The 131,097-nt window shown below is 37.8% G+C and overlaps 1 protein-coding gene and 1 long non-coding RNA gene across 3 annotated transcripts; both read right to left on the bottom strand.

Annotated features, from left to right (window-relative positions):
* Positions 1 to 9,403: 9,403 nt before the first annotated feature.
* On the bottom strand, positions 9,404 to 108,833 carry gfra2a (GDNF family receptor alpha 2a). 2 transcript variants are annotated; one of them, XM_081348933.1, is made up of 9 exons: positions 108,265 to 108,833; positions 106,311 to 106,616; positions 65,626 to 65,712; positions 50,575 to 50,980; positions 29,703 to 29,812; positions 27,066 to 27,206; positions 23,532 to 23,695; positions 13,741 to 13,785; positions 9,404 to 12,327 (listed from the first exon to the last, which is right to left on the bottom strand). In XM_081348933.1, exons 1-9 carry the CDS (start codon positions 108,356 to 108,358, stop codon positions 12,205 to 12,207), a joined length of 1,476 nt encoding a protein of 491 aa, XP_081205059.1. In that variant the 5' UTR covers positions 108,359 to 108,833; the 3' UTR covers positions 9,404 to 12,204. The 2 variants fall into 2 exon arrangements, with proteins under 2 accessions (XP_081205059.1, XP_081205060.1); XM_081348934.1 differs by lacking the exon at positions 13,741 to 13,785 and having other exon boundaries at positions 9,410 to 12,327.
* LOC308680676 lies at positions 70,955 to 73,559 on the bottom strand. The gene is made up of 4 exons (XR_014028937.1): positions 73,442 to 73,559; positions 73,237 to 73,295; positions 72,878 to 73,043; positions 70,955 to 71,456 (listed from the first exon to the last, which is right to left on the bottom strand). It is a non-coding gene; the product is annotated as an uncharacterized lncRNA (long non-coding RNA).
* Positions 108,834 to 131,097: the final 22,264 nt, after the last annotated feature.

Raw genomic sequence — 131,097 nt, 5'->3', positions numbered from 1 at the left:
ACGCTAGACACAGTTTTCTGAAAAGAAAGTGCAGTCATCTAAGAAACCATATACACTGTCTGATGAACTCAGTGTGGGAAGCTAATTTTAAAGTCATGATCACCAGTTCTAAACCAATGTGACATATTTTGGAGTATAATCTTAAAGGGGTGGTATAATGCCCTTTTCACAAGATGTAAAATAAGTCTCTGATGTCCCCATAGTGTGTATGTGAAGTTTTAGCTCAAAATACTCCACAGATATTTTGATATAGCATGTTAAAGTTGTCACTTTTTGAGGGTGAGCAAAACGCACCGTTTTGTGTCTGTTCCTTTAAATGCAAATGAGCTGCTGCTAGAGGCAAAGAGGGCGGAGCTTCAAGAGCTTGCACTCACACAGACATGCACTGAAAATTTCAAAACCTTTTAGCCTTTTATGTTCAAACCGGATTCAGACATTGATGGAGAGACTCAAGAAGAAGTGACAACATGTAGAAGCAACAGGACGTTTTTGAATGGTTAGTTGATGAATTTATGTAGCTTATGTGTAGTTATCTTCTAGTCATTGTTTAGCATATTCTGTCATGATAATCTATAAATCATGTTCCCTGGGGCGGGGTCTATGTAAATTTTAGGGTTAGTAATGTCACTAACCCGGGGGGAATGTCATGTTGTCCCTACCAGTCAAGAGCAAGGTGGAGGGATTGTGAAAATGGCGGTGGTGTGAGTCATGCGGGTAGAAGGAACCCAAGAAATAACTCCAAAATGTACCGAAAATCCTCATACTCTTCATTTATTTTTCAGTAGGGGAGAACCGGGGCGAAAGTAATGCGGGACGAAAGTAACAAAGCGATTTTCTCAGAGCCCTGACTATATTAGCATTTCAAGCTATGACAGCACGTTCAGTATGCAACCCTTGAGCTGCCAAATATCACGTGATTTCGTCATCGTTTCCCGCGGTTAGGTCCGGAAAGCAGTTTTCGAGTTCGATAAGTAAATTACTGAAGCGGTACTTTTTTTCTAATTACAAGTTGTGTTTTTCGTTTCATGTCACACAGTAATGATCAATCTACAGGTTATTATGTGCTGTAACACATCCTGAAGTTTGCCTTGTCAGAGTTTTTCAGTATAAAAGTAAATCGTCGTCCTGTCGGGACGAAAGTAACACTTGTTACTTTTGTCCCGCTATAGTGAAAACAAGTGTTTCTTTTGTTGCCCTGCTAATCTGGTGACTTTCTCTGTGTTGCAGCATTTATCAAAACATGTTTATGTCATATTATACCAACAGAATATGGCAAGAGTGAGGGTCAGTAAGACAGATAGAGGTCTGATTCAGCCAGATGTTTATGAGAGGGCGTTCACATTTAAATCAGCTGATTTCTGTGTCACAATTTTTTTCCACTCAATCTGTTTCCATTTACCCTAGTAGTCACATTTAGGTTTTAGCCAGCTATGGCCACTTGTTGAGAAAGCTCGTCGAGAGGGACACCATGCCTACTTTGTTGGCCCGAAGACTTTTGTGGATGGTAAAGAGCTGACGCCTCCCAGTAAGATCTCGGGCAATGACTGCAATTAGCTCCCACGCATCTAACCTTAAAGTTTTTGCTTAATGTTCCTGATGCCTTACTACTTTTGCTCTACACACTTTCCTTACATCTATTTAAGGATAACCGCAATGTGTTGGGTAGCCTAGGCTATGTAAGGAATTGTTCACAGTTAATTTGAATCATAGGCTACGTTAAGTGGTTTGGCTACTTGTTGGTTACATTTGCCATTTTAATATTTTGAGGATAGACATATTTTACAATGGGTTTACTCCTTCTTTCTAATTGAATTATTGCTTGCTATTCAATGTTCCCTAGCATCTCGTTATGTTCCTTTAATACAAAAGGGTTACGTAATGTTCTAAAACGGAAGGCTATTTTTCTGTATGCCAAAGGGCTAAACTCTGATTTTTGTTTCTTTCAAGAATCTCATGCTAGTCCAGATGATACTAAATTTTGGAAATCTCAGTGGGGCGATGAAGTTTTCTTTTCCTTTGGGTCGACCCACTCTGCTGGGGTTATCATTCTGAAACACAAATTCCAAGGTGAAATTATTGAAGTGATACCTGACCATGAGGGTCATTTTCTGTTTCTTGTGGTGTCTTTAGATGACATTATCTTCCTACTGATAAATATATATGGCTTTAACTCCCCTAAAAATAATCTTTCCCTATTTAATCTAATAGAGGTTCAAATAAAATCCCTTTGTTGTAAATATCCCAATATACATGTAATTTTAGGTGGTGACTTGACCGAAACTTTATTTGACACTCTTGATCGTCATCCCCCTAAACCTTCTCACAAAGTTTCTCATCTGTCTGATTTTGTGTCATGCCTTGGGCTACTGGATATTTGGAGAGATAAGAATCCTACTTCCTCTCAATTCACTTGGTCCAATAATTCAGGGTCTCTCAAATCTAGAATAGACTATTGGTTAATCTCATACTCAGTATCACAATATGTATCAAGAACTGATATTTTACCATCTCCCTTCTCTGATCATAACTGCATCCTGCTTAGTTTAAACAAGCCTAGTCATATCACGCGTTACTCAAATTCATACTGGAAGCTTAACTCCTCTCTGCTTGAAGATAAGGTATTAGTTGAAGCTTTTAACAACAAAATTAATCTTTACTTTAAGAAAGCTCAAATGGAAAGCAAATTCAGCACTAACTTGGAACTTCTGAAATTTGAAATTCAAACAACCTTTAGAAAGGCTGGTGCTAAAAAGGCCAATTTGAGGAAATCATTTGAAGCTGACATACTCAAGGAAATTATTAATTTATCTAATATTCCTTTTGAGAACTTAACTGAGAATCAAAAAGCTAATATGACGGATCTTCAACATAAGCTAGATAACTTGAATATGCAAAAAGCAAAAGGTGCCTTTATTCGCTCTAGAAGAAGATGGCTTGAGGAAGGGGAAAAGAATACTGCCTATTTTTTTAAGCTAGAAAAGCAACGCTCTCAATACAATTCTATTAACAAACTAGCTTCAAATGGTGTTATATTAACAAGCCACAATGACATCTCCCATGTCTGCAGGGTTTTTATGAAAGCTTATATCGGTCAAAATTTTCTCAGTTGAATCTGGATAACTTCTTTGACTCACTGAACTTAAGTAGTGTAACTATTTCGGAAGTCGATAAATCATTGTGTGAATCTCCTATCAAGCCTAAAGATATTGCGGAGGCTATTGACCGTTTAAAGCTAAATAAATCCCCTGGCAATGATGGTTTAACTGCTGAGTTTTTTAAGAAATTTGCAAAAGTCATCATCTTTTTCCTACATAATGTCTACACAGAATGTCTCCACAATGGAGCTCTCCCCCCATCCATGACACAAAGTGTTATATCACTATTTCCAAAACCCCAAAAAGATCGTTTATTTACTGTATAGAGAACTGGCGGCCTATAAGTCTAAATAATGATTACAAAATCCTGGCCTCTGTACTGGCTAAAAGACTAAAGTGCGTCCTGGATTGTATTATAGATGAATGTCAGTCGGGCTTCATTCCAGGAAGACTCATTTCCAACAACATTAGACTAGTTCTCGATCTAATAGATTATTCACATTTATTGGCAGATGACAGTTTCTTACTCTTTCTTGGTTTTTACAAAGCCTTCGACACCATTGAACTTCCATTTCTTTTTAGAGCCTTCAGTGTCTTTGGATTTGTGCAGAATTTTATTAATTCCATTCAGACTATTTATAAACACAATAATGCCTCAATCAAATTGCAACATGGTACAACAAAGAGATTCAACATAGAGAGAGGTATCCGCCAAGGCTGTCCCATCTCACCCTTTCTTTTCCTTCTTCCGACGCAGCTTCTAGCCACTCACCTTAATTCCTGCAATATTGAAGGAATTTCTGTTGCTGAACACTCCTTATTAATTAGCCAACTAGCAGATGACTCTACCTTATTTCTAAAAAACAAGGATCAAGTTCTCTGAACAGCATTAGATCCTTCACAGATGCCTCAGGCCTTAAGCTTAATATAAATAAATGTGAACTTTTTTCCTTAGGTTCTTTAACATATGACACGTTATACAATATTCCTGTAAAAGCAGAGCTAAAGTATCTGGGCATAATGGTATGCAGAGATCAAAAAAGGAGGACGTCAGTACATTTTGACCCCCTGATTATCAATATTCAAAGAAAATTAAATTCTTGGTTACAAAGGGACCTTTCAATCTCTGGTAGGATTTTGCTGTCTAAAACTGAAGCATTATCCCGCATTATATATCCTGCTATGGTCTTAGATGTCCCTCTGGAGGTGTGCAGGAGATTAGACAAATTAATTGTCAACTTTGTGTGGAAATCTAGGTCTCACTTAATAAAAAAAAAAGTGTAATGTTAGCTGATCACACATCTGGGGGTTTCAATCTTATTGATTTCTCTCTACTTAGCAACTCTTTTAAAATCAAGTGGATTAAATCATTCCTTAAGAACCCCACTTCTATCTGGAACTGTATCCCTAACTTCCTGTTAAAGCCTGTGGGAGGGCTTGAATTCCTTATACACTGCAATTATAATATATCTCCAAGCTCCCTTTGAAGTTGGCAAACTTTCACAAACAGATGTTATCCTGTTGGTCTCTTATGTACAATCACAATTTTTCACCACACACTTACTTAATTTGGAATAATTAGGATATTACATATAAGAATAAAACATTATTCTACCATTCTTGGTTTGATAAAAATATAATTTTAGTGTCACAGCTTCTTGATGAAAATTGTAATTTCTTATCTTATAGAGACTTTATGGATGCATTTTCTTTTCCAGTCCCCCCAAAAGAATATGCAGTCATTTTTGATGCTATTCCCTCTGGTGTTAGAATGCTACTTCAATCCAGTCCTAAAGGCCCTTCTTGTTCTCCTCCCTCTTTAGACTCCTCTAACCTCTATAAAGATAACTGTCTCCTTGTCAGTAGTGAATTCACCAACAAGAAAATCAGATCAATCCTTCTCAAACCTTGTGCTTTTGTTCCCCCTTACATCAGTTTTTGGAATAATAAGTTCGAAAATATCTATTGGAAAAGATTTTGGTCTCTAAAAAAAGAGTTCTTGATTACCAACAAAGATGTTGAGGTCTCCCTCAAGATTATTCATAAATGTTACCCTTGTAACTATCGTCTGTCTAAATTTCATACTAGTATCAAAGAGGAATGCTCTTTTTGTCTGTGTTACCCAGAAACTATTGATCATATTTTTTGGGAGTGCTTATATTCAAGGATCTTCTGGCTTGATTTTTCGAACTATGTGAATAAAAACATTTCCGAAGATTTTACTTCAACTTTAAAAAAAGTTTATTTTGGGGTCCCCAAAGTCCCAAAAGGATATTTCTAATAGAGAATTTGTTATTAATCTGCTTCTTTTCCTAGCAAAGTTTTTTATCCACAAATGTAAGTTTATCGATAGAAAACCTCTTTTTTGTATCTTTCTAAAGGACTTTAGCCAATACTTGCTCTCTCTTGAACACTCAACAAGCCCCTTGGCTATAAATACACGTCTACAATGTGCCATGTTTAAGCTATTGAAATCCCCGTAACCTCTTGTATGTATTGTACTTATTCTGTTATCACTTTCAACAGCCTCTGCTTGTTTGTGTACTTGTACTGAAATTTACAATAAAATAAAATAATAAAAAATAAAATAAAATCCTACCAGTCGTTTGTTGTAGTCCTTAAAAAGCGATTTCTTTAAAACCAAATATCTCCCTTTGCTTTGAACTTTGAGCATTGCAACTTTGCAGATGTTGTTTATGCTCAAACAGCAACATTACGCCCTAACTAAAGTTAGAAAAGTGAAATCATAATCAACCACCGCTTTAAATTATTATAAATGTCCCTCAAAGATAAATACAAATCAGATTTGTTTAGCAGACAAGAAAATGTTTATTGTTATAAATACTAATTTAATATAAATACATCACATTTTCTTGCTACCCGAAGCCCAATTCTATTATCACAACAACAACATTACACACATTACACACACACACACACACACACACACACACACACACACACACACACACACACACACACACACACACACACACACACACACACACACACACACACACACACACACACACACACACACACACACACACACACACACACACACACACAAACATATATATGAAATAACATGAATCAAGAGGAAATATCTCTATATTGAAGATAATGTGTTTTCATGTTGAAGGTTGTTATGGGACTTTGCCAGTAGAACAAATTAAAGATTGAACAACAGGCTTTTCAGGAGATTGTAAAAAATATATATATGTCTTTCCCTGTTTGGAAAGACATTTTGACTAGTAACGTTCCAATAGAGGCAGACCGTCAAATTATTCTAAGAGGTAAAAAAAAAAAAAAAACCTGGATTCTAAAGAATTGCTTAACACTTTCCAAGCAATTACACTTGAACAGAGACAAAATTCCACTTCAGCTCAGCCATAATCTTCATCTGTAATTCTACATCATAACAACAACAATATCTGTATCTGCTTCATTGAGATAAAATAGTGCAAATAGAACATATCCAAGTAAATAACTTGTAATTTACACAATCATTTCAAAATGAATTGTTCTTGCTCCAGAGCTTATTTCTGGTAGGTCTAAGAGAAGATGGAATAGACATGGAAATTATAGAGTTTGTAAAGTCTATAAGCTGGCGGAAAGCAGAGGCAGAAACATGCAGAGCTTGGCAGATGGTAAGACATCTTAGGGAAGTCAAATGCTTAAAGCTTGTCACCGACTGCTCGCCAATATCAGAGGCGAAGGTGACTGCAAATATTTACCCTTTCACTTCTTCAACAAGAATTAGTAACTTGCAGTGCTGAAATATTTTTAGAAATGTTTTGAAATTACTTCACACATATTTTGCACGCTTTAAGATCAGAAGTGGCAAATGCACTGACATATTGGAAAGAAATGTAATGAAACTCAAAGTGAAAAATGCAGCTGTCACACGCTGAACCAAAGACAGCCTAAACAGCAGGGGGGTATGGATTGTTTTGTCTCTTGTTTCATCACATTTGACAATGTCATTAAACTCAAACACAGGCAAAATCTTGACTCATATTCAGTTTGGAATTGTTACGTCACCTCTCGTCTCCTCTCTCCAAGACATTTAGATTTGATTGATAAAATAAATAAAAGTCTAGATAAAAGAGTGTTATCTCTTCCTCCCTACTGCTGTCTGGATTATCAACAGGCTGCTTTATAGGGGCGTCACGTACAAGTGGGTGAACAGAGTATGAATACACTTAATATGCGGTTGAAACTGATTAGCCTCTCATTTATGAAAAGGCCCCATTTCTGCAGGAAATAAAAAGTGCTTTGTTGATATTCTACGAGTCTCAGTCTGGGTATTTTCGCTTGCAGATGCAGATTTCGCTTCAGGATTAAATGGTGAAATAAAATGACAAAGGATATATAACCATTGTTATATACAACCACTGGGTTGTCCCAGGCAAAAATTACCCATATCGTGGCTCCTAAACGGTGGTCCTACGTCGTACAGTGAGAGGTTCAAAGATGGCCATTGCCACGTTCTTGCAACCAAAGATAGCCAAAGCCTTCTGACAGTGTCAGAAATTTAGCATGATCCTTTCACAGTGCTACGATACGTCCTCTGACCTCCAAAATTGGCATCCCAAGTTGGTCTCTTTTCCAGTCCATATTCTCTTCTTTCGCTTCCTCCTCTTTTTTTCAGCACACATTAAACCCCAATTGCCAAAGTGCAATTCATCTTGCTCCAGTTTACCACTAGCGAATGCTGATGCCATTTTATTCTTTACTATTTCATACAGTTTATTCTTTATTATACTAACTTGTGTTGTAGCCAACGATTCAATAGGTGCCTTTATCATACAGTCTACATACATGTCGTACCCAAGTTTATTAGATCCATGTTGTAAAGTGTGATTTTTAATGATCTTATAGGATTGCCAAACTTGCAGTCTGTATCAGGCATTTGACAATTACTGAGATGCAGCTTCGACTATAGACCCTGCTAGGACCAAATTCTGTATAATGAAGGTGGATCCCAAATGGATCTTTAAGGATATATGTCAGACTTGTTTCAACAGTGTGTGTGTGTGAAGATAAAAAATGGCCAGTGAAGAAATTGCTCACAAATGAAAATGTCTCTTGAGATGAAGTTTGGACAAAATGACCTGATAACATCTTAACATTGTGCGATAAAGCTTATTGAGCTGGTGGATATAAAGGAAAGTGGGATGCAATTGTTCTTTGTTTAACTAGATGGGAACGTCTCAAAGGCATATATTACTCTATACCGGTACAATGTAAAAAGCAGAGACCAGCAGTCATATAGTGGTATAATTTAGAACTGGTGGAAGACGTTGACAAAACTGGAATCTATCATGAACATCCTATCAGGCAATTCCAAAGACGTGACCGAAAACAGGAAAACCTGATGAAAAATTATGTTTTCATAATGTTTAACTATAGGGTTATTATACCATATTAAAAACTATTGTATATTAAAGATAAAACTGTATTGCTAAGCTTAAAATACTGTTATTCCAGCTGCAGAAACAAAAAGTGTTGTACCTTCTTGCTCTGTGGTATCTTTAAAACATTGCTCTGTTTGTTTGAGTATCATGAAATGCCCCAAAACAGCTCAACAAATAGTGGCTATTGTTTGACCGACCAATGGAATTATAGGAAATGTTTGGGATGAAGACTTATTCTGCATGGTTCCTTGCACAATACTATGTTATGACCTCAAAACACTTTTATCATAGTGCATGATTTGCAAATGAATACATTTTGATGTTTACATCACATAATCAGCTCCATATTTATGGCTTTCCTACGTTGCTCAGTAGTTCACCTGGTACAGTGTTGCATTTGTGATACAGAGCACTCAGGTATGAGTCCTGTGAAACACGAGTCACAGCATTTGATAAAAGAGCTCAAAGACTTGTAGAAGCAAGCTGAAATGGTATGGTTGCTTCAGCAAATGAGTTTGTATCACACATTTGCTTTTGTTAACATTATTGGTTAGGTTTGGTGTAGGTGGTACGTTATTTTCAAACACAAACCTTTTAGCATCACTCACCGAACATTTCATTTCCGAACTGCCGCGATACGTACACCAACTAACATAAAACATTGTCTGATTGACGTTCATCTGTTTTGGCTAAATCTGAACCTGCTTTTAGAGCCACTCATTGGACAGGAAGCAATGGATCTTGCAGAAATGTCATCACAGGTATTTCCAGTGAGCCTGGGTTGGTAAATCTAACTAACACAGATATTTTTGCCAATCACCTTAAGGATCACATTTGCAACAAGCCTTTTATTGTTGTCCTCAACACAAAACAAATGTGGAAAGCAGTAAAAATTGAAGTGGCTTTATTGATCAGGAAACAAGCACAGCATTAGCATATCTGGAGCTCACAGCAGTCTACAAAGGGAGGTGACCCTTACATCAAAGCAGTGATGAGATGACGTAGAACTCTGCTAATTCCAGAGGTGATCAAATCACAATGGTTTATCAAAGTCATGTGACACAGCAAAAGCTCCATTGAATGTCTCTGTGAAGTGCTACTCTTTTTCATAGTTCATTTCTTTGCATCTGAAACTTACATTCGTCAAATGGTCTCATCTTGATACCAAATCCCCTCCTCGCCTAACCATAGCTAAAAATCTTATACACAAACGTACTGTACATGTAGGCTACACACACACTCAACAATCACACACTTCTGTATGAACCAGTCAAAACATTATCCAAACCCCAGTAGGCCTTTTTGATATACAATACAGTATCAACACTGTTTTTGGGAGTATGTGGCGGTTGCTTTTCATCTCAGGTACATTGAGATTCAAAATCACTTTGTTTTTTTGTTAAAAGGTTGAATGACTAAACGTGAACTGACACCTTTCAGAGAATTCACATTGTGTTACTTATTTCATTCATCGCTACTTTTGTTCCCACCGAATATGACAGCACAGTTTTGAAAATAATTTCAAAGCAAGGACTGCGATGTCAGTGTCTGGTGACAGGATCATTTTTCTTTTCATTTGAATTTGTTCTTGTTCTCACTCAACAATGACTTTTGACTTAATACCTCCCTTAAAATATATATACTTTTTTTTCCTCAAAAAAGCAGCATACTTCAAAAAATATACTGTTTATATATCTATATATTCCAGATGTTTCAACAAAAGTAAAGGTCTTTGCACACAAAGTACAACATTTTCGTATGCGTTTTTTTCGTATTCGTTATTCGGTGGCTCTAAATTGTCAAAACACCTCTTAAAATGCTTGCTATTTGACATTCTGCGTCATTTCTGTTTATTTTCGGAAAACGCAGAAAATCGAACCCGATCTGATTTTTTTATGACAGACGAAAGGTTCGGAGGCAGTGTGAAAACGTGATTGACACAACGTGAGGTCGTAAATTTTTTTTTTTACGTGCGCAATTTTCGGACGAGAATTTCGGACTCCGTGTGCAAGGACCGTCTTGGAACATTCACACGAAATGAGAAAATCTGGTAAAATAGAGCTGATTATTACATCACTGCGTCCTTTTAGAAACAATGTAATCTTAGAATACTCATAAATCTTTTAATACTAAAAAGTATTTAATCTATTAATGTTTAAATTAAATAAAAAAGTTTGCCTGTTGATGTTTATCTGTTTTGACAGATGGATCCCCACTGATACGACATTTCTTTAATGTGTTTCCATTGCATTATTGTCATATTTACACAAAGAATGTTCATATTTATCATTTGCTTTGCAATTGTACGTATATAACAAGCCTATAGGACACAATATATAAATCTTTTTTAGTTTTGACCTTTACATTTATATATGTTTATATCGATGTCTGTTTGTTAATAACTTCAGTGTTTGGAATGTTGATAAAAGAGTCATACGTTTCTAGTGCATTTACTGAACCTGTGAATTGAGGTGAGTATTTTTAGAAACATTCCGAACATCAAAACTCGGCATCGACCTTCTCCACACAGCGGCTAGAAAATAATGAGGAGGAAAAACAAAGAGTAAGGCCACATCAGAAATTGCACACAATGATTCACATGACGATGAATGTCCCAAAACGGTTCCCTTTTTTTTTTTGTCAGGGTTTTTCTTGTGTAGAACCAGAGACAGAATATGCCATGACTATTAATGGTTAGTGGTATGAGCACCTCCAGGTTTTTCTCAGTCATGCAGTTCTTGTCACTCCCACTGCTCGTCTAGAACTTTCTCTAGGGTCTCTTCATCTTTCATTTAAAGACAACACATAATAATTAACAGCTGTACTTTTGGAAAGAAAAACATTCATATTCACAGACAAAATTATACATGTGTGGGCAGCCCATTGACATTGCGAACCCACACGGAAGCAGTTTGCAAAGATCTACTTCTCCTGTTGATCCACTGGTACGCTTTCATCAACTTCATCTCAACATTCCTTTTCTTTTTCAAATTTATCAAACTAAGTAGAGAATGTGACTAAGAGAACTGTCGCCCGTGACATCCACCTTGCGCCGTGTCGACAGGGTACAGATTTAAACTTCAAACACTTCACATTTAAAAGAACCACTGGAAAGTAATTACTCCTGTTCGACTGGTGGACAAAAGAAGGAAAAAAAGATGGAACTGAAAAGGAATAATCACAATGAGAAAGCTAAAGCAGCTGTCAAAGAAGAGCGTGGCAAATCCAATAAATGGGCAGTGGGCCGGGATGGAGAATGCCTCTCAGAGATGGTGTAATACAATGCTAATTCAGGCCTGATGGGTTCTTCGAGACGCCCTTTTTATGGGCGGTGTGGGCGGCAGGAAGTAGAACAGTAGACTGGAAAGCTTTGTGCCTGGGTCTATAGTTGCAGGTCCATCAGGCGCATTACAGGTCTTCGACTTTGAAATCAAGCGGCTAAGTACGCAATATCTGTTTCTTGGCCGTTTGCTCGTTCACTTTGCAACTTTCTCAATCGGCCATGGCAAAGATGCAGCAGACTTTTCGATATGTGTCTCTGTGTTCTTTCTGTTTGGTGTTCATTTGAAAGAAAGAAAGAAAGAAAGCTGCAGTAGAGGAGAGAGGCGTGAGTTTGGTCTGAAGATGATCATGAGGGGGTTTCCATCAGCCTTGGCCTCACTGTGCTGGCTTATGAAGCTCAGGTAGTTCTACATAGTGAGGTTTCCGAGAACGAACAACAGACCGAGCATCAAAACATCAGTTAGGGCTTTTGTGCCTGGACTTGAATTTGTGGGGACTTCTACTCTTGTGTTCGGTGGGCTGCCAGGAACCTGTGAACAAACAAACAAAATAATAGGTCACACTTTAGATTAGGATCCAATTCTCACCTAATTTTGCCTCTATACACTCCTAATTACTGCTTATTAATAGTTCGTAAGGTAGTTGTTAAGTTTAGGTATTGGGTAGGATTAAAGATGTAGAATATGGTCATGCAGAATAAGGCATTACAGCCCGTTCTCATCCTAGGGCGTCATATATTGCCGCTTTTGACATTTCGTCGACATCGAATGCACATTGCACCCTTTAGCGCGTCAGTATATGACGCCCAAGGATGAGAATGCGTTGGGCATTACTATGAGCTTTATAAGTACCAATAAACTGCCAATATCCTAGTAATATGCATGCTAATAAGCAACTAGTTAATAGTGAAAATTGGACAGTAAACTAAAGTGTTACCAAATAACCAAATAAGTCCAGGTCACATTTTACTAAAACAAACAAACAAACAAACAAAAAAAAGATATATATGTATTTATAGTATTGTATAGCATTATATATATTATATTGAAGGTTATTAGGACCATTAATATTATTATTATTATTGTTGTTGTTCATTTATTGACATTATTTTCATGATACTACAGTTGCATATTGTTGACAAATACAACCAAAATGCTTCAGAAACTACTCAATAACTTTTATAGAATATTATAGAATAGCTCATTATTTCATATTTCACATTATTTTCAGTGGTGATTGCCATTTCATTCTCATTACATTAAAATATAACAGTAATAAAAATATATATATTATTATTATTATTTATTCATTTATTTTACTTTGTGACTGACATTATTTTAATGATACTACAGTTGCATTTAGTTGACAAATACTTTTATTAATACCACCATTCATATATAATATCTAATTAACATATAATTATAATTACTGTATTTTCAATGGTCATTTGATTGTCATTCCATTTGATTGTTATTTCATTCTTATTACTCCATTTGATTGTTATTTCATTTTCATTCTTCATTTAGAATTACCGTAATATCAATTATTATTATTATTAGTCATGAAAATAATGCCACAATGCATAGAATTCTAATGCTCCTTAAAATGGATTCATTTGTAAAGATGAAAATATAAAATATGCTAAATAAAATGTCTTACATATTTCTCAGTTTTGGTGTATAATATGACCCGGACAAGTTCTTGACAGCTTTTGTGAGATTTACCCAAACCCTCTAAAGCTTTTGCAGCACATGCAAGTGACTGTACAAGGGAAATGTCTAATTATAACACATTTACAATAAAGCCACAATGCATGCTCTTGTGCAATGATGCTCTGGACACATGGTAGTCATCAAGCCTTTTCCCCCTCATGCACAAGCAAGAGATCCTTAGATAATGCTTGAACTCACTGACTTGGATAGTTTCATCTCTGCACTTCTTACCTCACTTTCGCAGATGTAGTCTTTTGCTTGATAGCAATCAAATTCCTGCAAGGAAATAAGGTTATCCTTAAAATATGTAATTAAGTATAATATGATGGTGTCTTATTTGAAAGGACCTACTGTACTGTATCTGTCTGTAATGCATATCTATCTTCTCTATCATCTGACAATCAATCAAATGTGAAGAACCAGACTCTCTGATATGTCTTTCTTTTATAGATTTTTTTGGGGTGATCAACACCCCAAGCATATCGCAGTCCAGTTTAATAACTGAACCAGTTTGACAGAAGAGTTCAAAGTGTTTCTAGGAGAAGTTTTAAGAGCAAATTCCAAAATATAATTCCAAAATGTTGAGTTAGACTATAAAATGTGCATAATAACACATGCAAATACATTGTAATCTTCTAAATGTGTCTCTGTGTGTGTTCTGCTCTGATGGGGCTCTTCCTCAGATCTGTAAAGGGTAATAAAGGGATTGATGAGGCTCTTGCAGAAGCATGATTTATCTGAACTACAGGGGTATCAATCAAAATATGTCATTATGCCACTCAGTTCTAAAGCCTGCACTCAAAGAGATGTCATTCTACGCAGTGCTGAAAAAAGGGAATATTGTTGTAACTAGCTGGTGCTAGGACATTTTGATTTTCTTAAAGGTGGTACCTGGCTTGAAAAGTTTGAGAACCACTGATTTATATGATTTCTTTCATTAATATTTTTAAAGGGTGATTTTTTTTTTTTTAATCAAAGAGGAGTTTTAAGAATGTATAGGATGACCATAAATGTAGTTCATATGATGAATAGTGAGTAAATAGTGACAATTTGTTTTAAGTGAACACTATGTAAGATTTTTGGATTAAAATATCCAAATACCACTAGAACAATGTTATATATTTTGTTGATTTGTGTACTTACATTATCCAAAATGTTTCTAAGAAATAAGCAGTTTTAACCAGGACACGGACCGTGTCCGTGCGTCGCCTATTAATGACATCATACCCACGTTACCCTCGTTTTCCGGTTTTATTTTGTAGAAACCATGGAAACACCAAAGACGCTTTAATATATTATGTGTTTAATTAGACAGGTGAGCAACTGTTTGTAAACATACATTGACAGAAAAACGAATCATTTTTATATACTGTAGCTCTACGCAGTTCGTCTTTTTGTTGAAATCTCGTTTTCTTGATGTACCGCGAGTACCATATTTACCATGCCCAATATCGATCTAGCTTACTGCAGTGTGCAACAAGTGACTCATATAGCCGCAGAGCGAACGCACAGAGTAGCATTATAACAACTTACAACACACTCAAATGTATCTAATATGATAAAACAGCGCTGCATTACCCCACATACGCATGTCCGGAAGAAGCGGAAGCGGCGTCTGCGGCATAATAAAAGCTCCACTGCTCTAGAGCCGTGTGTCGTGCTCGTCTCTCATTAGCAATCGCTCCAGTGGCTCGTTCCACTCCAACAACTTACGTAAATATAATACATTACTGGTCATCCATGAATCTGATTTTTGCCCAGGTCCCGTATTCTCCACCGGCTGTAGAGGTGAAGACAACAACTCACATGATTCCGCGAAATCAATGCGTCATCAAGCTATGCCTTTGTTCTGAATAAATGACCTCTAGTGGCGATTTTCCGAATTTAATTGAAATAAATAAAAATAGAAGAAGTTCTACAAGAAAATACTACTTCAGTCTTTTTACTTCAAAATTTCACTTTTAATTCAATGTATTATTTTTTTGTAATCATTTCTGACATTTACTAGCAATTTCTTCAAAAAAAATTTCAGTGCTTTTCACTGAGACCTAGAAATTTGACATTTACATGTCCTGCATTTGTGCTAAAAGTTCTGTTAAATAAACTCGTATAATATAGACATACATTGTACCATTCTACTCATCTTGCTTTATTTTAAGCCAACGCTTTTGGCCATCTTCTTTTAATTGACTGAATTCTCAAAAGACCTCGTACTTCTGAAGGTCTTTGCAAGGAGGTACAAATCATTCCCTTCCTATTCACTCATATAACCATACATTTATTCCTGCATCTAATGTTGTAAAATTCTGTTCCCCAAACAAGGTCATCAAAGCTTGTTTGTCAAGACGTCGCCGCGGTATTGTTTATGACAAAGAACGATGGAATTGAACTAGTGCACTCGCACAGACACAGACTCGCCCTAATCCAATAAATCTGTTTTCAATTATGTTAGAATAAAGACTGAGACCTTTCAGCCGGGCCTGGAGTACATCTGCGCGCCCAGGTTGGCATTTGCAATAAGCCCACTGAGGCTTAGAAGAGATGCAATCATCTCCCGACACCTTCAAGATAGGACAAAAGTATAGCGCGTGGACAATGACGATGCCCAGTCTCGGTTTTGAATTGTTTCTAGAGATATCAAGAACACCTCTCAGCGATTTGTAATTAAAATCGCATTCTTGCAGCAACATCCTGCATATGTTTGCCTCTCTCAAAGCTGTTGGCTTAATCAGGAGCTGTAGTCCCGAAAACCGAACAGCCACACGACACATGCAATGGCCAGGAGGCAGAGACTGTATCCCATAGGGATTTAGTGCCTCAATTTGTGTCCGCTGTGTGCTGCTGCCTTGGTCAGCCTTCTCTCCACACTATGCTATTTACCCGAGACTCAATCGATCTTAATCTTCCCTCCTCTGATTAAAAGGTAGAAGCACTATTAGAATGAGTGATTTCAATATGTTTTGAAAGTAAGTGCATTTTATGAGCTGTTAAAGTGCGTGTGGAATTTCACCTCAAACCCCTGCGTCTTATTCATTAGCAACCAGTAACCAGCATAAGAAAGTGTGTTTGATACATATTCTGCTGATATTGGCAGTAATTCTACAAACGATGATCTCATGACGGAGTTATAACCACACATGCAAGTATGTGCAGACACTTGGTATAGTTGAGTGCACTAAAGAGCCAAATCAGTACATGTACACATTGAAATCAGTTTCAATGAATCCATTTTAAACACTGATTCCTAACACTTTTGTTAACTACATTAGTTAACATGAACTAACAATGGAAAATACTTCTAAAGCATTTATTAATTATGTTAATTTCGACATCTACAAATACATAATTAAAATCAAAAGTTGTATCTGTTCATATTATGTAATGGCTGTGAGTTGACATGAACTAACAGTTGTATTTTTATTAACTAATGCTAACAAACATTAATAACGGAGTGTCTATTTGCACTAAGTGTAAATAGCCTCCCTTGTTGGCAAAGGCTATTCACACTAAAGGCCTGTTCACACCGGGACGAATTTCGCGCGCGATATTCGCCGACGTTTAACGCCTCGTGACTAAACAAAGGGCGCCAATGTGAGTGTGCACACCGACGCGAAAAACGCCACGCTTAAAAGCGTCATTTTTTTAAAAACGCCTCGGGTTCGTTTTTTTGGTTTGACGCGCCGCGTCAAAAACTATCCGACCAATGAGATTGGCGCTTTTGCTCACGTGTCTGGAGCTTCTGAAGTTACAGTAAAACACAACTTGGGGGCGCTCAAACACAAAAAACGGTCTTGCCGAGCACACATACGTAACGACGAAGAAGATATATGCCGAGTAGCGTCTAAACACTGCCGGGAAGAAATAAGACGAGGAAGATGCAAGGCAAGATGAATGTAGAGCTGCTGGTCTCGTTGGTGTCGGAACATAAAGAACTATGACAAACGCGACAGCGACTACAAAAATCTTGATAAAAGAGAACTGTTATGGAGTGGTATTAATCGCCATCTAATGTCAGGGAATGAATTTGCATGTTCACTCGGCTCATCGTCAGCGAAAATCGCTTGGGTGTGAACACAAAAAACCCGTTGAAAAACGCTGGCGAATAACGCGCGCCGATATTCGTCCCGGTGTGTACGGGCCTTAACTCTGCGCACCAATGTCTTGTTAGGGCCACACAAGATTGAAAACGGTGCAAGCAATTTAATGTCTGCAGTGGTATAAGCTGTAGGGAGTGTGGCGCTTGAAAGCAGCTTTTGATGCTTTCGACCCCGAGTTCGAATCCACCATTTGCCGAACTCTCACTCTTCTCCCTTTTCCCATCACATCGGATGGGAAATGCATTTATTTTCAATACAAATTATGAAAATATTAGAAAAAAGGAAATAAAGTGCCTAACGACTTTAATAATAAAGGGTTTTATCAGTTAGGGGTAGGTGTAGGGAGGGCTTTATTATCCCAATACGGTGGCATTGATTGAAATATTTTAATAAATATAGTCATTTACACTCTGTGTGATTACTGCATCCTGTTAATGTACAACAATACTGAGGTGCAAATAGTATCTGCCACTATTTATAAGTAAATAGCATCTAACAACTATTTGCACATTGCAAAGAACTGCTACTTTTCTATAGTGTAAATAGAATGTATTGCTATTTTCATTTAGTGCAAATAGCCGCTGCCTATTAATAAATACTGTAACAAATGTATTGATCATTGTTAGTTAATGTAAGTTAATGCATTATCTAACGTTAACTAAATTGACCTTGTTGTAAAGTGCTACAGATTCGGTAACACTTTACAATAAGGTTCATTAGTTAACATTAATGTATAAACTAACATGAACTAACAATGAGCAATACATGTGTTACAGTATTAGTTAATCTTTGTTAATGTTAGTTAATAAAAATACAGCTGTTCATTGTTTGTTCATGTTATTTCCAGTGCATTAATTAATGTTAACAAATACAACCTTTAATTTTAATGACATATTAGTAAATGTTGAAATTAATATTAACTAAGAGTAATAAATGCTGTAGAAGTATACTTCTACAGCATTTATTACTCTTAGTTAATATTAATTTCAACATTTACTAATATGAACTAAGGTAGTATGAACTAAGGTAGAACTAAGGTAGTTAATTAATGTTAACTAATGAATCTTATTGTAAAGTGTTACCGGTAGCACTTTGTTACAAGTATACAGTAATAAAGTACTTACAAATCATTAACAAACTATTATAGTTTATATATTGTAGTCTTTACATTGTTAATATATTAACAGGCTATATACAGTATAAATAGTGAGTTCATTTGTTGTCACTGTAATTATTATTGTTTAACTAATCAATTAAGTGCTTTAAACCAACTTTTATTGGACATTAATTGCATTCATATTAAGTGTTGCTTAAAATGTTTACAACTATATTAATCATGCACACACACACACACACACACACACACACACACACACACACACACACACACACACACACACACACACACACACACACACACACACACACACACACACACACACACACACGTTAATTACAGTGACAGTAAATGAAGAACTCAACTTAAATGTAGATAGTACAATATATTTAAAACTTGTTGATTATTTAATTTCATATCACTCAAAATCGGCTTGCAAGATTTCATGACATGGAATTGTGCCGTGCCGATTGTGTTCAGCACAGAGGTGTTTTTTCTGTGTTTTGCACCATTGCCTGATTTGCATAATTCATTAAGCGAATAGGGTGCTAAAACAACCCGTGCTAATAAACAACACTATCGGTAGGTGCAATTCAATCTTAGTGAATTCACCCCATAGTGTTTATATCTTCCTGTTCATGCCCATAGCCGCAAATCAGTTAAAAGTGAGTTTCGACAAAGGAAACAATTCTACAGTTACCAATATCTAATTATTTATCTGTGTATGGTATGTCTCTTTCTTTTGTTTTATGTGTCATTTCACCTGACGCATGAATAAAGTGATTGTGTTGAATTAGCGTTAGCTCATGCAGTGAACTTTTAGCGTCTCCTGTGTAAACATGCATAATTAGATGCAGGCTTAGGCAAAAGCCAGAACTGCCAGAACTGCAGCTGGCAAAGAGAGCGAGAGAGAGACAGAGCGAGAGACGGAGGAGGGGACGGAAATTGTGTGTTGACAGGCGAGGATGTTGGTGGGGGTGAGAGAAACAGAGGACAGTGACTAAAAGCCAATTAATTAGCGAGAGCGGTGATGTGTGTCAGCTGCCTGTTGACATCAGCCCAGATCTCTGTTCACAGCTCTGCTAATGTCTCATCCTTCCCTTTTGCTTTTCAACATCTCCCTCTATTTCTCTTCCACTCATTCACATCTCATCTCTTTGCATTAGAACTCTCACACTTGCCCTGATTGTTTACACAGAAACACATAGATAGACACCGACGTGTAGTCTCGCACCGCTCCTTACATCCCTGCTCAAACAAACCAACACACAAATATTCGCAAAATCATTCATCCTGGTACACAGGATCTTTCTGAGAACAAACCGCTTCACATAAAACCGTACACAGGTGCACAGATCGGCAGGCCAATAACATTGCGTACACTGACAAAAAAATAAAATAAAAAATGGGTGTTGGATTTCCTTGTAAACAATTTTACAAATAATTACAAAGAACTAACAAGTAACAAATTTAATTAAATGGATAAAAAAAGAGTCATTACTGTAATTCACTGAGAGGACAAACATATAAGAGTAAACAGAATAAATTAACAATTAAAGATGCTATAAACTATATTTATATCATGATTGGTATCAGCTTAAAATTTTATGATCAGGACTTCAAGTGGAGTCGAAAATAACATAATTATGAGTTCCGAGCACATGACCAAGTGAAGTTATATTTAATGAATTCAGATGTAGCTATATGGGTGTATTGTTCAGAATAGAATCTACTTCCATGTTAAGTTTATGACTTAAATGTGGGACATATAATAATAAAGAATTTCCCATGTGCAATTGAAGGTAGCATAATTTCAAGATTCTTTGCTGTCAGTTTGACATCATCGAAACATTCCTTTTTTTAGCATCCCTGATTTAAATCAGACATGTTCTTATTAAAGGAGGAAATGGCAATGGCAACCTCCACGTCTTTATAAGTGGAGAAAGCGTAACAGTCAATTTGGATTATGTGCGCCTCGTAAGCCAGTCATATTGGCCCTGACGTCAGTAGCCGTTTAAGGATTCCATCCTTTGGGGAAATGAACATTGGGAAAACCTATTTTTTAATGTCAAGTTTAAACTTTCTATTTCAAATTGATTCAATGTCACTGATTCCTTTGAGTCACTGGACTGTGTAGCATTTTTTACAAATAAAATGGTGAATATTGCTGTTTATGAAATGTTTATTACATGTATTGTTAGATTGGTGCATGCAAATGTATTCCTTGTGTTCATTTAAACATGCTTTGATTAATACTTATATTCCATTCTTCTGTTCTATTCTTTTCTAGCAGTAGAAACAGTATGAATAACTTGATGAATATCTGATAATTCATAACAATGGAGCACTGGAGACAATTTATAGTGCTGGGTGAAAAGAATCGCTCCCTCAGTTGTGCCCATGAGCGAGACATGTCACTTCTACAGGTAGATTCTGTGAGGGAACATCGTTTCTGCCTCAGGCAAACTTTAAGTGCTATTGGACCTGCTAGATAGAGCAAAGCACCCCTTTTGAATTTCACCTCCAAAAATCACTGTGATGCCGAACCCTGCCTGGAATTAAAACACGGTAAACAGAGCGAGACTTTGCCCATTTTCTCTCTACCTGTCAGAATGAGAAAAATGGCCCATGGCAAACTATTCATCTTTCGTTTGAGTGGGACCAGAAGAAAAAATATGAGCTTCAGCAATAGGGTGAATCTGTGATGCAAATCTGACACGTTTTTGAATTGCTGGAGAATGGTAAAGTTTGACAATGTTTCCCCTCAGGCATTCTCTGATTATAAACTTCCTGCTTGGGTAATGAACTAATTATAATTTTTTACAATAAATTAAACATTGCTCTACTGGCCCAGCACGTGCAGTCGTACACATACGCACACAAACACATCATGCAGTGTAAATAGCGACATGCAGTTTTGTGGCTCCTTGGGGAAATTGTGAAGACACATTTTTCTGTCTTGTCTATTTGTGCTGTTTTCTGAGGCGCACTCAATCATTTTACATTTTCAACTTTAATATGTTAATTACGGACCCATCAACATCTCTGGAGAGTATGTTACACTCAGGTGAAAGACTGTGCAAAGCAACGTGTGTGTGTTTGTGTGCAATTAACCGAACAAAGGTACAAATGTCAACTAATTTATATCTTGTCAGTTGTTTATTCTACAGCTTGACTATCGTCAACAAGTCCAATCACTTCTAATTAAACGGAAAGTAGCAGTTAGCATACAATATTCCTATGTGTAAATATGTTTCCATGTTTTTTTTGTTTTGTTTTTTTTTTTTGCAACAGCATGTTTGACTGAAAATAATGAGTAAAGTTTTTAATTGATGTTCTGTATAAATGCAGCTGTGTTAGTGGTAAGATCTAAATATTTACTAAGCAACAAGTTCAGTATTTGAATTCATTGACACAGCTGCTTCTTTCTCTTTCTGCAACAGTGACTAAGACGCATCCATTTCTTATTAGACTTATCCTTGCGAAAAAGAAGTACACTTTTTTAAATCGAGTGTGGACTTAATGAGATGTTTGTGGACATTTAATTGCATGTTAATTGCCTTTATTTGACTATGTTTACAACTTTTGCTTATATTTTAAAGGTAAAAACATTAGACCTTCACAAGCTGTTGTGGTGGGGAAAAATAAAAGAGGGCCCCAAAGCTTTGTCCCTCCAGATCTTGTCCGCAGAGACCGCACAGACCACTGGCCCTTGCATGCATCTGAGAAGGGCAGATGCAAAATGCCAGGATGCAAGGGCATTGTAAGAAGCAAGTGCTCCAAGTGTTTAGTTTTCCTCTGCTTCACTGACTTTCACAAGTCATGAAGAGAATTAAATGAAATGAAACAGCAAAAAAAATGACTAAATGAAATTAAACAAATGAATAGTGTATTTCAGTGAGACAGGTTCCAGGTTCCTGGTTATTATTACCAGACATTTCAGATAACTGTTGAAATTATATAATGTTTTTACTGTATAAATGTTTGTTTAAACATTTCACTAAGTATGAGATGGATTTGTTGAGTCTTGTTTTAAATAAAATTAGTTTTTTTAATTTTTTTTTTGATTTTATGGTACTTTCCACGATTGCATATTGTTGCCATATGGCAAAAATTTACCAACGACCCCCCTTTAAACTTTTTTTTTGATTTTTTTTATATATATCTGTTATTTAGCTCATGTTAAGTAATAAAAACATGCAAAACATTTTTTACAATGTCTAATTAATAATGCGTGCAATAGAGGGTTAAAACATATTAACATTTCAATATAATATTAAATTAATATTAATAACGCACCACTTTAGTATATTAGTCAACACATTAGATAAGTGTATTTGGCAAAAGGAGCATGGCAAAAGATTAAATAAAACAAAGATTTAAAATGTACTTTAAAGTAAATATTTGAATTTGACATTATTACAAAGTGGACATAAGTGTGTTCAGAAACAGTCATGAAAGTGTACTCTCTTTAGGTACACGTAAGTTGCCTTTTATTTCATTAATATTATATTGTCTGCAAGTACAGTTTTTAAAAATATACTTGTAAGATTTTAAGTACACTACAAGAGCACATTCAATACAATTAGGTGCACTTCTCTTTCACAAGGGTTTTACTGATTAACATTTACATTATCATTCAAATTTACGTTTGATCCTTACACCTGTAACGGTAAAAGACTTCTCAAAATAATTGGTTAAAATAAATTAGATAAACAATATAAAATAAGTACATTGCAATGAACTTACCTGTAATACAATGCAATATACAATGCTAAAACTTCCTGACCCCCTCAAATTTGACTTACGTTTAAATTCGGACAGGGAGAGATGATGCAGGGATCCTCCCCAGTTTCCATGGTTGTTTTAGGGACACTGGCAGTGGGCTCAAGATCAGGCTTCACTGAGCCTGTAGTAGGCTGAGGATCAGGCTTGGGTAGTGACCCATAACCAAAGGCCTGGATGGCATTTCCTGCAGGAAAAAAAGAGAGAAAAGAAATCATAGATTCAAAGCACATTTTCATAAGATATTTTTTTCTGTAGGAAGTCAGAAAGTCAGAGAGACTTTAAATCGCTAGGTCCCTTGAGGAGAAGAATATGTGTCTTCCTCTCCAAGTTTGAGAGGAATGAGGCATTAGTTAGCTGTATATGGGGGTCAGCAGTTCAGCTAAATGCTAATCCTGCAACGCTTGCAGATTTTGGATCAGTTAATTGCTAGAAAAACAAACCAGGACACACATCCACTGGCTGTCTCACAATTTAGTGAGCCTTCATGCCTTCATGCCTTCATGCTTGCGCTCAAAACACGTTTAATAGGCAACAACTTCACTTACAGTACCTACACTATAAGAATAATGCTGTTTATGCAAAGCAGACAGGGCATTTGAGTCACAATTAATTTCAAAAGAGTTTGCTATCATCAAACATCAGGACCCAAATACTGTTTACTACTTTTCTGCATGTATATTTATAACATCTCATTCAATCCACAACAAGGATATATGTGATGCTACCTTACAATTCACCCAAAATAAGATATTTTTGGAACAGCCCTTATGTCAGAAGTGTGCCTACAATTCCTTAAAATGCAGTCTACGAAAGCAGCTCGCTAGTTTTGGTATAACAGAGCCATGATTTACATTCAATCCATGCAAATTATACTGTATCCTTGCTTGTTTTGACTTGAAAAATCTCTCTCAGCCTATCTCACAGTGGGATATCGGATGAAATGTCTCCTGTGCTAATGCCTGAAGCTCTGTAGCGTATTATCTTATGTTTTAGTTTCCGCTCTGTTATTTCTTTCACTCTCTGGAAGATATTCATGCCAAGCAGTCAAACATTTTTTTGTGTGTGTGTGTGTGGATTTTCTTCATCTTAGATTCTCTTTTATTTGCCTCCTAATTGTATCTCTAATAATGCATTTTTTTATGAAATGTGATAAACAAAGTCTGTTGAAGGAGTGTAAAGTTCATCTTTCTTTAACAAATCAAAGTAAACTAATCAGTTTTTTTTTTCCATTTTTGTTTCTGTATTTCTTTTCTTCCTCAAAAGAGCCTACTTTACCAAAAATCCTTTTCTTGAGAAAAACCCAGACAAAGAATCATGTACTTGCCAGTATAGAAACAAGACGTTTTCGCCAACAGCTACATGTACATCTATGAACTATGATTTGTTACATGCTATTGCTAGTCAGTTACCTGTATAAATGGTATTGAGTGTGGCCATTCTTATTCTAGAGAGCATTTGATTGGCCATGAGTGCAGAATCAGGCATTAGATTTTTTGGCCCATTTTTTCATGAAGAGATTGAAGTACATAAGTGTATATCTGCTAAAGGTTCACTTATTCACTGTTTAAGAACTATTATTGTCTCGAAGCTAAAGGTGTGGTCACATTAGAGAAATTTTAAGGTCCACTATCTATTGTCAATAGTGTATCATTGTATAAAGCACAACTCATACAGCAGCAAACCAAGCAGCAGCTCAAACCTAGCAGCTTCCTATTGGTCATCGCAGTCACCAATTGTAACCCATTGCAAAATCCTTGTGGTGAATTGTTTTGCCCTCATGCGAAATTTCCAAACGCATGCATTCCTATTGAAATTAAGAATTGAAAACCACTTTATTCATAACACGTGCTGCGGGAATTTGGAGGCCAGGGCAACACCTTGAACTCTTGGTTCCTCAAACCATTCCTGAACAATGTGTGCAGTGTGGCAGGGAACATTATCCTGCTGACAGAGGCCACTTCCACCAGGGAACACCATTGTCATAAGGGGTGTACCTGGTCTGCAACTGTCACGGGTTGTGAAGGAGAGACTACACAAACGAATAACTCGAAGATCACCAGGATGATGAAGAAGGTTTACAAGGCTTTAATGCAACAGGTATTTCCACAAGGTACATCCAAACACAACTACATATAGACAAGACCAACTGAACTTCAGAGATTATGGAGATTATGACACACACACACCTGAACACAATGATGAAATCAAATCAGTGACCATGACGACAAACAAGGCAGGGAGAAACGGTGAACGAAAACAATCAGAGTTTTTGGTGGTGTGACTGCAACAATGTTTAGGTAGGTGGCACGTGTCAAATATACGTCCAAATGAATGGCCAGGGTTTTACAGTAGAACCTTGACCAGACCATCACACTCCCTCCATCGGATTGTCGTCGTCCCACAGTGAATCCTGGTACCATCACTTGCCCAGGTAAACGGCACATACTGTACGTACACTGTCATCCACGTGATGTAAAAGAAAACAAGACTCATCAGACCAGGCAAACTTATTCCACTGCTCCAAGGTCCAGTTCCAATGCTCGCGTGCCCATTTTAGGCACTTTTGATGGTGAACAGGGGTCATCACCAATCTCTGATTAGCCTGTGGCTACGCAGCAGAGTGTAATGCACTGTGTATTGTGACACAATCCTCCCATAACCATCATTCAAATTTTGTGTGACTTGTCCCACAGTAGATCTTCTGTTGGCCTGGACCAGACGGGATAGCCTTTGTTGTCCTTGTGCGTCGATGAGCCTTGTGCGCCCAACACCCTGTCGACGGTTTGTGATTCATCCCTCATTGGACCACTGTTAGTAAGTTCTCATCACTGCTGACTGGGAGCAACCCACAAGCCTTGCCATTTCAGAAATACTCTGACCCATTTGCATTGCCACAACAATTTGGCCCTGGTCAAAGTCGCTCAGATCTTTATTCCTGCCCATTTCTCCTGCATCCAACACATGATTACGAGACCTGATTGTTTGCTTGCCATCTAAGCATTATAACTACTAGTTCAACTAAATCTAAAATCTGTAAATCTAAACATCTGTCCGCATGAATTTAATTAGATTATCATTTGGAAATAAGCCAAAAAAAGTTTTAAATGGTTGAAGTCACACATTGTCACCATGAAATGTCGAAAAAGGCAGCACACGATAACAAGCCAGGGTGGAAGCCTTATTTAGCCTCAGCCGATATGTTTACTTTCTGCTAACAAGCATGACAGTAGTTACAAAACAATCAGACTTTATGATTCTGGAGGTGGGTAGAGATTCCACACATGGGATGAGTTTTGTAAGGGAAAGTAAACACAAAACATGGTTGCTTTCAAACATCGTAACAGTAGCTGCAGCATTCAGGTTTAAAAAGTAGCAAAGAATCCTATTTCTTAACAACCGCATGCTCATATAAGTACCATATCCTGAATTACTTATCAGAAAGCTGAGTATAATTCTGAATTGAATGCAAATGCTGAAAGCTAAGAGGTGATTGAAGCTGGACGGGAAAGACATTACAGATGGAACACTTTAATAACAAAAGAGGAAAGACTTACGGAGACAGGTGTTTTCCACAAAGTCCTGTAGAAACTTCTCACAGTCCTCTTCCTGATTCCCGCTGCCTTTGCAGGAACACCAGGGGGAGATGGTGAAGTTTGAGTGACCTGAGTCCACGTAGTTAGGAGTCATGTCCGTACCTATAGGGAGAACAAATCAAAAAAAAAAAATGTCATTCTAGTAACTAATAATGTATATCACATTGAATTAGGAAATGAACACAGGCATCAACATTACCTCATTTTCAGAGGTAACATTTCGAACAATTTCTTTATCTTTTTGTTATTTATCGTCTTGATCAATGAAAAATATATACAGTGCTATGCATAAGTTTAGACACCCATGCTAAAGTTGACTAAAAAGAGGAATAAAAAATCATCTTTTGGAAACTGAACTTAATGCCTTAATTAAAAAAATTAGGAAAAATCCAACCTTTAAGGACACCAATTTTCTTTGTGAATGAATAATCTATCGTAAATAAATAAATGTTCTTCCTTAAAATACAGGGTGCATAAGTTTGGACACCCCTATATTAAATTCCCATAGAGGCAGGCAGATTTTTATTTTTAAGTATTTTTTTACATTTTTTTTTTAGGATACTATGCATCCTGATAAAGTTCCCTTGGCCTTTGGAATTAAAATAGCCCCACATCATCACATAGCCTTCACCATACCTAGAGATTGGCATGGAGTACTTTCCATAAGATCATCTCTCAATACGCTGATTTCACGCAGCCGTCATTTTGAAATCGAAAGTGAGGCTCCGGTGGGAAAAACCCCGGAAGTAAAGATAAACAACAATGGCTTTGGACTACCAATTTACAATTTGCAATTTACACTTTTGGATGTTAATATCCAATATAGGATATTTATATAGTTCATTCCTGCTTCTTTTTTTATTTTCTGAATAATATAAAAAAAAATATTTTATTTATAAATGAATTTCACTGTATATAGTCTAAAGTATGAAAGAAATGTATGTACAGTTTTAGAATTGACAAAACATCATTAAACACAACAATACGGCATCGCATTCACGCCTCTCCTATGATTAAAGGCGACACTTCCGGTTTTCTTCCCACCGGAGCCTCGCTTTCGATTTCAAAATAACGGCTGCGTGAAATCAGCGTATGCAAATCAAACCAGCTATTAGGCTAACTGAAATAAAACCATGCCAATCTCTAGGTATGGTGAAGGCTATGTGATGATGTGGGGCTATTTTAATTCCAAAGGCCAAGGGAACTTTATCAGGATGTATAGTATCCTAAAATGATTATTATTTTTTTTAATACTTAAAAATAAAAATCTGCCTGCCTCTATGGGAATTTAACATAGGGGTGTCCAAACTTATGCACCCTGTATTTTAAGGAAGAACATTTATTTATTTACGATACATTATTCATTCACAAAGAAAATTGGTGTCCTTAAAGGTTGGATTTTTCCTAATTTTTTAAATTAAGGCATTAAGTTCAGTTTCCAAAAGATGATTTTTTATTCCTCTTTTTAGTCAACTTTAGTATGGGTGTCTAACCTTATGCATAGCACTGTATCAAATACTGGTTCCGCGTAGTTAATTATATTTGATTTAGATGCGCACAATGTTTTTTTTAAACATTTAATATTAATATTAATAATTGAATCATTAATCAATTAATATTAATAATATTATACATATTTAAAGTTATACAATGTTTGATAAAATATTAATAGTGCTTTTAACCCTCACGTTCTCTTCAGATTGAATTTTTTTGTATATTATACAATAAATTACAGTTCAAAAGTGTGGTGTCGGTATGTTTTTTTAAGTCTTTTACACTCTCCAATGCTGCATTTATTTGATCAAAAACTACTATAAATCTGCGATATTGTGAGATATTATTACAGTTTTAAACAACTTCTATTTCTACTTTAATATTTTTAAGTACTCCTGATGAAGGTCGTGTGACCGAAACGTTGTGCATTAATAAAAAATTAATTTAAAATTGCAAGTTAAGATAGTGTGCGGGAGTTCCTTATATGTTGAAACGACCTATCTGGCCTTATTGTCCTACGCACCTATTACTTACAGGTGTGCGATGGAGTTCGTGCACTACTTTAATATTTTTAAAATGCAGTGTCTTACTTCAATACAAAGCTGAATTTTCAGCATAATTACTCCAATCTTCAGTGTCCAATGATTCTTCAGAAATTCAGATTTGATGCTCAATAAACATTCCTTATTATTATAAATGTTGAAAATAGTTACTTAATGTTTTTCTGGAAACCTTGATCATTTTTTTTAGGATTCTTTGAAGAAAAGAAATTTGAACTGCATTTATTTGAAATAGAAATTATTTGTATCAATGTAAAAGTCTTTACTGTCACTTTTGATTCATTGAATGCATCCTTTCTGAATAAAATGATTAATTATTAAAGTATTAATTTCTTTAAAAATAGCACTGACCCCAAACGCTTGAAAAGTAGTGTATATGTAAAAATAATAATGTATTAATTGTATTTTATTTTAAAAGCTATTCGGAAAAGTTATGTTGATTTTGTTTGGTGTCTAGATAAATAGCCTATGAAAATTCACTGCATTTACTAATGTTGTACATGTATATATCAAACAGAATTATGAAAAACATTCTTTAGCTCACCAATGAGTCTGGTGTAAGACGCAAGGCAGGCCTGGTAGTCATCGTTGAGGCAGCTGCTGATGGAGTGAGGGGTCATCTGACAGTTTGTGTGGAAATCAGCCAGTCGTGACCTTGGCAGAAAAACACAACAGCATCAAGCCAACATGAAACTACATGGAAAAATGAAATGCAGTCAGTCTATAGTTTTGCCTAGGGGTGAAAAAGTGGGGAAAGTTTGTGCATGTGTGTTTATGCCTGAAGAGGCCAGCTGCAATTCACAAAGGACAGCGTTTGAGTCTGTGCATGTTCAGAGGCATCTTCAGCTTTACACATCAATGCTTTTTCTTCAAGATAAGGGGAAACCATGACCATCTCTCTTTCTTTTGCTGTCTTTCATTCTTTCTCTCTCTTGTCCATTAGTTAGTCATCGTTGCTGACTGTGACCACAGCATGTTTGTGGTTCAGAGGCATCCTGGGGGTCAGGCAGCAGACAGGACATCCTCTCTGGAGCAAAAGAGCTTCCACAAACACTTAAATGTCTTCTTATAGTCATCTCCCTCTATATCTCAGCCTTTCATTGTCTGTCTGTGTATTTTGTTGTTGCAGAGAATTTTAAACATTGTCAGACAAGTTTACAGGAAATCTGGGAGCAGTGGCCGAACAAGTGAACAGACACAGTGGCTGTTTCTCAACACCCACAAACATCACCAGTCCAACCACACACATAGTCCTCTGTCCTTTTCATTTATAGTCATTTCTTTGCTGTTTGGTTGGCTATCTTATTCTGAACAGTCTATAACAGAACTGTGCATGATCTCGTTAGTAGTTGGTTCCAGCACACATTTTCATACATTTGCAGACACTAATGCATACATTAATAACATATTGACAGCATCTAAAACATTTTATGAATGAACAACTGTTTATAAATCCTCGGGGTCATAGAATATAGAATGCTCACCAAGGCTGCATTTTTTTAAATGAAAATGATTGTTTTTATTTATTCAAAATGTAATTTAATTATGTGATGGCATTAGCAAATCTATTACTCCAGCCATCAGTGTCAGAAATCATTCTAATATGCTAATTCAGTGCTGAAGAAACATTTATTATTATCGATGTTGAAAATAGTTTTAGTGATTAAAGGGATACTTCACCTCTGGAAAGATGAATGTGTATTTAAAATAGGTCATTTATGTAGAAGAAATGTGAAGAAATGTTTTAATTTGGAGCTTTCTTGACTGAGAAAAGCCAGAAAATGTATTTTTGGCTTATGTGGATGAAAGACAACAACTCCCAGAATGCACTTGCTTCACTGCCCTAGGAGGCCACGCCTACCGGTTAGAGAGCACAGTTGAAAACAACAAGGTTAGGCTACCAGTGAGTCTCCGTGACGAGTTTGCCTGGGATTTCGAGATCGCCCAAAATGTCCGGGATTCGGCTTTAGCGTTCTACAGTCGCCATTCATCATTTTTACTGTGGCGAGGACGAGGCTGACGGCCACGGGAGAACGGCGCGAGGCCGGTGGCGTCATTCCTGAGACACGCCGGTCTCGTGTCTCTCACGGAGGTGCGGGAATTTTCTTAGCAATGTTAAAACGCACATCAACCGATCACTTGTTTAGCGTTCATGTAAACACTACATTCAGATTCACCAATCGGAATGAATTCAGTTAGATTGAAACAAGAGGTGTGCATGTAAACAATGAATGGCGACCGCAGAAAGCAAAAGCTGAATCCCGTACATTTTGAACGATCTCGCCCGCCGGACAAGTCCGGGAAAAGGAGGATGGTAACCCCTACTACTCAGCTTTCTCCTACTACTCAGCTTTCTCCGCAGAACAAGAGCCTTCAAGCTTAGCTTCCAAAGAAAGACGGCTGACACTGTGTGTACATTCTGTGAGTGAGATCCCACCCTCTATGGGCGGGCTGAACACATGCGGAACAGCCCCTACTACTGGCTGTAGTCTTTAGCCTCTGGACAGAAAATCCTCCGATGACGCAAAATGACGAAATACACAAATCTCTCCTCTCAGGGGGATATGAGGGTGGAAAGCACGGTAATTCGAAAATACTACAGGTTTTCTACTAATCCAAAGCTTAATGCTAAATCCTGAAGTATCCCTTTAATATTTTTGTGGAAACTGTGTTACATTCCCCTCTCAGTATTCTTTGACAAATTGAAAGTTTAAAAGAAAAGCATTTATTTGAAATCTTTGGTTACATCATCTTTACTGTAACTTTTGATAAATTGAATGTGTCCTTGCTGAATAAAAGCATGACAAAATCCAATCCAATCCAATTCAATCATGAACATACTTTATTAAATATACATTTGTGGAGTGTGATTTTTGGACCATTGAGGATTTACAGGAGACTAAACAAGTGGTCAGTGAAATTATATCAAGGTAGCTACGTAAAAGAACTTGTTCTCAAACAACCCTACTATTAAACGTGATTACAAAAGTTGGCAGTCTTCATTATTCATTATTGTATTTTGCAGACATTCTCTCCAGTCTTAAAATCTTTTCCTTCAAAATCCAATTGGCAAACACGGTTGTTCAAGTGCCCTTTAGTGCACTCTAAAGTTCGAGTCAGACAGAAAGTACAGTTAGAAGTGGGTCTCTGTGGAATGTAGTAGCCTACTAGATACACTCCCAGCAGCATGCAGAGTGTATTTAATTCATACACCCTCCCTTCTTTGTAAATGCACCTTTAATTAGCATACCGCTAAAGACCCTGCTGTGATTTACATGTCTAATTACATCTGTTCTCACTGCTGGAATCAAATGGAGAGGTGCAAAAAATATTGATGTACCAGCTGGGTTCCCAACAAGATATTAATACTTCAAAGAATAGGACCTGGAAGTCATAAAACTTCATAAAACTTTCCAAGCTCCCAGTTCTTACTTTAACTATTGCACAATATGACAAACAGGCAAGATGTTTTATATTCTGCAATACATTAACCATTGTTTTTCAAAGCAAAACCACCAATGTCCAATGAAATAAATACTTGACAAAAGTTTGACAGAAGCTAAGTTTATTCCAAAGTATTTACAGTAATGCAAAAGCTCCTATAATACATAAATTCTTGTACGGGTTTCTGTGAAAAAAATCAAGGATTACTCTTTGCCATGAGTAAATACAAAACAAAAACAGTGAATGAACCTTCAATTTGAAACTCATTGCTCATCAGTGGCATTTAGTGAAACTTCTCAAATGCAGAGGCAAAGTTCCCTCTCAGTGTTTGTTTCATCTTCAGTCCGATGTAAATTAATGTATAGTTACATTTGATATTTTTCTTATTATTATTATTATTATTACAGACTGGTTGCTAAAAACCAAATGATTCGCAGATCATTGTGTGATATGTTTTTGATTCTGATGATGATGATGTCTGAGTGGGAGAGTTTTTTATTTTATTTTTTTATTACTCCATCCATTTTGACCAGTGTGATATGTGTAATATGTTTTAAATTTGATTCTTTTCGGCCATAGTCTCTTGGAAATAAAACATTCATGTTCTTCAGCTACATCCTCCTAGACGCTCATGGTCAAAGTGACAATTGATGGACATCCCATGTGTTCAGGAATTGAAATTGCTTAGACCCAATCAATAGTAGTATCTCTTATTCCCTCACGTACAGCTACAACTTTATAGCAGGACGACAGACTCTGAAACTGGGCCTCCTTCTCTTTCTACTGCATTAACCAGCCAATGAAGCAAATAATGCTTGTCTTATTTGTTCCATAATTTGTTCACTCACTTTTAGTGTATTAGTTGTAATTTCCTAGCACATTGCACTCTTCCTTTTTGTTTGATTGTAATGATTTTTTTCTCTCCCCCCCCATCCTAGTTTTAGACAGACTTTTCTCCATCTTTCTTATTTTTCAAATGAAGTACTCAGCCTGATAATGTGTTTAAACCAAAAGGATAGGGTTGTTTTGTGTTTTCATATGTCTTGAGTTTAGAAAAGGCTTTCTTGGATTGTTTGGGCAGAAAGTGCTCTGGCATCAAGATAAAGCACATTTCACTTCTCGCCAGGACTCCTCTATTATACCTGAGCAGACCGCTCACTGCTCAAATTACAGCCTGTCTGCCTCCAAGGGTTAGAAAAGTCCTTTTAGATTCTCTATTCTCAGAGAGAACCCTAAAATGAGCACTGCTAACAGTTTTTCATGTACACACACAAAAAAAGCATTGGACTGAGATTCATTATCAAATATATATATATATATATATATATATATATATATATATATATATATATATATATATATATATATATATATATATATATATATATATATATATATATATATATATATATAAGAAATCTAACACTTAAAAGTCAGTTTGTGTGGTAATGAATCTTAGTCCAATGCTCTTCAGGCCTGTGGGGAATTCATATATTTTAATGCTTCTCTTTGCTATGGAAGGCTCTTTTTCCGGAACATTCAAATATGCGTTGCCACTGCCGCTGACCCAGAGAAAGCAGTTAGGCTAGCTATGAAACAGCTTCACAAACTTTCCTCTTTTCCACCACACAGTATTGTTATTTCCGTGGTACAAATATTCACAGAAGTACTGGGATAAAAGTTTATAGTAAGGATGTCTTGATACTTGATGTAACGATTGGTGCTTGCAATAATGATTGTATCGATTACATCGTTATGCCACGGTGGCGACAAGTGACTGTTAAAAAATGTATTGAATCATTCATTTAAGAAAAAAAAACTGATTCATCCAGTAATGAAACAAGTGAAGTATTAATATGTGAGTCATTGAATTATTCATTCAAACCATAAAAAAAAAAGAAACATTTAAATTATTAAAATATTTAGTCAGAACCTCTAGTAAATTGCATGCTATTTTGTTTAGTTGTCTGTTCAGAATTGTAGGAGAATCGTGATCTCTTTTTGAAACAAACAAACAAAAAAAGGGATTCTTAATTTATCCAGAATTGTGCAGCTCTAGTTGGCACTGAACCAAAGACAGGCAGCTAGCATTTATCTTAGGATTCATAGTGTACAGTGGTACTTTGTGACTATTTATCATTTCTGATTCAGATATTCTTGGGTCTTCAGAAATGTCAAGAATATGAATGTGTCTATTTGCAAATTGTACTTATTTATTTAATAGTGAGAAGAAATGCCAAAATCTGATGGCATAGAGTACAGGTTTTATTCAAACATCCAGTTGCTTTGTGACTAAAGATTAAAATCTGCTTTCATTGCACATGGACTGCCTAAATCTATGCCTCTCAATTGGAAAATGATGGAGTCACCCTATACTTGAGAATGAAAGGGCTCTCCTGATGCTGGCTTGAAGGACAAAGTACTGAGCCACTTTGAGACTAATGATTGACACTGAAAAACAAAAGGGCTCTGCACTTTTCGCCAAGAAAGCAATTGAAATGGTCCAATCTCTATTGAATTTCAGACTTATTGATGTTGAGGGCCATTACTGGGCCTTATTACGTTAGATTCATCTTCCAACAGCGAGGGGGGCATGTTCAGATTTATTGATTCACCCCAGAGAGAAACATTTCTCCTCATAGTATAGAGTAAACTTGAAATATTTTTACTTAAAAGGAGACTGAGATGATTGTGTTCTAGAATAGACATCATGTTTAATCGAACAGAAATGAAAATGAGGCTATGAGGGATAGACGAACAAGTCTGTTCAGCAGGTTGTACTGATGCATATAATGGTATGGACTGTTTATCCTTGCACAAAAGAAGATATTTTCAGGGATTTTAGTTGTTTTTGCCCATAGCACGATTACAAGTGAAATAGTTTGAAAATAGTTCCAAGCAACAACAAAATCAATCGTTCATATCTCTGAGGAATGAAACTGGTTTCATTCCTGAATGAATCAGGGTTTACGAATGATTTGTTGAGTGAATGATTCAATGGCTCACTCATAGATAAGAGGCTGCGAACAAAATTGCATACACTCTTAAAGGAACACGCCGACTTTTTGGGACTTTAGCTTATTCACCTTATCCCCCAGAGTTAGATAAGCCCATACATACCTTTTTCATCTCCATGCGTGCTGTAACTCTGTCTGACGCACCCACAGCTAGTCTAGTATAACGCCAACATTTTCCTATTTACATGTTGTGATTTGTATAGTCACAGCTTGTATGAATAACAAGGTCACATGAGACACAACCATCTTCTAACCTTATACATACTGGGAACTATATTCTCAGAAGGCGAAGCACTGCTACTTCTGCGGAGTGATTTACTCCAATTCTGAGCGAACTCTGCTCCTCACCACGGGGCTTCTCAGGCGCTGCGAGCAAATCACTCCGCCCAAGTAGCAGTGCTTCGCCTTCTGAGAATATATGACCATGTTATTTGTACACACTGTGACTATACAAATCACAACATGTAAATAGGAAAATGTTGGCGTTATTTTGTCACTTATTGGGAGCAGTCGGGTCAATTTTTTTTTTTTTTTTTACAGATTGGGCTTTGGTCGGACTCGGGCTCATTTAGCTTTTCTCCTTTCATCGTGCCCATAGTATACGTGCAGAGCGCAGTCTACGGTATGAAATATTTTTATATTGATAATATTATAAATATGCAACGCAATATGCGATTACTCAAGTAACTCGACGCACGTGCAATGGTGACAGTTGACCATGCAGAGCAACGGGGAGAAGTTGGAGCATAAGGAGTTACTAAAAGTTCCCAATACTTCAGGAAAAGCTGCATTTTGAAAGAGTTTTGATTTGATTACCGAGCCTGAAGCCTTCAACAGTAGATGCTATTCTTTTTCTTCTCAACGATCACGAGTAAACAGTGAATGAGCCTACTCAGTTCAACATATTTTTTTTTCTTTATTATATTTTATTATTATTTAACGTTAGCCAGTTGGCGAAGAGTTCTTTGAAACGTTGTTCTTCAGTAAAGTCACTTGACATCAAAAAAAGGTAGGCCGTAAATCTTAATTTACTGCTGGATCACATTTGGCTATATAATATTCTCTACTGCATGCTTATGCTTCTCTGTAATGGACAGTCTGTATTAATATTTGTGGGCATAATTGTCGGTGGTGGTAGTTATGTTTGAGGCCTATAATAAAATTTTACCTCGTAGTGCGCGTGTGCATGTGTGTGCGTCTAGCAGAGACATCGCGCACCAGAGAGCGCGCGTCAGAGAGAGCTCAAAGTGATATTGATGTTGGTCTCGGGTCGGGTTCGGGCTGAAAAATTGCAGATGTTTTCGGGCTGGGGCCGGATTAAGGCTTGAACACCACGGGCCAGGTCTTGGTTAGGGCTGGATGTTTTGCCCCGTGCAGGGCTCTAGGCAGTATGCTAGCTGGAGCCGTTTACCTCCAGTCTTTGTGCTAAGCTAGGCTAGAGCGGTGGGTGCAGGGCCGTGCACAGACATTTTGAGGGGCAGTGGCCTAAACCAAAAAAAGGGGCACTATGGGGGTGGCTGCTTGTTAACATAAATTATCCAGTTATTACAAAATATACAATTAAAAGAGAAGACAGCACAAACTCAAATACATTGTAGACTTTATTGTAGATGTTTTGATAGAACATCACAATTACACATTGCTGATAATAACAAACTATTTGCTGTTTTACATTTTTATATTTACCTGTTCCATTTACAGCAACACTTTTTTATTTGGTACCATGTCCTGAAAGATCTTGATAACCTATTTTTTTATGATTCACAATTACACATTGGTGATAATAACAGAAACTATTCACCGTTTTACATTTTGGTATTTACCTTTTCTTTTTACAGCACAACCTTTCTATTTGGTACCATGTCCTAAAAGATCTTAAAGATCCCATTGCATGGATTATTTTATTATTTTAGAATGTTTCCTGGGGTGCCCTTATAATGTTGCTATGTTGGTATCAAAAGTTGTTATAATTTAGAAAAAGCATATTTCCTAGCCTGATTTTAGCCTCTAATTTGAACGCTCTGTTTGAAGGGGCGTGTCTGCTGTGAGACTTCAGTGTAAACACCCACTGCTGTGATTGGCTGTGAGGCTTCAGTGTAAACGCCCACTATTGTGATTGGCTGTGAGACTTCAGTGTAAATGCCCACTGCTGTGATTGGCTGTGAGACTTCAGTGTAAACACCCACTGCTGTGATTGGCTGTGAGACTTCAGTGTAAACGCCCACTGCTGTGATTGGCTGTAAGACTTCAGAGTAAATGCCCACTGCTGTGATTGGCTGCTGTGAGACTTCAGTGTAAACGCCCACTGCTGTGATTGGCTGACATGCTTGCATATGAAACAGCTAGCATTACATGTGGAACTCTCTCGAATACTTTTCTATTACAGCTATTATACGTTTTTACTATTACAGCTATCGAGATTAACGAATCGTGAGAAGTTTTTTAAGTATTTAGATCTATTCCCATCACATAAAAGGTTGCAGTGATGAGCATTGAGCAGATGACAGTCTGTTGATCGCGTGAATGAAGATCTTATCATTGCAACAGTTTCTGCACTCTGACTAATGCTTTCACCAATGCAAACATGAGGTAAGTACAATAAGAGCTTCGTTGTGCAGCGTAACAGCATCATTGATTTCATAACGAGTTTTGGCAAGTGTCCAGATAAACTTGCACTGTGTGATTGACAGCTTGGGCGATTGGAAAGGGACTGTTCTTTGATCACTTTCTGTATATATATTAATCACAGTTTAAGTAAGATTATTTTCATTCTACTAAGAGAAACGACGTGAAGTTGATCGTTTAGTCACTGGCTTAATTTACTGATGCATAAACAGTATTGAACGACTTTGAGAGAAAGATTATCTGTCTGAACTTGAACAATTACACATCAGAAATTCACATAACCCACTGGTTCTTCAGAGGCTCGGATGAAGGAACTAAAAAAATACTTTTGTGTTCATTTGTACATCCAAACACTGAGCAACTGCCAATCTTCGCTCATTTGCAAGCCATGATGTCTCTCGAGGAAAAACCAATATCGCGCTCGCGCAGCTCATTTAATCATGGGCGGGCCAAGCAGAGAAAGGGGAGGTAACCTTTCCCCGTATGACCACATAAGGGGAAGATTTCTAGATTCGCCCGTCTGAGCTTAGCCTGGCTAACGTCAGACCAAGTCTCATTTGAGACTTGGTCTGGGAACCACGTGTTCATTTTCTCGTATTTGAGGCGTGGTTTACGAATGCCCAGAGCCGTTTATTGGGCGCTATGAATGTCTATCAAATGATTTATTTGTACACGATGGCGTTTAGCGAATATTACCGTTTGTGCAAGATAAACATGAGGGTAGAAGGTAACGTCGAGTCTGATGCCATGTTGGATCCATAGATATAAACAAACTGCTTCGGTGTCGTCATCGTCTTGCTGCTCCCTCCCCGTTCTGTGATTGGTTCCCTTTTTCAGGGGGAAATTTGGTCCATGGTGTCCAGACTGCCTAGCAGCGTGAATAAAATCGCTCTGCGAGCAAGGCAGTATGGGGAAACCCAGGCTAGTCTGAGCTTTCATTTTCTCAAAAATACCCAGGGTTTGGTTTACCCAGTTTACCTTGTCTACAAAGTGTGCCAACAACAGAAAAATTTGTTATTTGTATTAGATCTGATCGAGAGTACAATAATTTGATTAGACAAGCAGCTAATTCTAAGAATGTGGATGTTGTACAAGTTGTTAGCACTAGTAGAAAACCAAGAGCAAAACATTACCGACATAAATACATTTTTTTTTTTTTTTGTAGATTCAACCACTGTCTTGCATAGCCTACCTTTTAATGCGTAAAAGGTATAGCATACCTTCCTATACTGTGAGTGATGCTGCGGAGTGAGCGGGAAAACCTGGAGCGGATTAGCGGAATCAGTGGAATGCTTTGAGCGGGGGGTGGGGAAGAGGGGCACCTCAGTCGATGAGGGCAGATGGGCAGTGGCTCTAGCCACCGGGCCACCCCCCTGTGCACGGCCCTGGGTGGGTGCGTCAGACAGAGTTAAGGCACGCACGGAGATGAAAATGGTATGTATGGACTTATCTAACTCTGGGGGATACGGTGAATAAGCCAAAGTCCCAAAAAGTCGGCGTGTTTCTTTAATAGCTACTTCTTTTGAGTAAGTAATTACTTTCCGACCATTGAAAAATACATTCTGTAGAGTGTGAATGTGTGTAGTATGAATGTAATGAATGTTCACACAGTTTTTCTGTAACTACAGTATATAGTAGGTAAGTATGTGATTTCAGCCAGTCACTTTTTTTGTTCATGAATGAATCACTGCTTTTGAAATAATTGCTTGAGTGAATGATGACACATTATATTAAAAGCCACAAAACTCAGGTTTCTGCTCTATCACCAAATACATCCGTCCACTAACACATTAGTTAACTTAATATTTTCTATCTCCATCTGAAGTCCTTACAAATATCTTGCTCCTCCTAGTCAGGGTTATGTTAGTGCAGAGAAGTGGGTCAGGGTACCCATGTTAAAATCGATCTGTTCTTTGCTTTCTCCCTGTGAGAGCCTATCCAAATCTCTCAGACAAATCAGATGCAGTGGAGGAAAAACAACAGAGTGGAGACTTCAAACATTTTGATGTGTCGCATCGATCCAGCTTCACATCTATGCATGAAAGAGCCTCTGAGCTGAACAAGCCAAATGATTTGATGCCCAAGTGCCTCATATGCCTTTTGTGTCTTGTATGGGTCTTCTTCCTCATCTATTGTGATATTTTCACCCAGCTGTATCCCCAAACAGAGGTTTTGGTTAAAAAATGAAGAATGATTCTTAAATGGTCCATTGTTCTGGACATGTCTGTTCTGCTCAACCACTGTTGATCTCCACAGTCTCTAGGTATTTTTCATGGTTTGTCTACTCTCACTCCATTATTCTATGTTTACAACAAATCACCTGCTTCTGTCATCACATGCGCTCTGTTCCAAAACCTAGTGAGCTGCCTAAAGATGAATTTTAAGTAATCATTGGAACGCTCCCAACACAAATTATGTTCTAGTCATCTGAATTATGTTGCCTATGGTAGATATCTAGTTTGGAATTTTAGAATTCAGAATTTTAAGATATAATCACACATACACTTAGAGGGGAAAATCCCAAAATGCATTGTCCCTAAAGGCCCATCCAAAACAAGGACAATAAGTAGCAACAATTTACACTTAGTGCAAAGAAAATTCTGCAATTTTCACTTAGTGTAAATAGCATCTATCACTATTTACAATTTATAATTTAATTAATTAACAAAATATAATTTAACACTATTTTATTTAGTGCAAAGAAATTATTTTTAGTTGCTATTTACATTTAGCCTATAATTATAAAACTTAGCCTTTATGATGCCTTATAATAAACAGCAGGTTATAATCAGTTGGTGTGGACGATAATATTGTTATAGGTATGAATGGGCCTTAACTGACAGTGAAACAATAAATCCAAGATGGCAGACGGGGTGAGTGTAATGCATTTTAAATGAATTATAAATAAACATCATTCAAAACTGAAAAGTGTGAAAATGGTATTTATTTACCCATTATGTTATGGGTACATTTTTCTATGCTTATTAGAATATTATGATGCTAGATTAGCAACATGCTAATGTCAAACTGTATTGAAATTGTGAGTTCAGTTGCTGCCTATGTAGAGCAAATCATTTACTTATTAGGTTCCCTGATGGAGGATAAGTAACATCATTGAATTAAGATTAATGCTGCTTTCTAAGACAGCCTATGTAAGGAGCATCACTTATCACTTTTATAACAATGCCAACCCATGTCATTATCTTTGTCTCATTTCATTTATCTTCTTTGATACCACTTCAGCAATTTTAGATAAGATATGAACATGTCAAACAAACTCAACCACAAAAAATAAGCTTCTCTTCCTCCCAAGGCCTAACCATCTCAATCCCTTCATCTCAATGTGCATACTACCTATCCTAAATACTATGAGATTACAATAAGTGTGTCCCAAAGCATAGTATGTTGAAAAGAGTATGCCAAATGTCTCCAGATGGTGTTCTAGTTCTGGTAGATTTTCGAAGTGTTGATCTGTGCACACTCTGACGGCTGATATTGCCCACAACCCATTGTGTTTAGGAGAAAGATTTGGTTCAGAACAACAAACACGACCTAACCTTCTAACCTGACGAAAAATTACTCAATGTAATCTGTAATACATTCCATCTGCAACAACACTGTGAACCTTTATAAAGATACGGATATCACAATAGCAAAGCAGATAGGTTTGGCCATTAGCAATTACGATGTGATAGTATGCCTACTCTTATGCTACACACTCAGAAGTATCTACTTTTCCTTCACACAAAAAGTACATACTTTTAGGGTGTAGTATAAGCAGCTGAATTGGTACATAGTAAATGTCTTATCGTTTTAGTTAAAGGTACAGAGTAGCAGCCTCCAGGTATGCAAAACCCCTGCATTATTACAGGTGACCTGGTTTTGTAAAGCACATTATGGCAACTGCTGAATCATGTTGCTTACACAACAGAAATACAACCAGGTCCTTCAATGACACAATTTTAATTCAGCTCCTGGTCCAGGCCTTTATTTTTCTATGAGTGGGTTAAAGCAACTCATTCATCGCCAACAAAACTGCATTTACTACACAATCCATCAAGTGCATCCAAAACCCTTGACATTGTTTGACTTAATAATCTCCAGTTCCCTTTCGTTCAGTCACTCCGAGTTATGTCAGTGACTGACGAATAGGGAAACCCCCATTTGTCAGTCACGGACGTAACGTCTCTGTTCCCTCCTCAAGGAACGAGGGTTACATACGTAACCGAAACGTTATTTTCACATTACATCTTTACTTGAGTTTCTGCCCTGGAAGTTGCTGCCAGAATCATATTCATAACACTGTTTCTAGCTAGTGCAGTCAGTCACTGGCTTGGTGCCCTGCTACCTGCAATTCATTATCTAACCATACACCGCACTCAGACTGATGTGACTGGCTACATCCAATTTGGACATCTTATTTCCTTATCACTCCAAAATGTGAAAGCCATTCACTTGGCCAGGTCAAGAAATCTTTCCAGAATGGATAGTCCATGCCTTCCATTCTTCACCAGAATGCACTGTGATGAGCTTAGTAGAAATAAAAATCAGTGGAAGACGCAAGTTGATTATATAGTTTTAAATGTTCAGTACTGAAAAGTATTATGTTGAATGTGTTGAAAAATATTGATCCCGTATTTGTATTGTGCTATTAGCTCAGTAGAAAACTAACTTAAATCTCTAAAAATCAATTGTGAGTTGAGTCTCCTATGCCCTTCACATGAGCTTAGACTTTTCCAAATCACCATCTTTACGTTCCACTGCACCGCTTTTTGTTTTTCTATGTAAACATGTAACAGACAGACATCTTTGAAGATTGCTCTGCATCTCATTGCTTTTATTCTCCCCTTATGAAAAATAAGCACTTAAAGGGTTAGTTCACCCAAAAATGAAAATTATCCCATAATTTACTCACCCTCAAGCCATCCTAGGTGTATATGGCTTTTTTCTATCAGCCAAACACAATCGGAGTTGTATTAAAAAATATCCTGGCTCTTCCAAGCTTAATAATGGGAGTGAATGATACATTGTTTATTTGAAGCCCAAAAAAGTACATCCATCCATCCTAAAAGTAATCCATACGGCTCCAGGGGGTTAATAAAAGCTTCCTGACATTAAGCGATGTGTTTTTGTAAGACAAATATCCATATTTCTAACTTAATGACTGGCTTCGGTAACAGCAGTATGCAAATACTTCCGGTGGAAGAGTGACCTCTGTCTTTCAATAGAAAAAAAATAGAAAGTCTTCTTAAATGCTTGTCAGTAAATTCAGCAGTACATTTTACATTTCAAAGACAATAGAATACATTATAAGATTACATATAAAGATGTACTTAAGTGGTTCAAAAAAGTACTCTAAAGTTCAACTAATTGCATTAAATATACATTTAAACTATATTTAAACTGTTCACACTTACTGAGAGTGTATTCTTTTTAAGTACACTATATAATTTCTGCAATAAGCACTGTTTAAAAGCATGCTAACGTGTACTTCTTTTTCACAAGAGCGCCACATTTATGTTAAGCTAAAACATCTCAAATACTTGTGTTCTTTTTTATTCTGTTGTGCTGCATCTCACCTTTATAAACACAAGAACACATTCTTAGTGAACGGCCCCTTATGTAGACTGCAAGCATCAAGCTGCACAACGCAACTTCTTGTAAGTCATTGTGGCATTTTAGAGTGTCTTGTAATGTCAAGGGTCAACACAGAAAATTGACTTTGAAAATTTGTTGATGCCTCTGTTATTCACTTACCTCAGTTACTGCAACATGCATATTTAAGCCTTTCTCTCACATCTGGAATTGCTGTGCAAAGATAAATAAACTCAGCAGTGGGACAGACTGCTCATTTGGCATGTTACCCATGTTTGGAAAACACACCACAACCTACTGCACGAAAGTCTGTCAGATCCATACTTCTCCAGCAGAACCATGACCCGGCTCCTATTGTCGAGGGATCAATAGCTAACCCTGTCAGTCTGTGCTTTATTTGCCTGGACTGTATGCACGACTGCTCCTATTTGGCCTTCCACCAGTCCCCATCAAAACAGATAAACAACATTCCTGTACTATAAATCAGGGCTAAAAAAAAAAAAAAAAGTGCATGTTTTTTGGAGATTAAAAAAAAAAAAAAAACTCTCAAGCAACTGCTTCAGATACAGTGCAAATGGACGCCCAGAGTGCTAGATGGATTTCCTTAAACTACATTCTTCATTCTGAGAAAAAAAAAATGAAAAGAAAATCACAACCAGTAACTGATTTAGCTTGTCACGACCGTCAGCAGTGTAGCGTCACAATAGACACAAATTCAAATATGGAATGAAAATGGCAGGCTTGAAATGTTCCCAATCACAACAGTAAAGAGTAGAAGCTACAACAACAATCATCCTAAAACAGACCTCTGAATACATCAGAACTGGAGATACTGAAACACTTGATCTGACGGATCAAGCGGGTCAGCGGGCTGGGGGTCCAGCTGACTGATCTGCTAAATGATCTGAAAACCAGCTAGACCAGTTCAAATCAGTTAAGACCAGAAATCTTTGCTGGTTAAAGCTGTTATTTTTTCCTTGACAATTATATAGACAATTTGGTAAGGAATGCACAGCCATTCGCCTACTTAAAATCAATTAAAAAGCCATCATCTATGTATTACACCAGAGGATAATAACAGTAACATTAATCACAAAAATGACAGTATAAAACAAACATAACAATAAGAGAAATATAATCTCTGAACTGCCATTTGTAATTACATTTATACCTCCACAAATATAATTGTGGTGATACGGCCTCATATTAAAGTCCTGCTCACATCAAGAAAAGATAAAAATGTTAGTGTCCACACAAAAGCACTATACAATATAAGCTGCAGTTATGTTTTATGGCGCTTTAAATGCTTAAGCTCTTTAAAGCCAGGTGGATTTCCCTTTAATAGAATCATAAAGTCTTGAGTCTTGCATCAAATACTGCATAGACAAACTCTAGATAAGTTAATTGAGGTAGTATGTGAACATTAAACCTTAATAAACTAATCATATCAGTAGGCATACTGCTTATTCAGCCTCTGAAAAATGAACTATGCCATGAACTTTCACTCTGCTGAACTGCTTAAAATGCAGCTCCAAATGAAGAATGAGTTTTGCTAAAAAGCTCAGTTATTCCACAGCAGAAAGTATTACATAACATGAATAATACCAGGACTAGGATTTGGGCTAAAAAAACAAATGAAATTTGTTGTGTCATATTGACATAAATAGGGCATGGTTAGGGGCAGTCAACTCAAGCTCAACATGCTTTATGAAAGCAGGAATACAAACTACCAAAAAGAGAGGGAAGACATGTAATGCCGTTAACCCTATCATCCATCCATCATTTTTTGTTCAAATTAAAGTATCTAATACAACAAAGAATAGGTTTTTTTTTTCTTCATTAGGGATTGTTTTATTCTTAGCACCCCCTTTTAACTGTTACCCCCAAGAAAAAAATCAGAGCCGCCTCTGAATATATAAGCACTATACCATACCTTGCAAACTATATGACAAAAGATTGCACAATTTGGGGGTGAACTACCCGTTTCTATGGGTATATTGCAAATTATTGACAACATTTATTAGAATATACATACATTTTCATTAAACATATGTGTTAAGTCATTGCATAAATGTCCTTCTGAGGCATCCAGGGGTATCAACTAAAATCTAGATCTGGCTTGTTCTGGCACATATTAAGCCCAGAAGAAAAGACAGGAAATGAGGGGAAGAAGAAAGATTAACAGAATCAGAAAATGTTGCAAGCCAGGATTCGATCTCATGTCCCCCATAACACAATGCACACACATTTCAGATGCTCCTTGCCAAGACCCAAAGCCATTGACCTAAAGTGACATTTGAATGGAGGAGATACAGACAGTGAATGAGGCTATTGACCTAAACAGTGTTGAATCAGTGAGGTCGTGGGGCTGCCAACTGTGGCTTTAAATAGTCAAGCTCTGTATGAGCCTGCAGTGTCATTCATTACCCAGTTCATCTTGTATTCCTCTGCTAAGACAAAGCCATCCCTCACAGCTCCGATCGCAGCGCGGCCAATGAGAGATGATGTGAGGCCAATTTCCACTGCAATGGATTCAAGCCATGATGTGAGGATGGATTGGGGGTTGTGGAGATGGATGGGAAGGCAGGCTTATTGTTAGTCGGCCCGGTACAGTTGAAGTACAGGATTAAGCTGACTGTGACATTCATGTTTAATAACGCCAATCCAAACAGTGATCTGTCACTCAAGATGGGCGAATTGGTAAAAATGCAGAGAGAATTATATGTGAAAATAGTGTTGGGGCTTTTATATATAAAATAATACATATTAGTAGCCTATTATAAATACAATATAAGTATAACATAATTTGAATAAATGCAAGTATAATAAAAAATATGAATATTCTCTAAAAAATAAGTTGAAATAATGCAAATTGATTTGACTATAACAAACGTATAGACTATCGATTAACAGCCTTGGATAGTTACAGTAGGTCTGCTTAGATCTTAAACAGTTTATAGCCTTAGTTTTCATTAAAAATTAATTTCTCTATAGAGAAAATGAAATACTATGAAAATAGTTTCAGTTATGACTTTTTTCACTTGATTTAGTCTAATTAGTGTTGTTTCAAATACATTGCGTTTTTTGTTGAACGAGATCTGTCAGCAACAGCACATTTTTGGTCATGCGCGAGCGATCCTTGGACAGCTTTCCCTGTGCATGAAATCACCCGTATGTCAGCAAACCATTGAAAACGTGGGACAATGATGACGATACATAACAACAGAGTGCTTACCTGAAACCCTCCGTAACTGGCTGATCGTCGTTTGGCAAATAAATAAATGATGGAGAGTTACATATGCATTACTAACATTTTATCATGTAAGCTTTATGGTACACCTCAAACAAGGGAATTTCTAGTAATTTAAAGTGTTAATGTTAATTAGCGAGTCCACAAATGGCTTGGGTATGCAGAGCATTCGCAGCTTATATGGACCGCACACCCCGGACATATATATATATATATATTAGTGCTGTCAAATCGTTTAATTGCGATTAATCACATCTAACATATATATATATATATATATATATATATATATATATATATATATATATATATATATATATATATATATATATATATACACACACAATACTAACTAACCCTTTTTACAATAATTTATGATTTGTAAAATCCTGGTAATTTTTTAACACTGTAATTAATATTTATACATATAATTGGCAGCACTATTGGTTTGCATGGCATTGGGAAAAAGTAAATCCTGTTGCGATTCATTGATCCTAAACACGAAGCAGTAAACAAGAAGGAAGGCCTTTTCTCGCTAACGTTATCTGTCTTTATATTTCACATAAACACACACCCACATGAACACCTCCACAGACGTGCCACCACACATAAACACAGAGCAATGAAGAGATTTATGTCCATCCTCTGCAGTCTTGACTCTATGACTGTTCGCATACATCGGGTCCAACAGAGCACTAATTTTAAAAATAGCACATCCACACAAGAACAAATCAGTCTCCTTAAAAATCCTCATTAATGCTGCTTCATATCCTTAGTTAGCTTATATCTCTGATCTCTCCTTCAAAGTGCTTTCATACGGCTTCAAAGTAAAAATCAGCAGGGAAACATGCAGTACAGATGATTCCCAGATTGAGCACTTGAACTACACATTCACTTATTTAAAAGCAACAACAGGAACAGTGTGTTCTGTTCTATAAGTAATGTGTGCATGTGTGTCCTTGCGTGATTATTTATTTTCAATCGTTCAAGGGAGTTTTCCTATAATTTGTCGGCATTAATGCTTCAGCGATCATTTGGTTATGTATATGTGCTCAATGAACCTATCAATCATTGCTAAATGCAAATTACTACCAAAGGCCATGTTAACATTACAAGACCAAATTGTCTCAGTCTGTGAAAGACATTAACGTGTATCAAATCGAATGAATAGTTTTCTTTGAAATGCGATATTCCGACATATCAGCTTTTCACACTATGTGGCTATTTCTGCTACATTGCCGAGAATTACAGATAACTGCGCATCAACCCACATCTTCCAGCGCAGCCGTGGATTAAGCACCAGGATGCTTCATGGCATCTGTGGACTAAAAGCAAAATACATGTTCGATGCCACTTCTGTAATTTGCATATAATAAGCATGACCCTTTCAGGCTTGTGAATGATCAGGGTTACGTTCCTTCGGTGTATCAGCACCAAATGTTGAAGTAAATGCATTTAAACTAAAATAAAATGAAACTTTACTGCAAACCTAACTAAAACAAATTAATATTAGTTTTTGATGCATGTATATTAAAAAAAAATGTGAAACCTTTACAACCCACCTGCATTGCACAGGAAAAAATGGCAATAGATTGCAAAAACACTAGACTGTGCTGAAATATTTAACGCCATTAAACAGTTTTAAAAGATTTTAAATGAACATTGGCAACCCTAAAATTTCAAAACTTCAAAAAAAACTCTACTAAATCAAATCTAAATTAAAATGAAAAGACAAAATAATCTAAAATAAACACAAACTTAAAAAAAAACCCCGATATTAATCTGTGTGGAAACTTCATTTTACAGAGGCTTGATTTCTTGACAGGTATTGACTGAAGTAATCCAGCAATGGTCCACTGGTAAGTGGTAGTGGATAGGCTTGTGTTAATAAAATGGTTGGCTATTAAATCCCAGGGAAACACAGTAAAAGTGATGTACTAATGTTCGGTTCAGCCTAATTGAACACTGTCTTGTCAATTAAGCAGAAAGTCTCTTCTGTTTCTAAAATAAGGTTCTTAAAATGTCTGCAATTACATTCCTGGCGAAGGCTCAAGGCACTAATAGAATATGGTGGAGGGAAAGAGCAGACTTTAATTTCAAAGCAACATTAAACGCTTTGGGAGTAACCTAAAAAATTAAATGGAAAATTAATGCAAGGTATAATAAATATAATAAATATCAGAATATTTACTTTACGTTCAATTTAACAGGTACTTCAAATGTAGCATCTGTTTTCTGGTTTGCTGTAGTGGTTAAAGAATGAGAGCAGTTAACTGGAAGTATGCTGGTTCAGCAAAGAGTGAGCTGTGAGCCAACACCATTGAGCCTTTGAGCACAACACACATACTAAGGCCCCTGAGTAAGGCACTTAAAGGAACAGTTCATCCAAAAATATGTTCCAAACCCATATGACTTTCTTTCACCCTTACAACCTAAGAGTGGAGTTTTTGTAGAATATCTTGGATGGGTTGGGGGAGGGGTCAGCCAGAATATTTTAAAGTCCAACTGAAATCAAAATTGATCCTATTTACTTTGTTAGCGCATATTACTAGTCTTGTGGTGAAAAATTAATCCGTGTAAGTTAAAACACAGAAAAAAATTGTTTGCCGTCATATTCTTTAATCAAAGTCTGAAAAGTTACTTCCGGTCTGGAATGGTGTTCCTTCTCTGATGATGTAGGTTTGACGGCTTGGGTTGGGAAACGCTTAACCACTCCCCTCAAACCGTTAGTCTGTTATGAGCAGAGATGGAGAGGAGGAGCGCTAGAGTAAAACCCTGCCCTCTGTTCAATATTCCGTTTCACTGGGAAATACGTCACAACACTGGAGAAAAGTCGTTTGCAACCTCCGGTTCACACAGACTTTAAACTTACGTGTGAAAGGGATATATAAGCCACATATTACAATCATTTTTTTTTTTTGATTTTCTGTGAATAATGACTTAAATGTTATAGGTAACAATGCAGAGAATATCAAAACCAGCACACAAGTGGTCTGGATTACTTTTATGATGCTTCTATGTTGCTTTTACGGCCTTAATGAAGCTTGACGCTTTTTGAAGTCTCGGTTCATTGTTATTGCATGTAAAAGAGCAAAAAGCACATTATTAAAAGGTCCCTTTTTGTGTTCCACTGGGGGGAAGAAAATCATACAGACTTGAAATGACATTAGGAGGAGCAAATAATGACAGAATTTTCATCTTTGAATGACATATCCCTGAAACCCCAGCTCCAAGGGGATTTTCCCTGTAATAAGTTTGTGGTCACTGTTCCATGGCGACATTGTGGTAGAGCTGTGGTTATAAATATAGATTCAAGAGTTACAGATTTATGGAAACTGCATTTTTTTTTTTTTACGTAACAGGCTTCTTTGGATGAATCACTTGTTTTTCTATCTCTGGTGAGTGGTTTTAGATAAAGCATATGCTAAATGGATAAATGTCAGTTCATTTCAGGACTACATTATAAAACGCATTGACTTGCCTACCTGCAGTGCACATCCATACGGCAGGTGTTGCGCAACAGAAGACAGTTGGGTTTGCTCTTGTCTAGGTATGAGCAAGAGGGTACAATGGTCTGTCTCCTCCTCTCAGCACAGGCCTGGTCCTTGCAGGAGCAGAAGAGAAGCCCATAGGTGTATTGCGTGTCAACGCGCTCAAAGAACTGACGCAAGGCTTTATGGCAGCGCTTTCTGTTGCAGCTGTCCTGTGACTGAGACTGTGAGGGTTGCTGGCTCTGTGTCTGCGCACGGGTGCAGGTGGAGATGTAGTTGGAGCGCTGACGCTTGCAGTTTTCATTGAGGTTGCAGGCTTTGGTGGCGTCCAGACAAGGGTTGCATGGGCGGCTGGGATCTGAGCAGTGTGGCTGGCCTTTACTTGTGCCAGAATGTATGCCTATGGAGAGGAGAAGAGAGCAGGAAAGACAAGTGAGATTGTGTTTGTGAGAATGATATAAAGAGAGCGAAAGGGGAATCAAGAGTGGGTGTGCATAAGAAAAAAGAGTTGCACAGATGTATTGGACAACTCCAGCACTACAATGAACTCTTTGATCTGATTCCAACTCAATGGCCTAATAGGAATGCTTTCAGAACACTCACACACACCTAATATTAGAGGACTTTCCATAGACGTCTATTTTTTTATTTTTTATATATATATACTGGGCTAATGATATTGCCTATCCCATAACCATAACCCCACCCCTAAACATAATTCAGCATTTTTACATTTTTAATAATAATAATAATAATAATAATAATAAAAATCCTTATATAGTATATATATATATATATATATACTCAGTAGCCATTATTCCAGTCTAATATGTGTCCATTCTAATATGCTGATTTGGTGCTCAAGAAACATATCTTATTATTATCAGTTCGAATGGGCAATGCTCTTTCGCTGTGGATTATCCCATGTAATCCTGACCTTTGGCTGAACAAGGTCCTGACAAAAGAATGGACATGAAACATTAGCTGTACCCTTGCTAAAACCAAAAGATGTTTAAATGTATTATCTAAAACCCTCCTGAAACCTTTGCATTATTGAAACCTCAAGTGATGTATACACTGTGCACACTCCGATAAGTACATTCAAGATAAAGAAAAAGTGGGAAAAGGGAAACAAAGGCATGTATCCAGCTGTGCGACATCTGTAAGTCTTCAGCTGAAGGCATTGGGATTGGGGAACTATCAGCTGGAGACTGTGGGGAAGTTCTGGACCTCTAAAAGTGTATGAAGGTCGGCAATGATATGTTGCCCTAATGGCGTCTCTAGCCTTGACGGCAGCTCTGGTGATTTGAGAGAGAGAGGGAGAGAGAGAAACTAATAAAACCCAGTGGGTGTTGGTATAACTTTGAGAACAGATGGTTTATCAGACCCCTTGTGGAGAGTAAAAGATGAATTTCATTCCGAATGGGTTTTTGTTACTTATGAATAAAGTGCTAATGATCTAAATGTCTGAACTGTTTACTCTAAATGAGGGGAAATATAATATTTATGTAAATAAAAAGGGAGTCGGCATATAAATTACCTTGCGCTATGGCAGCAAACGACTCAGGGAAACATTAGGGATTTTCATGAGGTCCTTTGAAGATATTTTGAAACTGATTGATATTAATAACTATCTTGATGTTTGTTGGGAGTAATCTTGGTTTTAGAGTAGACATTATTGCTCAGATGTCTTGTATTTACAAAGCAATGATTAATAACATCACATGTTCAGAAGTCTGACATTAATAAGACATGGGAATGTTTACATCAAACATATTCATACTTATTAAAGACTCAAACATATCCTTACTCATCTGCGTTGCAGATTTATACGTTTGATGTAGATCTGGACTCGTGATTTTACCATGGCCATCCCTGCTAGAAGCAAATACAAGCATTTGTCAGATATTTGAAATAACACAGATTGCCTCTGATCTCAAGTATCACTACAGTTAAATACAGGAGGGACTCCTGCATGCAATCAATACAATTTGTAGCAAGTGCAATAAATGCATGAAGCCTCTCTTCCTCGTAACCTTACTCCCCAAGCTTTTTTAGGCTTAAAAAGATTCATTTCCCGAGGACAAAAACAAAAAACAAAAAAAACACCAGAAGTACATTTACTGATCCTCTCTGCATTTGAAAATACAATCATATTGATATGTTTGCATATCAATTGTTATTTTTGTTAACTCACCCCATTGTTGTTTCCCCCCCCAAAAAAATTCTTGTTTTACACATACCTGTACGTGAAATTAGTTTCTATCAGCTTAAAAAGGTAAAACAACTGTCAGAATAGCTTTAGCATGTTATTGAATATGGCAGTGTTAATGTATTTGGTCTTGGCAGACTAGATCTGCTACGCTGCTGCTGCTGTTGATTATCGCTGCTGCTGCAGAGCTAGTATGTACTTGCTACTGCTAATACACAGGCATGATGTCAGGGTTCTGCCCTGGCAGCCTTGTCTGTGTTGTCTTTGTTTCATGTTTCTTGTCACGGTTCATCGATCCATGTGTTCATTTTGTGTATCTGTTGGTTGTTGTGGGTGTGGGCTCTGAGTGTGTAGTGCTTGTTTGTTGTTTAGTAACCAGCTGATCACTTAATCAGTCCGCAGCTGCAGCAAGTTACTTCTGTTGTTAGCTGCCTATATCTAGCAGGAGTGATTATTGCTGGGTGTCGGTTCGTCACACTTGTCACTCTTGTTTGTGCTCTCTTACCCAGTTCCGGTGTCTGAGTTTCCTTACGGAGTTATTTCCGCAGTTAGGAATAATGGAATATGATTGATCTCGTCTGTGTTTCCAGACTTCTGGAGATCGTTTGGAGTTCTCTTCATCCAGTTGCAGTTTGGCATCCACGCTGGGTTTATTCATATCACTCATCCTCTCCTGTGAATTTGTATCCTGGTCACCCGCCTGCTATACGTGGTGTTTTGAGTATTATCCCTGTTTCAACCTTTCTTCAATAAACTGCTTGCTTGCACTTGGATCTACGACTCTCATTCTGACATTTCTATGTTTGTCTTGTGTTTGAGCACATGGCTCTGTCTTTGTTTGTGTTTGCCATATGCGCCTCGTGTCCCGCCCCCTTGTTTAGTCTTTGTCCAGTCCTTGTTTTTACTAATTGTGCTCACCTGAGGCTCAGGTGTTCTGGTCCCTTTAAATTGTGACTCTTTCCCTCATGTCATTGCTGGTGTGTTGTGTAAATGTTCTTTGTGGTGTTTTCTGGTTTGTGCTTGTCAAATTATCTTAGTGCTTACTCTAGTTTTTTATTTTTTTATTCCCAGTATCAGAGTATCCTTGTTGCTTTGTCTGCTTCTGTTTTGCTTAGTTTTAGCTATTGTGCTTTATAATCTAGTTTGAGTTCTCTTTTGTTTTAGAATTTTATTTGTAGTTATTTTCTTCAGTTCTTATTTTCCCTGTCAAGTGGAAGTCTTGCTTTTCTTTTGCAATTCCATTTTTTTTTATCTTAAATCTTAGATTTTTCATTAGGTTGCTATTGTTATATATATTCCGTGTTTTTTTTTTTTTTTTGTCTGTCTCTCTAGTCATTGATCTTATCAGTTTAATTTTGGTTCTCTTAATTGTTGCTATATCTTGTCTGTCTTGAGTCTCGTCTTGTATGTTCTTCTGTGTGTTCCTGCCCTGTATCCTGAGTTCCCTTGCCACGGACTCTTAACTGACTGATGCAGCTATCTAACCCCTATGTCAAGCCTCTGGTTCTGTGAGCCTCTACCTGGTAGCAATACTGGTGCTACATCTGAGATCTACGTCAAGCTACGAGTTCCTTGTGTTCCTGCCTGGTCTTTCCTTTGGAGCTGCTTCTATTGTACTCTCGTCATCGCCATCTTATACTGACGGTCTCAGTGGTCATCCGTTCTGCCTGTCGTCGTGTCGTCTGTCCTGCCCTCCTGTTTGAACTGGTTCACACTTAACTTGCTCATTTGCATCTGGGTCCTATCTCTTGCAGAATTGTGGCAGATCTAGGCAGGTGGAGCTGGGGGAGGTGGAGGGTTTCAGAGGAACTTTGATAGTGCGCTGCAGGACTAGCTTACAGCAAACACTGAACCAGACTCTTTAAATGTTGAGCAAGCAATCTCATTGGCTGCATGATCAGCAGAAGCCAATCAGCTTATGTCATGCGGTAATGATGTGATTGCTTGAAAATTGCATGTAAAGGACCTATCAGGCCCTAACTATATATTAACAATAATATCAATATTGTTTTAAATGTATTTTGTTTAGATGGTTTTTATTTATATTTTAGATATTTATCCTGGAAAACATGACAAAAACACTGAATAAGAACATTATTTTTGCAGTGCAATCTACAGCTATTTAGACTGCGGTCAAAAAAGTATCCTGTAATTCATTGTATCCTGTAACATTACGAGGTTGAGAAAGTATCCCGCAATTGGTGCAATCTTGTGTTCCCATAATAATAATAACCCTTTAAAAGTTATTACTCTCAATCGACAAAAGCCATTTGCAATGTTCTCAATGTGCAGCAAGCAAAGGTTACCCAAATCTAAAAATACTGTGTGGTTTTAGAGTGTTTCTAAATTTGATTCAATAGTCCTCACTCTCTTGTCGTGTGTGTGTGTGTGTGTGTGTGTGTGTGTGTGTGTGTGTGTGTGTGTGTGTGTGTGTTTGTGAGAGAGCAATTTTAGGTGTGTCTCACAGTGGAGGTAGAAGCCGTAAATGAGGTATGAAATTGGTTGTCGAGAATGTACATAAAAAAAGCGTCCAGCGTCTGGAGGTCAGAGGATGCTGCAGCACAGACTGCGCTCAGCATGCACAAACATTTGCCTGGTTAAAGAAGGGATAGGAACCGAAGAGAAGGAAATGGGACAAAAAATTGGGAGGTGTTCAGATATCCTGCAAATATCAAATACAGGAATCCGCAGTAGCCCAAAGTAGTGAATTCAACCAATACGTTCCTTACATTCAAGTCATGACATCAAATGACACTTAGAATTTTATTTGGCATCAGAGAGAAATAGAAAACCATAAACCTCCTCTAGAGAGAACCATTTGGGTCACAAAAACTCCATACTGAGATAAAAAAGTGAAAATGACAAAGGAATAAAAAGGATTTACAGCTTTTTTCTTTCTTTTCTTCCTCTCAAGCAAGAATGCTGGAGAAAGCCCAGTAATTCTGTAACCTGTAAAACAAATTGTGACCAAAAATGACCTGCCGGTAGACCAAAGGTCACAAATACTGTATTATAACCAGTATAACTGAATGAATTAGTTTGAGTTTATAAGGCATGTGGGTTTATTTAATGTGCAAATACTCATACTACGCATAGGCTACCTACTACAGATCACTCACGGGCATATAATGTGTGAATAATGCACAATTTGTGTAATGGACTGCTAAAGGGACAGCAGGTTCAGTCTGGGTTATTCACAGCTCTTGGCACTGACTATGCTGATTGCAATTAGGAGAAGTGCCACAGTTTAGATGTAATCTCCTCTGAGGTGCGTGAGCTCGTTAGAAAGTCTTTAGCTTCTACTGTTGCTGTGAGGAGAATGGGAAGCCTTTCTTTACTTCTCATTACTCATTATCTCCTTCTATTATAATACTTATTTAGGAGAGGAAGAGAGAGAGAAAAGAGAGATCCAAACTTTTTCAGTCTGCTGTAACAGAATGGGTCCCTGAGGTTCACTTATAATATTAATAAAAACAATTCTGCAACAAAGTCCTTATAATATGCTTTTTATTACAATGTTCAATCCTCTTACTGACCTCAGGAATTAAATTGCTTCTATATATTTTTTTATAAATTATAAAAATACATAACACTTTACAATAATGTCCCATTAATTACAACCCGTTCTCACACCTAAGGCGTCACTTTAAACCATGCTTCAAAATCTGACGCTCAAAGCACCCTTTAGCGTCCATATGAGACGCATAACCCTACCACAGACCTAAACCTACCCAACCGAAGCGTCACATATTGACGCTAAAGGGTGCTTTGAGCGTCAGATATTGACGCTTCCGAAAGCGTCAGTTACATGACGCCTAAACCTACCCATAACCGAAGCGTCACATATGGACGCTAAAGGGTGCTTTGAGCGTCAGATATTGAAGCATGGTTGAAAGTGACAAAAAGTGACGCCTTAGGTATGAGAATGTGTTGTTAATTAATGTAGTCAATGTATGAACTACTAGAAATATGCAATACATTTGTTACAGTGGTAACAATAAGGTTCACTAGTGTAGCGACAATGCCTGACATGCGGTCATATGCTGTTCAAATTAGTAAAACCTTGTCTCCAAACACATCCTTCGTTGTCTTTTCCGACAACGGGTCTGTCCATGACGCCGCTAAGTCTGCTTGGACATGTCAAAATTGCAATCTGTTGTTCCCCAGAGGGACATTTTAGTCACAAAAGGAACCCTGTTCTGGACAATCCCCTCTAAAACCCCCATTTCAGCATGGACTCCCTGTGACTTTACAACCTCATGACCCACACACACACACACACACACACACACACACACACACACACACACACACACACACACACACACACACACACACACACACACACAAAACCTCCTTTGAGTACAATTTCATGTAGAAATATGGCTCTTGAGTGTATACCTTCCGATATGTATGTGTGTGATTAGCTTTGCTTTATAATAGAGGTGTGGGTTGCTAAGAGTAAAATCTTTAATCCTAAATGTTCACTGAAAGAAGTTCCTCAATAGTGTCTTGTGGTAAACCTACCTCAGACCATAAAACTTAACGCAAAGGCAAACTAGGCACGTGCCTAGGGCCCGATTGGCGGGATGGGGCCAAGACAGAGAGACAAAAAAAAAAGTCCTATCTACAATTTATTTCAATATTTATTAATTAACTAAAAATAGTGACAATGTTTATCTTAACCATAGACTGTTACATTACTGCAGTTAAACCAATTAATGTGTCCGTTACAAAGTGGGTGCCGGCTTCTGAAAGTATGTGTAACGAACGCTTTCATGTGCTGCGAGGCAAAAGCCTAATAAGCACACAAAGAAGCACAGCTCATAATGCAGGTGTGTGAGTTGTCGTCATCTATTTTGGAGTGATTGCAATGTATTCTAAATATAAACTTGAACTGTAGATCAGCGTCATTTCTGGAAAAATCATTCACCGCTTTATTACGAGTTTAAAAGAGCGCGAGCGTCATTAACGTGCCCAGACGCGACGCTTTGAATTTGCGCGTACAATGAATAACATCGTGTCGGGAGCTGACTAGTAAAAAAGCTACAAAATTAAAAGACAAGACGTCTGTATTCTAAGTTAAAAAGCCAACACACTACAACATTTTTAAATGTTTCAAATAAAGGATCTCATATCTATGGGTCTATCTTCTAAATTCTGCTGCTGATTAGATTATACCCTGATATTACGCCAATAATATCAGTTTGTATATATTTTTTTCTGCTCAGTAGCGATCGTGTCTTTCTCTTCCACTTGATTTGTGTATAGCATATTTAAGGTAGCAATGCAATATAAAGCACATATGCTTATCTACTGAAGTGGGATTCTGGAACTGTGAATAAATTGAATAAAACAGCAAAATAACAACAACAACAACAATAACATCTTCATTAAACAAAAAAGAGATTACCTTAGATAAAGTTTGATTAATATGTACATACAGTACCGGTAAAAGTCTGGACCCATTACTATTTTTAATGTTTTTAAATATTATGCTCTACAAGCCTGCATTTATTTGATCAAAAATACAGAAAAAAAAAAAACAGGAATATTCAGAAAGGATGTGTTAAATATATAAAAAGTGATAGTGAAGACTTTTTTAAAACAACTTTTTAATAATCAAAAATCCTGAAAAAAGTATCACAGGTTATAAAATAAATATTAAGCACCATTTCTAACATTTGATAATAAATCAGAATATTATAAAGTTTTCTGAAGGATCCCGTGACACTAAATTCAGCTTTGCATCACATAAATATAAAGTATAGTAAAATAGAAAACCATTATTTTAAATTTTAATAATATTTCACTATATTATTTTTCTGTATTTTTGATCAAATAAATCCAGGCTTGATGAGCATAAGAGACTTCTTTCAAAAACATTAAAAATAGTAATGTGTCCAAACTTATGTACTGTGTAAGTAAAAATATACTGCTTTTAAAATTAAATGTTGTATAAATAAAAAGGTTAGGAATCATATTTGTTTCAAGTGTTTTTTTATTGGGGGTGGGGGGCCTCCAACATGAATTTTGCCTAGGGCCTCCTAATGTCTAGAACCGGCCCTGTTCGTAAGACATTCCAGAACACACACTCTGGACTTTGAAACAGATATTCCCCCACTCAACAAGCCACTAAATAGATATGTATTCCTATGTTTCTCAAAGTGTCGTCACTTGCCATAACGGAAACACTGACAACTTTATTGTGGGTTTAATCAAACTTTATTTGTGTGTAATTATGCATATAAATGTAACGTTATGTTCCCCCAATCTTTACCTGTCATAATTGATATCTCTGTAATCCTCTCCATCTCACGGAGACGAATCTTGACTGCAAAGTACAATAATATGCATTTGTTCCAGGAAATATCATATTTCTAAGTATGAATCCTTTCCCTCATAAGACATATGGTAAAAGGGGGCGTGTTGTTCTTCACACAAAGAAGACGTCTTCCCGCTACAGATCAGAAGTTTTGATTCGCTCTGTCACAAAACAAGGCGTAAACAGATTGTCTGTTAAAAGGAAGAGACCCCCACTTCTCACTCTCTTCTCTCTTCGATCCCGCTGATCCCACTTCCTCGCTTCTCCGGTCCCTGACCTTCTCCCTTCTTCTCCACGTGCAGCGCTGCTCCAGCTGGACAGGCCTTGCCTTGGCCTCTGGGACACATGGCCCGCACCATGAAAAAGCCTGCCGTCTCTGCAACCAAGATCTGAAACCTCTCCCGTCCCGGGAGACGCACCTGACTTTCTCGGTAATATTACATTCAGTGAGCCTTTTTAAACTTCGCGGCACTGGAAGACCCAGCAGAAACAGGACACGTCCCTTCTCTCTATTTCTCTCTTTCTTTCATTTCGTTTCATTCTGATCACTTATGTTATTGTTTGGTTATATGTTTGTTTGTTTATTGTTTGCATTTTTACGTACGTTTATATTCGTAGCTCATATAATCTCTAGTTTTGCATTTATTAAAATTCATAAATACTTTTCACTGTCTCTGTGTTTGAAAAATCCACCTTATAAGTCAATGAATCTAAAAGATCTAAGCTACAAGCTCGATATTAGACTACATTCAGTAGTTTTAATTAATAAACTCAGAGAGTTTGATGTCCGTGGCCAGAACATAAACTCTCTCGAAGTTTGTGAATACCTCTTCTTAACTGTAATGATTTTACATTTGTTTCGCTGGATGAATTAAATGTTGGTCAGACCAGTTACAGAACAAGGTAATCTCGATAATTGATAAAATAAATGTACATGCGACTTATGAATTATGACCATGAGTAATAAATATTAATATTCCCAAAATTCCCCATATTCTTGAGCTAATTCATATTTACCCAGAGTCGTAAACGCTACACTAGTTAACATTAGTACATTAGTTAGCATGAACTAATAATGAACTGCACTACATTATACAGCATTTATTAATCTTTGTTGATGTTAATTTCAACATTTACTACATTATTAAAATCTTGTTAACATTAGTTAATGTAATGGGAACAAACATGAACAAACAATGAATGACTATTTTTTATGAACTAATGTTACCAACGGTTAGTTTGTGTTAGTTAATACATTAACTAATGTTAACTAATGAACCTTATTGTAAAGTGTTACCGTTACAGTAATTATTGGGTGTTGATGATGTGCAAATGTAGGAGGTTGTGCATTCAAATGTATTCAACTATTGCAGAAGTATGAAACAAGTTTTTGCTGTGAATTTCTGTAAACTGTCTTTTTTTTTTTTTACTGAGAGGAGGTTTTGACTGTTGAAAGTTACAGTAATAATTTCTTTTATCTCAAAACATCCAGGAAAATATGTCTCCTCATTATATGAATCGTTTGATTTGTGTGGACATTTCTGAAGTCTAAAACCAGTTTACTTTCAAACTTTTAGCATCAGCAGGGACCACAAAGCAACAGTCTTATTGTTGGTTTAATAATCAGTGGCTATGACCCAGGCTTGTTTGTATAACACAGACCATATCTCATTCCCTGCTGACAGGGATGCCACAGGGTAAACAGTCTCATTACATTTCTCCATTGAAGGGGCACAAAGGCAACAGTAAAGTATGAATTTCAAATGTGCTTTTACAGTTAATATAGCCAGCAGTAAAGGGGAAAGAAACAACATATGTGCAAGGTAATAGGAAGAAGAGAGAAGATAACAATGTCTTGAACTGAGGTTGTGTTGGGTGTTTAACAGTGTTTTCCCTTTGAAGGGAATGAAGGGGGACGAGAAAGAGGGAACTGGTCTCAGCGGCTGAAGGTTACGTTTTTACACTGTAACTTGTAAGTTTGTCAAAATGTTTGTGTTCTCACAATATAATGTTCTGAATCGATATATGCATGGTTCAAGACTGATAATTAGAATTGTGATACATATTTCTTCAGTTTAAGTTTTTTTAAAGTTTTTTTTTTTTTTTTTGAGGGGGTCATTATCAAAATTTTGTGTCAAACTTGACTTTTAGTCCAGAAACTCCTGTTTGATTTAAATTGTTGCACAAATCCATTTTATACTACAGGGCTGTTGAATGCTTGAATCTGATTGGTTGACGAACATTCTAACGTGTGCAATTATTTTCCGGTAAATGCACGGCTAAAGTAGTTCCAGGCAGGTGTTGACCGCATTACAAAGGACCTTACAGTCTACAACAGCAAAAGAACCAAAACCTACAATGAAACTGACCAAGCAAATAAATATGTTAAACAATAGAATAAAAGCGACAAATTATTTCCATGTTTTTTGCCACAAAATTACGTTTTATTATATATGGAAAGCAGATGCTCTCACGCTCTTCACCCGTTCTTTCCTACTCAAACGCAGTAATGCACATACATATTATGGACACACACTCGCAGAGAAAAGTGTTACTAGGGCTGTTTAAATTAACCAATATGTTTTACCTTTTCTAGAAATCTCTAAGTTTTCAATGCCAGGTGTGAGGAACTCAGTGCTATCATTGGCTCTGCATGCTGTCAGATTATCGCAACACGTAGCTATCGCTTCATCTCCCCAAAGGACTTAACCTGTCAAATATACCCAATCATTTCCAATGCTGAACTCAGAATAGAAAAATGCTTGAGGCAATGAAGACTAAGTGAATCACAAAGATTAAGGTGTTTTTAACAGGTGGATTGCACAACTCATCTTAAATCGACTTTAATGATAAACAGCAATATTTAAATTTCTTATTTACATTATGCATGAAGTAAGGTATATTATCATAAAATCGTCAATCTCACTCATGTATTGTCCCAGTTCCCTTTGCACACATATGTTTTCATGCATTTCATGTGCACTTCACATTCTGAATATGAGCAGAAAGCTCATAAAGTCTTGCTTTTATCACTTCATTACCTTCTTCGTCTGCCTGTTTTGACAGTAATGCTGGCCATGACTGTAAGAGTGGACCTCCATTACAGCAAAGAGCAGCAAATAAACACTACATGAAGATACTAAACGCAAGAAAATTATTATGGAAGAGGTCGCCATCATTCAACCTGTCAGTCTGAATGCTGTTTTATTGGTCCAAAAGATTTGATCAGAAGCTAGTGTAAATTGGAAGCCACTATGAGTATAATAAAACTGCACGATCATATTATTCTGAACCTGCAGAGATTATGGTCTCATGCCACCATAATCTCTTTTCAAACCGTTTTAGATTTTGCAGGCATTTCTGAGGTGGTTTCTCACTAAAAGTTCTTAGTAAAAAGCACTTCATTGAACTGAGTGTATATTTGTTTTGTGCACTGCCTGACATTTCTTTTTTAAAGTGTTCAGTCAAAATGGTTTGACCATATTATAAAGATCTCCCATTTTAATCAAACACAGAATGCTTACCACCATTTTGTCATATGATTTGGTATTTCCTGTATTTCCACAGTGTTTGCTGTGCAAAACCACTAAATCTCCTATATAAAAATGTGTAGCATGATTTTTTATCAATTCTATGCAACATAACACTTACTAGGAATAGTTGCAAAAAAAAAACAAAAAAACTAACCAGTTTAGCTTTGATTTTTCAGAAGCTCAAAGAAACTGCACACCCAACTTTGGTGAGACAAAATGTCACACAACGGAAAGATTCCTTCTTTAATGCAAATTGAAAGGCGAGAAAATAATAGATGATTTCTCACAGACCACTGTGCCTGAAAGGGTTCATCTAATTTATATTCTACTTTTTCTATTCTTCTGTTTGTCTGCATTTCTTTTTCTAGTGGCTTATTCTGTTAGAAAGTATTTCTGCTCGCCAGGCTTGAGGGATTTGTCAAAAGAAATGAAAAAGAAAGTGAACAAGCAGGAGAGAAGATTCTCCTGTTAATAGACTCTTCATCGGCACCTGAAATGACCCATGAAGAGAGTCTTATGTCATGTCATAAAATGCTCTGTCATATTTCAGACAGACAAATATTTTTTGCCCTGGCCTGATATCTATCAAATTGAACACAGAGTGTAAACCACAACATGAAGTGGTATGTTGAAATGCAGTATGCAATTTTTTTTTACAGTGCAATATGACTGTATATCTCACAATTGTGAATTTACTTCTCGTAATTGTGAATTTATAAACCACAATGCAACTTCTTGCAATTATGACAGTTTCTTGTAATTTGATGCATACGTCAGAATGGGACTTAACAAATGTACAAAATCTCATTGTAACTTTACATCTCACAATTGTGAATTTGTTTCTTGTAATTGTGACTATAAATCACAATGTAACTTTATATCTTACAATTGAGACTTTATTTCAAGTATTTAGATTCTGCGCATTAGTTTGTTAAAAGTCATTCTCAGATATGCAGTCAAATTACTTCAAATTACCAATTACTATCAAATTAATTTAACAAAGTCTCAATTGTACGATTTAAATTTACACTGTGATTTTAAAGTCACAACTACAAGAAACACATTTAAAATTGTGAGATATAAAGTCATATTGAGATATTGCGCATTAGTTTGTTAAAAGTCATTCTTAGATATACAGTCAAATCTCACAATTTTAAATGTATTTTTTTTATTGTGATTCTTTATTAATCTCAGTGTAAATTTAAATATTGCAACTGTGACTTTTTTCTCGTAATTTGAATTCATATCTCAGAATGTGACGAACTAATGCGCCAAATCTCAAAGTGGCATTACATCTCACAATTGTCAAATTGTTTCTCATAGTTTTGACTTTATAAATAACAGAGTAACTTAACATGTTGCAATTGCGACTTTGTTTCTCGTAATTTGACTTCATATCTCAGAATGTGACAAACCAATGCGCCAAATCTCAATGTGGCTTTCGATCTCACAATTGTGATTTTCTTTCTTGTAATTGTGACTTCATATGTCGCAATGTGGCTTTTAACAAATTAATACGCAATTCACTCTTATTGATTTCCCTCGTGTGTGTTTTAGGATTTTACTTCATACTATCCACTAACTGCATGTACAGTGTATAGAAACATCAGCAACACAATAGTGCTTCCAGTGATATATGAATCCAGGGTTGTGCATCGCAGCATTTGGAGCACTAAGGGATCACAATTAATGTTGCCTGATCCTAAATATGGCACATAGGGCTGTTCCACTTCCAGATTGGGAGAGATCCCCGCCAGGGAGTGGATACGGGCTGAGTGGGTCCGCCAGCTTTACCCTCAATATGTCAGTGTTAGTGCTGCGGTCCACTTGTTCCTCTCACCCTCTGTAGTAAATGAACAGACACAGCCAGTCTAGAATAACGACTCGGGCTGTCACATCAAATCAAAAGATGCCATCTCAATCTGCGAGGGTTGTGAGTGAGACGCAATGAGACGTATCTCAGGCCTCCCTTTTATCAGCAAGGATTTTAAAGGTTTCTTTAGAGAGAAACTATAGCCTTTGGTTTGCTGTCGGAATGACTCTTGCTTTGAAACGGTGAAAGAAAAAATGGTTTGGAAAAACATGATGGTGAGTAAATGATGATAGAATGTGAACTTGTGGGTGAACTATCCCTTCAAATCAGTCTCCAAACTCATTTTCCCCATTTACGTTGTCATACAATCAACTGAAGATGTGATAACCATAACAATACATACAATTATACAACAAAGACATTCAATCATACTTAACTCACCTCTCTGTAAAATTACATGATCAGCTAATGTTTACACAATCAGCTAATGGAGGCTGTGTCCACATTTCCCATCAACAATGTTTATTTATTTTGTATAAAGAAAGAAAGAAAGGAAAAATGCAAACTCCTACTCACAGCAGGACTTTCAAGACACAAAAATGGTATTATGGCAAGAAGATGGATCTGACAACCCTGTTGAATTCGATATTTCTATAGTGCACATGAGATTTGTCATTCAATGGCTACTTTTTTTTCTTTTCATATCAGAGTAAAACAAAAAGAGTTATTCTGGTTGTTCCAGGCTCTGTGAAGCTGTGATAATGGATTGGATACAATATGTCTGTCCTCTACTGTCTGTAATGACTGCTGTCAGTGAATTAAACATTACACTTAACTCATGCCAAGGTGACAAATGCCTAGAAAGGTTTCTATTTCACTGGAAAAAGCGCATGCTCCTGTTTCTTTTTTTCCTAGACAGGAAAATTACTAATTTATCTTCACTTCGCCCTTTATTATGTTTGGAATGTGCTAAAAGAAACATTTAGAAAGAAGAAACTTTTTAAACTTTAAGTGTTCTGTATTGGAACATAATAATAATTCATTTAGTGCTGGATTTTCTGAGTTTCATATAAGAGATGGCAATAAAAAGAAGTCAATATCAACAGCGAACAGTACAGCACATTGCCAGAATGTATTCGTAATGGAAATATTGAATAATTACCTGAGATGATTGACGCCAGGCGAAATGCATCTGAATGTCGATGAGGCGTCATGGGTTCATAAGGAGATGGCTCATAAAAATCCTCACCTAAAAAAAAAGACATAATTATAGACCATTAAAATAATGTATAGCACTGTACATACCCACACACTACAATTCTACACTGCATTTGTATGCTAGATTAGTACATTGTGCTAGATTGTTGTCACATGTCCTTATTATGTTGTATGTTTATTTCAATGTGTGGCATCCAATTATCATCTGAGAATCCAACTTTGTGTTAAAAAATGCTGTCTGATAAAATATTAAGCCAAAACAACTTGGATACAATCTCAGCTTATATTACTTACAGTTCATCACACTGGAAATGGAAGGTCAAGTAGATCCTTAAGTAGAGTAAATATTCTCTGTTGTATACTGCACATTTTTGGTTCATGATGTCAGGTCATTTTCAGTGGTAGTACACACTATGCACTTACACTATACTCTATAGACAAAAATTGAGCTTTCCCAAGTGGATCAATTTGAACACGTTGTTTTTTGTAATGTGGACTATGAAAACAGAGGTATTTGAAAACGATGACACATGTTTAGTTCTGTCATGACAACTCTTGGAGAGATTGGCATGGTAATGGATATGGCAATGCTAATGTATTTGGTCTCGGTGGAATAGATCTGCTACGCTTCTGCCGCTGCAAAACAAGTATACCGTGACTTGCTACTGCCAATACATTCACAGACATTGCTGTGAACATGTAAGACATGCTGCACATATTTTTACATTTACATTTACATTTACATTTAGTCATTTAGCAGACGCTTTTGTCCAAAGCAACTTACAAACAGTGTTTGGAATAACGGCGTTTAAAAGAATGGCGTTAGGTAACGACGTTATTTTTTCAGTAACGGGGTAATCTAACTAATTACTTTTCCCGTCGTTACAACGCCGTTAACATTACTGGACATTAAATGCGGTGCGTTACTATGCATTGATTGAATAAACTCTATTAGACATTCTCTGATAAACTGTGTAATCCGAAAGCACCCCTGGCTCGCACAGCTAGTGAAGAGGAGGGTTAATAACGAGGTAAGCGATTATTCTGCTAAGGCAGAGTCATGTCTTTCATGGTAGCCAATCAGAGCCAGTATTTTTACACACATGCCAGCACACGTGCCACACACACAAGCTAAACAGAGATTTGATGAAGCAGCAGAGATGGCGAGTCAGGAGCAATCCGATGAAAAGTTGGCATTTTCAAGGAGGAGATATACTACTTCAAATTCATTGAGGTCAAACAAATCGAACAGTGAAAACATAAAAACATACTCTGTCATTTTGTTTATACAGGACATTCAAACGGCAAAGTGTTTCCAAATTCTTTGACATATAGCAACTTTTTTTTTTTTTTTTTACAGTAACGCAAATAGTTACTTTCCCTGGTAACGAGTTACTTTTATTATAGAGTAATTCAGTTACTAACTCAGTTACTTTTTGGAACAAGTAGTGAGTAACTATAACTAATTACTTTTTTAAAGTAACGTTCCCAACACTGCTTACAAATTAGGACTAAACTAAGCGAGTCATCATGAAGAGGCAAAAAACAACGCAAGAAGTGCTCAAAATACAAAGTTCAGGCATTGTTCAGAGTAGCATTAGCCAGATAAGCGAGGATATAAAGGAAAAGGAACGTTTTTTTATTTATTTATTTTATGTTAAGTGCTCACGGAAGAGAAGGGTTTTCAGTTGTCTTTTGAATGTTGCCAGGGATTCTGCATTCTGGATGAGGGTGGAACTGTGAATGAGAATGAAAGTGATTTTGTGGCTCTTTGTGATGGAACCACGATGCGTCGCTCGTTGACCGATCGTAGGCTTCTGGTAGGGATGTAGACTTGTAGGAGTGAGTGAAAGTAGGAGGAGCTGAGCCTGTGATAGATCTGTAAGCAAGCGTCAATGCCTTGGACTTGATGCGAGCAGCCAGTGCAAAGTGATGAACAGAGGAGTGACGTGGGCCCTTTTGGGCTCGTTGAAGACAAGACAAGCTGCAGCGTTCTGAATCATTTGTAGAGGTTTAGTTGCACATGATGGAAGTCCAGCCAGAAGAGCATTGCAGTAATCAAGCCTAGAGATGACCAGGGCCTGGACGAGAAGTTGTGTTGCATGCTCAGTTAGGAAAGGCCTGATCTTCCTGATGTTGTGCAGTGCAAACCTGCATGATCGAGCTGTCTTTGAAATGTGATCTGTGAAGGTCAGCTGGTCATCCAATATCACTCCAAGATTTCTGACCGACCTTGATGGGGTGATTGATGATGAATCTAGCTGGATAGTGAACTGAAGATTTGGAAGCAGCTTTTGCGATCCGCAGGGCTTCTCTGACCGACAGTAATGCAGTTTCAGTTGAATGCCCTTTCTTAAAGCAGATTGGTTGACATCCAGCTGGTTGGTCAGAGACAAGAAGGATGTTACTTGGTTGAAAACAGCTCTTTCAAGTGTTTTCGCAATGAATGTTAGGAGAGAGATAGGTCTGTAATTCTCTACAAATGATTTGTTTAGTGTTGGTTTTTTAAGCAGTGGAGTTACTCGAGCCTGCTTGAATGCTGTAGGGAAAGTGCCAGTATGGAGGGATGAGTTGATGATGTGTGTGAGTGATGGAAGAAGTGTGGGAGAGATGGCTTGTAGAAGGTGTGAGGGGATGGGGTCTAGAGGGCAGGTGGTAGGATGACTGGAGAGGATAAGTTTAGATACTTCTTCATCGGTTAGCGGAGAGAAGGAGGAGAGAGGGTTATTGGCTATGGAAGGGGTCGGTCCTGGGTTCCTGTATGACATATAACATACATGAATAACCCCCCGTAGCAGATCTATACAGGTGGAGCTGGGGAAGGGGAGGGAAGTAGACTGTTAACAGCAAACACTGCCAGTATTTAAATGTTGAGCCGCAGCTCATTTGCCTCTGATGCAACAGCAACCAGTCAGCTGAGCTATGTAGATAACGATGTGATCGCTACCAAATTGAGTAAAACCTGTAACGTCAAAGACAATTAAGTAATTATGAAATTACATATAAATATGTACTACTATTTAAATACATACTGTAATGTAAGTACACTTAAGTAGCCTTTTTATTTCATTACAATTATATTATCTGCAAGTACAGCTTTTATATAAAATATATACTTTTAAAATTTGAAGTACACTAGAAGTGCACATTCAATACAAATAAGGACACTTCTTTTTCCACAAGGGTTGAAAGGCCCCTGTGCCATGAAAACCCATTGGGAATTATGTCATATCACTGCTACTGTTCACCCATCAGATGTCCCAAAAACTGTGTGTAAACTTCATATTAAAATAAGAAGCTTTGTGACTCTTGAACTGAGTTGGGGAGACAGTAAAAACCCTCAACGATGAGTGTGTGAAGATTGTGCCTGTCAAAATTAAAAATTAGCCAGCCTTTGCCTACAGTACTCCCTTCTGAAAGTCTCTCGGGAGCTTTAATCCAGAATTCGACATTCACAATCATTCCATGTAATTCACACACCTGCATACTAGCAGGGGGCACTCAGATCCTTTTTTCTGTTGGGGAATGCGGATCATTGGAGTATTTAAGCTGTGTCAGTCTCATTTTATCATACCGCGAGCTTCACTGTCACACAACAGTTTCTGAGGCGGATGGGCTACACATGGATGTGTGCACATGCAGAGATGTGATGAAAGATGGCATATGTCTTCAGACGGTCCCTAACTCACATTAGATCACTAACATGGAACAGTGCGTATTAAACATCACTCCACCTGCTGACCGAGTGTCAAGGATTCACTCTGCAGTTAGACAGACAGATAGAATTGTATGAATTATCCTAACTAAAATGATTAGACCAAAACGTCTGGTACAATTAAGTCTGAAAGTAAAATGACTTGATTATACATTTAAAGACATCTGAAAAGATTAGAAGGATTGGAAACTTCCACTGCAGATAAACTAGAAATATTAAATATTAAAAGGTCAAAAAAAGAAAAAGAAAAAAAGGTGTAGATTAAAAAATATATCTGTAAGCAAAGGAAAAATATTTTTAATTTAATTTTTAATTTTTAATTTTAAAGTTTTTAGAAATGTTCTGAATTTTGAAATATTTTCAAAAAGGAAAAATGTTCATTACACCTCACATTTCTGTATACATATTATGAATATATTTTCCATGGTAAAATTATTAAAAAGCATTTAAAAAAATCGAATTATCTGAAATTTTAAGATACATGAAGTTAATTCTGAAATTAAAAACATGTTCACCATTGAAGGGGTGCATTCAAGTCATTGTATATATGAATATATATTTTTTTAATAAATTAATGTATCCTGAGAAAAATTAAATATGTCATTGACCCTGAAACTTAATATACAAGGGTGATTTTGTTTGTATAAATTTATTAGAATAACTGTATACATGAAACAGTGTCTGCAGGGCCATGACATTATTTAAAAACATTATCTGGAGATGGAAAGTCCAGTTACTTTTAGCCAAATTATTTAAAAAGTCAACAGAGCATAGGTGTGAATGACTGATGACCTTTTATGATGCGTGTCAGGTACTCTAATAATGATTTTAACATTCCGGAAAACCACCGGAGTAAACAACATCCCAAGGGAATGAAAAATCACAAACGAGATCTCTTCAATATCTCAACTGTTTCCCCAATATTGACAATAAGATCAAATGGAGAACAAACTGAGACATCGGCTTTCTAAGATGTTTCCCCTGAAAGCAAAAACAACTGGATGTCGAGATGGTCACATTTGTGTCTAGCTCTATTACTCCTAAGCAATTTTACGAGCAGCATCAGAGAAAGTTTATACTTCAATGGAACATTTTCGTTACATTCCCTGAGCTTTGACAAAGCAAACCTTTTCCTTTGGGACTCTGTCTTATTTTTTCTCTTTGTTGTGACTGAATACACTGCAAAATTTTTCGTTGTGAATTTACAATAAATAATTGGATAAATTTTGCATGACTTTCACAGTAAGGATTACAGCAATATACTGTGAAATATACTCACAGCAATTTACTGTAATTTTATATCTGTGATATTACAATGCATTGTTGTAAAAGCACAACTGTATACTGTAACTTCACAGCTTCAATGACAAAGCAATTACTGTGATATTACAGTACATTACTGGGGAATTACAATCTTTTGCTGTACATTGTTACAAGGCCCTGTACTTTTACAGTGTGTACTTTGAAAGTAATGTACAAGTTGACAATAATATACTGTGAATTTACAATCATTGTACAATTAACCCCCTCCCCCCAACAAACAACTCTGAGGTAAAGTCAATGTTAGCCCAATGGCATATTTATTAACAAATACATATTTTTCAATGTACAGCAGATGCCAAGAACTTCAAGAGTTCAAGAAATTCAACTTTCTAGTCATAAAAGTCAGAAAATGCAGAGAAATTGTGCAAACTTGCAATTCAACTAGCTGTGTCACAATAACAGTAATGGACAGGATGGGAATGAGGCCTTCATGGCAAGATAAGAGAGCGATGAAGGAATGTCGTAAAGGGGTCAGGCGCTCCTCTCAGTCTCAAACATTATAATGAGTCCACACGCAACAGCATTGTGTAAAAATCTTGTAGTGCAAAGTTGTCTTGAAAAATTACAAAAAGAACAAGGCTACTCAAAACTGAGCCTGACAACTACCGCTGCAAAAAAAAAACTATGATGCCCACTCAAAGTCAATAAGTTTCCTCAAAAGGGTGCTCACATGAGGGTTCATTGTTGTCCGCTTCTTGGTCTTTGAGCCTCTTTCAGGATTGATGCCCAGGAAGCACCTGTTAATAAGCAAAGATAGTTTCAGTTTCAAATAGACTTACTGTATTGCAGACAGCATTTATCAAGGTGTGCTTTTTGCTGTGCTTTTTCCCCACATCAAACCCTAATAGATTTATAATCCAAACTTGTTAGATCTTACTCTCACCATAATTTTTTTTTAGCCATTTTTAGCCAAGGTGCCTCAGGTTAGGTTTGCCTGAGGCAAATAGGGTTGATTTTCTACTATGAGAGGCCATATCAACGTGTGCCGCCACTGAAATGCATCTTCACACAATTGGCCAGTTGGTAAATTAAAACCAAACCCTGTTGAAAGTATGACAAACATATCCTTTTCAATAAAGGGCCTGAGAGCATTTTGTTCTGCTTTGAAAGAAAATTTCATCTACTTCATTCAATACATTCGCATTTCGCAATAGACGTTTCAAAATCATCATCACATAGCCTGCCCCAAAACAAAATAAATAGCTGTGATTGGACCAGCAGGTATTTGTCAGCATAACATGTGTAGAAACCCAGACTGATCTGCAGAGCAAAATTGAATGAGTTCGCGAGATCAGGGTGGTCTCACCAGGCTAGCCTCAGGCCCCGTCCACACTACTGCGTTTTAGTTTAGAAACGGAGAATTAAAACGAATACGATCGCCGTCCACACCAGCGTTTTAGCTGCATATTAGAATTGATCTCCGTCCACATTAAAACGACTGAAAACGCGTATCACGTGACCATTCACCAACACTGGGCATGCGCGTGCCGGTGTAAACCTAGAGACTTTCAAACATAGACTGTAAAAAAATGCTTTCAAACATCAAAATGTCATTTATTAATATGTATTTGTGTCAAAATGACATATAAACATGTTTTCCTATTCTATTTTTCTTGGAAACGCTTCCAACACGCTTGCGTGTCGCATGAAAAATAGGCGTCGGTTCTATATAGCATGTAGTGGTATGCGTTTACTGCGCGAGCCGCACCTGAGACGCTTCCAAGAGGCAGTTTCTTCTTCTTCTTACTGTAAGAAACTGTTCCAGCGGGTGGAGTTTACTGGTACTGAATATTACCTGTGTATACTCCATGACTGATGACACCCAATCATAGAGCCGAGCGCGAGCCTCTGCGTCATCGTTTCTAAAGTCCTCCGTTTTGACCCGTCCACACTAAAACGCCCTCCGGAGTTTCAAAACGAAAAACGGGTCGGCAGCGTTTCTAAACTTCTCCGTTTTGGGTCTCCGTTTTTGCCGTTTTAGTGTAGACGGGAGGTGTAAACGTAGCAAAAGGTCTCCGTTTTTAAACAAAAACGCGGTAGTGTGGACGGGGCCTCAGGTACCTCGTTTGTCAGCATTTTAGACCTCAAGACAATCATTGAGTTGGAAGCCTGTACTATAATGTGAATTACAAGATTAAATGTGATCTTTATAAAATACCTTTGAATGAACTCCAGCGTTGACGATCCAGCGGCAGGATACTCAAGGTTGAAGACGTAATAGCTGCTGAAGAAAGCAGCTACTCCGTGTAAAAAGAAAGGGTGTGGGCCCATCACGACATGTCCCTCGATGGATATAAGCCATCCAGAGGGCTTCATCATGTCACCTGAAATGAACAGATACAGCATTATGTGTTATGAGCACTTTGCGATCTGCTTAAGATACAAATGGCTATACAAATGTAATTATTATTATTATTATAATTATAATTATTATTACTTATTGTGGTCTTGTAGATTTCTAGAATGAAAACAAAATAATGAGTTAGAAATGTCGATACTAGATCAAAGTAACATTACCTTGAATGATCAAGCAGGGGCTGCTGGGGAGTTCTGCAGTATTGACCAGTGGCACATGGCTGTAACATAGTTAACACACAATAGCATGGATTTAGGATAAAGGATAAATATTGTTCATTGGTCAGAGGTAGTAAATCATGCAAGGTAAATGTTGATAATGTAATCACTCATTTTGCATTTTAAATATTTGAATAAAAAATCTTACATCAACTTCAAGCATCAAACTCTCTCTGATGACCTGGAAAGAAAAGAAAAAGGAGAAATTACACAAATGCAACCAAAAATAAGAATTTCAGTTTGAATGCAGATTATGATCATTGATCATTGTAATTTAATTTTAGCCGTATGTCAAAAATGATAGTGGTATATATTATATAGTGTTTTTTTTCTGTAGCACTTTGAGATTGCTCACTCAATGTAACGTGCATTTACAACTTTTACAATTATTATACATTCATATCAGGACAAGTGGGAAACCCTAATGTTAAAACCCTCCCGTTGTCGAACACGACATGAGACTAAAGGGGGTCGCACACCGGATGCGCAGCTCGGCCCCGCGCCGCGCAGCGCCACGTCTTTTAAATTCGAACACATTATTCTCTATGAGAGTACACACACCGGCGGCGCCTTTCGGCGTCTGTCCGCGACGCCCAGCAACGGCTCAGGACCGTGTTCAAAATCCTGCCGCGCCACAGAGCGCCATTTACATGGTTTTATATAAAATTTACATTTATAGAGATGTATATCTTCCTCTTACATTCTCATAGAGAATAATGTGTTCGAATTTAAAAGACGTGGCGCGGCGCGGCGCCGAGCTGCGCATCCGGTGTGCGACCCCCTTAACAGTTAGCTCAATCATGTTGTAACTAGGATATCTGCTGAAAAAAATATTTTTTCATGGACCGTTTGAATCACTAAGTTATTAAAGTTAAACAGCTAACGGTTAGCCCTGCTAATCTATGATAACCTTGACTAATTACAGAAATGTGCACACATAAATAGTAATGTTTGTCCCATCATTGGTTTTTATAAACTTTACAAACACCAGATTTGTCTAAACGGTGATAGTGACATGAAAAATTATAGCGAAACTCTCTTCATTAGCTACTAACATTACTACTATTAGCAAATGCTGTGAGAGAACTTTCAACAATTCCGGGCACTTGCTAACAAAATGTGAACTGTGTCATGCGATAAACGTTTATTTGAAAGTAAATATTATCATCATATTAAAATAACATGGGTGTAAGTGCTGCAAACATGTATGCTACTCACCTTCTCCATTCAGCCCGGAAATTCAGAAGAGGGACACGACCGCGCCTTTTCAGTTCAAATTCAAAACAGTTCGGTTATGTCATGTGACTTTCCAGGGCATAATTTCAATACAATATTTCACTGTAATAATACTGTTTAATGCTGTGAAATCCTTCTTTTTTTTTCACTGTGTTGCTGTGATATTACAGACCTTGTTGTGATATAACAGCAGGTTTTAGATTGCAATATTTTACTGTAAAATAAGAGTTAAATGCTGTAAAATCCAAGGATACTGTAGTTTTTACAGGTATTCATTGGGATATTACAGGGAAACTTAATTACAACAAGTTACTGTAAAACAATACTGTTAATTATTGTGAATTGCTGGTAATTTTTAACAGTGTAGTTATGTTTGAACTTGACAAACCAAAGCACAGTATGAAGCTGTTTTAAATAGCACGTACTAAATGCACAGAACTTAAGAATTAGCATATGTCCTTTTCCGAGTGACATTTCAATCTGAATAAGAGCTCCATCTTTCAGTCGCTCTCCCTTTGCCGTTCCTTCACCTGCAATCATCGCAATGTGAAGTGAACTCTGATGGTCATTTGGAGAGACAGCCTATTACATGAGTCCACAGGGAGTCTGTCTCTGTTTTTTCCCTTGTGTCTTTCTCCCTCTCGCTCTTTCTTGTGTTCTGTCTCTTTGTCTCTGTTATGTGTCTGTCTCTTTTTGTCAGTAAGCCCAGCTCAGGAGTGCCGAGGTGACAGCAGAACAGACAAATGTTGTCTGACAGCTTTCTGCTAGAGAACACTCACCGTCTCACTGTTGCATCAGGTGAGAGATGCCAAACGGCTTCCACAGCTGCACGCGGACAGGGTTGGCAGGATTTTAAAATGAATTCCACTACAGGGTTTTTCGAATTTTTTTTCCAGCACTGGGTTTTACAATGAGTGGACACAAAAGTGAATGGGGAAAATATAGCACTAGTCTCTCAAGTAGACAAGCTAATCATTAGCTTATCTTTCTCACATAATTTTACAAATCCATATTTGGCCTAGTATCAAATGACTTGATACTATAATTGTGCTTGTAGACATGTAAGCGCTACTCATAGCATTTTAGCTTCCCTTACAAAAAAGAAGTTTATTCAAGTGTGCTATTAGTATACTTATTTCAAACTAAAAATTAAAAATGTCTTATTTGCATGTACTCAGAAATATACTTTATGTCCTTCTCAGAAATATACTTTACAAATTAATTACAATTAAGTATAGCTACTTGACTTATACTGACAAAAAGTTTATTTGGTATATTTACTTGTACTCAATCTTTTGATCGATATATACTTAAAAGTATAATTAAGTATCCTATTGCTGGGTTCAGACTACACAATATCAGCCAGATTTTGACACAATCCTTTTGAAGTAGGGTGCTTTGGTTATTCGTAAATGGCAATGGCCGCTGGGATGCAAGAATCTAACGTTTTACCTCATATAGTGTGTCATAGTGGACGACATCCTACGCTGTGTCTGCGATGTTTCACGTTTTAACATCAGAAAGACAAGCATGTATAAATGTGCAGTCTGTAAGAATAACAGCTAGTGGTCGAAGTAGGTACTGCAGTCCGAATTCAAAATATCAGAGATCGTTGTTTCTCCCGCCCCCTCTTCCTCAGACTTGACGCTCACGTGGGTTGCCAGTTTGAGGACACGCAACGGGAACAAACGCAATTGACAATGAAAGACGAGGAGACTTACAACGTAAGTCTCTGCGCTTTAATATGCTCTCTCTCATAGAGATTTTCAGATGGATACAGATATTAGCTTTTTAGGTTGGGTAGAATCTGCAATCTCTGCCCCAGTTTGTTTGCTGGCTGCAATATGGTGTCTTTCCTGCCAACTGGCATCCCAGTGTGTCGAAATACTGATCTGGCAGTGGACGAGATCACACAGACCAAAACAAAAACAGACATTCCAACACGGAACGCACATTTCAAAGTAAAATAACTGGCTGTAGAAGTGTTTTTCAGATAAACTAGTATGTGAACTCAGTTTCTCATATTATGGTATTTTTATGCTTTAGTAGAGGGAAAAAGTTATATACAGCACATTTAATTTTTTTTCGGCCCTCCACAAAGGGTTCTGTCATATTTGTGAAGTTGACCAATAGGAGCACAGAAGCTCTTCCATACACAGTTTCAAACTGTACTAACCGATTCTGCGGGAGTGTGGGCGGGACCTAGCCTGGTTAAAACCAGACCATTCTCAGTAGTAACTGAGATATGGTCTGGCAAAGCTCCTTTAATAACTCATTTCCAAAGGGGCGTCACCAACGGACGTCGCTCAAATGCCTCTGGGCACAATTGGATAGACCTAAAACTCTTAAAACCAATCAGAGATCGTCATGTGTAAAGCCATATGCTGTGTCCCAATTCGCCTATGTTACACTCTATTTTTTTTACAGTCTATGGTTACACTACGCCATATGTACTCTTTTTGTGAAGAAAATGTATTTACTTTTGATTGTGTAGCAAAAAAGTAGGCAACTTTGGGACATACTACTTCGTCATCTTTATCGGACGGATCTGTCGCGTGCATCCCGTCATGTAAACTGCCCTGTCAATCATCTTGTCACAGTTAAAATCCTCTATTAAATCTAATTTAATTTCCTACCATTTCGGAGAGAAATGTAGTAGCACGTTCATCTGCCAGTGGGTCTTTCATGGAGACTGTCCTCATGTGTTTGCAATTTGAATATAATAATATATTTAAAAGTTGGTGTGCTTCACCAACGGACGTCGGAGTGGATGTCGCTCAAATGCCTCTGGATAGGCTAGACCTAAAACCAATCAGAGCGATCGTCATGTGTAAAGCCCGCCTCAACGTTTCTGACTGGTACCTTGATTTCTCGGCATGGGGAAATGGACTTGAATGAGCTCTTTGCCAGACTTACTTGCAGAGCAAATCTAAATTTGCCGGAAGTTGTCTGGGTTTTCCCAGGCTAGGCGGGACCTTGATACCATGCGGCTCCACTTCACGCTCACTACTTACTGTTTTCTACTTTAATGTGTTTTAAAATGTAATTTTTTCCTGTGATGGCAAAACTGAATTTTCAGCAGCCATTACTCCAATTTTTCAGGAGTCATTTTTGTTTACGGTCTCCTGATGGAGAGAGCAATCTAGTACAAAACAAACTGCATCCAAACATGGATCTAACACTATACAGGTGAGGCTCATCCTGTGCTTTCGTTTGCCCTCACTGTTTTGCCATCCCTTTCTTCAGGATATGTATACCATTAAAAAAAGAGCTCAAATCCTGAGGTGATGAAGATGAATATTTAAAATCTCCCCTGTGCAGGGAGCAACCACTTTGATGGATGTTTTTTGGAAGACCATAACCGTAAAGAATCATTTCTCCACAGTCTACTTTCCACCCCAGACTGTTCACTGTGAAAAATAAACACAAAATCGATGAGCACAGTATAATGGAGGAAGTAAACTCAAAAATCGCCTGCCCTCCTGAAAGAGGACTTGTCACAAAAATGAATATTTGTAGTCAGGCTTCAACTGCGGGCTAATTCGCCTGTGTAGTTAGTCGTAAAAATACAGAGAGAGAAATTTTTAGAACGGAACAAAATGATGATAGCAACAGAGATCCCAATCTGCAGCTAAATCACAGTGTGCTACGCTTCACTGATGCAAGCTGGATAATTGCTTTTGTATAATTGTTTGTGAAGGACTAGAGAATGAGGAGACCGCACCATTATCCTTAGACATTCAAAACATGTGTGACCTCTACGACATCTCCTGACAACATTTTCAATCAATGTCACATCATTAGGCTCTGCAGACAATTTTAATACTGTTACTGTAATGAGTTGATACTTAAACAAGAGATTTGCTGATACAAACTTGTATATTTATCTGTAGTCTCTTTCTTTTTTCCCCCCATCTTCATTGGCATAAGAATAACAGAAAGTAGTTACCAATCCAATAGCAGTCCTTAAACGAGACATTTCCCTTCAATACTGTCACCACAGCCTTTGTTCATAAAATTGATGTTTGGGACACACACTGTGTCTAATAAGCCTCAGCCCCCCTGTTAATACTCCATTAGGTCAGCAGGAAACAAGTAATTCAAGCAAAGCAAGCACTAATGTCCCTAAAGCATCAGCCAAGACATTCAATATCAACCTGACTGAGCAAGGCCTTTGATCCTGTTCCAAATAGACACGGGATATAGAAAGAGACTGTGATTCAATCCACAACATCCAATAGTTTATTTTTGAGACATCCTATTGATAGACTTAAAGAGCATGAATATACATAACCTGTGTGTGTGTGTGTGTGTGTGTGTGTGTGTGTGTGTGTGTGTGTGTGTGTGTGTGTGTGTGTGTGTGTGTGTGTGTGTGTGTGTGTGTGTGTGTGTTGTTATTTTGCATAGCAATACGAGTACAAAAAGTGTCCACAGAAGTGAGCTAAAACTGACAAATCCTCCCTGTGGGGACATTCAGAGACACCATTAAAAGGAAAAATTATTCATGAATATGGTAAATCTTCTTCTTCTTATATTATTATTATTATTATTATTATTATTATTATTATTATATTTTAATTGGAAAATGGGAAAATTAGTAATTATACTTAATTATATATATTTATATATATATTAAAGCGATTAAAGTCTATGGTATGTTATTTCACAACACATATACCTAATAAAATGTAACTATCATAAAACTGTGCATTTTGTATGGCAAAATAAAAATCAGCTTTTAACAGGAAGATTTGGTAACACTTTAACACAAAATTTTACTGTATCCTTGTTATATTTTTTACATGTACTTACTGAAGTAATAACAATAAATTATGCATAATTACATGCAACTAACCCAAACCCTAATCCTAACCCTAAGTACATGCTGTTAATTAATATTGCTCAGTACTTAAATGTATAATTACACTGTAGCAAGGGCACAGATTGCATGACATTATGAATTGTTTAAAAAAAATAGGTAAAATAGGTAAAATCTGAAGCAAACCCAGTTAAGAACCACTGAGCAGACTAAACATGAGACGAGGGGAACTTTTCTCTAAAATGCACTTCTAAGGAACTTGTAAGTTTATATTAATACAGACGTCACAAAAGTCCTGTGAGACGACTGAATGAACAGCTGCCTTAAATGCCTATTGTGCGTTTCAAAATTCTGTACATTAATTAAAGAAACAAACTTGTTTATCAAGAGCACTTGGCACTTCAGCCAAGACACCTCTAGGGAAATCAAGATGGTAATTAGGAGTAAGATCAGAGAGTTCTTAAGGAATAGTGCAGCTACAACATGTACACTGCAACACACAGTACAGAGATACACTAAAAACCTGCATCAATAAACACAGCTGAAAATACTTTAAAATCCTCTCTGAGACAAATGAATCTGAATTATACTTCTATGAGTAAGGCATTGCAGTCTTGCAAAAGGATTGCATAGTGTTTCCCAACATTTTCATCCCAACCCAACTACCTTCACATACTCATCGTGTTCCTACATCACATCAGAAATGTGTTATTTTTGAAACACTTATATATTTAAAAATAATAATATATGAAAATACCATACTGTATATCATTAACCATTGCCATTATTAGACATGTTTTTCTCTTTGTGCCAAAAATGTATATGCACCAAGAATGCAACTACATCATATTCAATTATAAATTAGAGATTGATGATGAATTACCCCAACAAAACCAGGGTCTTTACATTTTCCCAGAGAGATTAAATTGGAATCTCACCATATTGTCCTTTTTCAGTTTGCAGCAAATTGAGGCAAATGAGAGATTTAGAGGGCTCAATCAAGAGGGCTGAGGACAATAATCAGTCTCTGGATGGCTGACATATTTGAGTTAATTTAATTTCACTAGGCCTCTCCTCCTGTTCAACCCAATGACCATTTACTCCACCCTGATTCATTCTCAGCTGGGGTATTAATCAGGCTCATTTACCTGAGATATGCCTTAAAGGGATAGTTCAGGATTTTAGACATGAATCTCTATAGCTTCCCCATAAGCAGTGTGGTGCATTGACCATGACTTACCCCCGACAGCGTCCTGTGAGCCGAGCTCCGGTCCAGTTTTGGTCAAGATGAAATTAGTCCGGCAAGTTTGCTGGGGTCACGGCAATAAAGCTTTTTTCTTCTCAAATCAATATATGTTCAAAAGAGTGATATATTTGCAGCACAAAACCTCTGTCTATGGAGAGGTCAGACCTCGTAATGGCTTGGCACTATTTTCTTCCCCGTCATATCACTGCGCGCTGCCGCTACCTACAGCCAGCTGGGAGCCGCGCACGTGTCACTTTGTTTACAGCTCGTAAAGAGAACGATAACATGTCTGACTACAGCAGCGACGATGACAACATTGACTTCGACACACAGCCAAAAGGATATCTTTACGAACCTGAATACACAGATGACGAGTTACGCCAGATGGAGTTAGAAAGGCAACATCTGCCACCGGAAATCTTTGAAATGTGTGAGGAGAAAGCGCCACATCTTTGTTTGTACAGTCCGGATAGTCACAAGTCCGCACCATTTTCTACAAAGCTTGTACAAACTGATCGCTCTTGGTGAGTAGCTATGTTAGCTCGTTCGTGTAGCTGTTCTGAGCAAGTAAACACTGCTGTAAACGCTGCCGAACAACTGAAAAAGTGGTGTAGGCTGTAGGTAGCGGCAGCGCGCAGTGATATGACAGGGGAGAAAATAGTGCCAAGCCATTACGAGGTCTGACCTCTCCATAGACAACGTTTTAGTGACGCAAATATATCACTCTTTTGAACACATATTGATTTGAGAAGAAAAAAGCTTTATTGCCGTGACCCCAGCAATCTTGCCGGACTAATTTCATCTTGACCAAAACTGGACCGGAGCTCGGCTGACAGGACGCTGTCGGGGGTAAGTCATGGTCAATGCACCACACTGCTTATGGGGAAGCTATAGAGATTCATGTCTAAAATCCTGAACTATCCCTTTAAGGCGGGCATACACTGTAGAGATGCGCGGTTGGCGGTTACAGCCGTGGACTTCGCGGATAAACCGCGGATCGGGCGGATGACGTGACGAAAAATAATATTTTAATTAAATTCGGGCGAGTGGCGGGCGGTTGAACCAATCAAATGAAAAATATGTTTACACCAATCAGCGGATGGCGGGCGGGTGCGGTTTTGAAAATTGGTCAAAAACGTTGGTGCGGATGGATGGCGGACGGATGATGAGTTTTGTGATGCGGTTGCGGATGAAATAATAGCCCATCCGCGCATCTCTAATACACTGTGCGTTTTTTGTCCGATTTTTTACACTTGGCATTAACATGCGACCTGTATCCGGATGATGTCCACATACACATTGAAAAGACAAGTGTAAACACGCTTCTGATCGGAACGTTGTCCAATCAGCATGTCCAGGTTTGGAGGTAGTCGAGGACGCATTGTGATCGGATCTCAGTGTAATGTAAACGCAATCCAGCCATCGTGTCTGCATTCACAGGTGGACGTCACACAAAACCCCGCCCACTGTCATTATTCCCCCTCCTCTCTCCAGGAATTGCTGCACGTAGCTGTGTGGTTTTGCGATACAGTCGAGTGCGAAGTACATCGCAAATATACTGAGATGTTTGCCCTCGCACCCTAAAGTTGCAGAACCATTCATTTTCTGTAAAGAACATGTATTTTTCCCACCACAGCTGGCAACGTTCTCGGATACGTTTCTCTGTACCGTTTCCATTACAGAATCTATCCAAATTATTAGTACTTGCAGCCTCCTCATCATCCTCATTCTGCGAGATTTGTAAAATGTACCCCGACTGAAAACTGTTTTTAAAAGAAAACCCACCACTTCAGCTCGACTTTGCACCGGAGCAATCCTTTGTGAGATCCAATCTGTTATCCAGATTAGGCATGTGCCGGTATCAAATTTTCATGCTGCGATTAATTGACTGAGCTTTTATCACGGTATTCGGTATTATCACGGTATTTTAATTGCTATAATTATTAAAGGTTAAAAATGAACAAATTAAATTAAATATAATTTGGTTTTCATTATAATAAATTATGACACAAGTAAAAATATAATAAAAATGTATTAATGCACATATTTAGCAAAATACTCCTCTCTATAGCTATTTTTTCTAGTCAACTAACGTGTTGGTCATTAAATGGCTTTCCTGAGGTAAATGTAACGTTCTGTGACATAATTGTTCATCTGCAGTTTTATTGACCTCTTTCCGTGGTTGAAAAACACTGATTGATCGATATTATGTGTGAGGCATAAATACCTTCCGGTAAGTTGTACTGTATCTTTAAATAAAAAGTAACAGATGATCGTTTTACTTGAACTGAGGCGCTACAGCGATCGGTCACGTCACATTTACAAGCACCAAAACAGTATTTATTGTTTGAATTTCGTAATAAAATGGACAGAACATGAGAGCTGAAAATTTTCAAAAGTAACCTGCTCTGTCTAGTCTGTCGATGTCAGTGTCCTCTTAGCTCCGCGATTTTTCTCTGAGTGAGAATGAATGTGTGGCGCGAGAGCGCGTGAAAAGTGTCGATTGCGTGAGTCTCACACTGAATGCGTAGAGTTGACAGCCCTGCTTTTAGAAGGGGGATAAATCGTCGGCAGCGTTCCTCCTTCCGCCATGCTTCTCCATGTGAGGATTGTTTACATTAGACTAGAGTGCACTGCGCCGCATGCACACAGCGCTTCATGTGGGGATTGTTTACATCAGAGTGCGCACGTGTTTCGTGCAGCATATACGCAGTGTTTGTTTAAGCGGTTGATGAAAAATAAGCTAATGCGTGTTCTATAAATATAAATTCTGATCTATTATTTTTCACGGTATTTTGAAGTGCCCGCGATAACAATATCGTGCATATTCATTACCGCGATTTATCGCATTACCGAATACCGGCACATGTCTAATCCAGATACAGAAGCCACTTGATGTGGACAGGTGTAAATGCACCGTGTCCAATCTGATTGATCGGATCACGGTGATCGCATGTTAATGCCAAGTATAAACGCAGCCAAAGAAAATGAAAAGAGGGAGATCTTAATTTCTGTAGCTATCAAACTAGCTTCAAATTACTTGTGCTTACCTCCAGTTTGTGTTGCAAAATGGATAAACCTCACATTACCCACGTCTTCCAAGTCACCTGTGATGTAGCCACCATGCCCCATTAATTTGTTAAACAATGTCCATGTTAAACAAACTGTTTTTGAAATAAAGTTTTTGACTCATTATTGCAGTGCTCGGAAATATTATAGAGTCAGACTGTTAATAATTTTAATTATAGGCCTATAATTCATTGTAATCGACCTAAATGTTTTTAGACAATTTTTAATCAATCAATGAGGAGGAGTAAACTTCTATGTAATCTTTTATTATCCTCACAGTGCGTTGGTTATGCGATGATGCGCTATGAAATGATTGCGTGGCAAATTAATTCTAATAGCCAATCAATTTAATAATAAAAGTAGACCTTCCCTAATAATCCTAATAATACAATAATACTACTAATAATTTAATGCATAAATTGGAAATGCTAAATCATCTTAATATTGATAGCTGATGCTTGTTTTGACAATATCTCTGGATACATGATATCGTCTATTGGCACAACCCGGCGCGGGGGTTTATCGTGCATATTTCAGACCGTATAGTGTAAACACATAAATCCTGAGCTTTAGCTTTACAACGCATGCAATCTATTCGTTCAGTGTGAGTAGGTACCTTGCTGAAATTGCACAGACATCGCACAGTGTATGCCCACCTTTAGCTTAATGCGACATTAGGAGTACAAGGCAAAAAAGAAGATATATGATCATGGCAACAAGACAGAAAAAGGCCCAAAAAAGTCTCTAATTGAGATCCTCATTGTGTTGTGCCTTTCTCTTCCTGTCTTCCGTTCATGCTGTAAAATTCTTTCAAAATGACATGCTGCAGTAGGCAAATACCCCGTTCTCTTAATTTGTGGTCCATTTTAGATTTATTCTGCAAACCCAGTAGGACTGTATGTGCACAGTGTACAGTATGTTCTTTAATTTAAAATCCCTGTTTAAAGAGCAGGATATGATTAAAATGCAAAGTTTGTATTTGAGATTAGGGAGGTGTCAAATAGCTTTCAACCTGTCTGTTGTAGCAAGTTTCGTTTTGCATATATAAACTATAATAGTGAATCAATGATAGTAAAATATCACTGATCCAAAAATAATGTCAATTGCAGTAGACATACTATTTTTTTAAAATAAAATAATAAATAATTGTAAAAAAGTGCACACTGAAGGAATATCAAGAACTGAGAGAACTAACTAACTCCTACAGACTGAACACGTAATATGCATATGCATGATGTCGCCGTTTTCCCAAATTCACATTTTTGTAGTTTACACGGAGACAATAATGGTATTTTTCAAAAACCTGCACATTGAAACACGTTTTCAAAAGTTAGCATTTTCAGGCCCCCAAAATGCCGTTGTCGTGTAAATGAACGGCCAAAATGCATAAAAAGTTTTCCATTTTAGTTGAAAATGGTGTTGCGTAAACGGCCCCTCAATATAAACCTGACAAAGTCCCTAGCAGGTAATTAATAGTGGGAATAAAGTGCTTAATGGGTAGGTTTAGGGGTTGGTGTAGGGGTGGGCTTTAGTGACAGGGACAAGTAAACGCCATCCATTAACGATTTGATAATTATAATCATACACTGAATATGTAGTTCTCTTACGAGAGTACTCTCGTGTTGCGTAAGTTTAGCTTACGCTACGGGAAAACTCCTTTTCTCGAGAATACTGAAGCAAAAAATTATCCTTTAATTTTTAGAATGTAAAACGCATTTGCTGCAGCAGGCAGACATAGACGAGACAGCTCGTGCGCCTATTGGCTGCTCTGCGGCAACTGCTGCAACCTATCAGTGCGTCTTGGCATGACTCCAGCGCCAATGGGAAGCCTTCCTGCGCTGTCGTCATAGCCCGCCAAAACAGGGTGTGGCTTTGCCTATAAAACCCCCCTGCACAGGTTGCACTAGTGAATTTGTCTCCTTCAGCGAAGAACTTCGCTGGATCTGCGAGAGAGAAGCAACGCCGTCGAACAGCATCTCAGCGGGACAACGAGCTCGAGTCGAGGACCCGGCTGGATATTCGCCATCTTCGCTCACCGTACCTGCTGTGCTATCCGGCGCTCATATCCTTTTCATTCTCTCCGTGTGTGTTCGCCGCTGCGACACGCACGTTTGTTCTCTAAAAGAGCAAGGCATTTTTCAATGCCCATCATGTCCTGCGGCTCGTGCCGAGCCCTCCTCAGCATCGGGGACTGCCACGAGCTGTGCGCTTCCTGTCTGTGGAAGGACCATGCGGATCATGCGCTCGCCGAGGGCGGCTGCCGTGAGTGCGAATCTTTGCCTCTCTCGACCCTGCGGGCTCGACAGGCTTTGTTCACCACCCAACCCGCTATTTCTATTTCTTCTGCTGGGCCGCGCCGTAAAAAGCGCCGCTCTCAAAGGCCACCAGAAGTCTCCGTGAAAGAGCACTCGCCGGCGGCGTCCCCGCGAGCCTCTTTCTCTGAGTCCCCCGTCTCTTTTCTCGACGGCCAGCGCCCCGCTGCCGCGGCGCCCGACGAGATGGAGCGGGACATCGCGGAGGACGACAGCTGCTCGATTCTGGCGTCTGGGAGTGAGGGCTGGTCGGGCTCTATCCCTGACCCCGCCCCGTCGACGCAGGAATCCAGCATGAGGGCTTCCGTCAACGCTGAGCTTCTCCGTCTCATCACTAAGGCCGTAGAAGACCTCGGCCTCGATTGGTCAATGCCCAAGGAGCCCGCGCCTAACAGGTTGGAAGGCTGTTTTCTGCCTGGACGCCGCTCTGCAACTGTTTCGAAGCCCGCTCCCTTCCTCCCAGAGCTGCATGATGAGCTCTCCAAGTCTTGGGGAGCCCCATACTCAGCCGCACTCTGTCTCTTCGACGCTCTCCGCGGTTGACGGCGCGAAAGACAGGGGATATCTTTCTGTTCCTCCCGTCGAGGAAGTGGTAGCGACTCACTTGTGCCTGCCCTCTGCGGGATGGCGGTCCAAGCTGAGCCTGCCCACTAATGTCTGCCTGACGACTTCGACGCTGATCGGTCGCGCCTACGCCGCCGCTGGTCAAGCTGCCTCCGCTCTGCATACCATGGCCATTTTGCAGATTCATCAGGCCAACCTCCTCCGGTCGCTGGACGAGGCTGGTCCATCTTGCGGAGAGCGTGACAGACTTGAGAAGCGCAACAGATTTAGCTCTCAGAGCTACCAAGACCGCTGCTCAAGCTATCGGCCGCAACATGGCCGCTCTCACCGTCACTGAACGTCACCTGTGGCTAACGCTGTCCGACATGTCTGAGTCTGACCGCGCCACCTTCCTCGATGCTCCCGTGTCACCAACAGGTTTGTTCGGTCCCTCGGTGAAGGGCTTCACGGAGCGGTACACAGAGGTGCAGCAAACGTCTCAGGCCATGAGACATTTTCTGACGCGGCATTCTAGTTCCGCAGCTGGCCGCGATAGGAAGCCGCCGCCCGCTCGGAAAACAGCTCCCCCACCGCCTCCTCCACCCGCCTCAAAACAACGCCAGGCTCGGGATGTACGTCAGCGTTCGTGCTCCACCAGCCGCCGCAGACCGCCTCCCGCCCAGGGACCCAGGCACAAGCTCAAGCCGAGCTTTGAGTCTCCCAAGTCTTCCTAGCCACTCTAGCGAAAATGCTGATGGTCAAGTCCCGCTGCGGCCGGACCGCTATCAAAGTATGCACGAACCGCTCTCTCAGTTCCCTCAGCAGAGGCGACTCGAAGAGTGTATTCAGCAGCCAACGAGTCAGGTACACAACTCGCTTGCCTGCACACAAACGCCGTTCTCACGGCGACCCACATATCTCTCAAAAAGAGCATTATTTCAGGTCATATTCCGGCTCAGGCCGAAGGTGTCTTAAATGTAGGACAGGTGCCCACTGCCCAGTGCCCACCCCTACACGAAAACACTAACCTCACTGTGTGTCACACTCATCCAAGGTCGAACACAATAAAGCTGGCTCAAGCCGCCCGACCGCTAAGTGTAAGAACTGTGTCCACTCCCCAGTGTTCACTCTTACACACAAGCACTATCCATGCAGTGTCCCACACCACCACAGGGTCCATATCAGTCAAACCGGCTTACGGCGTTCATGTTCTGAATGTAGGGAATGTGCCCGCTGTACAGCGCCCACCCCTGCTTGTGAATATGACTGTATCCGCGGCAGTCACACACATAAAGCTTCAATGTGTTAGCGCGCGCGCTGGCAGTATGGTGAGGCACTGAAACCGTGGATGAGACCCGGCTGGTACCAGTCCGGCGTGAACCTGGGCATCGCTTCATGAATTAAAGCGGTCTCGACAGACGCGTCCAACACGGGTTGGGGCGCCCTATACGAGGGGAGACCTTCTATGGGTCTGTGGTCAGACGCGGAAAAGCGTCTCCACATAAACTGTCAAGAGATGAAAGCGGTCGAGAATGCCCTTCAGTTCTTCCTCCCTGCGCTTACGAACCACCACGTTCTAGTCAGAACACACAACACGTCAGTGGTGTCCTACATAAATCGCCAGGGCAGCCTCAAATCCCGGAGCCTGTTTTCGATAGCAAAGCGCCTCCTCATATGGAGCAAGCACAATCTGCGCTCGCTGAGAGCGGCGTGGGTCCAGATATGCTATCCAAGGCAAAGCTCTCCCCAGGAGAGTGGTCCCTGCACCCCCTCATGGTGCGAAATATCTGGGACATTTTCGGCAGAGCAGAGGTAGACCTGTTGTCTCAGGCCCAGGGAGGGATCTGGCACCCATACCCCGAGCTGTGGGCTCTGCATGTGTGGGCGATCAACTACCACCACTGCACCTCCCAGACGGAGTGCTGAACACGATCACAGAGGCAAGAGCTCCGTCCACTAGATGGCTTTACAACTCTAAATGGTCAGTGTTCGCTGAGTGGTGCTCAGCTCATGATTTAGACCCGCTAAAAGGTGAGGTAACTGTGGTTCTTTCTTTCCTACAAGAGCTGTTGGACAGCGGAAGATCCCCTTCCACGCTCAAAGTGTACGTGGCGGCCATAGCGGCGTTCACAAACCTTGCAAATGGCCAGTCGTTAGGAAAGAACGACCTCATAATTTGTTTCCTCAGGGGCGCTAGGAGGATGAATCCTCCTTGGCCACCCTCAGTTCTAGTTTGGGACCTTTCCACGGTCCTCGAGGCCATGAAAGGCGAACCGTTTGAACCACTACAAACGGTAGAGTTAAAATACCAACCGTTTAAAACCGCTTTTCTGTTGGCGTTAGCCTCAGTAAAACGGGTGGGCGACCTGCACACGCTTTCAGTAAGCGCTACGTGCTTGGAATTTGGGCCAAATGACTCTAAAGTCATCCTCAAACCTAGACACGGTTATGTCCCTAAAGTGCTTACGACTCCCTTCAGAGCGCAAGTTATCTTCCTCTCGGCCCTCCTTACATCTGATAGTGAGGCAGGGGTTAACCTTCTCTGCTCGGTGAGGGCATTAAGGATTTATGTAGAGCGCTCCGCCGCTTTCAGGCAATCGGAGCAGCTTTTCGTTTCATTCGGTGGCCGCATTAAAGGGCTAGCCATCTCGAAACAGACCCTGTCCAGATGGATAGTGGACGCTATCGCGTCAGCTTATGCATCTAAGGGTCTAAACTGTCCTTTGGGGGTAAGGGCCCACTCGACTAGAGGCATGGCCTCGTCGTGGGCATGGTCAAGTGGGGTTTCTATCCATGACATTTGTATGGCAGCAGGCTGGGCCTCGCTGTCTACATTTGTAAGGTTTTATAACCTGGAAGTACCCGCATTACAGGCCAGACTGCTCTCAGTCTGATAATGCTATATTAACGTTGTCTACCCAACTCAGTTTGATTAGACTGTTGATATACTGCAAGTCCTGTGGCCCATGCAGTTTAAGGTGGTCATTCTGCCTTAACTGTATAGATACGCGTTAATGCACCTATCTCATAACAACCGAGTCGTCCCGCCCTATTATGCCGCTGTGTTCACTTCACTTACATGAGCCCCGGGCCTCTACCCTTGGGACATAAGTGTTTCAAATTCAGCACGCATGGCGTTTTACATAGGGTTCCCGTAGCGTAAGCTAAACTTATGCAACACGAGAGTACTCTCGTAAGAGAACGACACTCGGTTACTAACGTAACCTCGGTTCTCTCTAGAGAGGGAACGAGTGTTGCGTAGCCTGCCGTGCTTGTGCTGCACTTGGTTTCGCTTCTAGTCGAATGAAATCACTTGTGCAACCTGTGCAGGGGGGTTTTATAGGCGAAGCCACACCCTGTTTTGGCGGGCTATGACGACAGCGCGGGAAGGCTTCCCATTGGCGCTGGAGTCATGCCAAGACGCACTGATAGGTTGCAGCAGTTGCCGCAGAGCAGCCAATAGGCACGCGAGCTGTCTCGCCTATGTCTGCCTGCTGCAGCAAATGCGTTTTACATTCTAAAAATTAAAGGATAATTTTTTGCTTCAGTATTCTCGAGAAAAGGAGTTTTCCCGTAGCGTAAGCTAAACTTACGCAACACTCGTTCCCTCTCTAGAGAGAACCGAGGTTACGTTAGTAACCGAGTGTCGTTATTATTGCATACTGTTTAATGGAATACTACAATATACAGAGGTGCAAATATGCCTAGTGTCTGCCACTATTTGCTCTAAGTATCTAACAACTATTTACACTATACACTACACTTTTTGATGCTATTTACACTTAGTGCAAATAGCCGCAGCCTATAGTTTTATTTATTTTTAGTTTAGTTATTTTTGTAAACAAGATAAACTAAATGGAAAAAAAAAATTACTTTGACAACTAGATGGAAAAAAAGAAAAATTACTTTGACAACTAGATAAAAAAAAAAGAAAGTTTATAGTGCAACTCTAGGCCCTATTTGTATGCTCTATATGCAATTGAAAAGGAATAATATTGCAAATGCACTCAAAAGGTTATTAGAAAAAAAATCCCTAGGCTCATAAAGGTCAAAACAACTATTTTCAATAAAGAATTTTACTTCAACAATGTTGTAGCTACGGTTTACATCAGTTGCACATGTAATATTGGCTTACAAACTGCTTTGCTGGTATTTCTTCAGTGAGTACAGCAGGTTACTTCTAAAATAAAATTCAAAACAAGACACACAATGTGCAATTGATTTTAAATCAATCTTTTGTTAAGAGTAAATAATGGATTTGGCTGCATTTGCTGCGTTTTTTTTTTTATTATTATTTTTTTTACTGAAAACAGTTGTTGCGATGTGAGACCAAGAATTTTCAGATCTTTGATATGATTGACATAAAGTGTTTAACATTCTTTTACCTTCCAAAATACAAACTCCACAACTGCATAACTTTATGATTGAGACTTTCATAAAAAAAAGGGTAAAGGTAAACATTCTGGCTATTCAAAAACATAATTAGGCCACCTACTAACATCTACGTTTGGCCAGCAGGTATAATTCAGTTGGGTTTCAATTCTTCTTTTAGAGCAGCATGTTAATATGCTGATTTCTCTTTGTTTACACATTTTTTTTCCCACACTCTTTATGGGAAATCGTGCTCATATGGGAGTTGCAAAGTGAGGTGAAGAATAACCCTCAGCATATTGCAGAATAATTGCCTTTTTCTTTCATTACATTTTCTAAGAGCACATCCATTTCCAGTTTAATGAAGCTAAAACAATCATCTACCTGTGAGTCAATATTCCTGCCAGCAAGATTGCTTGTCCTTTTTGCCTGGCAACAATGTTCACTAGTGTCGTGGTGGCATTTGTTCCTCAAACTACATCATTCCAGATGAGTGGGACTATTGAACAGCAGGAGGGAGATTCTCTGAAATGGAAAGTGCCAAAAGGCATAACTGAAATAGAAAATCTTAACTGGCAAACAAAAATCACTCCCATCTCATCTCTATGTTGAGGGCATGGGTGGGTATACAGTACATCATCATTGCTGTGGTTGTTGTTGTTTTATCCACTCAGTTGTGTCCGACTCTTAGTGATCTGAAGGATAAAGTTCTTCCAATTGTCTCAGTCAGTGAATACACCAATAGCGTGCATTACTGAACCTTTGTTTTGCAGTAAACTCACTTTTACGTTATGTTACGTTCATGTTGTGAGATTTGTCTCTGTCCATCCTGCTGAAAAGACTATAGGGTCATTTTCTTACAATATGACGTATTGAAGATTGTATAATTGTGCAAATTCCTCTCTGGATAATTAAGTTTTCAGTATAGTATCTGCATTGAGTTAGACAGTTTTGGTCAAATATAAGATTTTATTTGATTGATTGATTGATTGATTAATTGATTGATTGATTGATTGATTGACAGAAATTAGTACTTTTATTCAGCAAAAATGTATTGGTTTGATCAAAAGTGATTAGACACAAAAGATGTCTATGTCAAATAAATGCTGTTCTTTTGAACTTTCGATTCATCAAAGATCCTAAAATAAATTTAGCACGGTTTCCAGAAAAATATTAAGTAACAACTGTTTTCAACATTGATGATAATAATAAATGTTTCTTGAGCACCAAATCAGCATATTAGAAGGATTTCTGAAGGATCATTGAGAAGACTGGGGTAAATGTTCGAAAATGTTTTTGAAAAGTCTGTTATGCCAATGCAAAACTTTGTAAAATAGTTAGTAAAATAGTAAAAAGTAAGTAAAATGGCCTTTGTCTATTATTAATGCTAATATATACTATACGATTTAATTTTCAATTATAATTTTAATTATTATCATAATGCTATATTAATGGTGAACAGCACGGTTGTGATGGTCCACCAACTAAAGACCAGCACATAATAATCATTAGCCAACATAAACCAGTCTGGATAATGACGCTGGTCTAAGCTGGCCTTTTCAGGGAAGGGAATATAATATGTTGTTCTATATCTGAATGTAGTTTTGCAGTGGTTGCTGGTTCTGGATGCACAGTGCGGTACAGTCATAAGGTATTTCCCCATGCAGTATAAACCTTGGCATTTTCACACCGCCTGCTCAGAGTCCCAGCACAGCGCCAAGACTGTTTTAACATTACACCTAGAGCCTCATCAATCTTGCACTACTGTCTCGCTGCATCTCCACTTACAGTAATGGAAATCATTAAAAAGGGATTCACAAGGAGATACAAGTGCTGTGCCTGTCATCGTATTTCTTCTCCGCTGTACACATAAACACATGCACCGAAATGTTTCTAGGGAAAATGTGGGAGCTTGTGTGTGTGTGTGTGTGTGTGTGTGTGTGTGTGTGTGTGTGTGTGTGTGTGTGTGTGTGTGTGTGTGTGTGTGTGTGTGTGTGTGTGGATGTGGGTCCACCCGGCTGGTTGGCAGTTTTAGAAAGCGTCTGTGATCCAGTGTAGAGCTATTGAGCTGCCCTAGGGCCAGTGCTGATGATTTAGTGGCTGTAGACTAGGGGTGGGAGGGGGGTGGTGGGTTGGGTTCGGGGCAAAAGGGAGGAAGCAGAGGACAAATAGACCAGGTGGGGGTGAGGCATCCTATCGCCTCCCTGTGGCCAGCCTGTCCTTATGAAAGTGGATGACTGAGGTAATAGACTTTGACTGCTGCTATCGGTCATAGAGTTAATAGCTAGATTCTGGGGAAAGATACTTTGTGCTTGGCGTTAGTATCATAGCTTGAGAGAGAGAGAGCCGGCACACAGAGAGGGGAAAAAAATGACAGAAAGCAATAGCCTACATACTGTTTTTTTTTTTTTTTTTTTTTTTTTTTCTTCCTTTTTCCTTTTACTCGCTATGGTACCATTGGGGAAACCACAGACCCTCCAGGGTTTGAACTCACAAGTCTCCAGCCGTCAGGGTTCCCATACATTTTAATCAATGAATTTCCATCATTTTTTTCCCAGTGGCTCGTGACGGATAAGGATTTTTAACAATCATTTTAGAGACCGCAATCACAAAGAGCAATTTCAAGACCATTAAATAACTTAGAGCTCAGCATAACTAGAAAAATGTATGTTCATTATAGAGATTTCCCTAACCTTTCCTTGACTTGTTTGAAAATAGCAAATCTGTGAATCTACCTTGCAAAAGTATTTAAGTATTTAAAAAAAATACTCTTTTTTTAAGCATAAACCTCATTATGCTTAAATAGGTTTTAATAGATTTATGCTCAAGCCAAAATAAAGCAATCCTCCAATGGTGAAAAAAACCTCTTAATATATCATATTAATAAATATATTTACCTTGTTTTGATGTTTAAATATTTGTTTTAAGCATAAAGCTCAATAAAACGTAATATATTTATTCATTCATTATTGGTTTTGTTTTAATGATGTTTACATATTTTTACAGAAAACAAGACAAAGAATGCTGGAAAAAACTGCAGTGTGATTGTGGGAACCCTATGCTGTTACAATTCCATCGCTTTCCCCGGTAACCTTGACCTTGAAGGAGCTCTTAATACTTGAGGCTGGACCTTGCTGCTGAATTCACACTGATTTTGTTCAGCTTATTCACCTGCTCAGGTACCTGTCAACCTCTGCTCAAAATACAGAGACCTTGAAGCAAAAGTCATCCATCTTTGGCTTTCGAATTGAAATTTAAAATGAACTAGATTGTAAGTCTCAGAAAAAAATATTTAGGAAGACATGAGGTGTCATTCCATCTAGTCTTGGACGTCCCCAGAGGTGATGGATCTATTACTGTGGACCAGCAGGTTATAGGGAATTACAGACATTTAATTTACAAGATGTGAATCAGTCTCCTCAGGTATTTATTGCATATGTAGAGATTCCAGAGTATCCATGGGAACCAGAATAAGATGGAAGCTAAGGCTGACATTTAAATTGAACAGAAGTCAACTTCCATAAAATAAAAACAAAAGATCAAAGGAACATGAACTGGAACATGATTAGGGAATTCTTCTAGAACATGCCATTCAAATGAAACATATTATGTACATATTAATGATTATAGTTTAGCTGTCTATTAGCTCTTTCCCTGCCACTGATGGAAATTTCTGTAATTTATGAGACATCGTTTCCCCGCCATTGAATTTCAGTCTTTGCGTTTTTTAACTGTTATACAGTAGGGGGGGCTATTTCGTATCTTCTGAAAGAGAACTGAATCTCCTGATCAAAAGACATGTGAAGATGAAGCAGAAACAAGCAATAGCATATGTAAGCAAATGCATATGTCAAACAACATGATCAACAGCATATGACTCAAAACTGTCTAATGTTACCGAATGAAATGTCGACCCAGGACGAGCTATTACTGTGAAGCTTTGGGGGTGTTGATGGACACAATCTACTCCATCTAGGCTTTTGATCATCATTCTGAATCCCATCCCGACATGGTCTTTGACAAAAACGTGATTTTCTCGGCTTTTTGCTCAAAATGTTTTTTTTTGTTGTTTTTTTTTATGAAACTCACCCACATTCACCAAAACTGAAATGTGTATTTTTTTTTTATCTGTTTGTCCAACAGATGAAAGACATACAAACAGTGTCCAGCGCAGTGTTATGTTAGTTTGTGTTTTAGTTTTACTATTGTTTTATTCATATATTTAGCTTTTTTGTTGTTGAATATTTTTAGTTTTTGTGTTAATTTTAGTGTGTTAATTGAAAAACAAACAATCATTCTGCAATTCCATTTGCACAGAAAGGACATACTGTCAAAATTGTATCCTTATATTGAAATCATTACAATCAAAGATTTAATCACATTCACAACACTCAATACATGATGCTAACTTTGTTTACTTTGTTTCTTGAATTCTCAAAAGGTTTCATCCATCTGTATGTTTGTCACGATCAGCAACATTAGTCTACATAATAATTTGATGTACCGTTTAGAGTCTCTCTTAAGTTCTCAACTTTGAAGAACAGATCTGTGATCGCAGTAACTCCCCTAACCCTATTCATCTGTATCTTAAGACAGAACCTCCTTCAGGTATACAATCAGATCACAAGCCTTTCTTACTGCTCAGTGGCTTTCTCTAGTTTTCCCTATGGTAAAATTACTTACAAAGTGTTTGTCTTTGGTAAGACAACCGGGGGAGCTTGTGTCAAAATCAATTAGCCTCCTGTTAAGTTGAACCTGGTTCACTGCACAATGGTTCAAATTAATTTTGACTTATTCTGTGCCATACTCTCAGTGTCCACAAGAGCACAACTCAAGCTACGGCGGGTGATAAAGCATCACTAAGTACTGCAGTTCAGGGAGTACTCAATCAACATTCATTCTTGATTAAAAGGCCACATAATGCATGCTATATTTAGCACAATAGTGTACTTTGCATCATTGTACTTTGTACAAGTCTAATTGTCTACCTGCAGTGATGACATATTGTTGTAGGCCAACCCAAAGCAGTGGTGAGCTCTTTACTAAAAAATTATTTATTACTCATTACTCGTTACTCATTTAAAAAGTAATTTTACTAATGTATTAATTAATATTACTAATTTTACTTATCACTCCCTATCAACAGTAATTCGTTACACTTGTTATATTACTTTTCCATTAGGCTACACCCCAAAGAATTGGTAACTGCGTATTTTCTTCTCAAAATTCTGACATTGCATGTGCGCCTCTCAGTGCATGTTATATTGGTATATTTACACGTCTAGTGAGTATCTCTTTAGCGAGTCATCATTTCTATTCATTTTCCACTGAATTATGTGATCTGGTAAGCATATTAGTGTGCTGTCTCCCTGTGTTTTATCTATTGGAGTCACTGTTATGATAAAGAAAAAGATAATTTGTTGCACATATGCCACTCATTTTACGTGTTCATAACCAGCCTTGTCTTTTCCGATGACGAAGTTCCATTACATTTCCATGTTATGTCTCTGTACCTAAATAACCCATAGAAATCTGTTTACACAAGAAACATGAAGCTCATAAAAAGAAAGACTTTTGATAGGTGGGTATTATGTATATTGGGATCTAAGGGATGTGGATGGGCAAGCCATGTAATGTCAGAGTAAAGTAATGCCACAACTTACATTTGACCACAATGCTCTTGTCATATTTTCTCCCGACAAAAAAAAAAAAAAAAAAAAAAAAAAGCCATGTCACTATCTAGCCACCGAATGTAAGCTTTTCCATATTCCATGTCACGTGCGAGTTGCATTGTATGATTTCAGATCAGTAGGGGTTGAGACTACAAAAATAACATTGAAACAAACTAAACAGAAAAACTATAGGATTTTTCCATTGACTTTTGGGATATTGCAGAAAATAAGCTGTGACCAAGAAAAGTGTATGATTCTTAAACGTTTTGTTCATCATGATGATCTTCATAAATTAACACAACTTGTATTCATTCTGAAGCCTAAAAAGCCAGAAATTAAACTAAATTAAACATGGGCTATAAACAAACAACACCACAGTCATGTGACTTCAATGTCATAAAAAAATCACCAAGAGGTATTACCGATGTATTTAATAAAACTTGAAAACTTGAAATGCCTGAATAAAGCTTCAGGCATTTCACCAAAAACCCATAAAAAATAAATAAAAAAAACATTGACTTTGGGACATTGGAACCACTTAAAGGTGCAAAAGGTGATTCTATACAGAACTATTTTTTTTTTTATGCTGGTTGAAAGTCTCCTCATTTCCTGATAGCAATCACCATGTTAAGCGGTCTGTATTTTTATAAATATATATATCATCTGTGGAAGGACCATAAAATGTATATCGTCGGTAGGACTATAAAATGTGTATCGTTGGTAGGACCAGGGCTTAATTTGAGCCGGAACACGCCGGAACATGTTCCGTCACCTCCGACATTGGATCCGGAACCTTTTTTATTGGATCCGGCACCTCCTGTGTCACTAAAATTAATTGCCTAAATGAAAAAAAAAAATAAATTACTGTTTGTGTAGTGTTCAATGTTTGTGACACATGATTTGCGCGCTTGTTGTACGAGTTGAGATTGCTGTTAGCCTCGATCGTTTCACTCAGGGGAAAAATGTCAAAAAGACAGGAAAGTTTGCTTAACTTTTTTAAATACGCTGACCAGTCAGATCCCAAACAAGCAAAAATCGTTTCCGCTGATCAAAAAGGAGACCACGGTGGACACAGCAGTAGCCTAGTATCGACATAGGGTAAACGTACCTATTAAGCTCAAGTACCCATTAAGCACACTACCATCTTGGAGCTCAGATTATAAAAAGAAACAGCAATGTATTATCCTATTTGATGTATTAACCAATTGATGTGTTTGTTACTATATACCTCCTGTAATTTTAAACCAATCAGACCATTGCACACTGAGATATGTGTGTCCATGTGTTCACACTGTCTGGCGGCTATTTTCAAAGCTGTCTGAAAACTTTCACCAGAAGAGGAGCCCCTCAGATGTGCATTTTTTATATGTTTAAGCCTTTATTTTGAAGAAGTACATCTTCTTATTGCAAAATTAAGAGATTAATGTTTAGACTTTTGAATATTATAACCTGGAACCTGGATGTGGGAAATAATTACAGTTAGATCTAAAAGATAGTTTTAGCAACATAGCCCAGATGATACGAACATAGCTAGCTTACTAGCTGTATAAGATTGTGTGCTACACTAATATGTTACTTCACAGGAATTATTGGCTTGTACTTTTAAATCCATAATATTATAATTTTACATTTTATTGATAGTCTGTGGTTTTAAACTGCTGTAATTTTTAAAGAATTCATATTATTGTTAGGTGAGCTTAAAGGGTGCACTACTATGACAATCACACAGCTTCAGTGTGACATCAATTAGAAAAAGCATAATTTCATAGATATTGTCTATAATAGTTGTTCATATTAAAATTGGTATAAACTTAATACATTACCTAGATTATTAATTTAGCTAAATATTTTCCTTTAAATTTTAATTTAATATTTATTAATTAAAAAATGTTTTTGCTCCAATTAAGCACAGTGTGTGCTCCCTTTAAGCTCACCCACATTAAACGTCTATGTAAATACTTAATAATCAGAATTTAAATATTAACTGATGGTTGTCACTATGTTAATCTTCAAAAAAATGATTAATAAACTTATTTTCACAGTCTTAAGATGACAAAAGCTAGACGAAACTATAGTGTATGCCCAAAGATGAAAGAGGCATGTCATACAAAGAAGGAGCCATCAGAAACCTGTCGTATCTGTCCAAGAAGTTTGGAGTAGACAGGAAAGCTCTGACCCAGAGAGTTAAAGGGATACTCCACTTTTTTTGGAAATAAGCTCATTTTACAACTCCCCCAGAGATAAACAGTTGAGTTTTACCGTTTTCGAATCCATTCAGCCGATCTCCGGGTCTGGCGGTACCACTTTTAGCATAGCTTAGCATAATGAATTGAACCGGACAAGACCATTAGCATCTCTCTCAAAAAAATGACCAAAGAGTTTCGATATTTTTCCTATTTAAAACTTGACTCTTCTGTAGTTACATCGTGTACTAAGACGGACGGAAAATGAAAAGGTGCGATTTTGAGAGTATAGTTCCTAGCCATATCAGCCTAGAAAATTTAAACTTTACATTTTCCGTCGGTCTTATTACACGATGTAACTACAGAAGAGTCGAGTTTTAAATAGGAAAAATATCTAAACTCTTTGGTCATTTTTTTGAGAGAGATGCTAATGGTCTTGTCCGGTTCAATTCATTATGCTAAGCTATGCTAAAAGTGGTACCGCCAGACCCGGAGATAGGCTGAATGGATTCGAAAACGGTAAAACTCAACTGTTTAACTCTGGGGGAGTTGTAAAATGAGCCTATTTCCAAAAAAAATGGAGTATCCCTTTAAGGAGCACATTGGTTTGTTTTGTTATTTGATTTTTCAATATGGGTTACATAGCTGAACGTGGACTAGTCTAGATGTTGCAATGAGTTTGAATGACACGTCACTATGAATAGGATAGGCTACCTGATCAAATTGAATGCCTTGTTGCTTGATTTTAGTGTTCTGTTTTTTTGTGATTGACTCTGTACCTTCAAATAAAACTTTTTTCAATTATTCCTTAAAAAGGTTGTTTAAAATAAACAAGAATTTTTAATAAAACTTGTTGTGAGCTTATTGGGAACAGGGGTGTGCTTAAAGGGTACAAAACGTACCCATTAAGCACAGCCAGACTTTTTATATTTAATGATGTACATCTTAATTGAAATACTTTTGTCATTTAAAATAAAATGAAATATTATAGTGTGAGAGATTAATATTTTATTTTAAAATAACTTCTTGTAATAAAACCAATATCTTGTGCACTAAAAATGTCTCAATGTAGATTTTGGTGAGCTTAATAGGTACGTTTACCCTAATATCTCGTTATTTCGACATAATAAGGGGACATTCTAATCTGCATTAAGCCACATTAAGCGTTCTTATAGGCTAATGGTTTTCTATGGGAGGAAAATGCTTAACGTGTAAATTCGTTCATATTATGGGCTCATCTGATTTTTTGTACATAGCATAGCCTATTTGTTAGGATTTTAGTATCATAATGATTAATAAATGCACGCACAATTATCCGTGAACTTGATTTGAACAAATGCCTTTCAACTTGTGCAAAATTCAGAATTAAATGAATGTGCAGAAATTTGTACAAATAGAGAGTCTGTAGGCCTACTATACTATTGTAGCCATTAAAAAAGCGCATTTAGTTTCATATTTGTTAAAATATTATAATGTTATTTTTTTTTTCCATTTATGTTGATTTATGAAAAGTGAACAGCACGACCGAGTAAGATAGGATGCGCAATATGAGACATGGAGCGGGTCAGACATGATTTTGACCGTTGAAGTTGAAGTTGTTTTGTAGAAAGCCTTTCTTTAAAGTGAATTTCGTTTTGTATAAATTGTATCTTAATTTTAATACATTTTTCATCAACCAATTGCCTGTATTTAATGAATAGGCCTACGAAACAAATATAACGGAGGCGCCCACGTGAACTAGAGCACATCCTAACTTAACGAAACTCAGTGTATGCCTCACACAGACATGACAAATACATCAAATACCCAAAGCTTGAAATGTCTTTAAACGAAATAATTCAAAACGAAAAAAGAAAAAGGCTACTCTCTGATTATGTAATCCATTAGGCTTATTTATGTGCATTTCTCTCTATAAGCGCGAGATGGCGATCGTCAACTTCATCTTTGCAGCCAAGTCGACACTTTTAGAGAAAACACTTGTTTTCATTAATAAAAATCAATACACGAGTCACCGGATTTACAGATGCACGCACACATATTATTTCGAAATAACGAGATATTGTGTTGAAATAACATTATTATTAATAATAGCCTACATCTTTTAGAATAGGTCTATTTGATTGAATGCTGAATGTTGCGCTTGTTCAATTTAATAAAATTAAAACTTTAATTGTGATCATTAACATAACTGAATATTAAATATTTAGTGGCCAAGTTTTGCGCAGCTCCCCGTCAATGATCTAGCACCCACTCAGCACATGCGTTAAAAATTATCTGGCGCTGTCCCTGCAGAGAAGCTACGTAGGCCGTGTCATTTTTTTTTTTCCGGGACCTCCCACTTTACAAATTAAGCACTGGGTAGGACCATAAAATGTATGTTTAATCATTGCATTCGGTCCGAATGAAATGATACCATGAGTTTTTAATGTCAGTCAACATGTGTTTGCATACCACTGCGCAGCCTGTTCGCGCAGACATCATATGTCATCAGAGAGTTTCACGTACGCTGTTCAGACAGAACGAGAATGGCAGGCAAACAGCAACAACCTAACAACCCTTCCTTCTGAACCGACAACAAGTGGCAAGTACATTTCAAGTTTGGCAGTACAGTTCTATGAACCGCTGACTTTGCCCTATCCAAATAATTCAGTGAGATTCGACTGTGTTGCCGCTATAATCACATATGAATAAAGCTGAAATACAGTGCATTATTTTCTTTATGTCAAGGTCAACTTCTGAACTGGAGTCATTTCACAATCACATACTTATGTATGCAAGCAAGTGCTTCTGTTTCTCCCCTCACTGTACTGTAAAGTTTTCTCACAGGTGAATAACGCATGATGTTATCCAATAACGTTGTCTCTGGTCATCTCGCTTCTAGTCTGTGTGCGTTCATGTGTTTTGGACGAGGTGTGGCTTTGGACGGCGATTTGCAGGGAGGGTGGGATTGTATGTTTACAATGCTAGCAGGCGAAAGTTAGCATTTCCCTGATCACAACTCATTTCCACATTTTGGCCTACAAAAAAATGTCATCCCTGCAGCAATCTATTTAGGCCTAGTAAATTTGTCTCATTTTAAGGATGTTTAAAAATCAAGTCATTTGAAAATGGTCGTTTCCAAGCCTGTAAAATTCATAGAAAAGGGTTGGAAATCTCTATAATGAACATAAATATTAATAGGCTATAAATCACTCGGATTACGAGTGCAGTCCCTGTTAAATGTTTATTAAAAGTCCTTATCCATCACAAAATACTTGAAAAGTCATGGAAAAACCATGGAAATTGGTGGTTAACATGGATGAGAAGATGCTATAGCTACACATCAGTTTGTAAAAACGTAAAAAAAAAAAAAAAAAAAAAACTCTTTCTCCATTTATGGCCAATTTATTTATTTATTTTTTGAGGTGCGGACTGATGGGGCAGTGAACCCGAGGTTACCCCGTGAGTCAGTCCTAGAGCTCCTCCTGTCCGTTTTTAGGGAAAAATCGGGTCCATCGGAGACGTCCAATAGATTAGGCGCCGAAATAACACCACAGACACAGTTTAATCACCATGGGAAAATTTCAAAGTAAAATTGGGAGTTGTGAAAAATATGATACACCGGTGTTTTGCCAGATGAGAAGTTCATTTATGTGTCATATTTTTACTCTTTAAATTAATTTTACAACTGTATTATATATCTCTTTTTATAACTGTTTTAATTGTCCTTGCTTTTGTGATTATTTTAATTCCTTTCTGTGTAAAGTACTTTGAATTGCCATAGTGTATGAAATGTGCTATATAAATAAACTTGCCTTGCCTTGCCTTACAACTAACTCTAATTAGAGTAGGTGCAGGGTTGAGGTTAGAAGAATAAGGGGTTAGGGTTAGTTAGAGATCATCACAATAAAGAGTTAGCAGATATTAAGTAGACAGTCTACTTATAATACTTAACTAATAACAACTTCATGTCTACGCGCAAAGATTCATATTCAATATCAAATGATGCTGAGATGAACGGGAATGCTAACAGATAGCTTTCACTCCGTGAAGTAGTTATGTGTGGCCATTTGGAGGTAGTTAGACCAGCTTGTTCCGTATGCAAACATTATTTTCCCTTTTGTTTAAATTGAAGGTATTCATGATTAACCTCAGACAGGCTGGACAACAGAGCTTGCATAACCTTACATAGCAACAGGGGGCTTTTCACCAGTACCATTGAACTGCACACACATATTCATCCTACAGAGGATACAGAGCCTTGAAACACTGGAGCCTTTAAATGAAATCTTATACTATTCCCATATCAGGTCATGCCTCTGTACTGATTTTCCACCTCACCGTTGCACACATACCGCAGAAAGCAATTACTCTTTGTCAACTATCTAATCTATTGTTATGATGTTGGTGGAGAATGGAATGAATTCAGCTCTCAGGACCCAAAGGTAAACAGTATACACTTCCCTCTACTCTGCCATGGAGTGTTCTCGTGCTTATTTAGGCTTGGCAGATACAATGATGGATGAATGGATGGATCGCTATAAAGACGACCAGATGGAGAGTGAGAAAAAAAAAATGAGTGAAATGTGTGCACATACTGATTTTAGCACTAAACCTTCAGGTAAGGTAAATCCTCCAGGCAACTATTTTCTATGCCGGGAACATGCAAACAATATTACAGATCTTGAAACTTAAGAGGGGAAAGAGTTGAGAAACTGTTTGTCAAAATAGCAATAGAATTTCATATTTGGATTCAACAATGAAATATGACAACAACAGTATCATAAAAAAAAAAAAAAAAAAAAAAAATTCTACAAGTAGTCCGTCTCCTCCTCCTTATAATGTCTACATGTATCCACCTCTGTGCATAATGCTAATGCTGCACCTGACTGCATTTTCAGCATGTTTCCCCTGCTTTGCCCTGCTGGGAAATGTATCTCTAAAACCATGGCAAAAATACGATTTATAAAATACATTCAGCAGAAAATCAGGTGTTGTAATGATAACACTCAGCTACTACTGTAAGTTCTTAATCATTCAAATCTCAAATGGGAAATCCAACACACCAAACCTATGAGATCAACACTGTGAAAACATGCAGTTGTTACCTTAAAAAGCTATTTCTGCCTGATCTGACCCTTAATATGACCCTTCATTGCTGTAACCTAATGTAGTCCATGTTTACACTGTCAGTTGTTGGAATTCTTTTTATTTTATTTTATTTTTTTATCTTACCGAAACTAAATATTCATATATTAAATTATATTTAAAAAATGAAAACCATTTAATTAAAATGTTACCAGAAGGAACACATTTAGGTTTCTGGACAAACATTTATTTCACTGTAATGATCGCGATCGAAAACAATCACCTAAACAACAACGATCGAAAAGATTTTGCTTGCATTGGGTTTGTAAGCTTGCATTGGGATACGACCTCTAACTTAATGAAATACGACATGAACAGTGCACAACAAGGCAATAAGGGATGCATCTTCATCTCATAAACAATCTATAACAACATCTAGTTAACAGTATTGAGGGAGTACAACCAATAAGCTGTGAACACTTTGTTCACATGGGGGTTGGTACTGTATGCATGGCTGCTCAAAAGGAGGTCAATCAATCGTTTTGACTCCACACGGTTCAGTTTGCATCTGCTTGACCAGGGCAGAGATAAAGAATATTCCATAACCACAGGGTGCATGAGCCACGCTACCCACATAGAACAACACTGGCCATTACTGTAAAACTGCTCAGAGAGGCTCTAATGTTTCTTGCAGTGCAGTGTTAGATCAGATGCAAAGATCAATTGCTGGCATCACATTTCACATAACCAGAGTGAACATCTGCGTTATGTTCATCACAGTGAACGTGTGCTCAGTTAACTGTGAGTTGAGACATACTGCTACATCCTGGCATTTAATGACTCCTCTGTTCAGGTCCAAAACGATTCTCAACTAGGCTTATCTCTGTGCTTTCTATTTCAGTGGAAAACATTTTGAACATATGAAACTATAACAAATTAATGGGGGAAAAAATGCATCAGTGATGAGAATATTGGAAACACTTCCATGCATCAAAATCTTGCTTGACTACAAACCAGAAATTACATTCCGGCAGAAAAAGGAGTGTTGATTGAAACTAAAAAAACAAGATGCAAACTGAATTGTGTTTGCTTTAGAGCAGCTGCAGGAACGAAGAAGACGAGCTGAATGGCAGCATCACATTGAGGTGTTTGGCCAAAGCTGATCAAGTCATATATATTCAGCTCATGCAAACATGACACCACAATGGCGCGTCCTCACCCTCCTCCTGTGCCGCATTACTTCTGGCTGTTACCCCAGTGAGGAGTAATGCCAGTACACAAGGACCGTTTTCTCTCATTCATGGGCCTGATAGCACTACCAGCTAATGCACATCCCATCTACTGCCACTGGACTCTACTTGCACTGTACAAATGAACAGTGAAGGTGTTATGTAGGGATGTTATAATAATTTCACAATTGTGTTTTCTTTAGCACTGGATTCTGGCAGCTAATGTTCAAAACACACACACACACACACACACACACACACACACACACACACACACACACACACACACACACACACACACACACACACACACACACACACATATATATATATATATATACATATATATATTGTACCAAGTTACTGTTAATGAATGATCCAAAGAGATTCAATGTCTGATTCATTCAGGAACTAAGCATTTGACTGTCTTAATGAGTCATTGAATCATTCATTTAACCAATCCGTTCAAATAGTTGATTCATTCAGTAACGAAACACTTGTTTTGATCTATTTACATTGGCGAAATGTAGCAAAAACGGCAAATATTGTGTCTAAAATGTAAGTCACTTAATATTAACTTCTTGTTTATTGAACTGTTGTGTAAAATCAACATCACATTTGTAATAGTGCTGATATTTGGAGAAAAAAACTGCACTCTTCATGTGATATTAACTATATTAAATGATATAAATATAAAAGACATTTTTGCCCATTATATTGAGTTTTGGGGGCATTAAAAATGCATTTTAATAGACTAAATCATGCAGTGAAAGTGTGCACTCTAAATGTGCAAATGCACTTCTTTAACCTAGACTACATTACGCAGAGTATGTCCGCTCTCTAGTTGTGTTTTGTAAAGTGAGGGATATACTCGACAATGTCAGATCGCATATCGTTAAAACAACAATTAAGATATTATCGTAGACGATATATATCGATATATATCGCACACCTATAATATATATATATATATATATATATATATATATATATATATATATTAAATCATATAAAATGTAAATTTCTATTTATTTTTTTCTATCAGAACACTCTTATAACAGTGGAAATGTTTAATTCAGTTCAATGTTCAGTAGGCAAGACTTCGGTGTCTACAGAATATTACCATAAAATAAATCTACTCTGAGAAATATTAACTGGAGTTAAATGTTTGACTTCTAGCCTCCATCTCCCCTACTGCCTTTCTGGGATCAATCATGTGTATCTATCCAACTATCTTATCCATTGATCCATAATCCCAGAGAGCTCTTACCTTCAGTCAGGCCTATGTTGATGCTCCAGTAACTCTGCAGACACTGCATTTCCTTCTTCATTCCCCTCTTGCAGCGGCAGTCGAACAGATCCATCTCCTGCAACACTTCCAGGGCTACCTGGCAATCCCTATTGGCCAACATGGTGTTCCTGTCCTTGCCTGCCAGACACTGCCTCATGATCCTGAAGCGATGGCTGCATTTTTGGTCCTGGTTACACTTCTCGGTGGCTCTTAAACAGTCCATTGAATCTTGGTGCCCAGACTCAGAGAGAGCGGAAGAGCCCGACATGGAGAACACTAGCTCATCTATGTAGGAGGGTGGAGAATAATGGAGGTTCAGGTATATATTTTTACATATGGACTGAGAAATGTCCAACAAACACAACTCTTTAATTAGATAACAGGATAGAAGTTTACCAAATCTTTATCTATTTATGACTAATGGATAGAAAGACATCACTGACTGCATCCACTATTTTTTTCATAATAAAAATAAAGTAATTTTGCAATGACTATACAGCAAAACAGTGCAATTTAGAGATCAAGCCAGGGGCAATGACCAGATGATTGTGAGATCCTTTTAATGACTCACAAGGGTCGCTTGACAGCTCAGAATGGTGTCAAAGTACGAAATACATCCCTCGAAGAGCCAAATATCATATGCATCGCACAAAAGACTTCTAATTAGCATGATGTGAGTCACCAGTGAGTGACAGTCTTTTTTTAGCATTTGTTAAAAAAAATGGATTTAATTAGTGACTTTATACTTTCTTCGTTATTTTACTTCTAAAAATGGCTTTTGCTCAATTCCTCTTTTTCCTTTGTGTTTGAGAGCGACATAGATAAAAAAAAAAAATGTGTACATGTATGCACATTTTTTTTTTTTTTTTTGGTCATAGGGTCATTGTAAAGGAGGTGCAACCCACCAGTGACACCTACAGGTGTAAATACATCAGAATACTTACCAATCTCATTTTTTCTTTTTTTTTCTCTTTTTTTTTTCTTAAAACTGTTCAGAGCATATCAGTGAGAAGAACCAGAATGAAAGATTCAGACACACCCTTGGAAAACGAATCACCGATTAATGCTTTGCATATTTAAAATAAATAAATACATAAAAAGACTGAGAAATGCTGCGAAATGCTCTAAGAATGCAAATGTGTGAAAAGAAGAAAACCAGGAAAGTAGTACTTTACATTACATTTTATTATAGATATTAATAATACTTATTAATTACATTTCCCCATATACACTGCAACATTAAAACTAATGTAAAGCGTAACTGGAGGTTCAATATCTATTTCAAAATGTGTAAATGGTTAATATGTTCTGCGGACTGTTTAAATATTCACCCTATTTTTCATCATATGGTGCGCAGAAAGGATCAAGTCTCGTCAGTGTGAAATGGCCAGTGATAAATCCACAAAGTGACCTTGATAATTCTTAGCGTTATTGAAACATTTAATTTACTGTGAATTATTTTCTATACACTGACTCGTAATGAGTCGGATTATACATATGGAGAGTGGGATACTAATTAGATGCCATGTAAAACTATAAGACAACGTGATTAGTTATATTCATTCATAAGGAATGAAATGCAGCTCATGTAACTTGCATCGTACATTTCAATACGCGAGTACCTTGAACTGATAAGTTCTTATGTCTTCAGTTCCGATTTCCATAAATTAAAACTGATAGCCTATTATGCATAGGGTATCGTTGCTTTTCTGCTCGTTATTGAACTTGACCTCACCTTAATTTCACGTAACTTCATAAACTATTATGGTATTAAAATGTAGTAATCCCGCCACATCATTAACGTTGTTACCAGAGGAAAGTGGATAAATAGCAACAATGAAACTGAATAATGAATTGAATTAAATTCCATGAGGAGATTCACTTCGACTACAGAAAAAAAGGCAAATGGGTGTAAATTTAAACAAAAACTTACCTAAAAAGAGCAGAAAGCCGTAGATATAGATATACATGTTTCTGTTTCTGAAAGGGAGTCCGCGTGCGTTAAAGGAAGCCGCTCGTGCTGTCATACGTTCCCTCCAAATTACTGTATTTTGCTTAGTCCTCTTAAAATACCGATGCTGCTCTAAACGCTCTATGACCTTAAAAATCCCAAATTGTATCCAGCGTTTGTCGGACCATGATTCTTTTCCCTGTCTAAATAATCCAAAGCCTCATATACAGAGGGAAAAGTTCTCTATTCCACTCAGGAGGGGAACTAAACCCCAGGTTTCCGTAGGAACCGTTTACTCGTAGTGGTTTCGGGTGGACAGACGCATAATTCCCAATGCTGATGTTCTACTATTGCAAAAGGACGCCGAATTGAAACGTCCGGCTTACTAAAGCAATGTTCCTCAATATGATACTCCCGTTTATGTCCGAAACGAAATTCCCAAGCAAAGGCAGTGAGAAACTTCAGATGGCAGAGCTCTGCGGACAGACTTCTGTCTCAGGCGAAGGCAGTGCGCTCCTGTGGAGCAAAGCATAAGCGAACGCACGTGCCCCCGTTACGCGCTCCAAACCACATGGTACTGTAAATGATCCGGAGAGGGATGAGTTAATCAAACAAGGAGTCAAGCTGAATCATCATACTATGCTTAACTTACAGGTTTTAGGGCAAATGTAAATGCAACTTTTGACAAGAGGTTAGTAACTGCTCTTGCAATTGTGTAACTACAATACAAACGAATACTTATCAGTGAACATTTAAGAAGGACTTAGTTAAATCTCTTTGTATGACCAGGATGTGGCTGGTTTTGGGTAGGTTTTGGACACATTTGAGCTGTTCAGGCTGGTTTATGACGTGTTATGCTTTGAGCATTTTAGTTATAGGAACATTTTGAGGACTCGAGATGTCACACCATCATCATCATCATCATCATCATCATCATCATCATCATCATGTCTGGCACAGTTTAATGCACAGAATCATTGGATAATAAGTGACACACTGAAAACATCATAGGCTGTTTGCAAGTCTGATGTAAATATTGCTGGGAGACAGGAATCTGATGTCATGTCAAATGCCTGACTTTCTAAAAACAGGTGGCTGAAATAATGGTGTGCAATGGATGTGGTCAATTGCAATTATTAAGCACTAATACAGATTTCACAAGTCAATGAATCCTTGCTATCCAGTGTTTGGTTATACCTACTAAGGATTCAAAGCTTTGCTGATTAAAATCAGCATGAAATGGAAGTTGTGATGGTCTTTTCTTCCATATTGTGACATAGCCGTGTAGCCTATATGAGTGAAACGCTTTCTCGGACAGGAAAAAATGTACAGTAGGGCGGGTTTGATTTTGTTCATCAGGAATTTATTGGATGGTTGTGGTTTGCTATTGCAGTGATCTCATGTGTGACAGGTTGGCATGCCCTTGTACCAGTAAACACGTCAACAGAGAAGAGAAGAGAAGAGAAGAGAAGAGAAGAGAAGAGAAGAGAAGAGAAGAGAAGAGAAGAGAAGAGAAGAGAAGAGAAGAGAAGAGAATTAATTGATTAAAAAATAAATAATGATGAGCATGGATGAATCATTTATAATAAATACTGCAATATTCCATAAAAAAAAAAAGAAAGAAAAGATTTTACTTTAAATGCCCTTTATTGGATGGCTCTTTAAAATTGTGAAATTGACTTGTATTTTCCGTATGCTGACTTTGAGTTCACAGCTGATTATAGTCGCTGAAGGTATTAGGACATTCTTTTGGCTTTTGGATGAACGCTTATGATGAAAGATGGCATAAACTGTCCGGAGGACAATGAAGATTGATGGTATGTTAATTGATAACTTTCAACAGGCATTTCTGACCTCTTTGGGTTATAAGTCACAAGAGCTTTCCGAATTTCTGCCGATTCTTTCTATGACATTTAAGGCTGGGTAAACAAAAATAAAAGAAGTGAGAGTACAGTTCTATGAAAGTCACAGCATTTTGGCAACAAACCATTGCCTGTTTATTGATGGCATAATGCATGTAAAATAGTACTCACAAATGTTTAAGATAACTTTCCAATGTCTTTTTAAATTTATATTATAATGCATTTTATACATGTTCAGTCACAAAATGGCTATTTTAAGTAAAAAAAAAAAAAAAAAAAGTCTCTCAGATCAGGCCAGTCTTATAAGGCAAGTGTCAACTTTAATCCTGTGCTACCAAAATGTCAATGTCGTGACATTTTCACCTTCAGAGGATTTCTTTAAAGCCTTGCAAATCTTGTGTTTGAATGGGACAAAACGCAGAAGTGTGTTTAGCCTCAACATATTTTAGCATTTACTTATTATCCTATATATGCCCAGAGCCGGATTAACGCAAAGGCAAACTAGGCACGTGCCTAGGGCCCGATTGGTTGGATGGGGCCCAGACAGAGGGACAAAAAAAAAAAAAAAAAATGTACAAATGTCCTATCTACAATTTATTTCAATATTTATTTATTAACTAAAAATAGTGACGATGTTTATCTTAACCATAGACTGTTACATTACTACAGTTAAACCAATTAATGTGTCCGTTACAAAGCGGGTGCCGGCTTCTGAAAGTATGTGTAAAGAACGCATCCATCAGGTGCTGCGAGGCAAAAGCCTAATAAGCACACAAAGAAGCACATCTCATAATGCAGGTGTGTGAGTTGTCGTCATCTATTTTGGAGTGATTGCAATGTATTCTAAATATAAACTTGTACTGTAGATCAGCGTCATTTCTGGAAAAATCATTCACCGCTTTATTACGAGTTTAAAAGAGCGCGAGCGTAACGTGCCCAAGACGCGACGCTTTGAATTTGCGCGTACAATGAATAACATCGCGTCGGGAGCTGACTAGTAAAAAAGCTACACAATTAAAAGACAAGACGTCTGTATTCTAAGTTAAAAAGCCAACACACTACAACATTTTTAAATGTTTCAAATAAAGGATCTCATATCTATGGGTCTATCTTCTAAATTCTGCTGATGATTAGATTCCTGACATTACGCCAATAATATCACTTTATATATTTTTTTCTGCTCAGTAGCGATCGTGTCTTTCTCTTCCACTTGATTTGTGTATAGCATATTTAAGGTAGCAATGCAATATAAAATCACTTATGCTCATCTACTGAAGTGGGATTCTGGAACTGTGAATAAATTGAATAAAACAGCAAAATAACAACAACAACAACAATAACATCTTCATTAAACAAAAAAGAGATTACCTCTACAAGCCTGCATTTATTTGATCAAAAATACAGAGAAAAAAAAACAGGAATATTCAGCAAGGATGTGTTAAATATATAAAAAGTGACAGTGAAGACTTTTTTAAAACAACTTTTTAATAATCAAAGATCCTGAAAAAAAGTATCACAGGTTATAAAATAAATATTAAGCACCATTTCTAACATAATAAATCAGAATGATCACGTGGCACTAAATTCAGCTTTGCATCACAGAAATATAAAGTATAGTAAAATAGAAAACCATTATTTTAAATTTTAACTATTTTCACTATATTATTTTTCTGTATTTTTGATCAAATAAATCCAGGCTTGATGAGCATAAGAGACTTCTTTCAAAAACATTAAAAATAGTAATGTGTCCAAACTTATGTACTGTGTAAGTAAAAATATACTGCTTTTAAAATTAAATGTTGTATAAATAAAAAGGTTAGGAATCATATTTGTTTCAAGTGTTTTTTTATTGGGGGTGGGGGGCCTCCAACATGAATTTTGCCTAGGGCCTCCTAATGTCTAGAACCGGCCCTGTATATGCCTGTTGCTAAATCAATCACTTATGCTCAGCAAAGCTGCATTTGTTTGATCAAAAATACAATAAAAACAGTAATATTGTGAAATATTATTAAAATAGTGTCACATGATCATTCAGAAAGCATTCTAATATGCAGTTTTGGTGCTCAAGAAACCTATAGAAAAAGAAATTATAGTTAATGCTTTGATTAATATAAAATTCAAAAGAACAGCATAGCTGCACTTTATTTCAGTGATCAGAAGCCCTCCAGCCCTTCCAAAACACACACACACACACACACACACACACACACACACACACACACACACACACACACACACACACACACACACACACACACACACACACACACACACACACACACACACACACACACACACACACACACACACACACACACAAATTATATGTAGGATACTGTTGATGTGCTTTTGTCATTTTTAGTGGATATTCAACTCCACAGATAAGAAAAGGAACATGATTAATTAATAAGCAAATTATAACCATTCAATCCATTTCAACATTTAAAATTTTAGACTTGGAATCTACTTACGTTTGAATAGGGAACAAGGGTGACATTTTAGTGGTAATGAGTAAAAATCACTAATGTGCCGTTTCTTTATTAACCTCTCCAGCAGCAGGCAGCATATGTGGTGTACTGTTAAAGTTATCTCTCATTGCCTGTTCAATTACTCCCGGCACAGAGGAGAAAAGTTCACAGGAACAAACACTGGCTAAAGGATTAGATAATAATGCTAAAATACCCTCCTAATGTCCTCAAATTTCATAAGAAAAGATGGAATTTCCCAGTGTTGTGGCTCATCAAAGGCTGTATAGATCACTTGGCATAATAGTCTCACTGTATGTCACTTCTTGAACACATTCCAGACCACTCATTAATCACAGAGCAGCTCTATTGAAAGACAAGACAACGGACTGGTGAAAAATGACCCTTCTATAAGTTTTTTATGAAGACATGTACATGTTGCTGTCAAGCCTTTTCTTCTAATACTCAAGTTGTCTTCCGAGTTCAGACGTGGAATTGCCATGGATTGAGTCTGACTGATGGGCTAGCTGTCACGCTGGGACTTTGTCTTTTTTTTCCACATATACTAGCGATGAGAAGCTAAAGCTGGCATGGTCAGCTCTGGGTTTGGACCTGCACCATCCTTCATCTGTTTTTTTCATGTTAATTAATGTCTCTTTCCAATTCCTCTGGTGTCTAATCTGTCAGGCTAGCTGTGTCCTTGGTTAGGCCAATGTCCTTCATTTCAGCATGGTAAGAATCCCACCGATTTAGTGCTATTAAGTCTCAGTTGGGTCTAGTGAGCCACCGAGCCAAATTTAGACCACGCCAGCAGACTCACAAGAGGATTACACACCGCCAAGAGGGAAAGTAGATGTTCTTTGATGTTGTAGAAAACACCTTCTGGCTGTATTGCAGTTTTTTTTGTTGTTTGTTTGTTTTGTTTGTTTTTTTATTGTATTTCTATGGTGTGTGTTTTTGGGTGTGAATGGACTTTCAGCTTAATGGCAAAGCTTGTTTACAAGCAGACACGCTCAGTGAGAATTTCCCAAAATGTAGTCAGTGCACTGGGAATAATCTGTTGTATATTAATGTAGGAACAGCTGCTAGCAGTCCAGAAATGTTAGCGATGTTAGCAGCAACCCAGTCAGTGGGTTAGTTTAATCTGCAGATTAGTAGGAATGTTTTCAAAATGCCTTTGGTTTAGATATCAAATCTTAGAGTTATACACAAGCTTTCGAAAGCAGATAAAAATAGAGACCGTGTAAACAAACACCCTTATTCCTATGTGTATTATGTTTCTTAGAAATATAATCATGTCTAAGCAGTAGACTTGTCATCATCCCAAAGTCATTTATAGATGCTTTTGTCAGCTATTTATATATGGGTCAGCAAGGATGTCCATGATAAACAAAAACACACTATTTCTTAGAAATGTACACTTTTAAAATAAAAAAGAGTAACTTGAATGACTTGAATGTCATGTCATTAATGAAAAATGTCATGTGGTGTGACCAAGTAAAAAAAAAAGTTATATATTTCCCTTACATCTTATATATGCATACAGTACCACTCAAAATGTGGTGTAACCAAGTAAAAAATGTATATATTTCCCTTACATCTTAAATATATATAAAATACCACACAAAATGTACGGTCACCAAGATTACTTTCAGCAATGATGCAATAGAGAGTGATCAAACATTATATATGTACAGTATATATATATATATATATATATATATATACACACACACACACACACACACACACACACATTTTATATTTTAACAATTTTCAAATGTCCTATAAATGTAAGTTTAGTTTTAGTTAGTTTCATTAATGGTTTTGTTAGTTTTAGTTTAGTTTTTATTTTGTGAACACATTTATATTTAGTTTTTATATATTTAGTTTCAGTTTTAGTTATTACAGTTTAGCAGAGTTACCAGAATACTTCCAGTTAAAGAGATTTATTTCAGCTAAGTTTAATATTTGCAGTTTACAGTTAACTCTTGTGCAAACCCCTTAATAATAAATGTAAAATAATTGTTTGAGATTGAACAAAGAACCAAACAAATGCAACTTAAAAGTATAAAGTCAAAAAATATTCATTCTTACTCATTCATATTAAGAAGAAATTTTGTTAAACGTGGTGTATAAGAAAAAAAAAAGCCACACACCCAAACTACAAAATACCCAATATATCCTGCAAAATGAAGCACTGCAACCAAAACTACATATAGCATTATCAAAATCAAACTTTTGCACGAAATGTCATACACTTCATTCATATTACCAGATTTTTGTCTAACCAACTACACACTGTTGGGCATGATGAAAAGCACTCTCATCTTTAGTATGCTTTGCCATAATACTAGAAAATTCTTCAGATTGTTCACATGCACAGAAATATTTGCAGATACACACACATGCTGTTGAAACATTTTTTTTTCTTTTTTTTTTCACCAATTAAGTCAGTGCAACATATGCACAGCAGATATATTTACATTGGACTGAATAAAAATATGCTCACAAACAACAGTAAACTGAAAAAGACTGAAGTGTAAACAATTAACCATTGAGGTGTTTCGCTAGGTGGCACATGTATTGGCCAATCAGCTCATGTAGTGTCATTTTGATTGGCAGTGTTTTGAAATGGCAAACATGTAACTTTATGGCAGATTGTTGTGTCTTAGGCAGAGAACCGTGTTCAGTGCATTTAAAAAGTGCTATTTTGAATTGCAAAATGTGTGTAGAGCAGAAAATGTGTTTAGACTTTTAGAGACTTGAGAAGAGGTTTTGCTCTCTGTGTGTCAGTTCAAATAATTGTGCTGTGCATGTCATTTTAGTGTGTTAGCAATTGGAAAAAACTGTAAGGTACAGCTGTATTTGCATAAAGCCTGGTTCACACGGGACGATTTTAAAATTGTCGGCCGATTTTCCAAATCTGAGAGACCCCACACACGGCGATAAAAAAATCACGGGTCTAACAGTTTTGGTCGTACAGTGTGTGGTGCGCAACCACACGGCAAAATCAACACATCAGACACGAACCGATTTGACTCCCAAGCATTCCCAGGTCAGACGGAAAATCTCGAAAATCTCGCAAAATCCCTCGAGATCAATTAAAATTTAATACTGTGCTTACGAGGATACTTGACAAAGTGAACATTTTGGCATACTTTTGTGTGCTTTTGTCCGTTCAAGCGTGAAAGAGAACTCAATGCGGCAGCGCGCTGTCTGAAGTGGCATTCTGTGCGCATGAGTTTTGTGTGTGTGTGTGTGTGTGCATGGCTGGACTGGCCATTGGACATACCGGGCATTTTCCCGGTGGGCCGACGTGCTTTTTGGGCCGATACATCTCATCTCATACTCATACTATACTATACTTTTTTTTTTTTTTTAACGGCCTATATAATTTGTACATCTGCGGCCCATTCGTTTTGTTTTGTTTTGCTTAATTGGCGGCGCTGGGTTTGTGCCGGTGTAATGCATTGGTCAAAAAAAGTCAGTGTTAGTTTTTTTTTTTTCTGACAGACCAGCCCATGAAACACGTAGATCAGCGGCCCATTGGCTCTTTTCTTGATTGACACTGGGCTGGCCCAATCACAACTTTAAACGAGTGAGCGAGCGTGCAGCAGTGTCTGTGTGTATCTGTCAAAATAGTCAGCCAGATGACGCAAGGAAAGTGCAGAGAAATAGCGTGAAACAATAGAAACAGGCCCTTAAAGCAGACACTTTATGTGTCAAAATATATGTTTTCTGACCTTCATCAGCTCCAGCGGCAGATGATGATAGTGAGGAGGATCAGGAGAGAGATGAGAAAGTGTAGAGCCTGCGGTAAGCAGAACTACTTTCAAAACACTTAGGCTATGTCATGAGTGTAGGAACCCATAACCCAGTTACAGATTATGTCCACATCTGCATAGTTGATGATTACCGTAATTCACTAGAAATTTAATGAGAGGCATTTGTAAACCATGTTTTCCGCTAAAATTAAAGCTTGATGCAGTTTGCGTCAAAATAAAAGATCATGTGCTTATCTCTTTCAAGTATAGAAATTGGTACAACACTAATTATGAAAGTTTCCTTTATTTTTTAGTGCATTTGTTTTACAAAATATGGCTATTACTGTCATTGGATTAATATTATAACTATTATTATGTAGTAGGTGTAATGTAAATAGACACTATAACTAAAAGAGGTTTGAATTTTTCTTTGTTTAATTTGCGCACTGAATATGGGTTGGAGCTTTTAATTTTGAACTCTCAAAGTGCACCAGATTGATGAATTTAACATTAAAATGCACAAAATTTTCTCATGGGGGGGCATGCCCCCGAACCCCCTAGAAGGACCGAGGTCCCACCACCATAGTTTTACCAAAAATCCTGTAAGAAACACTTGTATTGCTATGCCGATGCAGCTTATAGCTTGTTTCAGGATTCATCACTGTGTAGTATAGTTCAACTGTATTAATAAATGTCAAAGTTTTACTTATTTCATCTGTCTCGTTCCTATACTCACTCATTACATGGCATTAGTGGTTTTAATGAATATGAGTTGGTATGCATATAATTAAGGGCATGCAAAGATGGGTGGTGTTTATGATCATATAGTGGGCCAGTCTGGGCCAAAATGCCCGGGCCGATTTTTTGTCCCAGTCCAGCCCTGTGTGTGTGTGTGTTCATCACACAGAGAGGAGATTTACAGACAGCATGCCGCCAGTACAGATTTAAGTTCTTTTTTGCGTTTTATCACGCTTGAATTGTTTCTTAGCACTTGAATGAATGATAGCGTGATAAAATACTATAGCCAATGGATGAAAGAAAAAATCTACACGCCACAGTCCACAGGCTGCGTGCTCGTTTGTCGCAGGGGACACCACACACGAGGAGAAATCGGGCCAAAACAATCCAACATGTTGGATATCCCCGATTTGAGATCGGAGCAGTCCCGAAGTCCTTCCGAGCAGACGAGAGCAGTCTTAACACACCACACACGGCAGGAATATCTGATCAGATTATTTTACGATAATCGGAGCATCCTTAAGATTGTCGGAAGGGGTGAATCGGGGATAAAATCGGCCTAATTATCCTGCCGTGTGAACCAGGCTTAAGGTTTAGACATGATGGAAATACTTATTTGGCCATTTTGGCCTCTTAAGGCTGGTTCACACAGAAAGTGGTTTTGCTTTGAAGAAAGTGAGAAGCGGGATGTGGAATGGGGAAAAAGTGCAAGGTCTCGAAAAAACCCCCGTCTTTTAAAAGTGTAACTTATTTTCACACACACGCACATACTACCATTCAAAACTTTGGGATCTGTAAGATTTTTTTTTAATGTTTTTAAAAAAAGACTCTTATGCTCAACATGGCTGCATGCATACATTATTTGATTAAAAAACAGTAATATTGTGAACACACCAGCCATTTTCTTGTCACACACCAGCCATCACACCCTCAACACCTGATCACCCAGCACCATCCGATCCCAATCACCTGAATTCTAACGCACTGCACCTGGACCAGCACCAGCTCATTATCTCACCCTTCTTAAACCATCACTCTCCACACTGTCATGGTCTCGTTGTTGCTATATGCTTCAACTCACTTGGCTACCTACCCGATTGCCATTGACCCGTCTTCTGCCCTCCGTCTTCAGTCATCTGTTTCCTTCGCCCAGCGTTTCATGCTCTCATCTCTCTCTGCAAAAACAAGAAAGCAAAATCAATGTCCAGCTAAGTGTCTGCAATCTATCTGACTATCTCATACTCACCATTAATCAAATACATATACCTGCTTGTTTGAATTACCTGTGTTGTCTCCTTCAGTTGTTAACATTTCTATTGTAAAATGTAATTTTATTCCTGTGATGGTAAAGCTGAATTTACAGCTTCATTACTCCAGTCTTCAGTGTCATATGATCCTTCAGAAATCATTCCAATTTACTGCTCAAGAAACAATTATTAATGTAAAAAACAGCTGTGTCCTTTTTTTAGGGTTCGATTCATCAAAGAATCCTGAAAAATAATTGTACACAACTGTTTTCAACACTGATGATAATAATAAATGTTTAGCATATTAGAACGATTTCTGAAGGATCATGTGACACTAAAGACTGGAGTAATGAAGCTGAAAATTCAGCTTTGCCATCACAGAAATAAATATTTTATATAAGAGAAATATTTGGCCTATGCAAGCTACCTAAACTTTTCTTGAATAGCCTAAATAAATAGACAGAAAAAAGGGATGAGCCACATCCTGACCTTTATATTTATCTGCATAACTTTTTATTTATTTTTTTTCTCTAGAAAGAAGCCCTCTTGGCCAGTCCTGCACCAGACCAATATAATCCTTTTGTAATTTCATATAAGCGAAATGCAATCAGATTCTCTTAAATAAGAGAAATTTGATTTAGCAAGAGTATATCATGGTGGTTTAAACCAGATTCTGCTTCTGTAAATGATCTAATGTGAACATCAGGCAGCAGTGTAACTAGAGGAGAGAGCAGATGTCCTCAAGCTGTGCTAAGCTTATTCCGAAAGAGATCTGGGTTTAATGTTCATTGCTATACTGCAGCAAAGGAACACATTAGTCAATATCAAACTGAGAAAACTCTCCTTTTGCAACTCTTTCTCATTTGAAATAACCTCGCACCCTCCTTTAGAAGTGCTGCTCTCATATTTAGTTTTCCAGTGGTTTAAAGTTTACAGTAAGGTCAACTCTAACTCATCTTGGTTCTCTGAGGACTGATAGAATAAGGTCTGGACAATCCTGGATGAGACTGTTCTGGAGCTGCAGTTCTACATATCTGGACAAAACAAACCAAGAACTGAATAAATGTGGTATGCTTTGATATGTTTCAATGCATCAGTCAATCATTCATTCATCAATCATCGTGGACATGCTTTTAAAGCTTGAAGGTTTGCCTTGATAATATATTTCAATTATAGTTGCAATTTCAAATTATACTACGTTCTTTCAATTGCATTGTCAGTTCACTTCTAAATGGTGCATAAAACTGACATTGAAAACTATTACTAAATGGGATTCAAGACTAATGTGAAAAGACTTGACTTGGACTTGGCCTTTGAAGATCTGATATATACACTGTACATGTCTGCTTTCTACAGTGCAATATGCTGTATTTCATATTAGTTGTAAATTCATAGACATTCACTGCCCTACCATAACCTCAAAGTGCAAAATGTGAAACTGTGACCCTGATTAAAGCGGTATCACTAAAGTCATTCTTCCTGTAGATGGTAGACTAATTGCACCTATTTTATTTGTACATTCCACCTCTCACTCACCGTACTGTGGCTAGTTATTGTGTGTGTGTGTGTGTGTGTGTGTATATGTGTTTGTAATATAACCTGAGGTTGTGGACAGAATTAGACTCTGGCGGCTTTTTTAACTCTAGATTTGGGGACATTGGCTCGGCTGCAGCTGGACCAAGAACAAAGGCCCTGAGCTTACGCATCCATCATACAAGCAAGGGAATTGTGTGCTTTTCCTCATGACACTGTATGTCCACACTGTATTTATGTGTTGCCCTATTTAACACATCATTAGAGAAAGCAAACCATGTCCAATTTATGAACCTATGGATTTTTAATGCAACTTTGATTTTATTTATCTATATTTAATTTTATCTGTGGTATCAACCCAGTTTGTCATATTTCTTTGCACCTCTGTGATATGTGAGCTTTATTCCAGTAGCATCTTTTAAGAATGCTTATTTTCAAAATTAACCAGAAACAAAAACAACAAAGACTTATTGGAAACATGCGCTTTAACCTACATTTCTTTGTCAAAACTCCAAAAACATACATAAGACCAAATATATACTATTCACATGCAGCTTCCGGCTTAAATAAACACGTGAGGCAGTAAAACATCAACTTATTCCTTTTCACAAAAATATGATTACAGGGGCAGATTAATAACTTACTTGCATGGTTCCTTTCTCATTACTCGGTTAAAACCTCAAAACACTTTTACCAAAGTGCATGTTTTTGTAAAATACTTTGCATCACATATTCAGCTTCATATGTATGGCTTTTCTGACATTGTAAACTTATTCGGTAGTTCAACTGGTATAGCATTGCACTTGCGATGCAGAGTGGGTATGGGTCTAGTTAAACTTGAGTCATGTTAAAAGTTAAAGTTAAAATGGCACGGTTGCTTCAACAAATGTGTTTTCTATCTAATGTCTGCTTTTGTTAACTCTCTTGGTGGATAGGGTTTAGTGTAGGCGGTGCGTTATTTTCAAATGCAATAGAGCATTAACCTTTTAGTTCCACTCTTTGGACATTTCATTTCTGAACTACCACGATACATTTAACAACCAACGTTGCCAGATTCACATTCATCTGTTTCAGATAAAACTGAATGCGCCTTTAGTTTCACACTGGAAAGTGTGGGGAAACATGCAAGAAGCAACGTAATATAATAATGCAGAAATCAAATGTCACCACAGGGACAATTTTTCAATAAGCCTTGGTTGAACAAAAATGTTACTTCAAAAACCAAAAAAAAAAAACTATCACCTAAATTTCGAAACCTAGAAATATTTGAAATTATTATTATTATTATTTGTTTTTAAATGTATATTGATTTTCATTTTATTAACAATTAGTATATTGAAATGAGTAACTTGTGGCTGTTAAAGTATCATTAATAAATAATTGGAATGATTATTGTAGATAAAAAAGGTGCTTGTCTAAAATGCTGTCAAAGGTTTAAATTTGGTCAATCCAATCGAGTCGAACCTTCTACAGATCTTTTGCTTTCAAAGCATCAAAAATGCATGGATATTACTAATATTGCTATGTATCTATTAGTTTAAGATTTTCACTTAGATCTCCTTGCTCTCTAATCAAATACTGCCACATATCTTACATGCATATGATGAATTTCTGTTTTTTTTTTTTTTAAATCTGTGCTCATGTCTTATCTTGCCAAAGGTACCAAACGAGTCTAGTTACCTCCAGTGGGCCCTTCAAATAGGAAGTAGGTGCATGGCGCATGTGTGTGTGTGTGTGTGTGTATATATATATATATATATATAAATCCAACTCATGCCTGCACGCCCTTCTGATTCAGTAACGCGTCATACATTTTCTCTGACTTAGTGCCAAACATCAAACCAATAAAAGCACAGCTGTTGCTGAACAAATGAGAGTGACAACCACACTAGAAAAAAAAGTCATAATCAGACAAAAACAGTTTGGATTTTCCAAGGTTTCTACTTGAGGCTGTGTGGGCTTCTGCTGAGATTAAGCAAACTGACAGGGTCAGGATTGGGTGGTATGTGATGGGCCTTTTTGCAGGGGAGTTCATGCTTGTCACAAACTATTTGGAGCACTTGAACTGTGCTGATGTGGACTGAACTAAAGGCACAGTAGAAGATATTATTATCTGTGTAGGGAGCCGCTCTGAGTGCCTCAGATGGTCTATTCGGTTTATGCCATGATGTGGATTCAACCAAGGAAGAGGCTGTGAGTCACAGACAGGCTGTGTAAACTGTGGCAGACATAATATAGACAGCGAACACCTGTGAAGGTGTGATATGCGTAAAGGTATACATCCAAAAAGAGACAGAATTTATGCTCTGCCGCATTCTGTCAGATGTTTTGACTACAGCTTGCATAGTTGTGACAGTATATTAACAAACATCTGAATGTGTTTATCCTTCTAGCTTATGATCAAGAGGCTGCATTTAGCTGAACAAACCTGCTTCAATTTAAAACAATTGTTATACACAAAGTTGTTTCTTGTTTTTTTTTTTTTAGCTTGTCTTTGTTTTCAGTTAAACATTTCACATGTTTTGTCTACTTAATCTCTGAATAGAAACATTTGTTCTTGTCTTGAGACGTGTGTTAGGGATTATTTAGATTCAGGGTCTGCACTGATCAAAGTGGATCAAAGATCAAGTTGCAAAACGTCTCGTTCACTGTTTCACTCAAGTTTTGGTGTAGTGCTTCAGATCAAACCTTCTCTGCAGAACACAAACAAAAACACCTTTTATTAAATATCAAAACATTTTATTCTCAAGTATTATTCAGGCTGCCTGAATACAAAATTTAGATTATATACAGTATATTACTACCCAGCACTGATCTGCACAGAGCCTATTTCACCCTGTGCCTTTTATTAACAACAGAAACAATTTGACTCGAAAATCTAAGATCAAACAACAATGTTTTGTGGCTCTCTATTTTCCTCCTCTGGCTGTCAGATGGACTGTGGATTCATTTTACTCCCAGAGATAAAGAAGGTCAGAGACTGTAAATTGGAATTCATCAGAGTCCTTCCCCACACACATACAGACTAATTCACAATTGAAGTTATTTGGTAACATTGCAAACATACAATGAAGTAGAAATAGTCATCTACAGTAAGGTCAACGCTAACTCATTTTGGTTCTCTGAGGACTGACAGAATAAGGTCTGGACATTCCTGGATGAGACTGTTCTGAAGCTGCAGTTCCACATATCTGGACAAAATAAACCATGAACTGAATCAATGTGGTATGCATTGATATGTTTCAATGCATCAGTTAATCATTCATTCATCAATTATCATGGATATGCTTTTAAAGCTTGAAGGTTTGCCTTGACAATACATTTCAATTATTGTTACAATTTCAAATTATAGTACTTTCTTTCAATTGCATTGCCAATTCACTTCTAAATGGTGCATAACACTGACATTGAAAACCATTACTAAAAGGGATTCAAGACTAATGTGAAAAGACTTGACCTTTGAAGATCTGATATATACACTGTACATGTCTGCTTTCTACAGTGCAATAGGCTGCATTTTGTATTAATTGTAAATTCATAGACATTCACTGCCCTACCATAACCTCAAAGTGCAAAATGTGAGACTGTGACCCTGATTAAAGCAGTATCACTAAAGTCATTCTTCCTGTAGATGGTAGACTAATTGCACCTATTTTAATTGTACATTCCACCTCTCACTCACTGTCCTGTGGCTAGTTATTTTGTGTGTGCACGTATATGTGTTTGTAATTTTTTCAACGCATTCTCATCCTTGGGCGTCATATACTGACGCTTTTGACATTTCGTCTACATCGAACGCACATGGCACCCTTTAGCGTCAATATGAGACGTACAGAGCTTTGTTCGGTTATGGGTAGGTTTAGGTCTGGGTTAGGGTTAGACCGCTAGGAGGCGCCTTCTGGCCCATTTCTATCTGCGTCTCATATTGACGCTAAAGGGTGCCATGTGCGTTCGATGTAGACGAAATGTCAAAAGCGGCAATATATGACGCCCTAGGATGAGAACGGGATGATTTTTTTATATGTGTTTGCCTTTTATTAACAACAGAAACAATTTGACTCGAAAATCTAAGTTCAAACAACAATGTTTTGTGGCTCTCCATTTTCCTCCTCTGGCTGTCAGATGAACTGTGCATTTGTTTTACTCCCAGAGATAAAGAAGGTCAGAGACTGTAAATTGGAATTCATCAGAGTCCTTCCACATACACAGAGATATAGGCAGGATCACAAAGGTCCTCCATGTAGGTGCACATGCAGCAGCAACTGTGTACCTGACATGACCTTGTCTGTATTGGCCCGGACCATGTGCGGTCCTGCAGAGGAGGATAGTTCAAGAGCAGAGCACAATTCTCCATCGGCCAGCATCTGAGGAGAGAGGGTGGGTGTTGCAGTAGTTTACATAATTATGTCTCTAACAAGGAACCTTAAAGGGACACTTTACCTCTGGAAAGATGAATGTGTATTTAAAATAGGTCATTTATGTAGAAGAAATGTGAAATTATTTTTGAATTTGGAGCTTTCTAGACTAAGAAAAGCCAGAAAATGTATTTTTGGCTTATGTGGATGAAAGACAACAACTCCCAGAATGCACTTGCTTCGCTGCCCTAGGAGGCCACTCCCAAGCCATGCCTACCGGTAAGAGAGGGCAGTTGACAACAACAAAGCTAAGCTACTAGCGAGTCTCCGTGATGAGTTTGCCCTGGATTTCGAGATCGCCCAAAATTTCTGGGATTCGGCTTTTGTGTTCTACAGTCGCCATTCATCATGTTTACTGTGGCGAGCAGGACGAGGCTGAGGGGCGCGGGAGAACGGCGCGAGGCCGGTGGCGTGATTACTGAGATGCACCGGTCTCGCATCTCTCACGGAGGAGCGGGAATTTTCTTAGCAATGGTAAAACGCACATCAACCGATCACTTGTTTAGCGTTCATGTAAACACTACATTCAGATTCACCAATCGGAATTAATTCAGCTAGATTGAAACAAAAGGTGTGCATGTAAACAATGAATGGCGACCGCAGAAAGCAAAAGCCGAATCCCGAAAAAAGAGAATGGCAAACGCACTGGCACTAATCTGTGATAGGTCTGTTAGCACATTAGGTCCAACCGCCTATGGGTGGGTTTGAAAGGGTGGGAACTAGTGCTTGTAGTCTCAACAGAAATCCCCCCCTCTTACACTTCCTCCGACCATGACGCAAAATGACGATTTTTGCGTCATTGTGGGAGGAAGTGTTAAGAGGTAAATACGGATTTCTCCCGTCTCAGGGGAAAATTTGAGAGTGTTGCACGACCATTCAATAGTATGACTGGGTTTCTAACAATGCAAAGCTTAATGCAAATGGGTGGAGCGTTCCTTTAAGGTTTAGATGACTATTTCTACTTCATTGTTTGCAGTGTTACCAAATAACTTGAATTGTGAATAAGTCCTTTGAAGTATTATAAGCATTACTTTATTCATTTAAAAAAAAAAATAAAAAAAAGGTTTGGTTATGTATTCCTGTTTGAATTTAAAACTAGATTTCGCTGGATGGATCAAGTTGTATTTATAAATGCATGGCTTATTTCAGCTCTACTTGTGGCATCTCAGGCAGCTGCATTAGTTTTATCTTTAGATTTATGTGTTTGTTGAGAGGAACCTCAAATGATCCACTGTGTTATTGCTCAAAGTGGCGACTGTTTTGAAATGCTTCAGCATATTTGTGCTAAAAGCGGCCTACATTTCCTTGGCCATGCCTGTTGATTTGCCTCTGTTAGAAATCCAGATATGATTGTTATAATAGCATCACTTTGATTCAGACAACATTGAAGTGTGAGGCATTCAGGTTGACAATTTGCCTTTCATGTTCTCCATTGAAGTGCATTGATCACTTTCTAACTGTATAGGAGAGTGTTAAAGGGGTTATGTTTACCATCACATTACCCACAGACATTATCTATTACCAAAAAATGCACTTCAGCAAATTCACTCTCTGCGGGCATGAGGACTTTCACCTGAAAAGTCTCAAAAGTAAACAAAAGTCATCAATCTTCCCAAATGAGCCAGAGAGTGCATCTCCACAGCTATGATGTCCCTCGTGCGGGAGAGAACACTTTCATTTTTCCAAGCCATCCTTGCTCTGAATTACATGTCACTTTAAATAGGTTGTTTGGCTGAGATGATGAGATGTTGGCTCAGGTGAAAGAGAGAGAGAAAGTATAGGGCAGATGGCTGGGACTGTGTATAATGTCATATATTACTGGCACAAGCAGAAGGACTGAGCTGGTGCTATACTTCCAGATAAACTGACATTTGCTGTGTGAGTATGTCTGTGTTTGCATGTGTGATATGGGAATAGAGTGTTATTATAAATCATGAGATGCATGAACAATGCACTGCTAACCTGTTTCCCTATCTATCTATCTATCTATCTTTTTTAATCCTTTCTATTTATCTATCTATCTATCTATGATAGATAGATAGATAGGATTAAAAAAAGATAGATAGATAGATAGATAGATAGATAGATAATGTGTTGTCCTTTTTTTTGGGGGGGGGGATGATTTGACAACCATTGTATTATGAAAAAGCAGCTTAGACATTCTGCTAAATATCTTCTTTTGTGTACCATAGATGTAGAAAGAAAAAAACACATTTTGGACAACATGAGCCTGAGAGTCACACTCATAGAAGGGAACAGACAGATGTTTGAAGTGGTTTATTTAAGTAAAAGCAGAGTGATGATACAACAGTAGGAACCAGACGAAGGTAAAATGATGGTGACTTGATAATACGTGATGAAGACTTAGCAGGTGATGACTGAAGTGGAAATTCTGAAGGATGAACACGATGACTGAGATCTGGATCGGGATGACGGATAGGAGACAGACGGACGGTGGACAGGAGACAGACGGACGGTGGACAGGAGACAGACGGACGGTGGACAGGAGACAGACAGACGGTGGACAGGAGACAGACGGACGGTGGACAGGAGACTTGATGACCTCAGGTGAGTGTTCAGGTAAGAAGTCTGACTGTTTACTTAGCAGTTACATAACTAGTTCGTAGTAACTTTGACAAGACCAGACCCTGATGTGAAGGTGATGCAGGTTGATATAGGCTATGTTGATGAGGGAGTGCAGGTGCAGGGAATCAGTATCTGGTGATGATCAGCAGCAGGTGTGGTGATGGCTGACTGAGTGCAGGTGGGGACCAGAAAGGATGCTGGGAAGTGTAGTGCAGACAGGTTACAGTTGGTAACTGAGCTGGTGACTGTGACACTGAGTAGATGATGAAATATTTGCTTATTTTTGAGTGAATACTCAAATATTCACTGCAGAGCAATGTTTACAGCTAGCAAGTGTACAGTATCCCAACATTTCTGTATCATGTCAAATCCATAATTCAGCAGAAAATGTATTTTAGCATTCAACAGCACTCTCATTGGGCAGTCAGGGTGTTTCTTTGCATGTCAATGTCATAATTATTTCTTTAATATCACCTGTGTTGTACAGATCCAGTGTAATGGTGAGGCCAGCAGCAGGTGGTCTCTCCCCTGTGCCTGTCATGCCACACAATGACCCAGGTCACATTTGAGTTGCCTCATATCAGGCAGCTGATCAAAGCCCATCTCTGCAGAGGGCACCAGCACCCCCTCCACCTCCCATGGATCTATATTACTCAGATAAGACATTAATAAAACACTATCAGAATCAACAGCCCTTTGATTAATGATCTAAAGGTTGGGCTGCGTGATCTGATAGTGAATGTTCATCCAAACACACACACCTACCACACAAGGCAGCTGTTTGACTGGTGTGACATACAGGAGGCAGAACATTTACCTTTTAAAAAAAAAATTAATTCATGTCTATTCTGTTTTTGTGTGCCAAAAAAAAAAAAAACCACATGGGTCTGAAACAATAATATGTGGGTGTGTAAATATGACACTATGAATATGAACTGTTCCATTAAGGGAAGTGTATGTAGACTGTGCAAATACTTTTGGACCACCAAATCTGAGTAAAATGTATTTCAGATCACAGGAGGAGGCTTTTCATCTCATAAAGATCCCTTCTTTTCACATCAAGCATATGTTTAAGATGATAAAGAAAGGAGTCTGCCAAATTCTGTATGGTTTAGGGCACACATGCGTGCTAAGCATACGGTAGCCTATAATTTTGCTTACAGTGTAAATGAGATTCCCTTAACACATAGGGGCAGATTTACTAAACTGGGCAAATTAGCGTGAGCGTGCAATTCAAAAACAGCGCCGATGGGAGTGGACAGTTACTGGATGTGCGTGATCTACTGACGGCGCGCAAATTAAAGAACAGGGGTAGTAATTTGTACAAATTCACACGAATTGGGCAACTTGTAAAATATGTATGATTTAGCAAAAATCATACGAATTCGAACGATTGAGGTCGTATGAATTCGTACGAATTAGCCACCGCAATCAAAGATGGTTTAAGATGTGCTTTTTTTGGGCGGTAAATAATGGTGCAAACGACACCAGTACATTGACGAGTGCAAACCATAGTAAATCATCTTGCGTCATTTAAATACTCTCCTCCCATACATTTTGCGCCTGGAAGGGTAACTCTTACAAATGCATACAATAAGGTCAGCCCCGAAAATAACTGTATGTGCCAATGCCTTTTCAGCGCATTTTTTAAAAGAGGGTTTGCGCTGGCGCAAGCTGTTAGTAAATCTGGCCCTTAAGGTCAAACATAAACAAAGGGAAAAAGGTTTCTAATAAATTTCCAATAACTCATCTTTTTAATTATTCAGTAACCTCAAACAAAACCAAAGACAAGATCTGCCTTCCTCATGCACACCCACATATCAATCAGTACTCATGCCACTTTTTTTCAATAAAAATACTTTTCAACTCAGTTCCACACACCTGATTTCAACTAAATGTGAGCAGCAAGACCCATCATGTCAGGACATGAAGACCATAATAGCAGTAAACAAAACATCACCAAAAGCACAGTAATGGTGGTGATAGGAGCGGAGCATGTCAACTCCACATGTTCACAGCTTACACAAACATGACAGTATTATGGCAGCTGAGGGGGAACGTTTACCCCCGGGTCATATTGACTTTCAGTGTGTCGTATGTCACATGGAGAGAAGTGTGAGAGATAATTTATCACAATAAAAGACAAAATCAATGGACTTTGCAGAGCTCTGGCTAATTATGTGCTCTATTGAAATTTTTCCAATGATGGAGTGTGTGTGTGTGTGTGTGTGTGTGTGTGTGTCTGCACGGAGCATCTAAGGGAACTTTTGCAAAATTAAAAACTATACAGACATTTGCATGCGCACAAGAAACATTTGAGTGCACACAAGAAGCTTTTTGCATGCTCCAAAGAAACTATTGTACGTTGGTCGAGAGAGCTCAATGCGGTGCAACTGAAGAAAACACATGCAAATAGAAAAATAAACACCAGCAAATTTAGAACACATCTTCATCAGTTTGACAACACGTGTGCTGCAAATACTCAGAAAGCAACTAAATACAGAAACAAGCTGCAAATACTCACAACACACATGCAATCAGGAAGTTAAAATAAACAAAGAACTCACCTTTCAGGTGATCGACAACACCACTGATGAGTAGACATTGAACAATAAGAGGTCCCAGCCAGGTTCGTCACTTGTTGGGGTCCCCTTGAAACATATGTGCTATATGCAGCACGTTTCTGTGAGCTTTTTATTTTACTATATCTCTTTGCATAATTATTTTTTTTCTACTTAAAAACTATAATTTCGTTATTTTACAAACCCAACTAATTACTCATCCGTGCTTTCCAATAGGTTGCACGTAAGGGGAAAAAAGAAGTAGCACGATTCTTTCTGCCAGTCGGGCTGCAGCAGAGAAGCTGTATACAGCTTTGCAAGAATCGCCGAAAATTCTGTGATGGGCCCATGAAATGAACACGGCCCCTTAAGTTAAGGAAAAGGTTGTGGGTGGGCTTACGTTTCCATGACACGCGGGACAACAACGGGACGGTTGGGTTTAGTAAAAGAACAACGGGACGGTTGGGTTTAGGAAACTTGACACGCGGCACACGATCCCTGGTCTCCTGTGTGAAAGTCCTGTGTTGTTTGACCCATCCACCACCCCAACCAACCGGATTTTCTGCCTTTCATACTACTCGCTACTGTAGTCGCTCTTAATGCTACGGAATCGTGCTGACCATCACGAAAAAAAAACATGATATCGTCCATCGGCACAACCCTACTGTGTACACTTTACATTCTTAATCCTAGTTTTATTGTGAATGATAAAGTAATTCTGGTGTGTTTTTTTAGAAGTTACGAACATTATAATCACTTTATTCATCATATTCTCATCCAGAATTAATACATATCCAATGACACAAGCTTGAAAAATCCAAAAAGTTATTGTTTCACCCAGTGGCAGCTCTAGCCCGTATGGCGCCCTGGACGAACCACCCTTACTTCCACCCCTCGACCCTAAAAAAAATAAAAAATAAAAATCAATGCAGAACACTCACAAAAATGGAGTGACACCTTCACACATCCACAATGGAGAATGACTTGTTAACAAATGTAACCCTGGACCGGTGTCTGAAACACGTGCTAAAACGCGACAATATCATTAGGCAACGACAGTCCGGGACGTCCCTACCGGTGCGATCGTGAGTATAAAAGGGCATAAGAGAGTATAAGAGAACCCTACTCTACCCTGTATCTCAATGTCCATACTATCCATCCTAAACAGTATATGAGATTAAAATAAGTGTGTCCCAAAGCATAGTATATTGAAAACAGTAAGCCAAAAGTCCCGGGATGGTCTACTATTTCCGGTTGATTTTCACTATAACAGCTGGATCCATGCTCACTATAACAGCTAATATTGCCCACAACCCATTGTGCTTTGGAGGAGGAACTACAAACACGAGTACAAAGTGTTAAAAAACTACAAAACATGGCGGATATGCGCGACCGATGGTGAGAGGTTTAGATAAAGGTTTGAGTGGCTAATCAAAGTTTAACTTGATAAAAAAAAAATGTATATTTAATGTTATCCGTTTTATATTTCATCTGCATTAACAATGTGGACTTTTATAAAGATCTGTTTGACCATTAACTTTTAAATGCATTAATAAGAGGAGAGTTCTCCGTATAAAAGACCCATGACTGCAGATCAACATGCAACTGCATTTCTCTCCGATACTGTAGGAAATTAAATTA

The sequence above is a fragment of the Scardinius erythrophthalmus genome (genome assembly GCF_964197995.2).
Source record: "Scardinius erythrophthalmus genome assembly, chromosome: 20".
In the NCBI taxonomy this organism is placed as follows: domain Eukaryota; kingdom Metazoa; phylum Chordata; class Actinopteri; order Cypriniformes; family Leuciscidae; genus Scardinius; species Scardinius erythrophthalmus.
Note: the sequence above shows the minus strand (reverse complement) of the source record. Positions and strands in the feature narration are given on the sequence as shown.

Coding starts and splice junctions, on each gene's coding strand:
- gfra2a (XM_081348933.1), bottom strand. CDS start 108,358: ATGACAGCACGAGCGGCTTCCTTTAACGCACGCGGACTCCCTTTCAGA. Junction 65,713..106,310: donor CAACATAGGCCTGACTGAAG/GTAAGAGCTCTC, acceptor CTTTTTTTTTAG/GTGAGGATTTTTATGAGCCA. Junction 12,328..13,740: donor ACTACATCTGCGAAAGTGAG/GTAAGAAGTGCA, acceptor GTTTGTTCACAG/GTTCCTGGCAGCCCACCGAA.